Here is a 144,179-nt window from a genome sequence, read left to right on the forward strand (position 1 = left end):
TCTACTCATCCCTAAAATATGATTATACTTGACCTCCATATTACATAAACATCTGATTGATTTACTATCTCTATTTTCCTGGGTCACTAAATCAAAGATTTAGAGATGGAAAAAACCTTGGAAATCATCTTTTCTAATGCCCTCATTTTGCCAGATGAGGAAACCAGATGAGGCCAGGAGAAATTAAAAGTGATTTAATTAATAAAGGACACACAGGTTTTAGGTGACGAAGAGACATGACCTCTTGCATCTATTTCATCTTAACTTGTGAAGTCATAAGAGGCCATTTGGCCTGTCATTCTTAGGACAATGCCTCACACAATACCATTTAGATTTTGGATATGTATTTAATTGAAGATGATTTTCAATTCTTTCTGTAAAGCTAAGAGCACAATACTTGGAGAACATATTTATATAAAGTAAACATATAGTCAAGCTAATTGTATTCAAAGAATAGTCAAGAAACATTTCAAATTATAAATAAAAAACCAAGTATATTTTTATTTAAATTACCATGTGCAGGACCATTGTGCTAGGCATTTGGGATAGGGGAGAAGGCATACAAATAAATACAGGACATGGTCTATTCTCTTAAGGAATTTATAATTTCTTTTTTTTCATGGAGATAAATCTATTTTTAATAATAGCAGCTTTTTATTTTTCAATATACATGCAAAAATAAGTTTTCAGCATTAGCTCTTGCAAAATCTTGTGTTCCAAATTTTTCTCCCCTTCCCTTAGATAGCAAGTAATCCGATATAGGTCTAAACATATGCACTTCTTCTAAATATCTTTCCACATTTATCATGCTGCACAAGAAAAATCAGATCAAACGGGAAAAAAATAAGACAAAATCATCCCAGTTGATCACTTAATTTTGTTGTTGCTGTGTACAATGTTCTCTTGGTTCTACTCACTTCACCCAGCATCAGTTCATGTAAGTCTCTCCAGGCCTTTCTGAAATCATCCTGCTGATCATTTTTTATAGAACAATAATAATCCATTATATTCATATAACATATAACCCATTCAGCCATTCTCTATCTGATGGACCCTCATTCAATTTCCAGTTCCCTGCCACTACAAAAAAAAGGCTGCTACATACATTTTTGCACATGTGAGTTCTTTTCCCTTTTTTTGTGATCTCTTTGGGAATCAGACCCAGTAGACATACTGCTGGATCAAAGGATATGCACAGTTTGATAGCTTTTGAACCTAAGACAGCATTTGGTGGCATGCTATTGATATAGATCGAACGCTCACTCCCCACAACCGGAGGCAGGTCACATAGCCTAAGACAGGCCTGTCACCTTACAAATGAAAAAAGGGGGACATGCCAGAGCCCTTCACCCAGACATCTACAAACCATTTTAAGATTAGATAAAAGTCTTGGCCCCAAAGGAACGTCCTGGATGTGTGAGAACTCCCTGCCCCAAGGTTTTTCTGACCCAAGCATTAACTGTCAAAAACATGACGAATGTTCCAACCGCAAATCGTCACATATTGCCTTGACTTTCTGATATATGGTCAACAAATGTTATATCTTTTGTTCTATGGAAATTTACTTTGCTACATGGCATTCGCTCCACAACATATAAAAACCCTTTACTTTGCCTCAATAAACGAGCTATTCTGTCACTACACAGAGTAGTTTCCATTCTTTCTTTCTTTTCAGCCCATTCCCAGGCAAACGCCTTCCCCAGCCTCCGGCTTACAGACTGATGTGTGACTTCAGCCGTCCCTAGTTCGAGACCCGCGGGCCGGGTCAAATTGGCGCCCGAACAGGGACCTGAAGATCCATATCAGCCCGACGGATTGACGAAGAGAAGGAGAGATGAACCGCCTGGCCAGGCCCCCGTCTAAGGACCCCGAAGAGAATCTTCACATACAGTGTAAGTGAACCAATCCGTCGAAATCATGGGCTCCCACCTTTCTAAAGAACAGACTTTCATTAAAGATCTTAAAGAGAGTTTTAGGGAACGAGGAATTAAGGTTAAAAGGAAAGATCTTAAAAGAAAGCTTTAGAGAAAAAGGCTTAAAAGTTAAGAAAAATAGAGCTCTGTGTCTGTCTGTGTATGTTTGTCTGCTTTGCATTGCTTCTGTTCTGTGTTAAAAGTTAGCAAGCTCATAAGAGATAAGGATTCAGCCTCTGTGTTACAGGCTTAGAAAAATAACAGGCTGAATTGTGGAAATTGGAATTCATTCAGAATAGTAATTCTTTCAGAGTGGTCTTAAATCATGGAATATCTAGGCATTCCCTGTGAAGGCAGATAATGCATTAAAATGGGCTTGGAAGTTTAGAGAAGCTCTGTTTGGATTCCGGGAGGGAAGAATGTTCAAGGTGAAACAAACTTCTCTCTGGCAGCGGGAGTCCTAGGAAAAGCCTCTAGTTTGCTTTGGTGATTTAAGAGCTTTGTTAAGTTTTAAAAACAATGATTAAGAAATTTGGGAATTGATTATTTTAATGTTACTTAATATAAAAATTGTTTGTGATTTTAAACTTTTTAACCTGTTGTACCAATTTGTAAGTAAAACAAAAGAAAAAACTTGACTATTTTCAAAGCCTGCTAAAGGGGAGTAACGGCATTACAATCTTATCTGCTTAATACCATACCGCCTGAGAAGCTTCTACTAGTGGCCTTGAAGCACTCAGGCAGAAGAAAAAAAAAAAAAAAAAAAAAAAAAAAACTATTTGGTTTGCTTCTGAAACATTGGGTAATTTGTTATCATTATGGGTTATGAATCTTAAAGTTTAAAGTTTAAAAAAAAAAAGGGGTGATTAAAGAAAAAGGACAAGAGAGATAGATTTACAAAAGCAATTAATAGTTTAAATGAAGCATCTAGTCAGAAGAGTTATTGGTTTGGAAGTGTTTAAAGTATGTCAGAGAAAGTTTGAGCAAGTAGGCATTGGGAAGAGAGAAAAATGAAGCATCTAGTCAGAAGAGTTATTGGTTTGGAAGTGTTTAAAGTATGTCAGAGAAAGTTTGAGCAAGTAGGCATTGGGAAGAGAGAAAGACAGAGAGATGGGACAGGAGAATGAAGGTGATTTAAGAAGGATTGATTAGTGGGAGCAAAAAGATTTCAAGAAGAAATCAGTGGGGAAAAGAAGGAACTAGTTGGAAAGGGGAGTCACGGAGAGATGACTGTGAGACAGGATGTGTTTTTACAGGGGGAGAACAGCAGTAGGAAGCTGCAGCTGTTTTTGGTTGAAGAAAGCAAACTGATAAAGGGTCAAGCCACTCTTACAAGATGTTAATTGAGTGAACATTTGTTTCTAAAATACATAATGGTTTTTGTGTTTAAAGAATATGATCAGAAATGTGATATATAGTCTGAAAGGGTTATTTATAAAAAAAAAAAAAAAAAAAAGTTTAATTGATGTTTTTAAGAATTTTTCAGATTCCTTTATGTGAAAATAGAAGTTTTAATTAATTGTATTGATGCCAATTATTTACAGGGACTCCAAGTATAATAGTTCTTGCCTTTGTCCTTTTGAAAATGTTTTTGTTATGGCAATATGTAATTTGGGATTTTTCTGTGTATTGGGTATTTTAAAAACAAAATAATTGGTACAATGTTCAACTTATAAAACATCTACTTGGGTATATAAGAATTGTGTGAACATTCTGGGATAAATTTCTTATTGTTAAAAGTCTTACAAAATGTAGATGATCTTTTTGTGACAAAAAAAAAAAAAAAAAAAAAAGAGTGGCCTTGTCCAAGTCACTATCAGTTTGTTAAATTATTTAGGAGCACAGGGATTGAGAATTTCTTAAAACAAATTTCAATTTGTGAAACATGAGGTAAAATATAAATACAGTAAACAATGTGGCTTTAGGAGTGTTATCAGCCACAGTACTTTTGGTACAAGAAAAGTCAGAAATTAACCTTTGGGAATAGTTTAATAGTGAATGTCCTGCACCAGGTTCAATCAATTCTGAATCAAAGAGGCCAGGAGGTGGCTAACTGATTCAAGGATTTTAAAATATGAAGCAATATTATTGGAAAGAGATGATTTGGCACTCTCACCAGATCATAACTTTAATCCAGCCATATTCTTATCTGCTTCCCCTGGGAAACATGTGTACCTTGAACATGATTGTCCAAATGTGATTGATTACCAAACTAAGGTTAGAGAAGATTTGTAGGAAGTCCCTTTGTTGAAAGGCACTGAATAGTTCATAGATGGTTCTTCACAAATAGTTAATGGGAAAAGGAAAAATGGTTATGCTATTGTTAATGGGAAGATTTGACTCTGGTCCAAGCTGGATTCTTGCCAAAAGAATGGTCAGCTCAAAATTTGTGAATTATATGCAATAAATCAAGCCCTAAAATTGCTTGAAGGACTGATTCAAAATATGCTTGGGGAATTGTTCATATATTTGGGAAATATGGGAAGAGCAAGGGGAAAGGTTGGGGAAGGTTCCTGACAGGAATAGTTCCAAATAGTTCTCCAGAATGGCTGGATCAGTTCACAACTCCACCAACAATGCATTCGTGTCCCAGTTTTCCCACATCCCTCCAACATTTATCATTATCTTTAGGTTATTTATAATTTCAAGAAAGACAATAATATAACAGGGGAAAGACTACCATTTTAGGAGTCAGGAGAAATGGATAATAAGTCTCACTTCCATAGCAATTAATCAGAATTATAGCACCCAGCTATACTATAGATTACCAGTAGATGGAAGAGCCCCAACTCTACTATCTACCAGGTATGACTGAGCAAGTGATTTCAACTCAGTGGGACTTACATTTCTTTACCTGTATAATGAAGGCACTAAACTACATGATTTCTGAAGTGACTTTTAGCTCTAAAATTCTATGGGTTTTTGGTTAGGAAGAAATATATAAACTGGCCCATGATTATCTACGAGAGGCCTATGATTTAGTTCCGAGACAAGACATAAACATAAAAAGTCAGATAATTTTTTGGGAGGTCCCTACCTGTGATTCATCAAAATATCTAGTTTCCATTTTATACAGATCAGCCTCTTATCATCTTAGAGAGTTACCTTGAGACCTGAAAAGTTGTTACTTGCCTATGATTATAAAGCTTTTAACCCTGGTAATATGTGTCAGATGGAGAACTTGAACCCTGGTCTTCCTGCCCCAAGGCTAGCCCTCTATCCTTTGTCTTTCTGCCCCTTTAGATACCCAAAATAGGTATTAAATAACAGGACTATTGCACAATATAAGAAATGTCATAAAGGATGTGACTGCTAATTGCTAAATCATTGTTGAGGTCAAAGGAAAGTGATGTCATTGTGAGATTGAATGGTCTAGGAAGGCTTAGAGGAGAAGGGCCTTGAGAAGGGCCTCTTATAGGCTGGGTTCATTTTGTCCCTTTGCAAGTCAAATTCAAAATGAATTTTTAATTCTTGCATACAGTTAATATTGTAACTAGTTTTTTGTTAGGTTGAAGGGGTCTGGATCTGTGATTTCATTAGCACAGGAATCTCCCGGTATGAAAACTCCTTCAAAAATGCATATCTGCCACTTGTCAGTAACAGTTTGAGGGAGTTTTCCAGGACACTAAGTGACTTGGCCATGATCCCCAAAGCTAGTATGTCAAAGGAAGGTTTGTAACTCAGGTGTTCTCTGCTCTCAAGACTATCTACTACATTTTGTCCCTCTCAACATTTTAGTAGTTTTTTGCAACTATTTTTGTTTTGTTTTGTTTTGTTTTTTTGCAAGGCAACTGGGGTTAAGTGATTTGCCCAGAGTCACACAGCTAAGATGTGTTAAGTGTCTAAAGCCACACTTGAACTCAGGTCCTCCTGAATCCAGGGCCTGTCTCTGTAACTAATAAATGTTGATTGAAGTCTGTAAATTTGTCATGATTTTAATCCTCATGGATATTGTCTTTTATAGGCCCTCAGACACTCTTTGCTAGAGCTGAGCTCTGGAGATTTTGAGCCACCCCAGTTACACAGCACAAAAGACTGTGGATTCAAAATGGTATGTCTGAAGCCAGGGACTAGGAGGCTTTCATGCCTTCTTTAAGTAGTCCTAAGCCATGATGAATGTGTGGCCTCTAGTGGTGTTATTATGGATAACTTTTATAGGACTGGTAATTTAATGCAACCTTTGTCCCAGGTGCCTATGACTTAAAGCCTAAACAAGGGCAATAGTTGCCCACTAAGAAAAAGAATGAAAGGACCCACTCAATTCTTAACAGCAGCACTCCTCATCAGAGCTCTGGACAATTGAGGTCTTGGTTCAAGCAGACTTCCCCATCAATCTTTGTTCCTGTTCTTGGGTCTGAATGATAAGACATACTTACTCTGCAGTACTTCAAAGCAAGATGTTTTTGTGGTTGTGAGTCCTGCCTCCATCACCACCAATCACAACTCCTCTACTCCCTTGTAGATAGTCTTTGTGAGTTGCAGTGGCTAAAAAAATCATCACCTGGTAACCACTTAGCTCTTTGAGCTTGGCTCACTTTGAACAAGAGACACATAGACTCATGCCATAGTCTACCTGGTACTGAAAGGCTTGACTGGGTAATTATAGATCTTTTTTTAAGAGAACCAAAATCAAGAACTATTCTACAAGGTTCTTGCCCAAAGGAAGACAAGGAGAGACCTGTTTTTTTCATCTAGACAAGACAAAAGACTTAATTACAATAGTACTTATTCCTGGATCATAAACATAATAATTACTAGTTCATAGTGACTGTGGTAAAAGGAGTGAGGGGTGTAAAAAAATAGATTTTCCTGTGTGAGTTTATTTTACCATAGATTTAGAGTTTTCACCTAATCCCACACCCTTGTGGTGTGGGGGCAGTCAAGCTTTAAATATCACATACTAAAGGACTTAATTTGTAATGGGACACAGGAATTTTGGCAGGACAGTCAGTACTCTATTATCTCTACAAATGGGAGGGGGCAAAAAGCAGGGAATAAAAAAAACCCCTAAAGTCACTTTTATGCAACTATGGAATGCTTCCAGAGATTAATACTCAAGTGATGTGCCCCACCCCTCACTCCATCCTCCTATCTCCTATCCAATTCAAACCTGTCCAAGATTGACAGCTGAAAACCAACAGGAAATTAAAGGGGAAGGAGGATAGTAGGGAAGGAAAGGAAGGAAGGAAAAGTAAACCTCTTTGGGTACAGGAAATTATGATATCTACAGTTAATTCAGTCATGGATAACAGAACATTTTGTTGTATTTTTAAATGATGATTGAATAGTACTTTTGGATCTAAAGAGATAATAAAAAGTTAAGATTTTAGGAAGGAAGCTGTAAAGATATAATAGCTTGATTGATAGGAAACTGAAAATATATGCCTAAGGATCTAATGATAATATACTATGTAAATTCAGCTAAGAGGAGTAGACAAAATTGAACAGGTGGGCTTCACATTTCAGCACTCATTTTGAATCTTATTAAAAGTTTGGTATTCCTGTCATTTGGAGAATGAACAAATTATGTAATATAAATGTGATGGAATACTCTCATGGCATAAGAAATGATGATGGATATAATTGGGAGAAACTTGGGAAGACATTAATTGATGCAGAGTGAAGTAAGTAAAACCAGGAAAACTATGCAATAACTGTGAAGACAACTTTGAAATACTTTTGAAGTCTGATCATAATAATTACCTTCAATAATTCCAAAGGACTAACCACTTCCTAACAGAGAAGTGATAGACTTCTATCAGAATAAGAAATAGCTTTTTGGACATTTTTTTTGCCTGACTATATAAAATTGTCCCAAGTGCTTTCTTTTTCTATATATTTTTTCAACATAAATAGAGGGAGAGAAACTTAAAAGAATTTACACTTTGCAAAACATAAGTAAAAGCATCTAAATAAAATTCCAGTGGGATTCAATTTGATATTTATTAAGCAACCACTATATGCAAGTACTCTGGTAGGTGCTGGAGATAGAAAAACAAAAAGGAACAATCTCTACACATTCAAGTAGAATATACACTGCAAAGAATTGCAAATTTGGGAGATTTTTTGGCTAATCTGGCAGTGTGCAATAAAAGTTTCAAAAACAACCATATACTTTGACTCAATAATCTACTGTTGTCAATATACCATGAAAATGGTATCAAAGAAAAAAAAGATTATTTGTTAAAAAATTAACTTAGCATTTAACATAATATTTTAGAAAACTGGAAGCAATCTAAAATTCTAACAATTTTGTTGCTGCTGTTCATTTAATTTTCAATTCTTTTTGATCCCTTTTGGGGTTTTCTTAGCAAAGATATTTGAGTGATTTGCCATTTCCTTTTCCAGCTCCTTTTGTAGAGGAGAAAACTGAGGCAAACAGGGTTAAGTGACTTGCCTAGAATCAGATAAGTGTCTTAGGCTAGTCAGGTTTTCCTGACTACAGGCCTACAATAAAAGAGACAGAAAAACAGTGAATACCCTAACTACCAATATATAATAAGAAAAGTTTAAAAAAAAATCAACAAGAAAGATTAGTGGTGGAGAAAGAATACGAACTCATCAAGATATATTAAAATCTAAATAGTGAATACTTCACAACTTTAGCAAAATTTGGGGATATAAAATAAACCCACATAAATCATTGGTGTTTCTATATGTTACCATAAAATCCAGTTTCAAGAGAAAAAGAAATTCTATATAAAATAAGTGTAGACAATATAGTATTTGAAGTCTACCTGCCAAGACAAACTCAGGAACTATATGAATCAAATTACAAAATACTTTTCACACAAAGTCAGATCTAAACAATTGGGAGAATAAAAATGACATTCTACCTAAATTAATCCACATATTTAGTGTCATACCAACTGCCAAAAATTATTTTATAGAACTAGAAAAAAGTAACAATGAAAGAACAAAACGTTAAGAATTTTAAGAGAATTAATGAATTAAAAAATGCAAAGGAAGATGGCCTAGCTAAACCTATAACTATAAACCTAAAACTATATTAATATAGTTATATATATAATATATAATAATTAATATATAATATTATAATTATATACATTATATAATATATAATAATATAATAATATATACTATATAACTATATTGTAACTATAAACCTAAAACTATATTACAAAATGATGATCATCAAAACTATTTAGTACTGGCTAAAAACAGAGTAGTGGGTCAGTGGAATAGATTAGGTTCACAAGACACAGTAGTCAATGACTATAGTAATCTAGTATTTGATAAATCCTCAAGCTTCTGGGATAAGAATTCAAACTATTTGAGAAAAATTGGTGTAAAATACCATGGGTATTGGGGTAAAATACATGGCAGAAAATAGACAATGACCAACATTTCTAATATCTTATGCCAAGATAAAGTCAAAATGGGTTTATGATTTAGATATAAAGGGTGAAGCTATAAGCAAATTAGGAGAACATGGGATAGCCTACCTCTCAGATTTGGGGAGAAGGGAAGAATTTATGGCCAAAGAATTAGAGAACACTATGAAATGCAAAATGGATTAATTTTGATTATTTTAAAGACATTTTGCATAAACAAAATCAATGTAGCCAAAAGTAGAAGAGAAGCAGAAAAACTGGGAAAAAAAATTTTACAGCCAGTGTTTCTGACAAAAGCCTCATTTCTAAAATATAGAGAACTGACTCAAGTTTATAAGAATACAAGCCATTTGCTGATTGATAATTGGTCAAAAGATATAAGACAATTTTCAGATAAAGAAATTAAAGCCATTTCTAGTCATATGAAAAAAATGCTCTAAATCACTGATTAAAGAAACGTAAATTAAGACAACTCTGATTCTTCACACTTCTCAGATTGGGTAATATGACTGGAAAAGAAAATGATAAATATAAGAAGGGATGTGGGAAAATTGGGACAATAATACATTTTTGATGGAGTTATGAACTGATCTTACTATTCTGGAGTGCAATTTGGAACTATGCTCAAAAGATTATCAAACTATTCATACCCTTTGATACAATATTGTCACTACTGGGTCTGTATCTAAAAGAGTCATAATCATAAAAGAGGAAAAAGACCTACATATGCAAAAATGTTTGTAGTAGATCTTTTGTGGTGGCTAGAAACTCGCAATTATGGGGATGTCCTCATCAATTGGGAGTGGCTGAATATATATATATAGCATATGCTATATGAATATAATGGATTATTATTGTTTTTTTAAAGAAATGATGAGCAGGTGATTTCAGAAAAGAGTGAAAATGCCATCTGCATCTAGAGGGGAAACAATGGAAACCGAATGCTGAGCAAAACAGTATTTTCACCTTTTTGTTGTTATTTGTTTTTTTCTTTCTTTTTTCCCCCTTTTTATCTGATTTTTCTTACACAACATGAAAAATGTGGAAATACATTTAGAAGAATTCTACATATTTAACCTATATCAAATTACTTGCTGTATTTGGGTAGGAAAAGGGAGGTAAGGGTAAGAAAGAGAAAAATTTGGAACACAAAGTTTTACAAAAATAAATGTTAAAAACTGTCTTTACATGTTATCTGGAAAAATAAAACACTATTGAAAAAGGGAGGGTGGAAAATGGCTATGAATAAAAACTCCCCAAAACAATCAGAAAACTGTGTATACTTCATAAATGACATTTAATCATATACTACTTTTTGTTATTAATCTTTGATGTTTTTCTTTAAAGAGATGGAAACTTGAGCTCTGAGGCAGGCAGTTGCCTAAATCCTCATTTTCTGAAGTATGCCTATCAACATTCACTAGCACAGTGTAGTACTGTAGTAGTTGCTTATTAAATTATTTGCAAGGTAGGGTATATAGGTATTTATAGGTATTTGATTGAAATGACCAAATTACTCATGGATTCTTCAAACAGTTAATCTCATAGCCCTGCATAACTCCCCTGTCTATTTAATGTAGAACTTAAAGGCTATATAAATGAGTTGTTTTGTTATAATTCCATTGTTTTCTGACAGTGCATGGGAATTAGGTAGTTTTTCCAGTTTTGACAATGTTTTATTAGAGTTTCTATAACCTGTTATTTGGGGCATCAAGCAAGTTTGTGCTGGAAACATCCTGCAAACTATCAGCTTGGGCAGAAAATTTTTTCAAGCATCAGGGAGTAGCCTCCCATTATGTAGGAGCAGTGAAGCTATTATTTAAGTTAAAATATGAGTGCTGGATAATATATCCTGCTATTAAAAAAACCTTCACTTGAAATAATTCTCAGCAGTTTACATAGCATAGTATAGGTTTTTCTTTTTAATTCAACTTAATTTTAATTTTTTTCTACTATAGTAGTATTTTATTTTTTTCTAATTGCATGTAAAGATAGTTTTCAACATTCATTTTTATAAGATTTTGAGTTCCAAATTTTTTCTCCCTCTTTCTAGAGAGAACAATCTGATACAAGTTATGCATGTGTAATCATTTTACCACCCACCCCCCTTTTTAGGGAAGGCAATTGGGGTTAAGTGACTTGCCCAGGGTCACACAGCTAGGAAGTGTTAAGTGTTTGAGATCACATTTGAACTCAGGTCCTCCTGACTTCAGGGCTGGTGCTCTATCCACTGTGCCACCTAGCTGTCCCATGTGTAAACATTTTAAACATATTTCCATATCAGTCATGTTGTGAAAGAAAAAATCAGAATAAAAGGACAAAAACGTACTAGAAAAAGAAAACAAAAAAAGGGAAAATAATATGCTTTGATCTGAATTCAATCTCCATAGTTCTCTCTCTGTATGTAGATTATATTTTCCATCCCAAGTCTATTGGAATTGTCTTGGATCACTTGAGTTCAGTTACAGACATTTAATACTTACTATTTGTGTGACCCTGGGCAAGTCACTTAACCCCAAATGCTTTATCAAACAAAAACCAAAAATCCCCAATCATCTATCCTTCAGCTCAGCCTCTCCCTATAGGGTAGGGTCATTTATTGTTTAGGGATCTGTATAACCAATCCTATCAAAATTAGTTGCAAGCTTCCATCCATTTGCTGACCCTTTTTTTATACATACTGTATTTTCAGTGAACACTCATCTGATTATAGAATATGGAAATAAATGCAGAATGCTATATTTATCATTTTTACTCAGTTTATAAAATTATAAAATATAATTTAAAATTTTAGAATTTTTACTATATATACACACATCTATGTGTAAAAAGTACAGAATAACTAGAACACAATGCATTGTAAAGCATAAACTATTGAACAGCTAGCTGCAAGCTCACAATTTTCCATTCATCATTCTTTTGGAAATCAACCCCAGACACTGAGTGGAACCCAAAAGCTCTAGTATATATACAAACTGAGTCCTCTTTTAATCAAGCAAAAGTATACAACCACATTTCCCAAAGGCCACTCAATCTATGCTTCCTTTAGGATTATCAATTGTAAAATCAGCAACTCCAGACTAAATGAAACCATATCACAGAATCTGATGAGAACTGGACCTCAGAAGGATTGATGGTTTGACTAGGAGAAGACCTTCAATCTCATTTGGAGAGAACTCTGAGTAGCAATTAGCCAAAGCAAGGATATATGGAACCAGTAACCTTACAGCATTCTCTCTTCAGGCTTCTCACTTACTTCCTCTGCCACCTTGGTCACTTTACCTACTCACTTCCTGCCACAACCCTAATCCTCAATCCATTTCTTTGCTTAATCATCTTTAAATTGTGGATAATAATATTTGTACTATATTCTATAAAGATTGTGGTGAGAGAAGTGTTTTTCAAAGCTAAAGGCACTGTAGCTATTCATGTAGTTTATCTTAAGTGATAGGATTGGAATCAGAAACACCAGAATTTAAACCTTGTATCAAACATATATCTGAGTGAAGTCAAGATTTTTGGTTTCAGATTCTGAAAAATGGAGATAACAGTATTTTATCTCACAGGGTAGCTGGCAACAGCAAATGGAACAGTACATATCTTTGCAAACCTTAAAGTGTTATACAGGTAATAGTGACTATTACATTAGGCTACAAATTTATTAGTGGTAGTTTTAATTATATCTTCTCCATAGTCATAAGAGTTGGCCAGACCTCAGAAACCACATTTCCCCAGTCCAGATATAATGAATGACATGAGACCACACTGAATTGAAATATACTTTTTGTCTGGATCTGTGATTTAAAATCATGTCTAAAAAGCACATATTAAACAATGACTTAGGTGGGCTTGCTAACAAGATTTGTCAATAGCACATTTTATGCTTTTAACATAGTTTTATAAATATCCAACAATTTGCTTATTAGTATTAATTTCCCTTTCAATCTAGAGATTTTTAATAGATTATTTTTTAAAAGATGGAATGAAGCAATAAAATTCTTGTGTCTTATCAGTATCTTTCTGCACACATCATATTCTAATTTGTGTTATTTAGATTTTTCTTTTTTCTATTTTTTATCTATTTATTTCATGAGGTTCTAAAGTCACTGAAGGCAAGGATTGTGCCTTATTTGATATATTTTCCCTTAGTGTTTGAGATAGTGCTTTGTAAATAAAACAATATTTGCTAACCTCTAAAAATTTATAATCTAATAGGGTGAAAATAAAACATAGTAATAAAATGTACTTTAGTATAATGGAAAATCAGCTTCAGAGTGAGGGAGACCTGAGTGTAAGTCCTATTTCTCACATATACTCTCTATGTATGGATGCATACATAGGGAAAAATCAGTTATTCTTTCAAAGCCCCAGGCAATATCCAAATTTCAGAATAGATGAAGGAAAGTAAATATTTTCCTTTTTCCCTGTGATACAGTGTCTGGCACATAGTTAAGCATTGTATACCAGGGTCCTAAGGTCTTTCTAACCCAGCATCATTCTATTGTTTGGACTTTACTTGAAAGGGAATATAATTGGAGAGCTTACTTGGACAAGACCTTAACATTCATTCCAGTAACTTCCTTCCTCTAAGAATATCCTTCTTAGATTCTCTCTCAGACTATTATCCTATGGTATGGATTCTTCTCAGAAAGGAAACACTTTGGGTTGCTAAATAAGCAACCCACTTTCCCAAAGAATCTGCATTTTTTAAAAATAACTCACTGCAATTTGTGTGTTTGTGTGTGTGTGTGTGTGTAAAAACTAGTTTTGAACACCGTTCTCCTATGTTGTGGCTGCATTTTCTTGCTATTACTCCAGTTTAGGGGAGTGAGACAGGTCAGTAATTCTCTTTCTGAAAGGCGTATTTCTCAGGAAATTCTTTTTTCTCTGGAATATCATTCCAAAACTCTTATCTTTTACTTAGAAGAAGGATTTCCTGGTTATCACAATCTTAGAAAGTAGATTCCTCTAGCTAGAAAAAGAAAGGATATTTCTTGGGAAATTCAGGAATGACATTGCTATAAACTCCCCTTTTCTTTTAACATTTCAAGAGGACAAGTGTAATATTCTTCACGTAACTATTTCTCATTCTTTTTATGTAATCTATGTACTTCTTTTTCAGTTAAAAAAATTCTTGATAATGTCTTTCACTTCATTTTCTTCATATAAATTGTTGGTAAATTCCTGGAGTCTCATCATCATCAATCATTTTTTCATTGCCCTTTGAATTTGTAGAATCGCTGCCTTTTAATTTTGAGAATAATTGGACTGTCCATGCAAAGTCTGTATATTACACACATTACACAAGATTGCTACTGTTTGAGAATCTAAAGCTTGTATCCTTAATAAATTCCAAATGGGTACTGCAGTAATACATCCCCCTCACCGATCTTCTCTCTAGGATTATCATTTAAAATTATATTTAAAAAAGGAAAAAAAAAAACTCTCATCTAATCTCTTTTAAGAATTCAAGTTATATTTGTGCCCAAGATGTATTTTTCTTTGAGACTTTGTTACCAAATATTTTAGAATTATTCTTTTTTTCTGGATTTATGTTGTTATAATAACTTTTTAATGGTGAGAGTCCTTTTTTTTTTTGCTCATTCTTTTAGTCCTTTTTTTTTTTTTTTTTTTTTTTTTTTTTTTTTTTTTTAAAGAATAGAAGGTCTGGGTCTATCTTCTGTTGCTTTCTTTCTACATTGTTTTGAGTGTTGTTTTATTCCAAATTCTCAGGGATAGCTCAGATTGGGGACTCAAAAACTTTCATGTTCCCAAAGGGTCTGACTCAGAGCTAATTGCTGCTTTCTTGGGCTAAGCTCTTCAAGTTCTTCACCTGGGTTTGGTTATGAGCAACGGTAGATAGTTTCTGGACACAGGAATTATTAGCTAGCTGTGAAGCTCTGCTCGTCAGTATGATAGAACTAAAAGACTTTCCTTTGGTCTAAAATTCCTGTCTTGATTGTTGCTCTGTAAAAAGCAATTAGAATGAATTTGGAAATGAAAAACCACCCTACTTTAGAAGTACAGTCCACATCATGCAGCAGCTGCTTGCTTTTGAACCTCCTTTTCTCTTGAACACAGGCCAGGATTTAGGTCCTTACCCTAAAATGTCCCCTCTTACACTGGACGACTATGGATCTTGATGCAGATAAAACTTCCAACTGACATGTTCCCATATCCTGTGATGCTTTCGGGTTGGGATCTCATCTTAGCTGGAAGCAAAACCTCTCCGTGTGCTAGGTGTTCTATGGCATTCATAGAGTCTCAGGATCCATAGGTCTAGACTTCTTATGCCAGCTAAAGCTAGAAAAATGACTATGATTTTTTTTCTCTTGACTTTCCCCATCAAGATTTGCTCTGGTGTGTTTTCTGGATATGTTTGAAGAGCTTTGGGGAAGAGTAGGGAGTTTGCTGTACTGTTATTCAGGAATGACATTGCTATAAACTCCCCTTTTCTTTTAACATTTCAAGAGGACAAGTGTAATATTCTTCACTTAACTGGCTATAGCCTTGAATCGTGCTTTATTATAAAACATTTTCATATTTTCTTATTTTAAAGATTGATAAATACTTTCCAGATACCATTAAATATGTAAAAATTGTTTCTGATACAACAGTCCTGCCAGATAGGCTAAACCAGGTTAAGAGTTACCAGTAGGCTTCAAACTTCTGTCAGTTATGGAGATTGTCTACCCCAAGCATGTAAAAAGTTCCTCCAGTGAAATGAGGAAATAATTTGTTTCAGTGGCCATGTAGGTGGCTGAAGGAATCAAGGTGGAGCACTCAGAGTTTGGTCAAACATTGAAGATATTAAAGTTATTCACAGCACCCTGAGTCATTACCAGTCTTCCTGATATTTGCCTTGCCATTGGATGTCAATAACTCCAAGGAAGAGTGAAGCTGACAGCTTTTACAATTCCTTATCTCACTTGAATTCAATTCACCCTCAAGTCAAGACAAAATTCTATGATGTCACCGGGCCTCTTCAGAAACAAAAGATGAATAACAACAATAATAATTAAAATAAGGACAGGGAAAGAAATGGATGGTAGAAGTTTGTTAGTTATAGTGGTAGTAGTGGATGGCAGATGAGTCCGTGGTCTTCAAGAGATAGTGTTGCTAGGCAAGGGTCAAGGATGAAGGGGCTAATGGATTATTCCTCTTGGTACTGGGGTGGGACTAGGTCACCTGGATAGAAGAGGGCTTCAAGCCACGTCTAGGTCTGGGTCACCTCTCTGGCATGCTATCCATCTTCCTCTAATATAGTTTGTGGTAGAGTAATAGGAGGTTAATGGTATGATATCAAGTCCTTCCTCCCCAGTGCCCTAATCTAGAAGAGGGTACTAGGCATGGATCTGGGTTGCTGAAACTGTGGCAAGTAAATTGCTATAAAAGTAAAGGAGGTATATTCTTTGAGCAAAATCAGTTTATTAACACTGATATATTATAACTATTAATGAAGATGGTCAAACTGAACACCTCAATAAGGCTAGTGACACACAGAAAAGGAAGGTCCGGACCCTCTTTATAAATATACATCAAAGAAAGGTGTAGAGAAAAGGTGATAGGTTGTAGGGTTGGGGCAAAAACATGACTAAAAGGAGGATTCTGGGAAGATGTTAGAGTAGGTTGGTAAATTTCAAGCTCTCCCACTTTCTCCATCAAATAGAATAAATTTGCCTCAGAACAAATATAGACTGGTGAAAAACCAAGACTGGGGAACAAAACTGGGGTCCTCCAGAAAAAACTAGACAAGATCTGAAGAAAGAACCTAGGCTGAGATTAACCTGTCTGAAGTACAAACACCTCCAGGTTAATTCCAAAGAAACATTAAATGGGGATTCCTCCAGCTAGCTGGGTATGGCTGGAGTCTCAGCAGGAACCACAGACACTTTCACCTCCCAGTCCAGTGGGGATTTGAGTCCAGTAAGACAAGTGAACTTCAGCTGATTGGGAATTCCAGGCCCAGCTGTGCTGCTGAGATGCAGCTCTGGACAAGAAGGGACCAGCACCAAGTGAGTACAAAAGCAGCAAGGCAGGGAAACTGCTGGCTGTGGGCATTTGCAGGAGGGTAGAGCTCTTGGTTTGGGGTTCCTGTTCAGAATGGAGAACTGAAGGAAAGTTTGAGGTATCATCTCTCTCACCCCATGATTAGAGGTGCTTACACTAATATCTTTTATTAAAATAAAATGAACTGGCAAAGAAAAAAGAATCCCACCATTGAAACATATGGGATCAAGGAAGACTGGGATTCATCTTCTGAGGAAACTTTAGTTTAAAAAAAAAAAAAAAGTTTCTAAGAGTAACATGAAATGTTCCCTACCCAGACAGAATTTATAAAAGAACTCAAAAAAGAATTCAAAAATCAAGGTAATGAGAGACATTGAGGAAAGACAAAAGAAAAAATTAAAACCATTCAAGAAAAATAAGAAGATTATGAAAAAAAAGTTAACCAATTAGAAAAAGTAGGTACAGAGTCTCAAAGATGAAAATCACTCTTTGAAAATTAGATTCCGACAAGGGAATGCCAGTGAAGCTATGAGAGACCAAGAAATAACAAAACAGATTATAAAGAATGAGAAAATAGAACAGAATGTGAAACATCTCATAAGAAAAACAACAGATCTGGAGAATAGATCAAGAAGAAAAAATATAAGAATAATTAGACTGCCAGAAACTTCTGACCAATAATGGAACCTTGACACAATAATGCAGGAAATAATCCTAGAAAATTGTCCTGGAGTAACAGAACATGAGGGGAAAGTAGTAATAGAATAAATCTACTTATCACCTTACTTATTGTGGAATATTATTGCCAAATTTTGAAACCCCCAGATCAAAAAAAATTTTTTGCAAGAAACAAGAAAAAAACAATTCAAAAATGCTGGAACTACAATTAGAATTGTACAAGACTTAGCAGCGGCTACAATAAAAGACTGCAGGTCTTGGGATCATATTTACAGACTGTTAGGTTCTTACTAAGTGCTAATGAGATAATGAGATATTAGGTTCTTACTAAGTGCTAAGTCGGTACTTGACAATTTTCTAGTTCTGGCCTTTAGGGGAGTTTTACTTGTGAATTCCTGGGGAGGAGCTTGCATGCTTAGGAGGAGCAAGTACATTGGTTGAAGTAATTTTTCCCAGAAGCCCTTTCATTATCCCACGCCCATGCTCTGGGAGGATAAAAGAGGGCAGCTCTGGAGGAAAGGAGGGAGTCTCTGCTCTAGGCCAGACTTGAGCCGGCTCTCTGCAGGAAGGAGGAGTCTCTGCTCTAGGCCAGACTTGAGGCGGCTCTCTGGAGGAAGAAGTCTCTCCTTTAGACCAGAGAGCAATCAGCAGTCTCTGGAGACAACAGCACGTTACATATTGGCGTCCAAGAACCAGCTACATCCAGAAAAGGAACACTGGGAAATGAATGTAAACTGTTATTTTTACCTTCTGAATCCAATTCTTCCTGTGCAACAAAAAATTCGGTTCTACACACATATATTGTATCTAGAATATACTGTAAAATATTTAACATGTATAAGACTGCCTGCCATCTGGGGGAGGGGGTTGGGGGAGGAAGGGAAAAAATCTGAATAGAAGTAAGTGCAAGGGATAATGTTGTAAAAAATTACCCATGCATATGTACTGTCAAAAAAATGTTATAATTATAAAATAAAATAAAAATCTAAAAAAAAAACCAAAAAAAAAAAACCATATTGGCGTCCACAACGTGGAGCAAGAACTCTTGCTTATCCTGACAAGGACTTATTCTGAGCCCTTCAGAGGAGCTAGACCAGACCATTGCAATTTGGCGCCTGAACAAGGCCAGATTTCACTTCTCCAGGGAGAATCTCAGTAGTCTCTTCTAAACGCAACTCTATTTTTCCTAATTTCAATCCCTTTCTTCTATCTGATTGCCTTTTGGCTGATTGATCATGCCTTAAAATTCTCTGGATGTTACCTCGGCTGCCATCATGCCCCACTTGGGGGGTTGAAGCTGGGCCCCACCTCTCATTTCCCTGGGTCAATCTACATTCGGAGGCCCAGTGGAGGCCTTTGTGACATTTTGGACATGGAGTTTTAGGTCTTCTCTCACCCTGTCTTCTCACTATATCTCCACATCTACACTGAGCTCTAAGATGTCCAATTTTTCCACACTGGAAACAACGACAAATTTCTCTAGAAGTCCCTTGCCAGGAGGGACCCTGTCTTTCCACGTTCATCATAGTCCAGGTGTAAAAAGCATTTGTTCCCACTGTAGCACAGCGTCTTATGATCTTCTCTAAAGGAGCAGGGACAGACACAATCCTGATTCCAGTGGAAAAGCCTCCGATCCAGATCTCAGTCTCTCTGACCCAGAACCGTGAGTAACAAGGAAACTCTGTTAAAGATTAAGTGAGCATTCTAATAGACAAATAAGGAGCTTTAACTTGTTAAGGACTAAACCAGCAATCTCTTATAGTGAAATGGGGCAAATGCCTTCTGTTCAAGGAAAATGTTTAGAGAGCATTATTAAGGTTATGAAAAGCCAAGGATTGATTATAATTTTGGAGGAGATTACTGAACTTTTAAAAACTGTGAAGGTCATATGTCCTTGTTTTTCTCTGGAAGAAGAATTGGATCTAGATGAATGGGAATTAGTAGGAAAGCAATTAGGTGAACACTACAATTCCAGACCAAACTCAATTTCCAAAGATATACTTCATACCTATAATTTAATCCAAATGGCTTTAAAAATTGTTATTCTAAAGGAAGAGAAGAAGGAGCAAAATGGGGAGATGTCAACTAAACTAGGTGAAAAGGATGAACCAGATAACAATGAAGTTAAGTACAATTCTGAGCAACAGGAGCATTTCCCATCTCCTCCCTCAATCAACCCTTTAGGAGTGTAGGAAGAAGGAGGAGGGGAAGAGGCAGAAACACAAACAGAATTGCCTGTGAAGCAGCCTAAGCCTATGACAAGATTAGAAAAAGCATTGGTTAAAGCTAAGAGAGAAGGACAGGATATAAGTGATTTTATACATGCATATTCTGTGATTGAAGAGATTGATTCTGTAGGTCAAAAAAGGAGAAGATATGCACCTTTAGATTTGAATAAAATTAAAGATTTGAAAAAAGGTTGTACCCTTTATGGGGCTACATCAGCTTATGTTAAAATGTTACTAGATGGTTTGTCTTATGAAGTCCTAACCCCGAATGATTGGAAATCCGTAGCAAGGACATGCCTAGAACCTGGACAAAATTTGTTATGGCTTGCGAAGTTTCATGAATTATGTAAAATCCAAATCAGATGCAATTTGGAATTAGGAGTTAACACACAATTCACTTTTGAGCACTTAGCTGGTGAAGGTCGGTATGGAGAGAATTCAGAACAGACTAATTATACCATGACAATATATGAGCAAATTGCTAAGGCTGCAATAAAAGCTTGGGGTGTCCTCCCTGGACAGAAAGATCGGGGAGAGGCTTTCACTAAAATAGAGCAAGGTCCCAATGAACCTTTTGCAGATTTTGTGGGACGTTTGCAAACTGCTGTCAAAAGAACTATTGGAGAAAATGCAGCTACAGAAATAATGACCAGACATCTGGCTAAGGAAAATGCCAATGAGATTTGCAAAAGAATTGAATGGGGATTAGACAAAGATGCTCCTTTAGAGAAGATCATAAGACGTTTGTGCTTTTTACACCTGGACTATGATGAACGTGGAAAGACAGGGTCCCTCCTGGCAAGGGACTTCTAGAGAAATTTGTCGATGTTTCCAGTGTGGAAAAATTGGACATCTAAGAGCTCAGTGTAGATATGGAGATACAGTGAGAAGACAGGGTGAGAGAAGACCTAAAACTCCATGTCCAAAATGTCACAAGGGCCTCCACTGGGCCTCCGAATGTAGATTGACCCAGGGAAATGAGAGGCGGGGCCCAGCTTCAGCCCCCCAAGTGAGGCATGATGGCAGCCGAGGTAACATCCAGAGAATTTTAAGGCATGATCAATCAGCCAAAAGGCAATCAGATGGAAGAAAGGGATTGAAATTAGGAAAAATAGAGTTGCGTTTAGTAGAGACTACTGAGATTCTCCCTGGAGAAGTGAAATCTGGCCCTGTTCCGGCGCCAAATTTCAATGGTCTGGTCTAGCTCCTCTGAAGGGCTCAGAATAAGTCCTTGTCAGGATAAGCAAGAGTTCTTGCTCCACGTTGTGGACGCCAATATGTAACGTGCTGTTGTCTCCAGAGACTGCTGATTGCTCTCTGGTCTAGAGGAGAGACTTCTTCCTCCAGAGAGCCGCCTCAAGTCTGGCCTAGAGCAGAGACTCCCTCCTTTCCTCCAGAGCTGCCCTCTTTTATCCTCCCAGAGCATGGGCGTGGGATAATGCAAGGGCTTCTGGGAAAAATTACTTCAACCAATGTACTTGCTCCTCCTAAGCATGCAAGCTCCTCCCCAGGAATTCACAAGTAAAACTCCCCTAAAGGCCAGAACTAGAAAATTGTCAAGTACCGACTTAGCACTTAGTAAGAACCTAATATCTCATTATCTCATTAGCACTTAGTAAGAACCTAACAACAAACAAACAAAACTACAAAAAATATCATATCCAGCAAAATTATCTATAATTTTCAATGAGAAAAAATTGATATTCAGTGAACTTGCAGATTTTTCAGGACTTTCTATGAACAACTCTAACTTAACATATAACATATAACATATAACATAACAACATCTAAAAGCTAATATCAAAGAGCAATTTTAAGGAACTCGAAATAGACAAATTTTCTAAACATGGACAAACTGGTTTAAGATTTACATCAACAATAGGGTAAGCTCAAAAAAAAAAGACTGGCAGAGTAAAGGTAAAAATAGTAATACAACTGAGGTACAGAGGAAGAATAGACACAGAAGAGACATTAGAGGGGGGAGAAGGGCTCGTAGTTCTGAAAACCTATTCATAGCAGGAATGGGTTGAATAGACAACACTACATACAATACTACATATATGCCATGAAGAGTATAGCACCTTCCACAATCTATAAAGAAATAAAGATAAGGGATAGGTGGATGGGCAAGCAAAGGGTTGGGGAAGAAGACTAGGGAGGGATCCTTGGGAGCATGGGGGAGGAGGTTAAGTGATAGTAAGCCAAGTTATGGAGCAGAATTTAATTGAAGAGTCAGCAGGGATAGGAAAGACCTATGTAACTGAGGAATGTGTGTATGAGTATGTGTATATATACATACACACACACACACACACACACACACACACACACACACATATATATATATTTATACACACATATATCTTTTCTTAACTGTAGCTTACTTGGGGGTGGGGGATGAAATGGAGACATGTATGTCTTTATATATGTGTATGTATATATATCTACATATGTATATGTAAATTTATATTAATAAGCCTTTCTTAATTATAGCTTGCTTGGGGGTTAAAAGAAGGGAAAAAGAATACAACAAATAAGGTGGGCAGCAGAGAACAAAACGTTTTACAAGGAAAATGGATACTCATAAATATAATTTCTTCTACTTATATATATGCTTTCTTAAATTGGCATTTGTTATATATTTTGAATCCTCTCTGATCTGCTAGCACATGATAATATTCTCTTTTGGTTTGTTTCATTTTGTTTTGTATTGCTTTTCTGTTTTTCTTTTTGCTTATTTTGTTTCTTCAAATAAAATAAATTTTGAAAAAAACCCCCATCATTACTGGTTTGAGAAAGATAGGCTGGCATTCAGGTAAGGCAATTACACCCCTCTCTAACAATCAAGGAATGTCAACTATTCTATGGGGCTCATCTTTGCCATATAGTTTTTGCTAGAGGATCACAACTAATAGATTTACTGTCTCCTTTGAAGAGATAAAAATTCCTTTAACTGCAAAAATAGGAAAGGACTGTATGTCTTCTGGAGATAGTAATTTTGGGGGTTAAACAAACAGATAAACAAACAGATATCTATGATATATCCCTAAGGGATACTGGCATGAGATATAATATCAATTATGTTAAACTAAACTAATTTTGAGCTAATTCAGCAGGATTCCTGAGCTGGATTTAAAGCCATGTGGATGGAGACCCAATTATAAAATTAATACATGTAAAGCCAGTTATATTATAAAGCAATACAGAAGAATTCAATATAGAGGTAATATTATTTAGATAATTTTACACAATGTCACTAACACTATGGTAAAAGTGGGTGCTGTGCAATAAAGTATACTAGGTTATTACTGACCCTATATATAATACCATTTAATTTTAATGGTGCTGTTCCATGAATTTTGTGTTCTTGGCACAAAGGACACCATTTTGGACAGTTAGGTCAATGGAAAACCCTTGAACTAGTGAAAAATAGATATTTCCAGTTCTAAATGGTGTACGACATACATCAAATATTGATGGTACTGTCTAAAAGAAAGCAATGCTAATTCATGTTTGAAATGAATATAAAATCAGTAAATCTTTGGAGCTTATTATTATCATTATATAACTGTTATTATTATTATGGATTTTTTTTTTTTTTTTGGTCTCTGGAATTAACAGTAAGAACATGAGCCATACTCTAGTGGTAACTGACATCACCCTGTATGTACAGGCTTACTGAATCTGGAAACAGAAAACTATGCCAGTTAATAACATATTATGGGAAAAAAGCTGAATGTTTAACATGATTTTAATATAACATGATTTATATAATGCCTATATTGGATTGCTTGTTGGATTGGATTGTCTTGGGGAGGGGAGAAGGGAGGAAAGAATGAGAAAAATTAAAAACTCAATCTTACAAAACTGAATGTTGAAAACTATCTTCACAAGTAATTGGAAAATTAAAAAAATACTATTAAGTAAATATTTCTCAGTATATGACTTCCCAGCCATATATTACTCTGACCATGGTACAAACTTTATAAACAAATTACTTAATTGGCCAAGACATTGGTCCTGGCTCCAGGTTTTTTGATTCCAAGTCCAAGGTTCTTTCTACTTATATCATAATTAGATGATCCTTAAAGGTCCTCAACCATCAAGAAGTCTAAAAAGACACCTTACTGCCTTCTGAGCCATCTACAACCAGAGTTATTCAACATCTGCTTAATATGCTAGGAATCTTGAAGCTTGAACAGAAATACCAGCAAATGCTGCATGTGGGACATTTTGCGGCTTCATTTTAGGCATTTACTATCTATATAAAGATAGCTTTCACTTTACCTCTCTTAGGTGGGTTTTTCTTATTTATAAAAATGAACTACCATTTTATGATATACCTTGTATGACCTACCTTCTGAGGTTGTGCATAAAATGCCTTATAAGATTCAAAATGCCATATAATTTGAATTATTCTCATCTAGTCCAACACCCTCATTTAAGAAAAACATGAAAATGAAACCAGGAAAAATATAGTGGTTTGCCCAAAGTTATAAGGCAATTGTAAAAGTGGAATTAGAACTCAGTTCTCTGGGAACTTTTCACTAAATTCTTTCCACTTTCCACAATGTAACATTTCATGAATTGTCAAGGATCACTGAGATTTTGAAGTAATGCATTATAAAATGGTCCTTTTAAAATTTTTGTAACTACTATCCTCCTTGATTTTGAATTATGCTTTATTATTCCAATAATGTTTTTACCATATAGTTTGTAACAATTTACAAAACCAAATTTTCTCTTCTGGAATGATTAGATATAGACTTATGAAAGTTTTCTTTATTTTTACTCCCCTGTCAATTCACTTTTTCCATCCTTAAAGCACCTGATGGGGTTTGAGGTCCCTTTAAGATTCCTTTCTAATTGCCCAACCCATGGCTGACTTTGATTCACAAATCCTGGTCAAAGGCACTCTTTGAATATCCAGGCCCAGCCCCACCATCAGCTCAGCTTCCCCCAGCCCTCACCTGATCTGAGCTAACTGAAAAGCCCTCCAAGAACTTAGGGGTACTGCCCATCATCTTCTAGGTATAAAAGAAACGAGCTGGAGTGCTCTCTTTGCAGGAGCTCTCCCACCAACACATGGTATCCTTCCAGCCATGTAAGGTTTCCTGCCTGCCCAGTGGCCACCTATGGCCCTGGCGTCTTTCTAACTGAACTTTACTTCCAAATTTCTACAATAAACCTTTTATTTATCAATCTAGGTTTTCGGGCCTGTAAATTCATTTACAGGGGACACTGCTCCTCATGGGATTATCTTACTATCTATATGCCGACAAATGGGGTTCCCCCTTTCCTTTCCCTCATTATACCTACATTTTGAAAAATTATTAAAAGGATTCAAGTTTTTTCTTTGTCTCTTATTCTCATCTTCTTGGCCTCTGTACACAATTCCCTTTCATAGTCTCTTACTTGAATATTTATTATTTCCCAGACCTCCCAGAACTTAATTTTCTGTTCTTTTCTTTTTTTTCCTCTCAGGACTTTTTAAAAAAATCATCTTTTTATAGTAAGTAGCTTATAACTCTAAAGGGAAAACTCTACTTTCCATTTGGAAAATTTTCTTCCATAGCTCAGTGATTTACAAAGCTAAAAAATAACTAAGTTACAGTCTTTTAGATTTACTTCCTTATTTACAGAGAAGCAGCCATATTCTTCAAAACAAGTCAAACTGGTTTAAGTTTCCTTTTTCTCTTATAAAAGGAAGTATTGTTCATGCTAATTAGACAGGAATGTTAGCCATTATTTGCTCATGTCATTTGGATTTATTTCAAACTCATTACTAATGTGGTATTATTGTTACTAATAGAAGGAAAACATCACTAACAATTTAACTGGCAAAACATATGAGAAATCCTTGTTGGAAGTTCTAATTTTTTCTATTTTTTTTTCCTTGTTCTATTCCATTTCAGTGTGCAAATATTTCATTAAATACTATAAGTCCTTATATGTTGGGAAACAAAGAGCTGGCATACCATTTTTTGTGCTGTTCCTCATACATGAAATTTTCTCTTCTACATGCCTTTGTACAGGTTGCTCTCTCCCACCCCCTGCCCCCACGGCTGGGATGTGCTCTCTTTATTTCTGCCTCTTGTGAAGACCTTTCTCTTCTTTCACTCCATTGTAAAAATTCTTTTGTACCTCTTCATGTGATATATTTTACCCCCTTCTACCTATATAATTTTCTTAGTGCATTCTCTTTTCCACTCCCCCTTTTTTTTTTAATCATCTCATCAACAACTTATGCCCATTATCTCTATGTATACTCTTTCTAACTGACCTAAAAGAGATAATTTTTAAGAATTATAACTTTCATCTTCCCATTCAGGAGAACAGTTTAACCTTATTGGATAATTTCTGTTTTTTCTTTCCTATTTACTTTTTTATGGTTCTCTTGAATCTCATATTTGAAAATTAAATTTTCTATTCAGCTCTAGTCAAAATAAGGCATGTTAGAAAGTATGCTATTTCATTAGATGTCCATTTTCCCCCCCTGAAATATTATTCACAATGGAGGAGCCAATATGGCAGAGAAAAAGGCAACCACTTGCCTGAGCTCTCCCTAAAACCTCTCTGAAAACCTTTTAAAAATGCTATAAAACAATTTCTGGAGTGGCAGAACCCACAAAAGGACAGGGTAAAATAATTTTCTAATCAAAGATAACTTAAAAAGGTTGTTAGGAAAGGTCTGTTGCCGAGAATGAGAGTGGAACACAAGTCCAGGATGGGTTGTGCCAGCACAGACCCCCTCAGTGAACCAGGAGTAGGCTTTCGAAGCTGTTAAATCTGTATAGAGGCGCAGCTGCTTCTGGAGCTCTCAATCCATAGATAATAAGAGGGATCAAACAACTTATCAGAAGGATCGCATTACTGCCACTGTGGGCAGGACTCTGGTGCTTTGCTCATGTTCAAATGTGGATCATAGGCCTAGGTAGCAATCCTAGGGTAAGGAAGAACATTAACACATTAAAGCTTGTGATTACAGTAGAGTGGGGAGCCTCCTCACAGTTCTAGTGCAAAAAAGAACACTCCCTCACAGAATAGAATGTAGACCTGGAGAGTAGTAAATACCTTGAAAGAACTGAAAACTTACAGGTCTTTAGAAGGATATCTGAAAACAGCTACATAAAAACCCTGAAGCTTGGGACAATGCACCCTCCATCCTGGAAGCAAAGCCCCACTTTAACAAAAAGTTACAAGACAAGAAGTAGACTAGAAAAATGAACATTCAATAGAAAAAAAAAATTCTGACCATTGAAAGTTATTACGGTGACAAGGAAGATTAAAACACACATTCAGAAGATGACAAAATCAAAGCTCCTACATCCAAAACCTACAAGAAAAATATGAATTGGTCTCAGGCTGTAAAGGACTCAGAAAGAATTTTGAAAATCAAGTTAAGAGACATAGAGGAAAAACTGAGAAAAGAAATGAGAATGGTGCAAGAAAATCATGAAAAAAAAGTCAGCAGACAAACACAAAAAATTGAATAAAATAACACTTTCAAACACAGAGTAATGTAAAAGAGATAAAAACAAAAAACAAACAAAAACAAATGAGAAGAATGCACTGAAAAGCAGACTTGACCAAATGAAAAATTTAGAATTGTGTAAATGGAAGCAAATAACTTCATGACAAATCAAGAAACAAAAAACTAAATAAATAATAAATTAAAAGAATAAAAAAATATATAATGTGAAATATCTCATTGGGAAAAAAATAACTGACCTAGAAAAGAGATAATTTAAAATTTATTATACTACCTAAAAACCATTATGAAAATAAGAACCTCAACATCATCTTTTAAAAGTTATCAAGGAAAACTACCTGGATAGTCTAGAATCAGAGGGTAAAATATAAATAGAAAGAATCTACCAAGTATCTCCTGAAAGATCCCCAAATGAAAACTCCCAAGAATATTACAGACAAATTCCAGAACTCCTCAAGGAGAACTAGGTCAAGGAGAAAATACTGTAAGCCAGATAGAAAGAAACAATACAAGTATCATGGAGCCATAATCAGGATAAGACAAAATGTAGCAGTTTCTATATTAAAGGATTGGAGGACTTAGAATAAGATATTTTAGAAGGCAAAGAAACTTGGATTACAATCAACAATCACCTACCTAATAAAACTGAGTATAATCCTTCAGGAGAAAAAAAAATATTAAATGAAATAGAGGACTTTCAAGTATTTCTGATGAAAAGAGCACAGCTAAATAGAAAATTTATATTCGTAAATGGTGACATGATACTTGCAATTCATAAGAACTTTCTCATTATTGGAGCAATTAGAAGGAATATATATGTATGTATGTATGTGTGTGTGTGTGTGTGTGTATGCACACACACACACATATAGACAGAAGGCACAAGTGTGAATTGAATATGAAGGGATGATATCTAAAAAAAAAGAAATTTAAAAAAAGAGGAATACACTGGGAGAAAGAGAAAGGTGGAATGGGGTAAATTATTTATCACATAAAAGAGGCAAGAAAAGCTTTTTTATAGTGGAGGGAAAGGTAGAAAAGGTGAAAGGGAATGGCTTAGAGACAGAGTAACACACACTCAATTGGGGTTAGAAATCTATTTTACTCTACAGTAAAGTAAGAAGGGAATAAAAGAAGGGGTAGTGATAGAAGTAAGGGCAGATTGGAGGAGGTGGTAGTAGGGTAAAAGGAGAGAAAGTAAATAGAATAAATGGGTGAAAAAGAATGAAGACAAACAGCAATTATATTTAAAAAAAGTTTTGAAGTAAGTTTCCCTGATAAAGGCCTCATTTCTCAAAACATAGAGAACTGAGTCAAATTTACAAAAATAATGGTCAATTTATAAATGATCAAAAGATATAAATAATTTTCAGATAAAGTAATCAAAGTTATCCAGAGTCATATGAAAAATGCTCTAATAATTACTGAATGGAGAAATGCAAATTGAAATAGCTCTGAAGTACTACCCTCATACCTATCATATCAGCTAATAGGGACAGAAAAGGAAAATGAAGATAGTACAGGGAGATATGGGAAAAATGAGACATTAATGCACTGGTGGGAGAGTTGTGACCCAACAACTATTCTGTAAAGCAATTTGGTGCCCAAAGGGCTGTAAAGCCATGCATACCCTTTGACCTAGCAATATTATTGCTATCCCAAGAGATAAAAAAATAAAAAGGAAAAGAACATATATGTTTAAAAATATTTATAGCAGTTTTTTTTCTGGTGGCAAACTGGAAATTAGGGGGCTATCCACCAATTGGGAAGATGCTTAACAAACTGTAGCATGTAATCACATGCTATGATAGTATATTACTGTACCAATAGAAGTAGTGAGCAGGATGTTCTCAGAAAAACCTGGAAACAGAGAAGCTGATACAAAGTAACATGTACACTGCATAAAGTAACAGCAATATTTTTAAATGATCAGCTATAAATGATTTTGCTATTCTCATCAATATAACGATCCAAGACAACCCAGAAGATTTAGGATGAAAACTGTTATTCATACCCAGAGAAAGAACTGAGAGTGTCTGAAAACAGATTGAAACATACTTTTTTAACTTTTATTTTTCTTGAGGATTTTTTTTGTCTACGTTTTCTTTCAAAACATGACTGATATGGAAATACATATGCATTATTGCATATGTATAACTTATATTAAACTGTCTTCTCAATGAAAGGCACAGGGTTGAAGGAAAGGAGAGATTTTGTTTCAAAAACTGTTAAAAATCATTTTCACATATAATTAGGGAAAAATAAAATACTTTAAAATTTATGCTCAGTTAGATAATTGACTTTTTATTGTTAGGTAGTTGACTTTTTACTGCAATCCAAGTTCCTTTGCCATCATATTTCAAATGATCATCATATTTCAAATCTTTCAATTTTTTAATGCAGGAAGTTACTAAATCCTGAGTAATCCTGACTGTGACTCCTCAATATTTGAATTTGTTCTTTCTTAAATTCTTACCAGTATTTTTTTCCTTGACCCGAGTTTTCTGGAATTCAGTTAAAATATTTCTTAAAGTTTTCATTTTGGGATCTCTTTCAGGAGGTAATTGGTAGATTCTTCCTATTACTCTTTTATCCTCTGGTTCTAGAATATTAGGGCAATTTTCCTTGATAATTTCTTAAAAGATGTCCAAGCTCTTTTTTTCTGATCATGAGTTTCAGGTAGTACAATAATTCTTAAATTATCTCTCCTGAATCCATTTTCTAAGTCAGTTGTTTTTCCAATAAAGTATTTTACATTTTCTCCCATATTTTCATTCTTTTGATTTCGATTCTTACTTAGAGTCATGAGCTTTCACTTGCCTAATTGTAATTTTTAAGGAATTATTTTCTTTAGTTAACTTTTGTACCTTCTTTTCTATTTGTTTAATTCTCCTTTTGTAAGGAGTTGTTTTCTTCAGTGAATTTTTGTGTTTCTTTTATCAAATACCTGACTCTTTTCTTCATGATTCTCTTAATTCTTACCCCAAATTTTCTACTACTTCTCTTATCTGATTTTTAAAAATCCTTTTTAAAGCTTTTCCAGGAGGACTTTTTAGGCTTAGGACTACTTCATATTACTCTTTGATGCTTCATATGCAGGAGTTTTTGACACCATTGTCCTCTTCTGAGTTTGTTTTTTAATATTTCATGTTGCCAAAGAAGCTTTCTAGGGTCAGGACTTCTTTTTGTTTTGTTTTGTTTTGCTCATTTTCTAGATTATTTTGTGACTTTTCCAGTTGAATTCTGCTCCTGGAGCACAGAAAGCACTATCCCATACTTCTTGTACCAGGAATCAGGTCATTTCTTGGATTAGGCCTTGGGGCTAGTGGCCTCACAGCTGGTCCATTGTGCCAAGGACCTGCTAAATTGGGACTGTGGGGCTTCAGCTGCTTGTTGGTGTGGGGGCCTCTTACTGGATTACACAGATACTACCTGAGCTGGGCTGCATGTTCCTTTTACTCAAGGGAGAAAGACCTTTCCTGCAGTCCTTCTAAGTTATCTTGGGCTGGAAAATTGTTTTATCTTATCCTTTTGTGGATTCTATAATTCCAGAATTCATTTTGAGGTTTCATGTAGAATTGTTTCAAGGAAAAATGAGGAGAGCACAAACTTCCTGCTTTTTCTCCATCATCTAGGTTTTGCCCCTCCCTTTTGTCATTTTTAATGGCACACTAGTTTCATATACCATAATTTGTTAAAGTCAAATCACTACCACCATGACCATTATCTCTCTTCATATCCTGATAGAGATTAGCACAATATTCTTGAGACTTGAAGAAAAAACCATCAGACCTGCTCTCAGCCCAGTTCCCACAGCCATAATTGAGGGGAGAAATTATAGTAGAGAGGGAGTCTACATTCATTATGATAGTTAGCAATAAATGCTGACCAACTGCTACCAACAGTTAGTCACAGAAACAATCTTCAAACCACCAGTCCTGTTTCAATCCCAATCCTCACAGCATGCCATCCCCATCAACTGTCAACCAACTGCCATAAATGGAGTAAACAAACCAGCCTACTTGAAAAGCAGCAAAGAATCCTCAGAGAGAGAGGCAGGAGGCAACATGTTTCAGGCAAGTCTAACTACCACCATCTTGACCACCATTTCCCTTCAGGTTAGGATGCATATAGCCCAGGATCCCGAGGCAAAAAGGCTTAGGAAATAAATAGCAGTGTTTCCAACCCAATGTCCTAAGCTAAACATTGTGGAAGGAATGTATATGCAACCTGGCAACTGCCTGTGAAGATGTTGTCTGTCATAAATACTAAAATGTTGGAAAGATAATTTTCGCCATCAAAATTCTTAGCACTATCAACCTCAGAAACTGATATGATTTTATAAGTGGAAATAGTTAAAGGAAGGGGTATTATATTCTTAGTCACAGAATCCTAAGGACCATGGGACTTTTCTATCTGATTTGTAGCTGAAATATTCCACTGGTATTGTTTCCAACATTAAAATGTAAGTTCCTTGAGAACAGGCACTGTCTTTCTTTTCTGTTTATATTTCTTCAGCTTCTTAAGCATAGTACTTTTCATATAGGAGGCACATAGTAAATGCTCCTCCATTCATCTACTCATTCATCGATTCATTAATGTTCCCTCATTACCCCAATTGGAGAGTGAGCTATAATCACAATTATGATATAGCAAGCAGCATATAAAATGACCTTAAAACAAGTTTTATAGACAAATTCAGTTAAGCAGATGGGAGGAGAGATGGTAATGCAAATAACCTGGGCACAAGAGGCCCACAATACCCTTGGAATATGGAAGAGAAGTAGGGCCAAGATGTGGTTGAGCCCATCTGTGAAGTAGTTTCCAGGTGTGGGTGTGAGAGCATGTCATTTGGTAGCTTCTTATTCTAACTAGTTGTAACACTGAAGTTATATAGCCTTGGAATCTACCAGAAATGGAAGTTTTGTAATAGGGCTTACTAAGATAACTGGATGTGAAATCTACATTATTAACAGAAATTTTGGGGAAAGAGATGTTAGGAGGAGGAGAGTATATGGACATATTTTCTATCTTGGTAACATGGGGACATCCTGATGCCTAGGCTTGTTATTCCTGTTGTCATCTCTCTTCTTTCAGAGAAACTATGAAGCTTAGTTGATTTCTTCTATGTATGGATGAAGTGGTGAATGGTCCTGATTTTGGCAGAATTGCTCACAATCATTCTTTTCCTCTATAACCCCAAGCCACAGGGGAGTGTTAACTGCTTGCTTTTCAGTTTTTAAGAAGAAAGGCTTTTTAGTCAAAAATGATCAATCCATTTCTGGTGGTCTGATTGGTTAGCTCTTTTGTTCTCTTTCCTCCTTTAATTTCTATTTGCAGCCTTATATTTTAGCTAGGAAAAAAACAATAAACAACCCAGTGTTTGGCTGTATGATGTTGTTGGGGGAAGAGGAATGAAAAAATCAAGTCTGGAATAAAATCAGAAGAATATCTATTCCTTTTCCTTTCCCCAGCTGGAAGTATGGAAGGCACATTAGTGCCTTCTAAAACTCATGAATCTGATGGGTGTTTCCTATGACTTAGTCCAAGATGATAAATAGGAGATGTACAGCAAAGTTTTATAAACTGAAGACATGGATCTTCTAGTGTTGTTAGTGAATTATCTGAGATGAAAGAGTGCTTTTGGAATATTTTAGTGGTACTCCAGGACTTCTCACTTAGTATATATTTCCTCTAGACTTACTGGTATGGAGCTAGAAACCTAAGATGAATCAGGACATGAGAATGGGGGCTCATTACATGGGCTTTCCTTCATTCCTTTATCCCTTCTATTTACAGCTATTAATGCCACCAAGGGCATTCCACTATCACAGTGGGAAGTCACATCTTAAAGATATTTATATCTATCATACAATTATTTTTGCTAATCGGACACTAAACTAATTTCTAAAAAAAAATGCAAATGTTTATTAAGACCTTGGGAAAAGGCTTGGTTATTTTACTAATGTAGTTTTGTCCCCGATTATTGTTAGTGCTCTCCTATTATTCCTTAAGCAGTAAATAACACTTTCTCCTTCTTATAATACAGTTTTGTAATCATAACAGTATATATCCTGAGAGTTGAATATTATATTTTTTCAATGATAATATAGCTATAAAAATCAATAGAAGAGCATTTTAGAAAGACCTTAGTTCTTTTTTTTTACACTACATATATCGTATATATATGTATTATGTATGTATTGTTGTACATACATATATATCTTACATGTGTACATACACACATAATACATGATTTGATTTAGGTGAGCAATTTCTATTTCCAAACGGTGACCAGGAACTAAATGTTGGAGTTCAGTCATGTGAAAAGTTCACAATGGCCATTCTCACTGGCATAATTTAGGAGAATTTTGTTACAGACAAAAAGAAGAGATACAATAAACACCAGGAATGATAAATATGAACTAGAGTTGGGAGAGCATATAGTTAGCAAGGAAAGGGGTTTTGACAATTAATGATGGAAAGGGCAAATTCCCTGGTGGAACTCACAATTAACCTGGAGAAAGGGAATATACCTCATGAGGTTGGAGTGTCCTTAGCTGGCAGGCTAAATCCTAAAAGGATTTAGCATTCTAAAAAAGTTAGCTATAAGAAGAAAGACAGCATGAGGCATGGTGGGGGGATGAGAGGGAAGATATTATGTGGCATGGTGAAGGGAAGAGATCTCAAGGAAGTGTGCCCTGGTGGACTATATCTCCAAAAGGGATTCAGCAAAAATGGCATGAGCTAAGGACAGATTTGTAGGGGAAATTTAAGCTCAGGGATTTAATATAACTTGGATTTCTAGCAAGGTAGGGTTATAAGGCTAAACTGATCCCTGTCAGTTTCCCTTTCTTGCTTGCCTCTGGGAATGATTCTGTCAATACTTTAATCTTTCTCTGCCAATCCCACCTAGTTATTCATCAATACATATATATATTTTTGTATTAAATTGTGAAGTAGATGAAGGCTATCTTATAGTGCCTTTCTTTTCCTTTTTCTTTACTTTCCATTTCAAAGACCCCACTTATCTGGGAGGAAATATTTTAAAAACTAATTAACACAAAGTTCCAGTCATATTTGAATTTTAAAAGGAGGAAGGTATGGAATGAATCAAAAGGGGGGTTTTAGACACAATACTACTTTTGGAAAGGTCTCTTAAATCATACTATATAGGCAATCGCCAAAGGCAAGAAAAATATTTATGTTAGAAAAGTTTTTAAATTCTTTAAACTTCTTTAGTATTAAATATTATCATATTGAGGAATATATGAGGTATATATTTAGATGATTTTTTTTTTTGGCAAGGCAATTGGAGTTAAGTGACTTGTCCAGGGTCACACAGCTAGTAAGTGTTAAGCATCTATTTATAAGCATATAACATATATTTAAAGCAACCAAATTTCATATACAACCACAACGAGGCTGGAACACCCATGTGAAGGATCATTGGGAGGTAGGAATAGAGTAATCTTTTTTTTGTAACTAAGGGAAGAGGTGCCCTGAGTTGTTCACTACTGGGATTAGGTGAATAATGTTTTGGCTATATGCCTAGGAAAGTGCTTTTAACCAGTCACTCAGAAAAGATAGAGAGGATTAGTTGTGAAATTCCTGGGGCTGAAGACTGGGGAAAGACAGAAATAAATTATTTTAAAATTATGGCTTAATAAGTAACTATTTCTGAGAAAGGTTTACTAAGTAGAGAAAAAAGATAAAATAGAAAAGGGAAAATAAGGATAAGAAGTCAAAGTCTTGCTAAACATTGATCAATCCAACCCTATAAGTAACAGTTAAGTATCTACTGTGTGTAGTATAGTGTGATAGGTCTTCTAGACCCTAGGGATATAAAAACTGACCCTAAAGAATTAAATTCTACTGGAGACAGAGACCACATAAATAGATAAATACATACATGAAAATTTAAGGAAGGCGAGAATATTGATTACTAAGGGGGTTGGGAAAGCCTTTCCATAGAAAAACATTCCCAGCATAGGATCTGGGCCTTAAAGGAAACTAAGGGTTAAGCAGAGGTAAGGAGTGAATCTATTCTAGGCTCAGAAGATGGCTATGCAAAGACATGGAGATGGGACATGGAATGTCAAATTCAAATAGTGGGGACAGAGTGCCTGGAGGGCAGGAGTACACAATAAACCTGGAAAGGAAGGCTAACACCAGATTCTGAGTCCCTAAGCCAAACAGAGTTTCTATTTTATCTTAGAGGCAACAAGTAGGCACATAAAGTTCTCGGGCAGGGAAGTGACATAATCGGACTGTTACACATTTGTTTACATAGAAGGGTTTGCTATAATACTTTTCATCTTTCTGGGAATCTGAGCAATATCACAGAACAAACTGTGGTTAAGATATCAAAAGCTAGTGGCTTGAGGGCAGCACCACCTGGTGGTTATACTATATTCCCTACTTAATAAATTGACAGCCTTCTTTTGGATAAACTGTAGAAAGCAAGAAAACCACCTAGGATATAGACTACAATTGCTATAACAGCACCAGGGATATCCACAAGTGTATGTTAAAGGATGATGCTTAGTCCTAGTCCTAATGAAATGAGGCAGTCAAATAGGGTTACTGAACAATTGACAAAAAGAGATTTCTTTAGCTCTACCAGTACAAGGATCTGCAGCAAGTATATATTTACCTTCTAGAGACTCAATCCTTAATTCCATGTGGAAAAACTTTCTCTTCAGCTGTGTTGGTTGTGGGAATTTGCAAAGTCTTCTGGCATTTACCAAGTCTAGAGTACCAACCACAGAATGCTCCTAGGTAACCAAAATTAACTTTTAACAATACCAGAGGAGGCACAGCTTGAGGGAGTCTTTCCCCATGAATATTACATCTTTGTTGCCTTTTAGGGAATATCTAATCTAATGCATAGATGAGGATGAGAGGGAACCCTAGGATTTTAAAGAACTTTTATCAGTATATGAGATCACCAATAAAAATCTAATTTTTATTCAATCAATGAGCATTTATTAAGAGCCTTTTCTGCACCAATCACTATTCTAGATGCTGCAGTGAGCTTCTTGCCTTCAAAGAGCTCACACTTTGCATTTTAATAGATAGCTTTCTCAAGATTATACTAGTGACATTTAAATAGCACTTTTAGATCTGCACAGAGCATTATATATACATTATTGTTTAGTTCTCATAATAATTAATTCTGAGGTAGATTTTCCCCACCTAGTTTCATGACTACAGGTATTTTACTGTGAAAATGCTTCTCTACACAGATTCCTCTGTTGAGTCTATATCTTATAGTTTGAGAGGGTTACCTGGAGTCATAGACAGACTTGCTGCCTTCAAGGTCCCGTAGGTAGTGTCAGAAGCTGAATTTGAATACAAGCTTTTCTATAAGTGTGGCTCTAGTATCCCATGCTGCCTTTTATAAAGTTCGTGCTCTGGGCATTATATCCATTTTATTGATGAAGAAACAGACTCAGAGGAGTGGTGCAGTTACAGTATATGATAGCTCTTTTTTTTTTTTTTTTAAAGTTAAAGCTTTTTATTTTCAAAACATATGCATGGAGAATTCAACATTAACCCTTGCAAAATCTTGTGATCTAATTTCTCCCCTTCCTCCCAAGTAATCCATTTACATATAATGTTAAACATAGTAAAAATAAATGTTAAATCCAGTATATGCATACAGATTTATACAATTATCTTGCTAACAAGAAAAATCAAATCAAAAAAGAAAAAAATTAGAAAATAAAATGCAAGCAAACAACAAAAAGAGTGAAAATGCTATGTTATCATCCACACTCAGTTCCCACAGTCCTCTCTCTGGATGTAAATGGCTCTTTTCATCACAAGATCATTGAACTAGTCTGAATCACCTATGATAGGTCTTAACTCCAAATACAGCACTCTATTACATCATATTGTCGTTATACTGTTAACACTTAACACTAATTCAAAATTGTCATTTTTTGACAGCCTTCTTTTATTTATGATAACATTAAGGAGTACAGGAAGATTTTCAAAACAATATCAATTTATGTTTATTGTGAAAATAAATACAGCATAAGGAACAGACACAAATTTATGAATAATAACCATTCCTCAATGGATAAACAATCAAAAGATATATGGATAGTTTAAAAATAAACATGTGTAGGCATACACACACACACACATAGTTAATAATCTGAAAAAATAATCAGACTACTAATCTGAGAAATGTAAACTAAAAACCTGTGAGGTGCTATCTTACATCCATTAAATTGGCAAAGTTAGAAACTGACAAAAATGCAACGTTAAAAGAACTATAGAAAAACAGGCACCCTATGAAGTTGTTAGAATAGAAAAATGGTGCCTATTCAAGGCATTGTGCTAGGTACTGGCAGAAGAGAAGAGATAAAAGGCAAGGATAAAATAGCCCCTGGTCTCAAAAGATTTACATTTTACTTTGGGGAAACAATTTCAGACAGAGATGAGAAGATAAGTTATAGCCTAAGAATTGAGTAAGTTTACTATTAAAAGTTTGGGAAAAGTGAAGATTATGAAAGGCTGAGAGGAAGATGTGCATTCTAGACATGGGAAATGAATTTGTGAGAAAGGAAGATGCAATGTCAAGTTTGGGAAACAGTTAGTGGTCCAGTTTGGCTGGGATAAGAAGGGAAGTCACATTCAGTGGGGAAGGGTCAGTTGAAGAAATAGTGAATAGCATTAAAAACCAAGCTTATGAATGAGTTTTAGAGTTTGACCAGATCTCCACTTTAGAAAGATTTATTTGACAACTGTGTGGAGAATGGATTAGATGGCAGGAGGAGATTGAAAGCAGGAAACCAACTGAGAGTAAATAAGTTTTAGTGGTCCAGGAAAGGGAAGTTGAAGGCCTGACTATGGTAGTGGTGGTGTGAAGATAAAAGGGATACATTTGAGAGATGTTATGAAGGCAGAATTAACACAAACTAGCAAGAATAGAATGCTGGGTCTGAAGTCAGAAAGATGTATCATTATGAGTTCAAATCTGACCTTAAGACATTTAGCTGGCGACCCTAAACAAGTCACTTAACCCTTGCCTCAGTTCCTCATCTGAAAATGGAATAGAAAATGGCAAGTCATCTTTGCCAAGAAAACCTCAAATGGAGTCTCAAAGAGTCAGACAACTGAAATGACAGAACAACAATATGTGATAAATAAAAGGAGGATAATAATAATGCTATGGGGGAAAAATTCAGTCTAATGCAAAGTGAGCAACTGCCAGGAAAGCAATAATAGAAGTACATATGCATGGAATGCAGCCTTTTAAAAATATATATATATATATATATATATTTATATAACAAAAAAAAATCCTGCTTTATCCGCATATAGATAAAAAGAGTTAGAATGAGAGTTCAAGTAAAGGAGCTATTATGATAAAAGTTTTTTTATTTGATCATAATATGAATAATTCTGATTTTATGACTGAGATTTATTATTTATTTTGTTTGTTTCTTTATTTGCATGCTGGGAATAAGTGAAGTACAATGGAAACAAAGATGTAGCATCAGAAGAACCTTTGCTTTAAATCTTATCTCTTAACCTTACTAATCGTGACAATAGACAAAGCATTTTATCCCTGAGCCTCAGCTTCCTTCACAGGGTTGTTGTAATCATAAAATGACATGATGTATGTAAAGTATACTTTATATATACATAACAGCTATTAAGAATAAACATAAATTATTTTAATCTTTATTTTTGTAAACAATCATAGACCATTCCAATCTTCCAAAGTCTTTGTTGTTGTGCTAGTGTAGCCGGACTTTCCTAGGGACTGTAGAATTCTAAGCCCTTCTGTCCTCCACTATCTCCCAAAGTTTGTCCAAGCTCATATTTGTTGCTTCCCTGCTTTTTCATATTCTGTTCAGTTTTGCTTTTCTTCTAAGGAGCAAGTGTCCTTTAATTTCATGATTGCAGATTGCTATTTGTAGTGATCTCTGAGCCCAAGAATATAAAATCTGACACTATTTTCATTTTTTTCTTCCTCTATTTGCCAGCAAGTGATGGAACCAGTTGCCCAGATCTTAGTTTTTAATGTAAAGCTTCAAGTCAGTTTTTTTTTACACTCTCCTCTTTCATCCTCATCAAAAGGCTTTTTAATTCTTTTTCATTTTCTACCATAAGTGTGGTATGTCTGCATATTTGAGATTGTTGATACATATAAAATAATTTTTAACACTTGAAAAAAAAGTTTTCATCTTGACTTAAATTTATATTATGTTGTTTGAAAGGAAATTATGGTTATTTTATTTTGGCATTGAGAAGGAGCTATCTATAGGATGAAAGATTTGCAAAGAAATAGTACTACAATTTGTACAAGTAGTACCAATTAGGACACTAGGCACCACGTGATGAGGACCTGAATTATGCTGGCTATCATGTGAGTGAAGAGACAGATATTGTAGAGATAGAATACAAGTTGGAAGGAAGGATTGATGTAGGGGGGAAAAACAATGAGTTCTATTTTGGATATGTTAAGTTTGTGATGCACAGGGGATAACCAACTGGAAGTGTACAGCAGCAGTTAGAGATGACAGATTGGACTCAGGACAGAGTTAAGGGCTAGATATGTATACTTGGATATTATCTATATAGGATGTATAGGTTGGATCCATGAGGCTAAAATCACTGACAGAATTATTTATATTTATTTATATATAAAATTATATATTATATTATATTATATATATTTATATATATAAAATGTATTTATATATAAAGAACCAAGAAGGGAGCACTGGGGTATACCTATGCATGGGAGGTGAGACATGTATGATGATTCAGCAATGACACTAGGATGGTGTTATTATGAATGAAGAGGAGGAGATGGATTACAGAAATATCATGGAGGCAGAATCAACAGGGTCTGGTAACTCATTGATTATGTGCCATGGAGGTAAGGAAAAAAATAAGAGATAACTGGTTTGAAGGGAAGATAGTGATGACATGATTATAGAGAAGCTGTGAAGAAGAGTAGATCTTTTTTGGTGGAAAAGAATATTAATTCTGTTCAGACACTTAAAATTCTGAGATACCAAGAGGCATTTAGGGGGGAAATCTTTGCAATTAACTCTGGACAAGTCACTTACCTCCATAAGTTTTAGCTTCTTCATTTATAAAATAATGGGGTTAAACTAGTTGGTCTGCATGACCCCTTCTGGATTTAAATTTATGATTCTGTGACCAGATAAGTTGGAATAGAGATAAGAAAGAACAGTGACATGAAAATCAAAAATGTTTAGGAGAGGTTTGCTCAAAAATGTCAAATGCTACACAGTAGTCAATAGGGAAGAAGATTGAAATAGTAATATTCAGTTCAATAGTAGCAACTAAGAAATCACATAAAACTTTTGAAGATGAATTTCAAACTGGTAGGGTCAGAAGCCAGCCTTCTACAAAGTATTGAGACTGAGTGGACTATGATAAAGTGGAATGAGTATAAAGAATTTCACTAGGAGTTAGCAATGAAAGAAAAAGTATAGGATGAGAGCTTGAGGAGATGATAGTCACTTGAATATTTTTTTTTTTTTAAATAGGGGAGATAGGGGCATATTTATAAGCAGCAGGGAAGGAGGCAGTAGTAAGTAAAGTGAGAATCAAGATAAGAAAGATGATAGAAGGGACAAGTTGCTAGACAATAAGAAGGAAACTGGATCAATCATACAAGTAGAAGGGTTGGCGTTAGACTACTTCTTATTTTGAAACTAATGCAAAGGAAAAAAATGGGAGATAATGTTGAAGGGAAGAACTGAAAAGAAGTGGAAGTTTATGAAAGATGATCTCTAATTTTTTTGTAAAATATAAAGTATTATCTTTTACTAAGATGGAGGAGCGAGATGGTGCTAATATATTATGAGAGATTCAAAGGGGAAGAAGTTTGGAAAAGATGCTATGGAAAGAATTTGATAAGGACATCCAGATAGACAGAGTAGAAGGATTGTTGTCTAGCAGTGAGGTTGTGGCCAGCCAAAAACAGATATCAAAAGTCGTTGGTGGATTTTTAAATAATAATTATGGCTTCTTCTAATGGTATCCATCAGTAAAGTTGTCTCTGGAAAAATAATAGAGTTAATTCAAAAAGGAATGAACAATAACAGGACAATAGGACAAGAAATAGGAGAACGGAGGACAATTTAAAATTAAATTGTTTAATTGTAAGCATTAATATATTTTTTAAAGAGATAATTTTTATTTTATTATTTTCCTCAACATAGGCATACATATTCAATTATTTTGCTGAATAAGAAGAATCAGATCAAAAAGGAAAAAAAAAATGACAAGGAAAATAAAATTCAAGCAAACAACAACAAAGGAAGTAAAAAATGCTATGTGGTGATCCACACTTAGTTCCCACAGTTTTTTCTCTGGGTATAAATAGCTCATCACAAAATCATGGTCTGAATCATCTCATTGTTGAGAAGAGCCACATCAATCAGAATTAATCATTATATAATCTTGCCATTGTCATGTACAATTAAATCCTGCATTTAACATCATTCATGTAACACTCTCCAGGCCTCTCTGAAATCATCCTGCTGATCACTTCTTATAGAACAATAATATTCCATAATATTCATATACCATAACTTGTACAGCCATTTTCCAGTTGATGGACATCCACTCAGTTTCGCTTCTTACCATTACAAAAAAGGGCTGCCACAAACATTTTTGTACATGTGGGTCCCTTTCCCTCCCTTAAGATCTCTTTGAAATATAAGCCTCGTAGAAATACTGCCAGATCAAAGAGTATGCACAGTTTGATAACCTTTTGAGCATAGTTCCAAATTGCTCTCCAGAATGGTTGGATCTGTTCACAATTCCACCAACAATGTATTAGTGTCCCACTTTTCCCATATCTACTTCAACATCTTTCATTATCTTTTCTTGTCATTTTAGCCAATCTGAGAGCTGTGTAATGGTATCTCAGAGTTCTCTTAATTTGCCTTTCTCTGATCAATAGTGATTTAGAGCACCTTTTCATATGACTAGAAAGGGTTTCAATTTCTTCATCTGAAAATTGTCTGTTCATATCTTTTTACCATTTATCAGTTGGAGAATGGCTTGAATCCTTAAAAATTTGAGTTAATTCTCTATATATTTTATAAATGAGACCTTTATCAGAACCCTTAAATGTAAATCCCCCCCCCCAATTTATTGCTTCCCTTCTAATCTTGTCTGCATTAGTTTTGTTAGTACAAAAAAACTTTTTAACTTAATATAATCAAAATTATCTCTATGGTGTTCAATAATGAGTTCCAGTTCTTCTTTGGTCACATATTCCTTTTTTCCCCCCCACAAATCTGAGAGGTAAACTATCCTATATTCTTCTAATTTTAGGATTTATATTTCAAAGAACAAAGTGAGGCCAGAGTAGGACTGATGAGATTTGAACATGTGATGCTGAAGTGAGCACAAGGGATGATGGATTGGAAAAATGAGAAGTGAAGAAGATAGAGAAATGGAAAAAAAGTTATAGTAAGAACATTTTCAGCATATGGATCATGGAGATGGGATATCAGGGTTTGATCATAAAACTATCTTTATGTATTGCTATGGTAAAAGGAAAACACAGATCAGGAGAATTGAGGGAACCTAGTGAATTTGGAAACCAGAATGATGTTGGAGGGGACATCAACACATAAATCCTCAACTATAAAAAGACAATGATTGGGACAGTTAGGTGGTGCAATGGATAGAGCACCAGCTCTGAAGTCAGGAGGATCTGAGTTCAAATTTGATTCAGACACTTAACACTTCCTGGCTGTGTGACCCTGGGCAAGTCACTTAACCCCAATTGCCTTAGCAAAAAAATAAAAATTTAAAAGGCAAGAATTGAGTTGCAAAGAAAGACATTAAGCTATGTATTTGACTCTTTGGAAAAATGCCCTGTGTGTTGGCATATAATTTCCATCAGGATCTCATATTTTTGGATGGAATGAACATCAAATGAGAAAAAGTTGCTGAGTTATGGTGGTAGAAGAGGGTCTACAAGTGGCATCAAAGAGACAAGTGTTAATAAAGTAAAGGAAATCTTGTAGAAAGTCTCAAAGCAAATTTTATAAATGGACCTGAAATTAGCTCTTGAATTTTCTACATGTGCAATACCTGGATTCAATTTTATACTAGCTTGGTTTTTGTTGTTGTTCAACTGTTTAGTAGAGTCTGACTTTTCAGGACAAGTTTTCTTGGCAAAGATATTGGAATAAGTTGCCATTTCCTTTTTCAGTGATTAAGGCAAACAGAGCTTAAATGACTTGTCCAGGATCACGTAGCTTGTGTGAGGAAAATGAGTCTTCTTAACTTCAGGCCTGCACTCAATCCATTGCACTATCCAATGGTCCTACTCCTGTGCTTGGCAAAGTGTTTTACATAAAGATTTTTCAAAAGTTCTTTCCATATGAATGCATTCATTAAGCTAATAAAATAAGACATTGACAAAACTGTAAAAGTAGTTCAGTGTTAAAAAATGAGGAGAGGATCACTTTTGATTACATATTGAGTGGCAAGAGTAGAAGAAAACTGATAAATTTCATCAGCACTTTCCAACAATTCTTTGTTGAATAGTTCCAATGAAATAACAGATCAATAAGAGTTTATTTTTGTATCAAATAATAGATGAAAATTAGAAGATTATCTGGTTTATTCTCTTCACTATCATATTCTTAAATAAAGGCCAACTATTGTAACACAAGTTTCTTTCACTGGTTTTCTGACAGATTTTGATAGATTCCTTGCCAAGGTGGGAGAGAGATGTAGCCTAGTCATTTTTTTATTTTCCCCGAGGCTGGGGTTAAGTGACTTGCCAGGATCACACAGCTAGAAAGTGGTAAGTGTCTGAGACCAGATTTGAACTTGGGTCCTCCTGAATTCAAGGCTGGTACTCTATCCACTGCACCACCTAGCTGCCCCCTGGCCTAGTCATTTTATGCATTACTTTACTAAGTGGCTTATAATATAATTTAGGAATACAGGGATATTCCTAATGTCTACATATGTAAATTCCATTTGAATAAAGTATTTTTAGACAGAATTACTAATACAAGAAAGGAACTGGGTTGATTGATTCCAGAAACGTTTTTCAAATACTTCATTATTACTGACTGAGCTTTTGAAAAGATTACTGAAAAGAGTGAAGTATAATCACAGAAATTGAGTTTGGCTAAATAGAAATCTGAGAGAAAATGTTTTCAATTTCTATCTTCTAGTAGCAAAACTATAAATTTGAGAATTTGGTTGCTATGCAGATTAGCCTAAGGATAACCACCAGAAATAGTGGAAAAGTGATTTTTCTTCTCAATCTTTCCTACCACTAACACTGTATGTCACCAAGAGGTTGCTAAATAAGTTAATGAGTCACAAGAATACTTCAATACTAGTATCATGTGACTTTCCAAAATTTGCCTCCTGTGGAGGAAGATCACTATAGTTTTTATTTTTTTATTTATTTAGAATTTTTTTTCACAGTATATATGCATGAGTAATTTTTTAAAATAATATTATCCCTTGTATTCATTTTTCCAAATTATCCCCCCCCTCTCCATTCCCTCCCCCCGATGACAGGCAATCCCATACATTTTACATGTGTTACAATAAAACCTAGATACAATATATGGATCACTATAGTTTTTAAAAGAGAGAAAGTCATTTAGAGATCTGACTGTGCACTGATTAATGCAGGTACTTATTAATGAATCAGCCTTGTTTGCTGCTGTGAGAGAGTAGTCCAAACACAAGGGTGAATGAAATCAGGCATGGGATATAGTGGAAAAATACAGAGCTATATTAGGAATGTACTAGGGATGCACCTGAGGAAGCACAACAAACCACATCAAGTCAAGAGGCATGAAAGATACCCTGATTTTTTTTGGAGTGGGAGGGTTGGGAGTAGGGAGTTCTGGCTATCACCCCATCAAAAGAGCAGATACTCAGGATAGGGTAGTGGATAAACTTTAGAGCAAATACAGCAATGCTTCCAGGGAGAAGTTTAAATAACCTTGAAGCCAGCCCCTCCAAAACGCTCAAAATACCAAGTGAAACCTGGTAGAAACCCTAGAGATCATTTAGGGTTTTTCCCCCTCAACTCAGTAGTATTTTATTTTTTCAAATACATGTAAAGATAGTTTTTGACATTCATTTTTGTAAGACTTTTCAAATTTTTTCTGTTCCTCCCTTACCATCCCCTCTTCCCAATCAGCAAGCAATCTGATATAGGTTAAGTGTGTGCAATCCTTGGAAACATATTTCTGTATTTGTCATGTTGTGCAATAAAAATCATATCAGAAAGGAAAAAAAGCCATGAGAGGGAAAAAAAACCCAACCAAATAAACAACAACAACAATGAAATGGTAAAAATATCAAATGATAAGTGATACACATTTAGCCTCCATAGTTTTCTCCTAGGATGTGGATAGTGTTTTCCATTCAAATTATCATACAATCTTAATGTTACTATGTATATTTTCCTATTAAAACAAGAAACAGTACAGGGCAAGGCACAAATCACTGGGGCACTGCAGCTGAAAACTTACAAAGAGACAATCCCACAAATCTTTAGTTCTAATTGTTTACCCAATCCTGCCTCCATCTAATTGGATTACTGCCTAGTCCACACCTTTTCATCTTTTCTATAAGAACAAGAAGACAAGTCTTTGTCAAATATTACTCTAAAATCTAGGTTTATATATATTGTCCCCCACATCTAGTAACTATCAAAAGAAGAAAATGAAGTCAATTTACTCTGACCAATTCTGAAGGCAATTTGTGATCCACCGTTCTAGATGTTCACTAAACATACACATTCTAGAATTGTCCTGGAATCTAAGTCAAGTAGGTTGACCTAAACCTCCTTCCTTTACTATAAATTCTTTCAAAGATTATGAACAATGGCCCAATAATTTTATGTGCCTATTCTTTCAGTATCCAAAGATATAAATTCAGTTGGAAAAAGTAATCTCTTAATATCTCAGGCTGCAAGCACTGTACTAGCCAGGCGGCATGTGGTGATACTTAATTCTGACTAGGATCGCAAGATTATCAGAGTTAAAAAGGATATTAACTAAGGGTCATCTTGACCAATTCCCTCATTTTATGTAGGAAGAAATTAAATTTCAAGGTTAAGTAATAACTTAAAATCACACAGCTAGAATCTGAACCCCTAGGTCTTCTTAGTCCAATTCTAAATATTTTCTATTGAGTCAGGCTGTCTTATCAATTTAAAGCTGAAAATTACCTTCAGATATAATTACATGTCAGAGAAACCATTTATTTCTCCTAAATTCACAGCTCTGAACCTCAAATAACTCATATGTAAAAAAACAAAAATTAAAGAAAATCCAAACAATTTATGACATCTGTGGCATTTTTTCTAATTAGAAACAGTGAATTTTGATTTGGAAGGGATATTAGTGGCTATCTAGTCCAAAGCTTCTTCAACTATGGATCACTACCCCATAATGGAGCCATATAAATGACTTATATAGGTTGTGAAAAGTTTGGCAACAGTAAAAGGTATCAAATATTCTGCCAAGATTTAATTTTTTATGGAAAAATAAGCATATCCATCTCATTAGTATGCAAATTTGCATTTATTTTTAATAAATGGCAGAATTATATTTGTACAAATGAATTGTTTTAAAATAAATTTCTTTATAATTTATTATCAGTACATTTTTAAATTTATATATCTTTTTTATATACCTTATATCTGAAGTCACATAAAAATTTCTCAGACAAAAGGCAGTCTTAAGTGGAAAAAGTATAAGAAGCCCTGATCTAGTCTACCCTTGAATAAAATTTTTTTTCTATAATAAATTTAATGAGCAAAGCTTACTTATCTTTCTTGTGACAGGTAGTTTTTCAGTTATTCAAATAGTCCTCCTTTATGGAAATTGGGGAACTGAAAGGATCTATGGATTTAAAGGCATGTTTAAAAGATCCAATTAGCCTAATCTAGATCAGCTATATTATCAATGGTTGTTGTTTTCTAAGTGGCCATGTACCACATCACAGAGAAACAAACAGAAAGACCAGCATTATGCAATCTAGTATATACATACAGGGAAAAATTACAGTTTCTTCCCATCAATGTGAACAATACACTCTGCAACCTTGCAAATTAAATCCTGGAAATAATTTCTTCATACTGGAAACAGTATCAATTACAACTCACTGGAAATTTACATCAGATAAGAAAAACACATCAAGCTCTAGTACACATAAATCAAATTTGAGACAAAGTGTCCTTTCCCATCAATATAATTTTCAACATAAAAAAACTCAAGAGGCTTTCATTTGAGCCACGGATTTTCTCTCACCCCCATTTCATGTTTTGACTTTGGGAAACTGGATGTGTAAGGTTTTCATTATAGGCATGGAAAAGGCCCTTAATCAGGAACCTAATTAATTTTTCTAATGCACAGTTCTAATCGTGATTTCTCACTGTAAAAAATATTCAATGATGCCCCTTTGGCTATCAACTAACATCTGTATATTTAGTCTGCAACCTAAAATTTCATAATCTGACTCAATGCACTCTAATTTTATCTACATTAGAGCATTAAATGTGGAGTCAAATCTTTACTTCTGTAAGTTCAAATGTTATCTCGGACCACGGACAAGTCACTCAAACTAAACTTCAATTAATCTTTAAGAGGCCAGTAACACCTATAGTACTTTCCTCACAGTGTTTTTTTTTGTTTTTTTTTGATGATCAAATGAGACAATTCACATAAAATGCTTTATTTATCCTCAAAGTATTATATAAATATCAGCTACTATAATTTTTGCTTCATTTAAACTATATTTAATTATTCCTGAACACTTTTAAAAAAATGTCCATGGTATTCTTTCTGCAAAAAATACTCCCCTCTTTCATTCCCATCTGCTTGCATCCTATCTTTTTTACTATCCAATTCATATACTACCACCTTTGCAGAATCTATCCTGATGACTAGAGGTGGCACAACCTATGCTAAGAAAAAGTTTTAGATGAAGGACAAGTGTTTGAATTTTGCTTTGGCTCCATGTTACCTACAGAATTTGACACTAGACCTTTCATTTTTCTTAGCTGTTATGGAAGCCATCTGCTAGTGGCTGCTGGGGACCAGCAGAATAGATCCCTTCAAGTGAAAGAATGATAACAATACAAAGAGCCAGAGGCACTTGCATTCTCTGACCTCTCTCCCCTTCCCTCGTCTCAAATTTATTTCATTCCCAATTCACAAGCAACATCTGTGTCAGTAAAGGTGCTTTGCAGTTCGTTCAAGTGTGTTATGATTTACAGCTGTGGGGGCTTTCCAGAGAACTGACTAGCCCCTTCACACTTAGGCATAATCCTTAACACTTAACCTCAAGGAAGTAGATCTTTAATGCTCCTAGTTTTGGAATCTATGATTTCAAATCACTGTTTTATCATTTCATCATTTGCTAATTTGTATTACATTTTATCCATGTAGATCCTCTATGCAAAAAAATAAGGGTGTTGATCAGGAGGCTCATATCATTTTGATGAATATACCTTTCTTTGTTTAGAACTCTTGAGTCTCTCATACCCTCTTGTTATAGAGGCCACTGTTATCTCTTGGGAAAACAAAAACCACAAGACTGACTTTTTTGAAAAATCCTCATCCTCTTGATTTCATGACATTGTTAAATCACTATCTCTCCTTCTGAACATTCCCCTTCATGATACTGCTCCGTTGGTTCTCTATCCACCAGACAGACCTGTCTTAGAATCTCTAGCTCAGTTCAAATACTACTTCCTACACAAGGGCAATTATGATTTCCTCAGTTATAAGTGCTCCCCAATCCTAATTACTTTGTTTTTGTCAGTGTAGATATTCTTGCACCAGCCCTCCAATAGAATGTGATCTCTTTGATAGCAAGGGCAATTTTTTTTTGGTCCTTATAGCCACAGTGCCTGGCACATGGTAGGTTTTAATTACCACTAAGAGATAGTCTGTCACTATCTATCAGAAGTTCCCACCACTATGTATCTTTCTAGACTCATTTGGTTTCAGTTACTTTTTTGAAGCTACTTTCTTGATCAAAGGTAGCATGATTTAATGAGGATACAAGGCTTTTAGTCTGTGAAGATAAATTCTAGCCTTAGCTATTAACATTGGGCAAATCACTTTATTTATTTTTATATTACTTTATTATTATTATTATAACTTTTTAGATACAAATTATATGCATGGGTAATTTTTCAACATTAACCCTTGGAAAAACTTCTGTTCAATTTTCCTTTCCTTCTCTCCATCCCCTCCCCTGGATGGCAGGTAGTCCCACACATGTTAAATATGTTAAATTCAGTATATGTATACATATTTATACAGTTACCTTGCTGCACAAGAAAAATAAGATTTAGAAAGAAGATAAAAATAACCGGAGAAGAAAAAACAAAAATGCAAGCAAACAATAACAAAGAGTGAAAATGTTATGTTGTGGTTTATACTCATTTCCCAGTGTTCTTTCTCTGGATGTAGCTGGTTCTGTTCATTACTGATCAATTGAAACTAATTTGGATCCTCTCATTGTTGAAGAGAGCCATGTCCATCAGAACTGATCATCCTATTGTTGTTGGAAGTGTATAATGGTCTCCAGATTCTGCTCATTTCTGTAAGGATGCGGTTCCCAAAAAACAAGAGAAGGGAATTGTAAGGGCCCTTTAAATGGGTGGCACCACAGTGCGGGAGATTGAGTGCCACAGTGCAACAGGAGATTGAGTGCCCCAGGAAGTATTCTCTGTGGATATTAGGACTGCCCTGTGGGTGGGATCTTGGTCACATTGAGATAGCTTCGTAATGAGTGACAACACTCTCGCTGATTGGCTGTGTGAGTGAGCTCACAGGCCCTTTATAAGCCCACTGCAGACAGCAGTCGCTCTCTTTAAGTTGGTGCTCTTTAACCTGGCTCCCTAACCTGGGATTGCCAAGTCAAGCCAAGTGGATGGATAGCCCAGAGAGGTAAGGAGTTTGGTAGTGAACATGTGGGTCTTCTGACCAGGTGTTCACTAGGGAACCAACAAGTCAGGGCATTATGTGAGTAGGTATATAAAGGCTTTTAAGATTACACGTGACTGTTCTTGAGTGCGCTACTGGTTATTAAACTATAGATTCAAGAGATCGTGGCCAGAGACCTTTGAAGGCCTCAGAGGAGGCGAGCCGGGTAGAGTTGACACTGCAAAGGTCAGTGGTCAAAGGTACTCTGTTGGGCCTAGGACAGACTAGTAATTGTAACTGCCAGGAGGGCATGTTACAATTTCACTTAGTATTAGTACATGTTAAGTTTCTCCAAGCCTCTCTGTATTCATCCTGCTGGTCATTTCTTTTAGAACAGTATTCCATAACATTCATATACCATAATTTATTCAGCCATTCTCTAATTGGTGGGCATTCACTCAGTTTCTAGCCACTACGAAAAGGGCTGCCATAACGGTTTTGCATAGGGTCCCTTTCCCTTCTTCAATATCTCTTTGGGATATAAGCCCAGTAGTAACACTGCTGAATCAAAGGGTATGCAGAGTTTGATAACTTTTTGAGTATAGTTCCAAATTGCTCTCCAGAATGGTTGGATCTGTTCACAACTCCACCAACAATGCATCAGTATCCCAGTTTTCCCACATCCCCTCCAACATTTTTCTTTAATCTTTTCCTGGCTTAGCCAATCTGAGAGGTATGTAGCGGTATCTTAAAGTTGTCTTAATTTGCATTTCTTTGACCAATAATGATTTGGAACACTTTTTCATATGACTAGAAATAATTTCAATTTCTTCATCTGAAAATTGTCTGTTCATATCTTTTGACCATTTGTCATTTGGAGAATGACTTGATTTATTATAGAGTCAATTCTCTATATATATTGGAAGTGAGGCTTTTATCAGAACCTTTAGCGTAAAAAAATATTTTCCCAGCTTATTGCTTCCCTTCTAATCCTGTCCACATTAGTTTTGTTTGTACAAAAACTTTTTAACTTAATATAATTGAAATTTTCTATTTTGTGATCAATAATGACCTCTAGTTCTTCTTTGGACACAAATTCCTTCCTTCTCCATAAGTCTGATAAGTGAACTATCCTATGTCCTTCTAATTTATTTATAATCTCATTCTTTATGCTTAGATCATGAACCCATTTTGATATTATCTTGGTGTGTGGTGTTAAGTGTGGGTCAAGGGCAAATCACTTTAAAATGATAACAAAGGACATTCATATTGTGCATTGATCAAGGGAAGAAAATTCTTACCCAAATCCTTGTGCTCTCAAATAAATGTCAGAAACTTATATTGTGTTTTCAATGAAAATGGCACTAAAGACGTATTATTCCCTACTTTGGTATTGTACTCTAGCAAACACAGTGCCTTTCCATCTGATGGAGTAAAAATCTGTATGTTTTGTTTCTCCCAATTAGAAAATAAATCCTTTGAGAGCAAGGGTTGTCAGAAAGCAAATCCTCTAAGGAAGAAATCCAGAGCAGATAATTTCATCATTTCCCACAAGAATGTAGTACTTCATATCCTCCACACTGGGTACTATCTCAACTTTGTAGCTTCTTCTTATCTGTTGTCTTCCCTGACTTGAGGGCAGGGGCTGTCTTTGGTTTCTTTGAAATGTTAGCACTCAATCCAGTGTCTGGAACATGGTTGGTGATTACTAAATCAAAATTCAAGTAGGTACCTATGGGTTAGAAAGCATTTCAAAACTTGCCAAATCTTAATTGAAGAGGAAGTGCTGGAAGTCAAAGTTAAGAACAATGATCAACAAAGAATTGAACTGTCCTAGATCTTGTACCTAATCATCTCCTAATCATCAGAGAAGAATTTCAATTTGGTAATCAGAAAGACTAGAATAGATTTCCAGATCAAGGATGAACAAAGACTGACTGATTCATAAACTAAAGGCTAGATTTGCTGTAAGAAAGGGTGAAGACCAGTAAGATTTTATTGCTTTTCTCCTACAACTATCCTAGTCTTTACCTTCGATGGCTGGGAACAAGATTTTCTAATCAGTTAGGCCACAAAATCCAGCTCTGCTACTATTTTTTGATACTGTGCTAAACAAAAAAATATTAAAACCTGGTCCTTGGCTTGCAATATCACTTGTGAGCCAAGATATACACACTTCAAAATGAAATACAGAGTTACACATTAGACATAGACACAGTTCCCAAGTTAAAGGCATTATGAACATCTACATTATTGCAATGTAGGTAAAACCTGTCCTTTATATCTCTCCATCTCTTTTACACACACACACTCTCTTTGTCTTTGCTTACTGTGTGGGAAAAGCACTTTTCATAAGTTAATTCACTACATAAAAATTAGCAACAAAGTAATCTTGGGTTTAATTAAGCCCCAAAGGGCCTTTTCTACTTAGTAGTCAAAGGAAAGATGGTACTTTGGAATCAAAGGGGAAAAAAAAAAATTTCATTTCACTATAAACCTTCACAGAAAATCAGAAAAATGAAATTTTAGTTTCACATCAACTCTGAAATTCTGAATATTGCTTTATTTCTTTGAACCTCAGATATTTATTTCTAAAATACTTTTGTCTTTATATCATTGTCATTTTTCACTTTGTAACAACAACAAAAAAAGCAAAATGCATTCATACAATTTCTGTCCCAATTATCTGGAGAAGCAGAGTTTAAATCCTGCCTTCAATACAATCTAGTTGTGTGAGCTTGGCAAGTAATTTTACCTCTGTCTGACTCCATATCCTCAAGGAAAAGGGGGATAATAGCCGCACCCTGCATTATAGGGAAAAGTTATGTTTCAGTGGGCCTCAGTTTCCTTATCTGTTAAATAGAGATCTATGATACCTTTCTGGTTACAGTACAATATTTATCTTAGCAATAATAAATCTAAACAATTATACATAGTTTAGTACTTCCAGGAGTCATGAGTTCATCAGTGTGTGTTCCCAGTATAGGTTATATAATACTTTTACATCTTTGCAGGTATTCTTTGTAAATTGTTGAGGCTGAGAAATTTGTTAATGTCACAATCAACAATTTAAAGATGAGTTTTTTATCCCTAATTTACCTCTATCTTTACAGCACAGTAGATAGTTAAATCTATACTTGAAGGTTTTTCAGCTTGGTATAACCTGCAGATTTCACTCCACTAGTATAGTCTTGGAAAATACAGAATCACTTTCATTCAGAATGAGGCACTGGAGTAGGATATTTTACATAGCAATATGATATTTTATGTTTTCTGTTATTCATTCATTTCAATTGTGTCTGACTCTTCATAACTCTATTTGGGGTTTTCTTGGCACAGATACTAGAGTGGTTTGCCATTTCCTTTTTCAATTCATATTGCAGCTTGGTGGCACAGTGGCTAGAGCACTAGGCTTGAATTCAGGAAAACATCTTCCTGAATCCAAATCCAGCCTCAAGACATAGTTGTGTGACCCTGGGAAATTTCATTTAACCTTTTCTGCCTCAGTTCCTTATATAAAATGGGCTGGAGAAGGAAAAGACAATCTAGTCCAGTATCTCTGCCAAGAAAACTCCAAATGGGATCACGAAGAATTGGATAAGACTGAAACAACTTTTTAAAAAAATTTAAAAGATTATTTTAACATATAATTGGGGGAAAATATTAATTAAAAAAAAGACTGAAATGAATAACAACAAAAATCTCCAGCTCATTTTACAGATGAGAAAACTGAGGCAAACAGGATAAAGTGACTTGTTCAGAGTCACACAGCTAGTGTCTGAGGTCTGATTTGAACTCAGGGAGAAAAGTCTTCTTGACTTCTGGTCCAGCACTCTATTACTATGCCACCTAGCTGCCCATCATTTTATATTTATGCAAAAAAGTTACTTTATATGTCCTTTGATTTTTATAATAACTTTGTGAGATCATCAGAACAGATACTACCTCTGTTTTGGAGATGAAGAAACTGAAGTCTGGTAGATAACTTTGAAGACTAACTAGTAAAAGTGCCTCCAGGATCCTCAAATCTCCAGAGAAAGGAGTTAAAACTCCCCCTACTGGTATAGTGTTATAATTTTCTGAGGGCACAAAGCTTTTTAGGTTTTTCTAAGGAGAAAGTCTTTTTTCAGTCATATCATCCACAAATTCTCATGTTAATCTAACTACATTTTAGGAAAGAGAATATTCTGAAATCACAAATAATATGCACTAATTAACTTATTAAAGAATGAAAAACAACACCACACAGAACCACCTCCTTACTTACAACTCTATCCAAGCTGTTTTTACTTGAAATTAAAACACACATATATACTTACCCAAGCATATTTTGGAATTTAAAAAAAAAAAGGCAAAAAAGTTTAAACTTATTAATATCTAATCTATTATTCTTTTGGGGGTGTATTTGTGAGGCAGTTGGGATTAAGTGACTTTCCCAGGGTCACAAAATTGGTACATGGCAAATGTCTTGAGGGTGGATGTGGGCTCAAGTCCTCTTAACTGAAGGCCCTTCATTTTATTCATTGTGCCATCTACTCACTCCTCTCTTATTGTTACTGCAAGAACTGGGGCAGGGCAAGATCAGCTCCTGCTTCTACTAACAATGTTTTTATGGAGGGGAAGGGGGGGGGGGAGAGAAATCTATAATGCTCCATCTTGTGGCCACTTCTAGGATATCTATTAATCAGTAGCTGACATTTATGTAACACTGTATACACTAGTCATACTTCAACTTTACAACTTTATGAGTTAAAAAGTATAGGTAACATACCCATTTTACAGATAAAGAACATTTGGCTTAGATGGTTAATGGCTATGAAAAATTACCTTGACAGTTGGAAAGGAGGTTTTGCTCTCAGGTACCTGTTACCTCCAAGTCCTAACCTCTCTGCTACTTAGTGTAAAATAAGGGAGTGGGACTAGAAGAAATTCCAGTTCTAGATTCATGATCTTACTCATACTATGTTGAACTAGATGATTTCTAAGTCTCTTCCAGTTCTAAATCTTACCATTCAATGAAAAGCCATAAGGATAGTTAAATTGGCACTGCTATAAATAAGGGAGAAGCCCCAAACTTTTTAAAGAGTGATCAGGAATTTGAAAAGACCTATAGACAGTCTGGCACACACCAGGGAAGAAACCAATCTCCTAAAAGGTGGAGAAATCAATTTGATCATGGACTAGTAGTACTCTTGGTGTTTGTTACCTGCAAGTAAGATCTAAAGTTGTGTGCACTTTCACAAGTTAGATAGACTTAGAGAGGTGGTCCCCTACTACCTACCAAATAAAGTCCAAATTGCTTGTCTTGACAATGAAGACCTTCTACAACCTGGCATCACCTCATCCTTCTAATCTTACTCAGTTCCTTTTCAATCATACTATGGTTTAGCCATAGGTTCATGGTCCTCAAACCTGCTTTGTGCTCTCTTCCTTTCCAACCTTTGCTCAGGTTATCCCTTACATCTGAAATGCTGTCCTTCCTCATTTCCTGCTGATATTCCTACTTATTCTCAAAGTCCAACTGAAATGTCAACTTCTCCAAGTAGTCTTCTTTGATAACACTAGTTGTTCTTGACTTTTCTCCTTAGGACTTCATACAGCACTCTACATTTACTTTTCTCATGCCCTTAGCATATATTTTAGTTATTTGTTGAAAAAAATATTGGTCATCTTCACTTAAGTCCTCACCATGACATAAAGGCAATTCAGGATTCTCAAAATTTTGGCAGGTCCTACCAAACTAAAAAAGTTTTGGACACAGGTGCTGAGCTTTATCTGTCTTCCAAAGACCTACCCAGCCAAGTTTGGAAAGACTCATCAATAGACTGGCTACAGGGTAGTTTGTTTAGCCATAGAAGCTCTTGAAGACTACCTACTAAATCACTGAAGAGTTGGAGCCCAATTGGTTTAAAAGATTATCTACTCTGAGAAAAATCAGAGATCCTGCTTGATTCCTCCACTAATCTTTAAGTTCCTCAAGGGCAAATATTGCTTTACCTAAATTTTGAATCTGACTCTGAATATGTCATATTTTGACACACTTAAATATACCCAAAGTATTGTTTTAAGTGTGAGGAAATTACTTCTATTCCTATCATTCATCCTCATTGCTTACCAAATAAACTCTTAACCTTGCTTGTAGAGGCAAAATTTTCTACAAGCTATCACTATCTTGCCTCTCTTGAATTCTTTCACACTTTCAAGGGGAAAAAAAGCATTTATTAAGCACCTACAGTGTGCCTCGAACTCTGCCAAGTGCTTTACAAATAGTACCTCCTTTGATTCTCACCACAAACCCAAGAGGTAAACCCAAACTATTATTACCCCCTTTTTACAGAAAAGTCTTGAGGCAGACAGATTATGGGACTTGCCCAGGGACACAAAGTTAGAAATTTGGCTGCAGATACCTTAGCTGACTTACCTCAAGCTACCCCCTGCATTTGTCTCGAGTGGGCTCCCGTTAGTGCTTTCTTCTAGACATCCCCCAGCCGGGAAAGGCCCTTCCGCTCCCGGCCACCTCCGACCAAGTCCTCTTTCTTCCAGGCCCAGCTCCCCAGCCTCCTCCCCGCCCCCCGCTACCCACCCCCGACCCCACCCCCCTCCGGCCTCGTGCCAGCGCTCTCGTTCCTCGCATCATTTTCGGCTTCTCCTTCCCCTCCACTTGTATCTGTCTCTCCGGCATCACGCGGATGCGGGCGCTTCATTCCTCCTCAGTAGAAGGGAAGGTCCAAGAAGGCAAGGTCTAGGTGGCAGGTCTCGGTACTTCGACGGAGATACTGGGGGAGGGGGGAACCTTGCAAAAAGTGGGAGCATAAAAAGTGTCTGATGAATTCAACGGGGTCAACGAACGACGTCCTGCCCCTCGATATATTTCCCTTCTTCGATGACCCAGTAATCAGAAGACCGAGCTGCCGCAGCGCGAAGTCTGGCGACTCAACGGCTTTAGAAACTCCATGGAGATGAGGGGAGGAGAGAGCGGAAACTCCGCCCCAGATACCGCCCATGGGATGCTCCGCCCTTCCGGGCGCTCAGCCAAAGGCGGCTCTCCAGAAGTTTGAAGAAGTGATACACGGCATTCTGGGATCTGTAGTGTACTTTCTGAACAGCATCTCTCCTACTTTATTTCCTCGCCTTTTCACGTCGCGTCTTCCAGGGACTACTACTTCCTGTCGGACTCTGGTCCAGACGTGCGACTACCCTACCCAGAAAGCCCTTCTTCACGTCACTCCACGGCGATCGCGTTGGTCAGAGACTCAGGACTGCAATTCCCAGAAGTCTCCGGGAAGAACGCGTTCCTTTGCTAGTTTCTAGGACCACAATTCCCAGAGATCTCAGCTACCCTGTAGTACCTTTTCCGTCGCTTCCTTCTTGGGCGGGCTGAGTGGACCAGCCAGCGAGTCCAGCGGGAACACTGTATCAGGTGTAACTGAGTACAGAGTTTCTCCAGCCTCCCGATCTTCTCCCTCACCTCAAACACCCTCTTTTGCCCCAGCGCGCTGCCCTCAGTGTCTTAGGTTAAAGCTGCGAGCGGGCGGGCCGCGCCTGCGCACTGCCTAGTTTCCTGCCTGGCTGGTGGCGGCGGCCATTTTGTCCATCCTCCTTCTCCTCCTCCTCCTCCTCCTCCTCTTCCTCCTCCTCCTCCTCCTGCTCCTCCTGCTTTGAGCGCAGCGTCCGGAGCGGGCTGGGGAGAGAGCGAGAGTCCGAGAACAGGGTTCGGCGCCTTCTCCTCTGTCCCCCGCCAGAGCCCGTCTCCCCCCTCCCCCCTTCCTCCCCCACCCCGCCCCCTTCCCTCCCCCGCTCCTGCCCTCTTCCCCTCCCCCCGTCCCCTCCCCCTTGTCCCCCGGTCCCGGGATCTCTCCGTCTCACCCACCGCGATGGAGGACGACGGGCAACCCCGGACCCTGTGAGTACCCGAGCAGGCAGAGATGCCGGAGGCCGTGCGGCCTGGGTCCCGGGGGCCGGAGGGGCGGGGGGCAAGGCCGGGACGGGGCGGCGGCCTCTAGCTGAGGCGGACACGTACACATTCTTCCTCCGCCGCCTCCGCCGCCTCCTCCGCCTCCTCCTCCTCCTCCTCCTCGTTCCCACTCCCACCGCATCCCGGAGCCTGCCGCCCCTTCCCCTTATCTGCATCCCTTGTCCCCACATCCAAGAGGGTGAGGCAGCCTGAGCGCTCACCGCTCCTCGTTTTCCTTTCCACTTCAGGGTCTGGGGGCAGAGGAGTAAAAGAGTCAAAACTGGGAGACCCGGGGAGGGGGGCTTGGAAGTGGCTGCAAGGTTTGGGTGGTGGGCGGGGAGGGAAAGGGTGAGAGGGTCCCGGAACCGGGTGCACGAGGCTAGTTAGCGGAGCATCTGTCTCATTCCCTTCCATCCCCTGCACCCCAAATTCGGAACCTCGTGTGTCAATCACTGCGCCTTCTCCCTCTGCTCCTCTCCCGCCTCGCCCTCTGGTGGCACCTCTCGACTCGAGGTGTCACCTCGTTTCTGTGCACTTGTCTCCCCAGCAGCATCCTGTCCTTTCTCTGCCATTCCCTTGGAAAGCCGCCTCTTCCAGATGGATAGCCACTTGTTGAACTCTGCTCGCCCTTCTACGGGCACTTGTAATCTGTGTCACCCCCAAGTTTTCTGAGAGGGACGAAGAGGACGCCTCTTCGGAGCTTTTAATTTGATGCTCTGGTGTTTTCTTCTGTTTTACTATTGCTTCTTACGTGTAAACGCCAGTGGATGAATGACTTCTTTAAAATAACTTAATTTTATTGTCTCCTTTCTGAAATGATGACTCAGCATTTGTATTCCTTTCCCTGTAGTTGTGGCATTCCTTTCTTTCTCTCTTCTACTTTTTGTGTCGATTTATTCTGAATATTTATGAAAGGGAATATAGTTTTTATCTTTTGTTTTTGTTGGGTATCTTTTATTTTCTTAGCTTTCTGCTTTGCACTTCCTGATTTGAGTTAAATTCCTACTCTCACGTCTGTTTTTCATGATTTGGAGTTTACTTGTCCCTGTTAATAGATCAAATGATCTTGTGGAAAAATTGCTTTCTTTGGAGTGGGGGTAAGATGCTTATACAAGCAAGTTGAACATTTGGCTTCCTATTGGTTTACCCTAACCAAAAAAGTAAGTGGCCCAGTAATATACTTTAATTTGGAAATTATTTCCTTTTTTCTATTTATTTTCTTGTGAACAGTTTATTACTTAACTCTTTCCATTACTGTTTCACCATCTTTTCAGGAGTTATTTTCCATCTTAGATTTTTAGAATGAGGGCCCACTTAAGCATACAGAATATATAAATGAAAGGCCCCATTTGGTGAAAATTTTGTATTATATTTTGTGTTGTCTTTCCAATTTGGTCTTCCCTTTTAAGAAAGAGAACTGTACAATCATAAAATTTGAAGCCAAGTTCTAATGTTTAGTTAGTGAGGTGTACTTTGACTTGATGCATAGGGAAGAACTTGGTTTAACTCCTAGCCAGGATTTCTTTAACAAGGTAGAAGTTACATTGTGTCTAAAATCTGAAATGTTATTATATCATAACAGGTGCTGAAGAAAATATCAGTTTCTTAAATGATACAGTTGCCAATTACTATCTAGACCAAAAATTGTTTTCCTCTAGAGTGAGAGAGCATTATTACTGGGATTTTCATGAATCATACCATATAGTATATAGACAACATCACATTTTTACTTCCACAAGTCTCATCAGACTTTATTTGGCAGATCTAATATGCTAACCTCTTTTATATCACCTATTTCTACTCCTGTCTTCATATCTTTTCCTCATCTTATGTTCTGACATTCATCTAAACATGGATCTGTTTATAGGTATGTACAAATGTGATATGAGTGTGTGTAAGTATATACATCTGTGTGTATATATGTGTGTATACACACACACACACACACATATAAGTAAATCCTGTAAACTCTATCCATACCTTTGTTCATCACTTCATGTTAGACTGCCCTATCTCCCTTTTTCTTTGACTCTATTGTAGTAAGCTCTTTTCACACTTCATCCACACTCCCTCCTATGTAGTATACCTTATATAATATCTTTTATGTATTATCTGCTCTGTTTTATGTTGATTGCATACCTTCCATTGAATCAAGATAGCTAGCAAAAAAATCTTAATTGTTCTTATAGAACTATTTACCTTCTTTCATATAGTATGCATTTCATTTTTCTATTTAATACTACCATAGAAGTCACTAATAAAACTTAAGATAAAATAAGTCTAGATTTGTATTATATCAGGGGAAAAAAAAGAATGGATTTGATTTTTTTTTTTTTCCTTGAAGTGTCTTCTGGGGTTTTCCTTAAAAAGATATTTTCAGGCACAAGTGATAAGTTTGAAGATATCAAAAGAATTAATGTTAGGTACTGTATATGGCTATTTGCCATAATTAATTTGATCATGTGATCTATGAAATAAGTTTTCAAGCAGTTAATATGCTTTTAATCATGTACTCTAACCAAAACTTCTCTGTTATCCTGACATGCCTGTGTGTTACTAGTGAGGTTTTTTCCCTACAGACACACACAAGCTAAGACATATGGTTCTATCTTCAGAAAACAATGTGGTGTTAGCTAATAGGTAGGTTTTTAAATATTAATTACCTACAGTATTATTTATTTATTTTTCAGTGCTTAAAGTGGTATAGGATTGCATTTCTGAGAATAGTGTTATATTTGCCATACTCTACATGAAATGCTTATTATCTGTGATGTTTGTTGTTTTCATCTGACATTAATTTTTGTTTACTAGATAGTAGGTAACTTTCCATATACGATACAAGGAAACTGCTTTATAACTGGTATGGAAACATGATAGATACCTGCCTCATAAGACTGCATTATCCAGGCTAATACTAAATAAATGTAGCTTTTTATAAGGGAAGAGAGAAAGTTTGGTGTATTATATGCCTGCTGAATCTATGTGGAATAAGTTTCATTATAATAGGGAAGGCTCTATTTATTATATTAACTTATTTTGCTATATGCCTAAGGTGCCAGATTCTAAAAGAATTATGGATTTAGAAAAATACTTCATTAATTAAATCAAAGTAATATAGAAAAGTAGAAAGCTTTAATTTGACTCTTCCCTATAACAAGGAATAAATTAAGAGTCTGAAAATCTACATGCAGTGTTATTAATAGGAAAAAAATGTCTTAGTATCCTATTTCAGAACCTCATGTTGTCAAAGATTTGGTTATATTATCAAATCAATTCTATTAAATGTATTGTATATCCTAGTCACTATTTCAAAACCTATAACATAGTATGTGTGACTTGCTGACTGCAGCACTCTCTTTCTCCCAAATAAAATAGTTGTATCTAGTGTATGGAAGCAAGTCTGAAATGAAACTTTGGAGTAATTGACATGTCAGGAATCTACATAAGGATACTCTTTTTATGATCTCTGGTTATTTGGTAAGAACAAAGGAGAAGTTTCTTTTTCTTTTGTTGTTCAGTCTTTTGTCTTTCCATAACTTTTGCATTCAGTTGCTAACAACATTGACCACCATCTATTCCCATAAAATAATGGTTTAAAATAGGTACCATCAACTGTAGAGATAAAGGTAGTTTGGTAATGTAGAGTCTTACTGTTAAACAACTTTGCTTCAGCTTTTGAACTGGATTTTAACACCATTAGAGATGAAAAAATATCTTTTTCAGTTTAATACTTTCAATTTCTACAGTTCCTGTCCTTAGAAGAGAAAATAGTGCTCTAAGGTATGCCCTTCCTTTTTTCTTGCAGTCTGATTGTCAGGTGTACCCTTTTATTGACTTGTTTGGGAATTCCTGTAAATTTTTCATATGTACAATGCATTATTTTCCATCAAATGCAAGAATTTACAATATTGAATCTTTCCAGTATTTTAGATTCTTCTTTTTTTTTTTTTTCAATAAATATTTCACATAATGAGAAGAGAGCTGGGAAAACACACTGACAGCTGTATTTTGTGTCATTGAGGAGAAGGGTAGTTTGCCTTTCCCATTATACAGTATATTTTTTTTAGTACAAGTGACTTAGAGCTGACCATTACAAATGTCTTAGATTGGTTCTGTAGTATTTTCCAGAAAAAAATTTAATTTGTGATAATGTAAAATTAGAGAATACAGTACAGGTTTATTTGAATAAATATTGAAACACAAATAACCCATCTTTATTTTTTTTAAATACTTTATAATATGTGACTGATGTGACTTTTTAAATGGTATGCTGTGATAGGTAAAAGAACTGGCAATCAGATTTTATTAAAATTTAGGAGACCATATTGGGACCCTCTTAACATTAAGATGTTAATGTCCTAGTAATGATCTTAATGGTGACTTTTTTGAAACTAAAAGTTCACTACTAACAAATAATGTGCAACATAAAGACTAGGGGGTTAATTTTTCCACACAAAATGAGGCCTTTGGGAGTAGAAGGTTGGATGTAAAGCTGAGAAATCTGATATAGAAATCTGATATCAGTTTTTTGCATTATAAATTATATTCTATTCTGAGATAACAAGAACTGATCTGAAAATCATTATTTAGTGCTCTTATTGCTAAAAATGGACACACATCTAATTGTCTATTTAGGGAATTCTTTAAAACCTGTTATTGTATATACACTTATATTTTACAATACATGTATATTGAGACATAAAGTCTCCATTTTGAGATTAAGTGCCAAATGATCTAGAAAAAGCAATGGACCTAGAATAACTTTATAACTTCTTGAAGCTAGTATTAATTACCATATCTTTTCCTAAATATTAAATTTAAAAAGTTTTATGTAGTTTCCTAGAATTTTTAATACTTTAACATATCCTTCTGTGTTAATTACAAAATAGTCTCAAGTGAAAGTAATAGAACCAATTTAATTTTAACCATTACAAGGATCTAGTCTCATTTTTTTAACTTAAAAATTCAACTAGTTCATTTGATTAAATAAAGATTTGTTTTATTCAGGGTTCAATTGCAGTATAGCCCCCATAACTTTGCACAGAAAAAAACTATGGTCCCTAGCTATATCACTCACAGATAAATACTGGTTCTAAGCAAATGGATAGGGATAATTGATAAATCCATTATATTACTTGCTAGAAAAAAGCAATACAACATGTGGTCTTCTATTAGAGCAGTGACTTTGTTGTATTTGAAGACTAGTGCATGGGACATCAAGTAAAGTTTGTTGCTGATTTTGTTTGATCAATCAGTTTTGGAAAAAATTTTGGGTGAAATTTATTATTAGAAACATGTCATTTAAATATTATTGGATTTTTTGTGGCCTTTTCTGAACAGTATATCAATAGTTGCTACTGTAAAAATTTTAATACAACTAAAAATTGTTATTTATTCTCTTGATCAGATTTTTACAATTTTACATTTATTTTGTCCTATGTCATTTTCTCTTCTTGAGTTCAGTATTTCAAAAAATTTAGATGGTTTAAAACTATCTAATTATTATGCTTATAAGACTCATTTTTGCCTGGAAACTTGTCTAATTTCCCAGATGTTATATGTTATAGTGATAATGAAACAAAAATTTCTTCCAGAAAGCAAAAATAAAGCCTGATAATATTTTATTTGTATTGTTTTATTTATATGATTGAAAGATACTGTTTACATTTGAGTTCTTTGTTTTTTAGGGAACAATAGTCATTTTTATCTGGTAAATGAATTCTAGAAGACTTATAAATTCTGGAGATAAAGCAGTTTTAAAAATCCATAACAGGGTATATTAGGTTTACCTTTTTGTTTCTCTGAATCTCCTAGGATCTTCCCTCTCCCCCAGTTACTTCTCTCTCCCTCCAAGTCACCCACTCCCATTCCCAGAAAAGGTATATATTTGATTTTAGGAATATTAATGTTCAAATTTACTTTCTTCAAAACTAATATTTTAATAAGGATTTTGATGCAAAATATAGCTAGATAAATAAAGTGAAGTGGCTATATAAAAATATATAGTAACTTTTTAAAAACTTAGTTTAATTCATAGAAATTTTAATCTAGTTAAATACAAAATTTTAAAAATCTAACATTTCTTTTCCAAATTAAATTTCATTTTTTTTTTTTTATCTCTGTAATTCACCGGTGACATTGGACATATTTTAAAAAGACATGTACATATGTATATATGTCTAAGTATATATTTACATACTTATATTGAAATTCTCCCAAAATGCTATTTTAGGGATTAAAATAGACCCACCTTATAACTTGTTCCCTTTTTGGCCTATTAACATCTTAATTATTGGAGGTTGGTATTTATAATTCAAGTGACTATTTTGAGTTATTTTGGAGTTATTGTCTGTGGTAAAGATCTTAATTTGGGACGTTTGCCTTTCCCTTCTCAAATATTTTATGGAAATAAAGAGCCTGTTCTGCAGATGGAAAAAAATTGAAATCGTTTTAGTTACATAAACTATAAGACCACAACTTAAAGTTGCTCTTGGAGTTCTCAAAAACTACTTCAGTGACAGAAAAGATTGTGGTGCTTATAAAAAAGTAAATGTTCATGTTTTATTTGTAGGATAAGTCACAACATTAAGAAACTGAGAGAATTTATCAAGATACTGATATATCTTAAGTTACCTAAAAGCTTGTCAGTGGCAAGTAAGAAGATAATATTTGTGAAAATGTTATTTTTCCCCCTCTTGTGTAGCTATGTAGGTAATCTCTCCAGGGATGTGACAGAAGTCCTTATTCTTCAGTTATTCAGTCAAATTGGACCATGTAAAAGCTGTAAAATGATAACAGAGGTAAGATCTTCCCAATAAAATGTGACATCAACTACCATAGCATTTAATTTTTAAAATGCAATGATGTGTATGTTGATGAATCAGGATTTTTGCTGTAAGCTCTTGAAATAAGGGCTTTGTCAGAGGGAATTTGAAGTTTAATTGCATTGTTTGTATTACTTAGATCCTTTTGTCAAAATGAGTTCAAATAGGTTTCATTTAAAATCACCCTCCTTACTCTATAATTGTTTTTTTTACAAGATGCTGAATATAAAAGGGTATTCTTGATACTGTATCTGCTTATGATGAAAATTTGAGTGAAATTATTTGAAAGTAAAAATGTTAAGTGAAAATTTGAAGCTAAAAAGTCCTAGTGTATGCAGTCACATGAAATTTCAATAAATATACTTAATACTATTCAGTGTATCTAATAAAAGTTTAGTAAACTAATTAATAATGACCAATTTGGTAGGGCTACACTTTTAAAATTTAAATCTTACATGTTTGAAGGCGATTACCAGGAAAATATCTGGAACAAAATCTGTAGACAGCATTTTCTTCCTTCTTTTTTTGTTTGTTAATATTCTTTTAAAATTAACCTACATTCTCTTATGTATTCATTTGGATGTATATAGGTTAAGTTATATAATTCTAAATTTCCTTTTGTCTTCCAAATTTGGAATTTCCATCATCTAACAATAATGGATGATATCACTAACAAGTGTAAGGGAAACAATTCACTGTTGTTGTTTCAAGTGTTACTGAGTGATGCCTTTTAAAGTTGTAGAGCTGTAGAAGCAGAAGAATCCAAAGATCCTTGAACAATTATTAATTTATTTCACTTTTGAAGTAGTTTTATTTTAAAGCTTGAAAAATCTTATTTTTCTGTTTAAAATTTTAAGTTATTTTTGAGAAGGTACTGTACATTACAAAATGAATTTGAACCAATTTTTCTTGTTGGGTATTTATTTATTTTTTAAAAAACAATTTAGTATAATACAGTAAAAATTATTTAAAATGTTAGCTCATTAGAGTGCTTATCTTAGAGAACCTGGCACATGTTAGACACTAAATAAATATGAAATTAGCCAGATATTTGCAAATAACCTAATGCTTTTACTTTCAAAAGCCTACAGCAAATTTTTTCTTTTTTTTTTTTTTTTTAGCTAATAAGTAATGGAGACTTTCTTTTTCTTTTTCTAAAACTTTTCAGAAAACTACATTTTTTACAGTTAATAATCTGATAGATAACTCTGGTATTTCATAGTAGTAGGAAATGAAAGAATAAGTATATTAGCAGATTTTGGAAGGAGTGAGAGTACATAGTGCCCAGAGAATTTTAGCTTTTTATGTCTATTAGCTTGCTTTTTTTTTTTTTTTAATAAATATTATTAATATTTGTTAATTATCTCAGTTGAATTTGATTTGATATTTAAATTATTTTCTCTCAGTTTCTACAAATGAGAATAATGTTGACATTATTCCAACAATAGGATTTTGTGTGACAGGCTAGGGTATTAAGAGTCCCATTTTTAGATGACTTTACTGAAATTTTTACAAGCACAAGAAAACAATTGTGGTCAAAAATCTTATCTTATGGTGTTTTGGTCCCTTCCACTTCATCTAGAAATATATATATATATATATACACTAATTCAGTGACTTTGATAATGATTAGGGGGAATTTTGAATCATGTTTATTATATATATGTGTACAATTATAAATTAACTTAAAATCTAATTTTGTAAAATAGTTTTGTAACAATTTTTAAAATTTACAATGTGTAATGGTAGGCATTTCCTTAAATGTTGTTTATTTGCATTTTCAGAAAATTTGATTGCTGACATCAAATTCAAAATTGGTAGATAGACCTCAACTTCTTTTGGGGAGGATTTATGAAACACTAGATTTGTGGAATTCTAGGAAGGTTCAATCTTAGAAAAATTGTTTCAGTAGGTCTCCTATGTTGTTTCTTTTTCTTTATAATTTCCTCCTCTAAAAAAAAGAAAAATCATGTAATCTAAATTTCCTGTAGTGCTGATCAGAAATGTAAAAAGAGAAAAAAAGACTTGGCTTTATCCTTTTATTACCCTGTATTTTTTTTTTTTTTCTCTATTCATGAAACTCCAGAAGATGCAAGGGTGTAATGCATTAAATATAACCCATCCATTTCAAATATACATAGGGGAGAGAAGCACCAGCAATTAGTGATCCTCACCCTTCTATTCTAATTTTCAGGTTCTTTTTGGTCTAACTTTTGGAGTTGGAAGAACTTTTAGAGATCATCTAGTCCAACCCCCTGATTTTACAGATGAGGAAACTGAGACATAGGGAAGCAAAATGACTTGCTCAAAGACACCCTGAAAATTAGTGGTGGACCTGGGACTAGAATTGGAGTCTCTCTGACTCCACCTTTTTCCAGTATTCAACACTGCCTTACTACATCTGATGATATATGCAGCGTCATTTCAGATTTGGTGTGCCTAATTTTATGTTTTGAAAATTATTGGTAAAATATAAAATCTTAGAAATAGTTCATTTATAGAAGTTGAATTTTATATATTTCTCGTTAATTACTTTGTGGTTGATTACCTGTTAAATCATTGGTCCAATATTTTTAAGTAAACACCAATGATAAATGTTCAAGCACTTTTGTATGTACTAACAATTTTAATAAAGAACACTATTTTTATGTTATTGGCAACAAAATTATCAGAAATAATTTTTATATAAAATTAAATTATTAGAAAGTTACAAAATTATATATAGTCATGCTGTTATAAACCTTTTCAGTGTTCTTTATAAATATCATACTATTTTCCTTATTACTATGTTTAAGCTATTAAGTTTATCTTTTAAAATATTAGGCTTCATTAGCTATTTGCAATCTTACTTAAAATTCCTAGCTATCAGTAATGTTTTTTCCTGGATTTTCTTCTCAGCAACCCGATAGCAGAAGGGTCAACTCTTCTGTTGGATTTTCTGTTTTGCAGCATACAAGCAATGACCCATATTGCTTTGTGGAATTTTATGAACACAGAGATGCAGCTGCTGCATTAGCGGCTATGAATGGGAGAAAAATTTTGGGAAAGGTAAGTTTGAAGAACATTTTGTACATTTTAAAAGTAACCACACATACACATCTTTGCATGCTAACTACTTTTGGTTTGTGTTCATTTTTGGTGACTTTTCAAACCTAGAGAGCTCCTAAGTCATAATTTGTTTTTGTTTTATTCAGTCTGATACTTCATTAAAAAAAAAAAAAATCCTTCCAAATTAAAGTAGGTTAGTAACCACAGTGAAGTGACTAATTGTATTAAATACAATCTTTATTTTTAGGAGGTCAAAGTAAACTGGGCAACAACACCAAGTAGCCAGAAAAAAGATACCTCTAGTAAGTATATTGCAGCTTTTATTGTATACCTCAGGGATCAATATGGTAACATTTTTATAAATCCCAATTTAATCAAAATTTCTCCAAACCTGAGATCTACTTATTAAGTTCATGAGTGTTTTTATCATAAAATGCTTCGATTCTAGATCACTTCCATGTATTTGTTGGAGATTTGAGTCCAGAAATAACAACAGAAGATATCAAATCAGCATTTGCTCCTTTTGGTAAAATATCGTAAGTATTATTATCAATACCTCAGTAGTGTCAGGAAAGTTGTTTTAAGATAGATTTATTTCAGAATTAAGGTTTTTCTTTTCCTAGTTAGCATTGTATTACGTTATATTATTTTAACTGCAAATAATGATATTTTAATGTTCTTGAGACTTGTTTTCAACTAATTCTTTGCATAATGTGTTTATAAATGAAATTGTTTTCTACGCTGATTTTAAAGAAATATATTTGCTATGTAATAAGTAAATGCTAACTTAAGGTCCAATATTTTGTAAGTGTTTTGAAAATGTTAAATAAAGAACAAAAGGAACTGTGATTTAGGTTGTGTTATGAATGCTTTGGGGGAGGGGGAAGGTAATAATAGTAAAGTAAAATCTTAGAATGTTTTATATTATGAATTTAGTATAGTGAATTTGGAGATATTTTTCTTGCTTAAATGTAAAATATGTTGTCTTTTTATGATTTTAGTCACTAATGATTTTGTTAGTATTAAAATGTCTGAGTCAAAGGTATTGTGAAAAATGAATAAATATTCTTGTTGGTGATGCATGATTATGTCAGAAATGGGAAAATGCCATTTGATCTTTCTCTAACGCATGTTGTAGAGCAAAGTTCACAATATGTTCTGTGATCAAATGTATTAGAAAATTAAAATTTTTGCAAATGTTAAAAGTATATCTTGTCTTGCTGTTTAAAAGCAGGATATTTTGTAGATTTATTTTCTACAGATTTAAATTAACGAACATTTAATACTGCTTTACAGGAATGTAATTCAGCTAAGAACAACAATGTTCATTTCTCTACAGTTTTTGTTGTTCTGTATATTTAATTTTAATGGACCGAAATATTTAATTGTTAATCTTCTATTTTTGGTGTTTGCTTTGCTTTTAAATCTCTTAAGTGTGGTAAGTAATGCTATTTTTAAAAATCAGTATAAAAAGAATAATACAGGTTGCTGTTTCTCAATATTTATACCTGAGACCTGCAGTTTTTCTAAAGTCCAAGTCACAATTAAAAGTAATAGCATTCTGGTTATTTTGCAGAATTGCTCATAAGAATGGACAGGATCTTGAAGGCTAACTGCAAGGAACTGTGCACACTGGAACTCAGTTGTAGATTTTTTTCTCATTTTCTATTTATTCTTATTATACATTATTTATATATACATATTTTAGTATTTACATTTTAACATTCTATATTCAGTGCAGTTCTATATTTCCAATCATTTTAACTTACTCACTAAAAATTTCTGTGTAAATTTGTTGTTTTCGTACTGGTGTGCTTAGCATTGTTGTTAGTTTTTTATTCTCCTTTCTTAAATTTCTGAAAATGTCAATTTTTCAAAATTTACAGCTGCCCAAACTCCAAAATGATGGTAGAGAATTGACCAAGAAAAATAAAGAAATCTGTTAACAGGCCATGTATGCCTTTTTAATTCCTATTTTTTTCCTCTTTTTCAATTTTTTAATATTTCATATATTTTGTATCACTAGGCAGAAGACATTTAACTATTTAGAGATTGCATGGTAAAGTAGTTAGCATTGTTAAAGTAATTTATAGAACAGTAAACCTTAGAGGACTGTAGTTAGTAGAATATTAGAAAAGGAAACTATTGTTCCCTTTAATCTTCAAATTTGAGCATTTAGTTTTAGAAAGAACAGGTTGTATTTGATAGGTTGCATGTTTATTACATGTTTTTGTCCTACTGCTTTTTTCTAACAGGTAAAGAAGCAATAGGGAGAGTTCAGGAATGGCTATAGTTAATTAGGGTTAACTGGAAATTTATATAAAAATATGCTCACAATTCAGTGTGTGTGGTTCCTTTTAGTTTTTATTTTGAAAGGAATTATTATTTCCCTCATTTAGTTGTGCTTCTTTTCACAGGGATGCACGGGTAGTTAAAGATATGGCAACTGGAAAATCAAAAGGCTATGGTTTTGTATCATTTTATAACAAACTGGTAAGTAACATCTAACTGCTTTTGTTCTTTTCTGGTAGACATTTCTATTAGCTTAAATATTTATTGTGTGTAGTAGGGTTTTTTGTTTGTTTTTAATGTACTAGCCTCATTCATTTTCCATGAACTTGAATGTAAGAATGTGATATTTGTTAGTAAATATAAGGGGGGAAATGTTTTTTAATGTTAGTTGGGTAAAATGGGTACTTTGTATGCTAGTTTTAGAACAGAACTTTGGCTACAGCAACATCCATTGAAATAATAACTACACTTGAGTGGTATTAGTGTTGCCCTGAGATTAGGATAATAAAAAATTTATCCTTTTCATATTTTTTAAATAATGTTGCTATCTCTGCTTTATAAGTAACACTTCTTTATTCTTTTCACTTCCCATCTAATACCTCTTTTTGCCTCTAGGATTTTAAGGTTATACTAGAATATTTGAATGAAAAATTAAAGGATTGTGTGGTCTTTTTATTTCAAAAATATTCAAACAACCTGATGTCTAGACATTTATATTAACTGTAAAATAGAAATTGAGACACTTAAACCAAAAACTAGTTTTTTAGAAATATATATATATATATATATATATATATATATATATATATATATATATTTAATTGTTAAAACTCTTGCTTTAAGAAATTAGAATCTTTGCATTTCATTAGAATCTTTCTACTGAAATAGAGGCAAAAGTTGGATTTTATTATGCTTGATTTTGACTAAATAAACCTTGCAACTAATGACAGATTTTTTTAAACATTTTAATTATGTTGCATAAGTTACTAAATGTCATAATGCATTGATTTTTACAATATAACAATGTTTTATATTTATATATATATATATGTACATATATATATGTATAAAATCTCTGTTAAGATGGATTTCATCTCTAGATGTCTTAAAATCAAAGTTACATTAAAAATCTATTTTTAAATATGCAGTTTTATTCACAGAAACATCCAATTTTAAGTTAATGATAGGGAAACATTTATTTTAATGACTCTGGAGTGACACTTTAAACATTTCTTGGGTCAGGGTTTTTTTTTTGTTTTTGTTTTTACTTTAAGAATAAACTATTCCTTGATTACCAGTTCAGTGATTTGAAATTGGTAAGTAAAAATTTTTTTGAATCACTTGAGTTGAAATTAACCTTGATGTTACTATTTACCAGATTATAACTATGACTTGTTTAGGATACTCTGTGAATTAAAACTTAGTGATGTGATTTCTTAAATCCTGGTAACTCCAAAATTCAGTTCCTTATAATAAACCATATTTACTGGTAATTATCTTTCTAGTAATTGTTTTAATTTTCTCAGTATTTTTATTATTATTTTCTTCTTTTTGGATTTATAGGATGCAGAAAATGCAATTGTACATATGGGAGGTCAGTGGCTGGGAGGTCGTCAAATCCGGACCAATTGGGCAACGCGTAAACCACCAGCTCCTAAAAGTACACAAGAAAGTAAGACAATTACTGTTATTAAGACTTTAGAGATTATGAAGGATTTAATTGGTGTCTGTTTTTTGACTTCAGCATAGCATCATGTTTTAGCATTCTCAGTAATATCATTCAACTATAATAATTTTATCCTCAGAATTCTAGGTTTTATCCTAAATTTACTATCATCTCCAGATAATAATGGGGTTTGTTTTGAGCATGTATTCTTAAAAACAATGTAAAATTAATTAGATTAGAATTAATAGGTGAGATGATATAATTATATAGAGAGGAAGAATCATACCTTCCTCTTTTTTCCATTTTTGTAGAATTACTGTGTTCATTTTCACACACTGATATAACAATTCTAAATAGTGTTCTATCTAAACAAGATGTCTTTCTCAAAAGCTGACTTTTGTAGTGCTTTACAACTAATATAACCTAAGCTTCCATTCTTTTTTCTGTAAAAAGACAACACTAAACAGTTGAGATTTGAAGATGTGGTAAATCAGTCAAGTCCAAAAAATTGTACTGTTTACTGTGGAGGAATTGCTTCTGGGTTAACAGGTAGGATCTATTTTCTTCTCTTATTTTAGTGGGTATTTCTGTACCATTGACATCATTTCATGGTGTGACACCATTTCATGGTACAAATCTGCTTTAAATGTTATGGGGGTTTTTGTCTTTTTTGTTTGGTTTGGTTTGGTTCTTATAGATCAGCTCATGAGACAGACATTTTCACCGTTTGGACAAATTATGGAAATAAGAGTTTTTCCTGAAAAGGGTTATTCATTTGTCAGGTAAGGTTGCCACATATAGCCATTTTTGTTTTAAGAAAATGTTGATTCATTCCTTTGAATTGTTTTTGGTTGGCACCATATCAACATGCCATATGCTAGTATTCTTTTGCATTGCGAATCTTTTCATAGGTTCATAGGATTTACCTCTTAGAAGTAAGGAACTGTATCTGTAGGCTATCATTTTGCATGCATGCTTCATTGTGCAAAGTTAAAAAAAAACCATACATATCCAAATTGAAATCTACAACAAACAAAACCTTGCAACTGTGTGCCCTAAAATAAAAGTTTTAACATATTGATTTTTCATCTCTTAGATTTTCAACACATGAAAGTGCTGCCCATGCCATTGTTTCAGTAAATGGTACGACAATTGAAGGACATGTAGTTAAGTGTTATTGGGGTAAAGAATCTCCTGATATGACTAAAAACTTCCAACAGGTAATTGGGTTCATGTTCAAAACAGTTTCACACTGTTTCATATAAGAGTTAAAATATGTCCCAGAGGGAGTTTTATAACTTTATGATGAAAAATCTAAAGAATTATAATACTTTTAAATGTCTTTAAATGCTATTAGAAGAGAATAAATTTGAAGTTATGTTAGTGCCTCTACACAGGTGTCACCTTTAAAAATTTGCATAACAGCAATGCCATATAATATGAAGGTCTTCACTCATTATGTTCTTTCTCTTCTTTCTTCTCACAAAATACTGAATGACACTTGTTTCTTATTTGTCATCTAAGATATTTATTTTTCCTAGGTTGACTATAGTCAGTGGGGCCAGTGGAGTCAGGTATATGGAAATCCACAACAATATGGACAATATATGGCAAATGGATGGCAAGTGCCATCCTATGGAATGTACGGGCAAGCATGGAATCAGCAAGGATTTGGAGTCGAGTAAGTTATTGCTTCATATTTTTATAATATTCTCCATGGACTTTTCTGAGTTGTTGGTTGGTTAAGTAAGAAGTAAAAATGAACACATTAGAGCCTTTTATAGGAATGTGTTTTAAACAGGAAATTTTTTTTATACTTACTGCTCTAGAGTGTTTTTTTCTAATCCATAATGGTGAATGATTTGGCATATTGCTTTTTCCCTAGTTATACTTAATACATTTTAAAATAGTGCCAAATTAAAGTTATTCATATAGATTTCATATTATTATACACTGTTTAGTCAGGGTCAGTAAAAAAAAAAAAAAGAGTTAAAGTAAATGTCACCAATGTCTTTACATTGTGGTGGTCTTCACATTATATTCCAGCTGCTTCTGAATTCTCAAGGATTACAGTTTAGTCATATAAGAAAGAATCTTTTAGAGGTTTTTGTTAGCTTTTAGTCTATTAGCCGTGGTTAGAATAATGTGTATGTAGTTAGCTTGGTGTATATTCTCATAAATTCAAGTGGTTTCACTTGTTATAATGATATAATCTATAAGCCATAAGGTTGCACAATGCCTTTATTTTATTGGATATTTTTGCATGTTGATTTCTCAAATTTTTGTAGTTCTAAAGTGAGATTTTACTTTGTAATGGAATAAATAGGAAAATTTTCTGATACCAAGTAGAATATATGGCACTTATTGTTTTCTTTTGTTCCCATGGGACAGTTCTTGATATTACCTTGGGCTATTTTTGTATCACAGAATCTCAGAATTTGAAGGAACCCCTGGTTCCAAATTGCATTTGGATGGGAATATCTTCCCCATCTCTCTCACCTTAAAGCCAATAAGGGTCTGTTTTGCTTTTTTGTTTGTTTGTTTGTTTTTAAACCTCCAGGGCTGTGAAGGTCATTATCTCCTGAGACCTTGACATAGCCTGTTCCACCTTTGGGTACTGAGTTGCTAGGATGTTTTTGAGTCTCAGACAACCTAAGTCTTCCTTTTAAAATTTCCTGTAGACTTTACAGTGTGTATGCAATACCCTGAGATTCTATAATAAAAGATACTTAAAGCAGTAAATGTACTATGATATGTAACTTTTAGTGTATATGAAATTTTACCATTTAAACCATTTTTGTTTGTAAATTACTGGGGCAAGCAAATCAAAGATGATAATCTTTTCCCTCTTTAAGTCTGTTGCCATTTTTAATCTATTTTGAATGTGATTGTAAACTTACATAGAACAAGTTTATTTTTATTAGCAATAAACATGCAGCTCTACAGAAATTTTTTGTTACCAACGAACTTTTAGATTTTTCTATCTTCACTGTAAATGAATTCTAAATGAAACATTTCTTTCTTTAAAGCCAATCTCCATCTGCAGCCTGGATGGGTGGATTTGGTGCTCAGCCTGCCCAAGGACAAGCTGCTCCTGTAATACCTAACCAAGCTGGATATGGCATGGCGAGTTACCAAACACAGTGAGCTGGGACTCTTTAAACAAAAGGGTAATTCATGATAGGCTTCAGTTTCCAGTGACACTCTGAAGACAGGAACGTAGACATCGGGAAATGGAAATATTTATTTTTAAAATGGAAATGTTTGGAACCTTTAGCACAGCTTTGCTTTGGTGAAGGACACACATGTCTTCTAGTTCTGCCTTTTTCAGTTTTTGTTCATGATGGATATGAACATGATTTTTCTTTGTGTACAAAAACAAAAATAAAGTCAATAAAGACAATTCTGACTACAAATTTTGATATAATAGCAACAGAGAAGTGGGTTATGAATTTTGCTTCTTATATTACCATTCCATTTTTTTCTGTTCTGTCTTCACTGTTTTGTATCACTGTTCTAAAAGGAAAAATTGGGGATCTGGAAATACAGTGAATCACTTATAAGTTCTACAAGAATCTTGAATCTTTTTTTCTTAACGGTGGATCAACTGTTATTTCAGTCAAGACAATTGTAATTCAGGAAAAAAAAATACATACCCTGCAAAGTAACTTAAGAGCATTTGATTATTTTCTGAATGCCCAAAGAAACTGAAGTTTGACGTAGAAATTGTTGCAGTCTACAAAAACAGTCTGATTTATTTGAACAGACACTTGTGGTCCACATTCAGGCACATATCAGAAGTATTTTTCTTATTAAAATTCTAATATATTGCATCTAATTTTGGAAGCAAATTTTTAGAAAATATATTTATATATTAAAGTTAGGCAGTCATACTTGGGCTTTTTCATAAAGATTGAAAACTATATACATTGTAAATATTTAATAACTACAATGTTTTAAAAGCATATCCAAACAGAACTAGCAATCTGTTGGAAGTAATACTTAAATGTGGTAGATTGACAACAATGTGCAAGAGTGATATTTCCAAAGTTGGTTATTATGTAAAGTTATGTAAATTACTATTCAGAAAGAGCCTTAATTTTAATTTCACAAATTTTTAATGCATTTAAATTCCTGCATTTAAATATACCATTAAATTTTTATTTTGCTTTATATTATTTGGTATGTAAATATCTTGGTTCAGAGCCTTGTAAATGTATTTTAGGGTTACTATAAGTTGTATAGTGAGTGTTTTGAAAATTTTGGGGTTTTTTTTAAGCCTGGAAATATTTTGCCCAAGAATTTTTTAAATAATATTGTTAAAAACATCCTATTTTAGACTACTCAAATGTGCCATTTGGAAAATGGAGCTACAATATGCCAAGTTATAACTTTCTTATTTTTAAAGTTAATGAGTGGTTTGCATGTGATAGACCTGTATAGAGGCTGGACTGTTGGTGTATTGTGTATAAATGGATAAATCATGAAGATGTTTTAGATTGATGATTATTTCTGAATCATTTTCTAGATAAATTGAGTAAAACTGCCTCAATTTCATAGCTGAACAGGAATGTATACTAGGCAATTCTGTCTATATTAGATATGACAGCTAGGGGGTGCAAATGTTTCAGAATACATCTGAGACAAGCCCCAAAACTAGAACATAACAGACAAGTTACAACTTGCACTTACAAATTGCTATTTTTAAAAATTAAAGTTTTAGAGTATATAAGATGTAGTTTAATATAGGAATTTTATAAGTAAAAGTTGCTGTAATGTATTTTTTTCCTTTCCCTTTAGTTATATATTTGACTCAATCTAGTCTGTTTCTCCTTACAAATTCACAGGACCTCAAGTTTTGTCAAGTTGTGACTTTTATGTATAAATCGATAAATTAATAAAATTCTTTCATTTCAGTTAGAAATGGAGGAGTTAGAAAAGAGCTGTACTAGTTAGCAGCTATGCTTTTCTGTTACAAAACTTACCCAGTTAAGGTAAATATCCTAAAGGATAGTATTTTTTTTAAAAAAAGTTGTTTTATATTTTAAATGGAGAATGTCCAAGTGAGAATCATTTGTTTTCTGTAGTTAGGAATTTAAACAATACTGAGTTTTAAGAAGTTTTATTATTTAGATGAAAAACAAAGGCTTGTTAAAGCACTAGTTTTTAATACTTTTTTCTTTTAAATAATTACTTCTGAGTTTAGGTGTCCAAATAAATTTGAAGTGACAATTTAGATATTTAATCATGTTAGTTATTGCCATCAGTATGCATTGATACAATGTTCTAGAATTTTAATAAAATCATTTAGCATACAGCTTCATTACTATAAATGGATACATGACTGAAGTGTCCTTGGCCTTAACCTAGAAGGATAAAGAGCAAGATTTCATGATCAACTAATGAAAATGATTTAAGCAGTTTTTGTTTTATGAAGTTTTTCCAAGTGTCATAACATTTGTCCCCTTTTCCTCATCCCTTCAAATTAAGTTTTTAAGCTAATACAGGTTTAAGTGTTTAACGGTTTAACATAAGAGTTTTTACTTTCTTCATCGTAATTTAAGCTAAGGATTGTTTCTATAGTGTTCATGAAAACATCAATGAAGATTGCTTTTGGCACACAAAAAAGCTTTGGGTCAAACTTCTGTGGAGTCATCTCATAGTGATATGTTTTTACTCTGCCATTCTCTTTGCTCTGGTAATTTATTTACTAGTATTAATTCCCTACAACACCATGACTTTATTTCTATAACTGTTGGCAGTTAGTGGCTAAATGACTTGGCCTATTTATGCCAAAGCTGTAAATCACAGTTCAAAAAAGTCTTTAAATAAAGACTAGACTGTAATGCAGGTGACTTATTCTGTATTGTCATTTGTTATTCTTCCTATTTCTACCCTCAAATCCAAACATTTGTTACTCTTTCTATGTTGTCAGGATATATGTAGGATTTATTTGTAGATACCATATTTTTTTATGAAACAAAACCAAAGTGTCAGTAAAGTAAAATTTAATCTCTGTGTGATATGGGTTTTGTATTCCCTTGAAATGACTTGTAAAAAACCAAATAGAATAATATGTCTTGTTTAAACTCCAAAACCTTTAGTAGTCAAGATAATTGGACCATACTTGGGTCAAAATCTATCCTTGTAGTATCTGAGGGGAAAAAAAAAGGTGTTTTGGCAATTGAGGAACAAAAATTTATAGGAAATGTCTTCACTGCACTTATTAAAAAAAAATGTTCGTGTACTTTAATAGCATTTGCTAATTAATATTTGCAAACAAATTTTATAATTCATTCACTAAATAATTCAGATGGCCCTAAGGAGGACCTCTACTTAAAAAAACATGTCAGATTTAAGGAAAAAAAAAAAAACTTTTCCAATGTACTAGAAAATATCTAATATCTAAAACCTTTTAAAATGCACTGTCATGGGGAAGACACAACCCCAATTGCCTCACCCCCTGCCCCCCAAATAATGAACACAATAAAATGAAATGCTAATTAAAAGCTAAACATTGACACTTTTGTAAAGTTGGAAATTAGCTATGTTGGGTAGAGAGAAAAATTAGACATGTTAGGTAGAGAGAGAAAAGTATATTTCCTACCTAGATAGTATTTATTTTGGGGAGGAGGCAGTTGGGGTTAAGTGTCCAGGGTCACACAGTTAGTAAATGTTAAGTGTCTGAAGTCATATTTGAACTTAGGTCCTCTGGTACTCAATCTACTGTCATCTAGCTGTCTCCCTTAGACTGTCTTTGAACAAGAATGTGAAAGAGAAACTTTAAAAAAAAAAAAGTGTTTTCCTAAACAGTTTTCTTGTATTTCAGTAATTTTTCCAGATTTATCCCACAACTTAATCCTATGCATTCAGATTGTTGCAACCACCACAACTAAATAATCATTTTGCTTGAGATATTCTTTTGGGAAAATGGTTCCTAACTGACCATCTTGAAGTCAGCTTGTTACTAAACCTGAATAAAATTGAAGTGCTGGTGGACAGCTGTTAGAGGAAAGTAAAAGTAATTGCATATTTACAAAGAATCTGTTAATACTCAGCTGACTATATATAGCTATTGCAGCTGTGTTTAGGTTGCCTTGGACCTCATGTAGGGGATTGTTGGCTTTATTCTTCTGAACAGGCAGCAGTTTTGCAGAGGTGTTATTTAGCCTCCTATAGAACAGAATACTTATGTGGGGTACTTTTCAGTAATACTTATCACTGAAAAATATAGTAATATTTTGTTTTTGAATTGTCCTCATGCCTTTATTTGTCTCTTTGAAGAAGACTTTGTATAAATAGATAGACCACCATCTTGCAGACAATTACTGACTACAACTGGACATATGCTTTGAAACTGACAAATTATCCAGATTTCCAAGTCTGATTATAAAATGACTAAATCATTTTTAAAGAATATTTATAGTCTTGTTGTTTCATTGTTAGATTTTATTTTATGCTCTCTATCAATATAGAGAGACAGAAAGGCTTAAAAGATAATTGATGTTCCAGTCTGAAAGACTTTGGTTCAAATCTCACCTGTGACATTGACACAAATCACAATTTCTTGGTGTCCCAGGCATCTTTGAAAGAATAAAAGTTGAAGAGCAGTTGCTGATCTGCATTAATAGAGGGAATCTGCTTGCTGGGGTAATCCCTTCATCTATAGGGAATTGGACTTGTGTGCATTTGTGCATTTGGACTTTGTGCAAGGCAAATTCCATGATTAGCTAATAGCCTCAGCAAACATATATCTTGTTTTATCTCTTACTTGGTTAATTGAAGGGTCTCTGTCCTTCAGTTATCAAGGAATTGTGCAAGTCTATAAGATTGTTTTATTCTCTCAAGTGCATTATTTTTATAAAAAAAAAATCACTAAACAGTGGGGTGTTGTATTTTCTTTACCTTTAACTGGGATCAGCTCTAGAAAATTGTTTACAAAAGACTGTTCCTTTCTTGTGTTTTTCTCCAGGCTACTCTCAATTTACATGTAATTTATTTATAATTATAAAGATGGCAGTGTAGGCATGTAAGTTATTAATGTTTTTTCCCATGGTCTTTTTTTGGGGGAGGGTTTATAGTAATATAATTTTTCTTTTTATCTTTCTGATATCTTCTTTGTGAAATTTTGTGAAATATTTCCTTTAATGCTTTTCAAGATTGTATTACTTTCAGATTTATCCAGTCTGTGCTTGACCTTAAATATGTCTCCTCTTTTGATCTGCCAAATTCATTCATGAATGATCTTGGATGATATGGCCCAGGTGAAGCTCATGCTAAGGTTTTTGTGAACTTTTAAAAATATTTTTAAAATCATATCTTAATATTATTGGTTTCTTATGTAATTTTACCTATCCTATTTTATGCATTTAAAAGCTTCAGAAGGAGTCTACAAGGCAATCTGCTAAAAGGGTCCATTACACAAATGTTAAGAACCTATGTTATAGAACTTTTCTTTCATTTCTACTTTTGGCTATTTTATGAAGCAAAACTACTAGCAATCTTTCTCTGTTCTCTTTGACGTTGTTGTACAAATGAGTTTGTATTCCAGATATGTGTATTCCTTGATTGATATGCTTCTGCTTGGTAAACTCAAATGCCAATTGCATCAAGCTCCTAAATTTTATAAAGTAATAGCAGTGAGACTAACAATCCAAATTAAAAACAAAAAAACTACATGTATTTTTAAAAAAAGTTTAATGTCCAGATTACATCTAGTCAACTGGCCAGTCTATTAAATTAATACTTTTACAGAGGGTATATGCATATGCAAAAATGGGTAATGTATTAAATAAAAGTAAGAGTGGGCTGGATTGCATTTTGGAAATTAGTTCTTTTAATGATCCCTATGGTGTTCTTGGTGCAGATACCTGAGTTTTAAAGATAATTGCGTTCTTGCTTGTGTTGATGACCCAAAGGGCAATGGAGAAATGCATAATAGCCCCAAGTAGGCTTCAATGTGTTTTTCAAAGTTTTAAGCAAGAAATGCTGTAAAACAAGAAGTGTAGTGGTGTCAAACTAAAAAAAAAGTGGGAGATTTTGTTCATAAGGATCACTAAGGACTGCAAAATTGTATTATGTTTTACTGTATTTTTATTTGTTAAACATCTAATTACATTTTAATCTTGTTTGGATTACACTCAGGAATGTTATGAGCCATGTGTTTTCCTCTTCTGGTGTAAAGGGTGTCATTGACAAAATTTATGATTGAAAAAGGACTGGTTATGTCAAGCAAGGGATAAAAGTACAGCTTGAATGCTTCACTGCATGGAAAGATTTAAAGGCCTCTAACATTTTGGCTCTCTGGAGGATCTACAATAAAATATCAACAGCAATTGCATGGGATAAAAAAGCATGGATATATGATATGTGCCAGAAAATGAGATGACCTATGATAAAGCATATGAATATTTTAATACAGTTCTAACATTTTAATATCTAACATTAACTTGCTGGAAACAAACCTTAATGTGTATATTTAGTCCTATCTTCTTAATTTATAAGGATGTCAATTTTAAGAGCCAAACTGTTAGGATTATAACCTAATACTTTGTATTTTTGTTATAATTTATTTAGAATTCATCACAGTTAACCTCTTGTAAGTGGAGAAAGGGAGATGTTCCTTGGTTTTCTTGATACTTCTTACCTCTATAATAGCTCCTTTAATATTCTTTGCAGGCTCATTATTACCCTTGATCATTCCCTCTATCTGGGTATATTTGAGGGTCCTCCATATCACCAGTTGTCTACCCTAGATTTCAAATGCAATATTCGGTAGATATTTCAACTCAGGTCCAGAATAGAAGTCATCACAGAATCCATATGCTAATCTCTTCTTAGTTTCTCTTGAGGGCACAACCTTTTTTTCCAGTCAGATTCCTGAATCATCTTCCACCATTTCCTCTCTCCTCTAATCAGTTGCCAAAACTTTTCTATCACTTCTATATATCAATCTAACCCCTACTCTTAATTCATAGCCATCTTTTCTCAACTAGGTCAGGCCCTCCTCATTTTTCATCTACAGTTCCCTATTTACTTCATTTCTGATAATTCTCCAATTCAAATTTAATCTCCATTTAACTGATGTTGATATTCCTAAAGCACATTTCTGACCATAATATTTTTCTTGACTTGGAAACTTAAGTAACTCCTTTATGTCTTTAGGACAAACTACAAATTCATGTTTAGCTTTTAAAGCTCTTTTCAATCTGTCCTACCTTTTAAAGTTAATATAAGATTATTACTCAAGTACTCCATGGTCTAATTAAACTTTCCTGTTTCTGCAGAAGACATTCCATCTCATCTCTTTGTATTTCTATAGGTTATTTTTCATGCTTGGAAGGTATTCTCTACTGATCTCTGCTTTATAGAATTCTTAAGTCCTTTCAAAGGGCTACTCAAATGCCATTTCCTCTAGGAAACCTATCATGCTTTGCATATTTTATATATGTTGTCCTCTTCCATTATAAGTTCCATGAGGGGAGAGCTGTGTATGTATGTGTGTGTGTGTGTCCTTAATGCTTGGTACACAGGAGGCATTTGATAAGTGCTTATAAAATTCAATATTGCATGCCTTGGCAAAAAGATGAGATCTATCTCAGGATAGATACAGAATGATGAGGATAGCAGATCAATAAGTGTAAAACATACATAAACTTGATTGACTGTAACATTTAAATTTCCTCTCCCAACAATGTTCTTAATTATCGATCTTAATGTTCCCTTTTAAATGTCTTTTAATACTTCTTTAGTAAAATGCAGTTTACCTGCCTCTTGGAGTTTTGGAAACTTATTGAGGTGTTGTCTTCATTCAGTTTCAAATAGGAAATCATTGCTCATAGCAATGACAGATCTAAAACATTAACCAGGGTTATTGTGAGTTTCAAATATAGAGTGATTTATAAACTTTAAAGTACTGTGTAATTCTGAGCCATCATGAGGATGAAATTGAAGTTTCTTTCCTGATTTGTTTAGGGAGAAAAATGAGGTGATCCATTTTGTTTCAAAGGAATTCTAATCAATCTAGGAATACAATGGCTGACAATGGTTTCCTAAAATAGATTTTTCATTGTAGAAGTATGACTTTGTGGGGTACTAACAGATTTGTTGAATTTGAAGCTAATTGTTTATTGTGATAGACATTTAAAATTTTGTAACTTATTTGTACATATCAACCTGTGCCTGATGTCAGATACACGAGTGAACTTTATCTTATCTCCTAGCAAATTGCCTATTCATCTCTATTTTCTCACATCTTCAATTTCTCCTTTCCTATCAGTTGGTTACTTGCTATCCAAAACATGCCCATGTTTTCCCCATCTTCAAAATGCTCTCACTTCATCTCTGCTAACTGTTGTCTTATGTCTTACCTTTTGTGGCTGAACTCGGGCGTCAAAGATAGCTTCTTCTCCTCTTTCTCACTCTCTTCTTGACTCTCTACAGTCTGGCTTCCAAATTCATAATTCACTAAAACTGCTCTCTCCAAAGATAACAATGATCGCAATTGCCAAATACACTGTCATTTCTCAGTCCTCATTCTTCTTGACATATCTGCAGATTTGGATACTGTTAATCACACTCCTTGATACTTATATGTTTTTGGGACATTGCTCTTTCCTGGCTTTTCTACTTGTATTACTATTCCTCAATCTCCTTTGTTAAGTCTTTATCAAATTGATAAAAATTAGATATCATTTGAGTCATGCCCTGATTAGCAATCAGGGTCCTGTCCTGGGATTCAATTATTTCTATGCTAAAGACTCAAAGCTATCTATAGTGTTTCTGCTTTCCTCCAGTCTCACATCTCCACTTGCCTATTTGACAGTTCAAATTGAATGTCTTGTAGACATTTTAAAGTAACATGTCTCAATTGATCTCATTTTCTCTCCTCCCCCAGATTTTCCTATTACTGTCTAGTTTACTATTTCTATCAGTTCCATGAAGTTTTCACCTCGATATCATCTTGCCCACTTCTCACTTCCTATCCAAACTGTTGCCAAAATCTATTGATTTCACCCCTTTTCAACATCTCTTGAATATATCCCTTCTCTAATATTACCACCACCCTCCTGCAGGACCTTCTCTCCTCATGCCTGGACCATTACAGTATCTCCATCCTCTTCCCCTAAACTACCAAAGTAAACTTGAATCCAGTCTGTTCTCTACCCCCACCAATAGCAAGCCCTAATGGTTCTTTACCACCTTCAGGTTCAAATATAAAATCTTCTGGCATTCAAAGCCCCTTAGGACTTAGGTACCTCCTAATCACCTTTCTAGTTTTCTCATACTTATTAGTTACCTTTTGACATAGTGACACTAACCTTGCTTTTCCTAGAATAAGTTAAGACTATATCTCAGCTTGGGCCATTTTCATTGTCCACTGTGCTCAGAATATTCACTCTCATTTCCTCCCCTAGCTTCAAGTCCAGCTGATATTACTGCCCTCCATTTGCCTTCCAAAGAAGAGACCTCAGTTAAAAATCCACTTTAAGAGTTACTAGTTGTATGATTCTGGGCATTTCGTCTCACTGTACCTCAGTTTCTTCATCTGTAAAATTAAAGGAGCTGAACCCGTCCCCAGCTTCAAATCTATGCACTTATAAAATGTGGATATCATTTGCATAACCTACTTTATAGCACTGCCTCTTGGCAAGGAAAACACTTGGTAAATATTCAAGCCCTAAAGAAGAGAAATTGAATAGAAAACATTAAATGGGAAAAAGAAGTGATCTACTAGTGCCTTTATGTAACCAGGGTGAAGAATACCATGCATGATAGTTTCATTTTTGTGACAGACTCAGGCTGTCATGCTTCATTTCCCTCCATGCTGTATTTCTGATACTCAGCCTTCAATCCCATACTATCACATCCATAAAAGCCTAGGGTTTTTATCCCCCTTAGGCTTTCCAGTTCCTTTTGCTTTCCAGTTGCTTCCTCCATTTAAATCAAGCTCTTTGAGATCTGAGACTGCCTTTCTTTTTGCTTGTATTTGTAAACCTAGCTCCTTAGCACAATGCCTGGCATATGGTAAGTGATCAATATATACTTCTCACTTTGCCTGCATGGGCAACTGAGTATTGTACTAGTGTCAATGAAACAGAAGGAAGGCTTCCTTCATGTTTCACAGACCCTTTATGGAGAATGTACAAAAGCCTGTAGTTAAGAATTAAACAAGATAAGGTTATGGGGGAAGGGAATAAGCATTTATATAGCACCTACTGTGTGCTGAACACTAACTACATTTTATGCTCACAAACCCATACAGATGGCATACTACTGTCTATACTAGTAGAAGGAATCCTCATAATGATTAAATAATGGATCCTCTGGATTAAGAATTATTTTCTCCTCACTCTTTAGTTGTTGATTTATATAATGTTCTCCTTGATTTGGTTTTCTTGGGGTCTCTGGGAGCAACCTTCATTTCAGCAGAGTAATCACCACAAGTGTAGCCAAGTGTTAAAGTCCAAATCCTTTATTGTCTCCTTGCCTGGGGCCTGGGCCAGCTTTCTTGAGGTCCTCCTGAATGTGTCTTGGTTTCTGTGGGGGAGGCAGGAGGACCACCATCACTGTCTCTGTCTTCCCTAGTTCTGATTCTGGCTGAGTTTGCCCAAGCTTATATGTTCTCTTATCATAGGGGTGAATCTTGTAGAACTATATTAAGTATTAAGTACATGTACTGAACTACCATTGTCTTTATCAATTTCACTGACTTAACACCTTGTTTCAAGTTCAGAGTTCTGGTCCAAAATAGATTTAAATTAGCATTGGCCCTCATATTAGATGTTACTTCACAAACTGTTTCATGATACATTTTGTGAATTTCTCTGAGGGAAGTTTTATTTTTTATTTATTTATTTTTAATACTAAGAATACTCTGAAAGTGGTGGTATATTATAGGATAGATTAAGCAACCAGTTAAGGACTGGATATCAGTAAAGAGAACAATTTGTAATAAGAAATTCAGATAAAGTAGCAAAGACTTTTCATAAGAAAATCTTAAATAATTGGGCAGAAAATGTAAATAATTTCATCAGACTTTGTAACATGGGACTTCCTTTCTCTTGAAAATATGTCACTATCACATAATCTTTATTTTGACAATGGATTGCCATTTAATTACTTTCTTATGCTCATTATTTCAACTTATCTATGACTGGACATTTATAATTAAGAAATAAGGTGGTATTCTTGGATTTCCAGATAGAAATGCAGAAGTGGGGAAGGGGGAGTTATTTCGTGATCTACCTCACAGGATTGTTGCAGGGGAAAGTTAACAATTAAGGTAGCTTAGAGGAACTCTGAAGAGGAATAGACTAATTTCTCCAAGGATAGAAGGCTGGATTTTGGAAGACCCAGGTATGAAGGTATAGGTTTTCAGGATACCTCAGTAGGGTGCTGATCTCGATGAGTAAGAACAGGTCAATGCCAGGCAGATGATGAGAGGGCCTGATTGGATTGTTGGATAAAATGTGAAAATTTCAGACTTGATAACTATATTGTACTTTTAGGACTTACTCAAACCAACACCTGAAGAATGCTGATAATTCCAGTTTGTTACAATTTTTGTTTTCCCTCTGTCTCTCTTTTATCACTATCTTTTATACTTGCTATATAGTTATGAACATATGTATTCCTCCTCCCAGAATGAAATCTGCTGAAGGGCAGGACTGTCTTGGTTTCCTATTTGTCTATATCCCTATGTTGTAGTACAGTTCCTGTCATTGAGTTGGCACTTAAGTGCTTGTTGATTGATCCATAATCAACTTGGATAATACAGAATCAAGGGGCTACAGAATTTAGCAGGTGTTGATTTGTTGGTTTTTATCTTCAAAACATCTGTAAATCAGCTTACCCTGTAATGTCAAGTGTGGTGTGTTTGCAACTGGAAAATTTACTGCTGTTTTTTTTTCAAGATGAGAGGAATTCCTGGTGATCCTGGAAAGAAAAATCAAACAAACATTTATCTAGTTGGAGGTGGAGAGGGAAGAAGTGGATATGTACTCCAACTACAAAGATTCTTGCAACTAGAAAGTCTAAAAGTAAATTTTACTTGTTACCTAAATCATGTGGAAACATGGACTGAATACAAAATATAGGCATCCTAATGTTTCAGAAATGAGATCTCAAATATGTTATGAAGTTATAGAAATGTATGGGAATTATCTCATTTAAGATAAATATAATCTGGCTTTTAATTAAGGCCAGATTTATGGCATGGAATTTTTTGCCATTCACAAATTGTATACCACTGTTCTCTTCCTAACAATAACTCAAAGAATAACTTTGGTGCTTAGAGGTGATTTCAGTGTGGAATAACTACTTTTTAGAAAGGTATAAGCTTCATAGATTTCTTCAGAAATAATGTAGATGCTGTTCCAATAGCTTTTCTTAATGTCCCAGATGGCTGCAAACTTGGTTTTGTTTATTCAGAGTGAGACTGTTTTACTCTTCCCTACCTCAATTTTTTAGGTCTGAAAAACTTAATGTATCTCAACATTTTCTTTTTAAAATGCAAAAGTTCTCTCCCAAGACAGAAACAATATGACTTCAACTAACAAATTTTATGCAATCAAATAGAAGCAAACTAATAATGAACTTTGGAGCCAAAGAAAATTGCCTCAATTGTCCTTAAAAGTTAATAGTCCTAAGAGTATTTCCTGCTGTATTTTCAGAACTAATCAAAAATGTCGATTGCAAGTTTCATTCATGTTTTAATGGTTTAAAATTTTTTAAAGTTTTAAACTTAAACACAGAAAAAAGAGCATTTTTGTATATAGCAGGATCACAAAAGAGGGTTATGTGTAAACCACAAATCTTCATTTCATACCCATGCTTTAAAGAAAAACTACATAGAATTCCATGTTATTTTCAAAACTGTCATCTTAACTTTCTTCTGTTCTCTCTCCTATGTATTTTTATTTTGTTATTCATTCATTCATTCATTTATTCATCTATTTATTTATTCATTCATTCATTCATTCATTTATTAATTTATTTGTTAACTTATGTATGTATGTATGTATTTATTTATTACTGAGGCAATTGGGATTAAGTGATTTGCCCAGGGTCACACATCTATTCATTTTAAACATTTCTATCATTTTTTTTTCTTTCCATCACTGTTGCTAATCATTGCCTTGCCTTCCACCCCTAATTACCATACAGAGACATACAGAGAGAAAGAGAACCAAAACTTATTCAGTAGCATGGTCAAGCAAAAGAGACCACCCAGCTGTGCAAAAATATATATTATCTCCTGCATCTCAAGTCCATCAGGAAGTAAGAAACATGCTTCATCATACTGATACATGTCTAGTTTAATGACCATTAAACAGTTATCTTTCAAAGTTGTTTCTACAAAGTTTTTCTTTGTTTTTATCATTTTACATAATATTTAGAATTCTCTGAAATAATTTTTTAAAATTTTACTTCACAATCATAGTTCATAATATTTGTATGCTGCAAGTATGTTCAGCCATTCCTCAGTTGATGAGCAAGCATTCTCTTAGATTCTAGTTCTTTTATTTTCTCCCAAACTATTAAAAAATCTCCCCTTTAACACTGGACAGTTTGCTTGAAACTAGTTCCTCCCCTTTAACCCTTTCCTCATCATTACAAGTGAGAACTCTACAAAAGGGGAGTGATTGTTCCCTGAATATACCCTTGTTCCTCCTTTGTGCCTTCTCACAAGCTCTCTCTCATATGTTTTCGTCAGTGTGCGATAGCAGAAACAGCACTAACTCTGCAATCAGAAGGCCCAGGCCCAGGCTCAATCTCTTCTGATACTTATTTTTTTCATGTGCATTGGATATTAAAATTCTCAACTCTTAAGATGACTTTAAAATTATAGTTTTCTACTCTCATGTGGAAATATTAAGGCACTAGGCAAAAAAATTAACCAGATGAACAAAAATTTTTTTGTGGGGGGGGGTCCTTTATTTTTGAAGAAAATCAATGACATCCCAGGCAATGTATTGACTCATATGTGAATTAAAATGAGGCAGAATTGCACAGTCATCAACTTCACTCTCTCCCAGAGTCATCGAAGTCCAGGGGCAAGTTAAAAGACAGGAAAACTGATGATGTCCAGGGATGCAGTGGATGCCTGATCAAGCTCTGAGTACTCAATGGTATCTCTTTCAGCTGCCTTCATGGTGAATCAGGTGGACATGAGAGAAGAGCCCTGAAAGGTGTTGGCAGGCCCTTACACCAGAGCCACTAGTCCTGAAAACACCCAATATACCCCAGATACACAAATATATATACTGTGCAAATACACTTTTTTTTTCTTTTTTTCTTTTTTCTTTTTTCTTTTTTTTTTTTTTTTCAGCTTGGATTGTATAATTTAGTCCCATGACACCAGGGAGAAACAGTAAGTTAAGGGCAAAATCCTCCAACTATCAAAGCAGTAGTTTCTACAGCTTAGACTCAATAGATATTCCTACTTTATTGGCACCAAAATGTAGCACATTTATAAACTCATTCTTGCTATCCTTAGGAGAGAAATTCTAGAAAGGCCAGTTCTTTTCAATGTTGGAAATTTCACTTTCAGATATCTAATTCTAGAAACCAAACTATAAAACGTGTCAATGTACCAAAGACTTATACTATTTTATTTGCAGGTTAATTCTCTATGGAGAGAAGTTAATTTTTATTTTACTTTTCATAAAAAATGGCCTGTATCAGGGCTTACATTAACATAACAGTATGTATAAGGTATGCTAAACTATATATGGGGGCAGTAGATAGAATTCCTAGCTTGGAGTTGGGAAGACTCATTTTCCTGAATTCAAATCTGGCCTCATTTAACAAGCTGTGTGACTCTGGGACAAGCCACTTACCTTGTTGGCCTCAGTTTCCTCATCTGTAAAATAGGCTGAATAAGCAAGAAAACCTCAAATGGGGTCATGAAGAATTGGATATGACTGAGAAACGATTGAACAGCAAAAATGTAAATGAATAGAACACTTGAATAGAAGGCCAAATCATATAAAAGATCAAATTAGTAATGGTTCAACAACCTAAAAAGTGCTAAATTTAAAAATATTTGTCTAACTTCAGAAACAAATTTCCCTAATAATGTGTCTTTTCAGTGAAGGCTTATTCCAGTTTCATGAGGTTAACATGAGGTGTATATTTGCCAGGGCAAATTTATACTGTGTGAATACTGATGCAGCAAACACTATGCATCTACCAATAGTCCATTTAGAAGTATTTTCTAGGACAATGGATGGACCAGATTCATCACATTTCTACTTCATTTTCCATATCTGCTGGAAAATAATGAGAGGAGTCAAAATAAAGTCACCAAGCTATGTTGAATATTTTCATTTAAGGGGAGTTGGGATCCTAATTTTTTTTCACTGTACTTTGTGTCAGGACTTTGATTTCTGTTTGCATTCTATTAATTTCAGGATGCATGGTAGTAATATCAGAATACTATGCTAGGGTTATGGTATTCACATTCACATATACATGCACATATATCCTTTTGGAACTCAATCTCACATTTTATGATAGAATTGAAATTGGTCTCATGAATGCCACAGAGCCTCTGAACATCTGAACCCTTCATTGCCAATGGTGATCACCAGACCATTGAGAAACTTCTTACTCTGCTCCACAGAAAAGAACCAATAGTAACCATCTTCTTTCTGCTCAAAGGACAGAATAATATAATACAGCTTCTTCTTGATATCATGAACAATTTCCCTTTCAACAATGGTAATGAAGCTGCCCCCTCTTTCTGTTCATGTCTTCATGAAATAGTCTGTTAATTCATGGCCAGGCAAATCCAGGTGAATGATAGCATAACCCTCGTAGATGGACACAATATGGGCCTAATAGTATGGGCAATAAGTCCAGAATCCATGATGTCCAGAGCTCAACTTGAATAGCAACATACATGGCTGGGGTAGTGTTAGGATTCTTACAAGGTGCTAAGTCACTGGAATGAATAGACACAATAATTATCTAATTTAGCATGGTTTAGTATGATTGATCTGACCCTACAAGGAGATGTTATGGGCCAGAACTTGAAACAAGATACTGAGTGGAATTGAGACAATGGTTAAATCTAATTTAGCATTGATTTAATCCTATAACAAATAATGGTTTCCTAGTGATGTAATGATTGGTATATACTCAGTGTGGAACATAAGTGAGAACCTCTCAGAACTTCTGGAGAACTTCAGGGGACTTCCATGAGATTCACAACTAGGATTGACTTCCCAGAAACCCACAATCCCACATTCTTGGAGGTGGAGTCTGATTCATTCCCACTTCCACTTTTGTGCTGGCTGGAGACATTCAGACAAGAGCTTTTGGGAACCAAGGAGAAGAAGGCCTCCAGAAAACTAGCTGAGCCCTAGGTGAAGGAGAGAAGATTTTGAAGAGACAACAAAGTAGTTGGACTTTAACTCCTGGCTGTATTTGGGACTATTGAACTGAACTGAAACTGGCTGCCTCCAGAAGCTCTCCAAGAGATCTGCTCCCAGAGAACGATTATATTTTTAGAGAAGAGAACACTTCAGGGTATCAAGGTCTTAAAACACAATTTTATTCATCTTTCTTTTTGGTCTTGTGGATTAAGGGTATAGTGAGAATGTGGACCAGAGTGAGGCAGGCTGCACCTTCCCCTCAGGGTTTTAGAATTATCCCTGAGGAGTTGGGAGTAATGCATTTTTCTCTAATTCTATCAGTTTAAGCCCCCATTCTATGAACCATTGTTGGTTAGCGCCCTCGTTTCATTTTATGAACAACTCAGCTTCTACAAATGTACATTTAATGATATATCACAAGAATGAAAATGACTATAAGCATTTTCCCAATTTCTGTGGCCCACACTCTTTCCCCATACCACCATATAGAAGGAGGAAAAGAGTTCATTCAAATTTAAAGCAATTTATAAATAGAATTTGCCCCACAAGTTCATTAGTTGATGGATGAAGTTTGGTGGTTCCTTATCTGTCTTTAATCTGAGACAAGTCAAACAGGCCAGGTCATTCTTGATTTTCCTTCTGGATTTTCCTTCTCTAGCTTCTGGTAAATTTGCTTACAGATTTCTAGTGGCTCATCATTCTAACCCTCCTTTTGAAGCTTAGAAGATCAAAGCCATACTATATCATCTGAAAGAAGGAAGAATTGATGCCACAAGGACAGAAGCACTCATAAATCACATGGTGGCCACCCAGGTGGGGAGGTAAAATAGAGGATAAAAAGAGAAAATATCCAAAATAGCCTAGAAGTGCATTTAATAGGGACAGTGTGGTGATATAGTGATAGAGCCCTGGGTCTAGAACCAGGAAGAGTAGTGTTCAAACTAACCTTGGGCACTTACTAGTCAGTTGACCCTGAGCAAGTCCTCTGTTGGGCTCAATTTTCTGAACTGTAAAATGGGGATAATATAGCACCTACCTCTGAGAATTGTTGTGAGATAATGAGATAATATTTTAAAATCACTTAGCACAGTACCTGACACGTAGGCTCTTTTTTTTCTACTTATAATTTTTTTTTATTATGAACTTATTCATTAATAAACATAAATATTTAAATTATAAAGATGAACCTTATTTCCTATAAAAGAGGCCCATTTGAAAATGTCACCTCAGCATATAGGCTCTTACTAAATATTTGCTTTCTTACCAGTGAGCAAGAAGTGATTTTTGACAATTTGTTTAAACTCCTTGAACCTCAGTTTCCTAATATATAAAATGAAGGGGGATGAATTAATGGTCTCTAGAATCCCTTCTGCTCTAGATATATTGTCCTATGACCATATTTTACACCTCTTGGAATTTTTAAGCTCTTGCAGAGATCAGATCAAGAACTACTTTCTACACTATTTTTCTCCCTCCAGTTGTTGGAATTTAAAAATATATATATTTTTGCATTTGGTTATATGTTTTCCTGTTGTCTTCCTATCATAGAATGTAATCTCCTCAGTGGTAGATACTGCTTTTCTTTTGTCTTTCTAGCTAGAACATCTAGCACAATGCTTAGTATATAGTAGGTATCCAATAAAGGATTGTTAAATTGGATTAATCTTGAATGTGCAATGCAAACTTTTAGAACAGCTTTTTTTTTCAAGGTGGCTTTGTTTTGTTTTGTTTTGTTTTGCATGGAAAACCTTGCCCCTGTCATCAGTGAGTTTTAATCCTTGACTTTCTGCAAAATAGAAACCTTCCATTACAGAGGGAAGGCTAGCATTTGGACCTTGTAACACATAAAATAGGTATTTATAGCTAGACTCCAAATATGGGCTTTGACTAAAAAAAAAAAAAATCCAACACATAAAAAACCTGTTTATATTAAACCACAATGGTTTTCTCTTTTGTGACATTTACGGCCCATTTAGATAAAAGACAGGAAAACGTATTTGTAAAAGTAACATTTTCCTTTTCCTTTATAAGAGATTAACTATTTATTCCTCAGTTTCACCATCTGTAAGAACAATGAGGCCTCTCACCAACATTCTGCTGTTCTTGCTGCAGTGGATAGACACTACAGTAGCTCAAATTAGGTTTCTTCAGGACTTGGTGGGGTGGAGTTAGCTACCACTTTAAAAATAGACTCAACTTACTTTTTTACACTCCTGTGCCTGTTTCCTTATTTCTTCTTTTTAGGATTATATGTAATTGGGTTTGTGGATCAACTTTCTGGAGAATATATGCTAAATAAATCATTATCATTATAAGATTGTAATTATCTCCTTTGGAACTGGGTAAGGACCAGGGTTTAAAACTTTTTCTAAAAAAGGAGAATTCCAGGTCCTCTGAGAGGCTACAAATGTGAGGATTTAGTCATTATACTTCCTGACCATTTATATCTTTGTATTTTCACTTATCATTAGTTCAACTACTTAAAGCTCATCCTTGGCAGCACAACCAAAGAAAAAGTGGGCTCACTTCAGGAGTAAAACAATACCAAAACATGGAGAAAAAAAGGCTGATCTCTTCCTTCCCCTTGAGGGTCCTATGAATGTAAGTATTCAGGCATCTGTGAACTGGTTTCAGCCAGGATACCACGTAGCAATTTCCTTGTCCTTCAGCTCTCTTTGCACTTAGGATCCCAAACTTACCTTTGAATTATGTTTCAACCTTATTTTAAAAGTTGTCATGGTCTACTCCATTTCAAGTTGGAGCTGAATAAGGGTAAATATCAGACATAAGGGAAGTTTGCAAGATATTTCTTAGTTCTGAAATTGAGTCAGCTTGGTACAATAAAGAGTATTGGTTTTGAGTTAGGCAGACTTGAATTCAAAGTTGGCCTTAAGTTCTTAGGAACTGTGGGACTGCAAGCAAATTACCTAAACTTTCTCAGCCTCAGTTTCTTTATTTATAAAATTGGTATGATAATCATATCTATCTCACAAGGATGTCATGAGGCTCCATGAGGTAATGTATGTAATGTGCTTTATGTTAGCTATTATTATTAAACTTTTTTATATGCTTTCCACTGTTTTAATACCACAAGCAAGGGTTGAGGTGGCTCAGGATGAAGAAAAGAATGGTGTTTGTGAATATTTTCATTTTGTCTATAAAGAAATCATATCTTTTGGGGCTTAATCGTTATCTTCCAGCTTTAACAACTTTCAACTTCTTTTCCCATATCTCTATAGTAAAAATAACATGCAGCACTTGGGAAGAGTCCTTTGAAATATAATAAGCAAATGTGACTTTTTGAATGAGAAAGAAATAGAGAGAAATGGCAAATAATGGCCAAAGGAAGATATTAGGTTAGGAAAATTCAATTCAACAAACAATTATTTTTGTTATGTTCAACTCTTAATGATCCCATTTAGGGTTTTCTTGGCAAAGATACTGGGATGGTTTGCCATTTCCTTCTCCAGCTCATTTTATATGTAAGGAAACTGAGGCCAACAGGGTTAAATGACTTGTCTAGAGTTACACAGCTAGTAAAGGAACCAGATTCGAACTTGAGAAGATTAGTCTTTCTGACTCTAGGCACAGCACTCTATCTACTGTGCCACCTAATTGTCTTTAAGTACCCACTCTATTCCAGTCACTATGCTAAATACTGGGGATACAATTAAGGGAAAAGTTAACCACTGTTTTCATGGAACTTATAAGGAACTCTAAATGTCTAAATAATCTAAAGGTGGAAGACAACAATAAGAAGAGAAAGAGGTGGTATTCCATGTGGGAGCATCTTATCTTGTTCAATGGAATTGAAACAAGGCAGGACAGCAGATACAAAATGAAGTGACCCTAAGACCAATTTCTGCCCTTTATAAAGGAAGGTTTTTGGAGGAACTTACACCCTCCAGCCTTCCAATCAGAGGGAAAAGGAGGCTGAGGAAGGTGAGGCCAATCAACCCTGAGTTAGCAGTGTGGTAGTGAGTTTAGACATAATAAGTTTATTTGGAAAGGGGCATCTTTCCCTGAGGAGTTGAAACCAATCGAAACAGGAGGTACATATTTGAGTGAAATTTAAAAAAAAAAAAAAAGTTTTGGAAAAGAGGGAAAAAAATTAAAATAGTGTATTATAGCTAGTTGTCTCATTTCCCTCAGTCAAAAGGAAGTAACTTGAGGACAAGGACCATTTTGTGGCCATTTAAAAATCTCTGTTTCTCCCCGCCCCCCACCATCCCTGTCCCCAACAAGTAATACTGTACTTCATAAATATAGATTCAGTTGAAAGAATGGAATGAGGGGAGGGTATGGTCCAGAAAAGCAGATATAAAGGGAAGTTTTCCCTAGTAAGAATGAATCAATGAGAAATTCAGATGGGGGGGGGGTGGAGAATTGTAGGGGAGAAGCCTAGAAAAAGAACAGCTTAGAGAGATAGCAATTATTGTAACTAAAAATAAATGTCAATTTAGAGACAAAGGCAAATAGACAAAGAAAGGGGTAAGAAAAGGCAGAAAAGCAAATCCCTCATGAAATAAACAAACAGAAAACCCCAAGCAAATGGAAAAGAAAAGAAAAAGAGGAGAAATGGAAGAAAAAAGATAAAACAGATCTATAAGCATCGATAATTATTTAAATTATTATGAGATAAGGACCATTATTTAAAGACTCTATCAATATTAAAACTACTAAAGAAGGAAAAACCTACTAGAGAAATCCTACAAAGCCAATTTTTGAGAAAGAGAAGAGCATTTGGGCTCTTCCCATTGAAATCCCATGGCAGGATATTTGGGTTTGGGTGCTTTCTTTGGACTCTTAGGAATTTGAAACTACCAAATTCTGGTGGGATTTCTTAGAACTCAACTCTCAAAATTATTTAAATTTTCAAATTCTTCCTCCTCTCAAATCACAGGAATATTTTGCATGATGTTAGCTCCCAACAGTATCCTTTTCCAATAACATTATTAATAAATTAAAACCAATCCTACTATCATCAAGATTCCTCAGGTATTATCATTAAAACAGTTCCTTTGTTAAAATTTCACCAGTTCTAGTTAATGTAATTTTACTTAATATTATCACTGTCTTCTGTAATCAATTAAGAACAATAGGCAAGGTATTCCTGTAAAAATAAGACCAGAAAAAATTATCAGTAAATAAGGTAAAGTTGTATCCCTTTTTCTTTTCAAATGGGGAGGGGGGATTGATAAGAGAACAAGGAGGAATAGAGAATGGGTAACAAAAAAAAAAAAAAAAAAAGGACCATTGAGAGACATCTTTTTTTAAATGGAGAAAAGACTATTTAAAAAGAAAATGCAAACTATATAAGAGATCTGCAGTTTCTTGTAGAATTGCTTTTTTTCTGCTATATAAAAATACACACACAAATTCTGTTTGTTGATTGCTAAGTTCAGATTAAAAGAAAAAAATTAAAAGATGAATTAGTATTTGATAGAGGCAGTCTGGTGCAATAAGGGGCAGCTGGGTAGTACAGTGAATAGATTGGCAGATCTGGAATCAGGAAGTCTCATCTTCCCAAGTTGAAATATTGTCTCAGATACATACTAGCTGTGTTACCCTGGACAAAAATCCTGTTTAACTCAGTTTCTTCATTTGTAAAATAAATTGGAAAAGGAAATGGCAAAAAATAAACGAACAAAAACGACACATTTAGGAAGAATAAAGGACCTGAGTTCAGGAAAATTGGATCCTAAATAATGTCTGCTTCAAAACTTACTAGCTGGGTGATCATAGACATGCATTTAATCTCTTTGAGACTCAGTTTTCCCATCTAGAAAATGAGATTAATAATAACTGACATGGATTAGTGTTTGTTCCCATCTGGAAAATGGAGTTAATACTGTCTGACATGTATATAATGTTTTAAGATTTACAAAGCACTTTATGTACCTGATCTCATTTGATAATAAAATTTGTACTGTTTCCCTTATAAGGTTCTGTATTGAGGAAAGTACATTCCATGTGTCTTATTATCATGAGTAAGATACATGGTCACTAGCATTGTCAAATTATAGCTTTTCAACAAACATATTAATAACAGTAGCCTTTACTTTTCCCCCCTCTTCTCTTCTACCCCACATACTCTAAATGTCTAAACAAACCTTTTGGAGAAACCTTTGGATCTTAGCAAAAAAAAAAAAAAATACTTAAAGCATTCCTAAATCAGCTGTTCAGTCTCTTGCTCACTCACATCAGCCCTGCAGAGTAATTGATGTCAGGGTTGTGACTTAGCGTCCTCCTGAAATTCTGACATGGAGAGATAAAACCAAAGAGCAGCATGTCTCATGGTTAAAAATAGCCAAGAGGGAGAGGAAATATGGACTGTGGCTTCCTGGTCCAGTATCGAAGTTGGTAGAGACCTGAAAAAGCTCATTTATTCATACTCCTCAGAAGCAGCAGCAAAAACAGAAAAACTAAAACAAACAAAACAAAACAAGCATCTATCCCACCCCCCCACCCCTTTTAGAAACATTTTAGCTAAAAAGCCACCAATATCAAGTTAGTATATACCAGTGTGAACTAAGCATTCTCATGTTTTTTTAGTAAACAAGCAAAAATTTATTCCTGAACATTTCATAGTTCAAAGACATATGACCTTAGAATTTAAGCACCTAGAAGGATTAGATAGTGCTACTATATATGCCAGAGACTAACAAGTTGTGTGTGTGTGTGTGTGTGTGTGTGTGTGTGTGAGAGAGAGAGAGAGAGAGAGAGATAGGTATGTATGCTGTGAGTTTTTTTTTTTTTTTAAACAAATATTATTTCATTTGATCCTTACAACAAGGTAACCTTGTATGGTAGGCAATTAGCTGTGAAAATTTCACATAGCTAGAAAATTTCTGGATTTGAACTTAGGTGTTCCTGATTTCAGGCCCAATGCTGTAACTACTGTGCCTCTAGCTTCCTCCTAGAGAGATACATATTTTTCTGTACAGCTTCTTACATGGCGTGGAAGCAAAATATTATTAAGATATCATTTCTTAGCTTAAAAGAATCCAACATCTCTTTAGTTATAGCAAATATAACTTTATAACTTGGTACAGACTATGGAGATCTGGAGTTGCAGTTAGGACAACCTAGATTCAACACCTGCCTCAGATGCTAGCTATATGACTCTTCACTTCCCCTCTCTGTACCTCAGTTTTCCCATCTATAAAATGGGTGATGAAGTTGGATTAGATGGCTTTTAAGATACCTTCTGACTCTAAGTCTGTGATGTTATGACCTTTCTACACCTGTCACGATACATATCAGAAAAACTTACTATTATCTGGGGGGCATGGTTTGTTGCCATTCCAAGTTCTAGTCCTAGTTGGTTTGTCCTATTCCCTCAGCTTCTCCTGCCTTCTCAATCCATTGTGTCCAAATACTGCTCATTTCTCAAAGCCAGGTTTCAAATTCAGACTCCTTTAGGAAGTCTTTGCTGACATACTCCTTTCCACCTAGAAGTTAAATATTTAATTTCCAAAATACTTTGCACTATTTGAATGGCAATTATTATTACTATTATTAGATTTAAAGCTCCTGAGGGCATGGCCTGTTATTTATTTATTTATTTATTTATTTTTGTTTTGGGATAAGGCAATTGGGATTAAGTAACTTTTCCAGGATCACACAGCTAATAATTGTTAAGTGTCTGAGGTCAGATTTGATCTCAGGTCTTCCTGACTTGAGTCAGGATCAGTGTCATATCTACTGTGCCCCTAATTTATTTTATAAAGTATTTAACATATGGTGGATATTCTAGCAAACATTTGTTGGCTGAAAGGAATACTATCATTTGAAAGCAATATACACAGTATAATGGAGGAACCTGTGATTTCATTGGTACAGTGAACATCAGAATGAGAAAGCTCCCTCCACCGATCCAGATCTATAACCTTCCTGCAACTTAGAATTTTTAGAGAGTTTTCCAGAACAGAGAAATAAATAAATTGCTTACAGTCCTAGAGCCAGTCAACAGTCTCTATGAGACACCAGCTAGACATCATGGATATAAAAGATAGATTATATAAAACTTGTCTATAATTACAATTTGGTCTACCTACAGTGTAAGGGGAAAGGAATATATTCTACAAATTACTTTTGAAAAGAACATTGCATAAAACGGTAAGGAGCAATAGGCAGAAACCAGGAGACTTGAGTTCTCTGTTATCAAACTGGCAACTTCAGTGTCATTATCTTTGCAAAGCTTTGTGACACTCTAAAGGGATCTTTTAACTTCTCTGGGCCACAGCATCTTCATCTGTGAAATAAGGATCATAATACCTGTTCTTTTCTCACAGGGTTGCCTTGAGGCTTATGAAGGGATGCACAGACAGTGCTTTGAAAATTCTCTAATTCTACAAGAATGTAGTTACTGTCTTTCAAGATGGAGTGGGGAAGAAAAAGAGAGCAGAGACTGTATCTGAGAACAATAACTTTTTATAAGAACGATGATCAATTAGAGAGCTAACATACCAATCAGGAAGACCCATCTTGGATACATATTGATACTTCCAACCTGGACAAGTTATTGAACCTTCCGGTGCCTCCAGTCAAACCTCTTTATATTTCAAACAAATAAAAATTGATTCAGCTCTCATTATATAAGAAGCACTGTGCTAAACGCTGGGGATACAAAGATAAAACATGCTTAATGATTTGCAACACAAGTTACAAAAATAATCTTATTGATTCTCTCAAGCTCCGTTTTACAGATGAAGAAATTGAGGCTAATTGATTTGCCAAGAGACATACAGTTTAGAAAGTGTGTAAGGTAAGTTTTGAATTCATATTTCCTGCACTCTGAGATTCTGTACAATATGCCTTGCTAAGCAGCTGCCATCTGCATTGGTAGAGGGAATTTTTTAGCCGCGAGGTCAATGCACAGATCCCAATCTCCCCCCCCCCAAAAAAAAAAAAAAGTGGAGTAAAGGGACAGTTAGAAGACGGTCCTAATGAATCCTACAGAACTGGGAATGAGAATTTTTGTTCTGGAAGAGATCATAAAGAACATCTTGTGCAATTCTCTCATTTCGTGAAGAAAACCAAACGTCCTGTATCTCCCCGCCGCCTCCCCCCAAGTCAAAAGATACCCCGAAGGTTTTAGATCAGTTTGTGGTTGTGCTGGAACTGATACTTAGCTTAATTAGCCCAGTGGCCTGATTGTAACGGTACCCAAATAGAGTGCCTTCCTAATTTTTATTCTCGAATACACAATGTGGGGTTTAAAGTAGGGTAGAAGTTGTTACTCTCCGACCAATGGGAATAGAGAGGAGACTCACAGGTTGTCCTCATCCATCCCTCCTTAAGACAACCTCGGGGAGTCTCAAAGAGGATGGGAGCAGGAAAATGGTACTCTATTCCAGTGTAGGTTGGCAGCAGCAGCAGTAGCGCCAGGCTCAACATCTGGAGCTCTGTTTCCTTCAGTGCCCACACCCTTCTCAAGCTGCCTCTCCTCTCCCTTCTCCCCTCCTCTAGCTTTTCTTTCCGCTGCACCTTGCCCTGGACGCAGTACTGCACGGTGGGCAGTCGTGCATCCAGGGGAGGACTATCACTAGGAAGAGTGCAGAGAAGGCGCTGTTAGAAGAAGGTGGTTAACTTTCAACCTGTTACCGCTGCCCTTACACTTCAGAAGGAGCGCGGAGGAGAAAAGAGGAGCGCGGGAAAAGCCAGGGGCGGGAGTAGGGGGGCGAGGGAGCCCGGGAAGAGCCCCCGCGAGAGCAGCGCGTAGTGGGCCGGCCGCGCACTGAGCGCGCCACGCGGCGCCTCCAGAGGTGGGGGCCTCTCACTGGAGCTGGGGCGCAGCACGCTCCACCTCCTCCTACTCTTCCCCAACTCGTGCGGCTGCCACGGCTGCCTCGGCTCCCCGCAGCCCCGGGTTTCGCCTCGGCAGCTGGAGATGTTTAACCGGGCAGTGAGCAGGCTCAGCAGAAAACGGCCGCCTTCAGGTAAATGGAGCGGTCCGGCGCACCGGGGATGGGGGTGGTGGCGGTGGGACTGGAGTTCGATGGCTGACAAGCGGATTTCGAACTTGCTAGGAGTCGGCATCAGAGCCGCGAAGTTAGGGCTGTGCAAACGGGGTGAGCAACTCATCACCCGGAGGGGAGAGCAGTGTGTGTGTTTTGGATAGTGCCTATGGGAATGATTGCTCAAGTTTGACAGAAGAGGGAAGAGCTCTCCAGCTGGTAGTAGGAAAGCACCCTCCATCACTCAGACAGCAGCCTCCGACCCCAGACGGAGAGGCTGGCATGATCTCGAGTCCGCTTTTCGCAATTCCATCTAAATCTTCCCGTACTAAGGTGCTGCGTCCAGTCCCCTCAGCTCTGGCAGCAAAAGATTCTCTCCTCCCCCTCCATTCTTCTTCCTCTTCACCCTCCCTTCTCAGGGACTATAGTTCCCAAACTCTAAAAGCAATAGTCCTTCTCTCGTTTGGAGTCCCGTGGAGGCGGGGAGCTGTTTTAAGAAGAGCTCCGAGAGAAGACTTTGAACAGGAAGTTTGGCTGAAAGAGGAAGAGTAGCAGTTTTCTTTTTACTTAATGTCTGGGAAGACTACACACACGCATACATAGACAAATCCTTAAGCACGTTGAAGTTAGAATCGAAAAAGCAGAAGTAGGTGAGGATTTCTCTTGGATCCTTTTTATTACCTTCTGTGGGGGAGGGAGGAAAGAGATTTGACCCTGATTAGCCTGGGATCTCATCCCCAGTTTTCAGCCTCGGTTCTTGTGCCTTGGTTAGATATAGGGAAGGAGGAAAAGACTAGAGACAAGGGGGAAAGAGGAGGAGGGGTAGCAAAGAAGGAGAAGGAGACACACACACACACACACACACACACACACACACACACACAATGACACAGAGACACACACACACACACACACACACACACACACACACACACACACAGAGAGACAGAAGGAAGTGGGGGGGGAGGGGGAAGAAACAGACCCAGACACAGACACACAGAGACACAAACAGGGAGACAGAAACAGAGAAAGACTGACTTGTTCTGAAGAGATCAAACACCCCAATCTTGATTTTTGCTATGCACAAACTAAACAGGCGGTCAGTACCTGGGGGTATGAGTTTGGATGTGAATTTTCAGGCAATGACATGATGACAGAAAATTGGTTCACTTTGATCTCTTCACTTTTGCCAGATTCCACCAAAAGGTTGACCCTAGGGGAATGTTGCAAGGCTATGGAGTGCTGAAGCTTCAGGCTTTGACTTGGGTTTCATATTCCTCACTTACTTGATTAGAGTAATGCATTTTAAAATTTGAAAACTTAACTAACTTTTCCCTATTCTTCCCTTCTTTTCCCAAATAACCTTATGAGAATTAAATTCTAAATGTTGTATTATTCCAAATTCTTGTCTGATTTTCAAATCTCCCATATATTTACATAATTGTCATCTCTGTTTATGTTATATCTTTTGCTCTTTTTTTCCCCTCAATGTTTTTTCCCCCATATGCAGTAACTATTTCTAGGGCAGTTAAATATCACAATGGATAGAGTGATAAGCCTAGAGCCCTGAATTTAAATTCAGCCTGAGATATTAAGTAACTGTGACTCGTTGCAAGTCAATCAACTGGATTTGCCTCAATTTCCTCATTTGTAAAAGAGCTGGAGAAGGAAATGGCAATCCACTCTAGTATCTTTATCAAGAAAAATCCAAATGGGGTCATGAAGAGTTGATCATTATTAAAACAACCAAACATAAAATATTTCCATGTGATTGGATTTGGATTTAAAAGAACTTAATACAAATCCCAACTCTGTGAAAGCCTGTATAACCTTGGGCAAGTCACCTAATTAATTTCTGTGGACCTTGGTTTTCTCATATGTAAATGATATAGTTGGATTTGATGATCCTTCTAAATTATAACTCCATATGTGATTGACAGTCTTTATGCTTGTCATTTTAAAGAGGTCATGTGTATTATTGTGTTATTGTACCCCAACTTACTCAATTGTTCCCATATTGCTGAACATTTGGGTTGTTTTTAATTTTTCACTCTTCTGAACACCAGTTCTGTGAACATTGCATTACAAATTACTTTTTTTTTTTCTTTTGGATTATTCCCTTGGAGAATATTCCTCCCAAAATTGCCAGGTCAAGATGTACGAACAGTTGTCTATCTTTTGTTGTTGTTATTGTTACATATTAGCAGATTGCTTTCTGGAAAGAATATACTAATTTAGAACCCCCCCAACTAACCCCTTCTCATCAACCACTCTCTCTTCCTAGCAATATGTCTATTAATGTATTTATTTGGTTGCAACACATTAGTTAGTTGAGCTTTTAAAAATGTTCACATAATCCATATTGAGACTGATAGCATTTACAGTGTACAGTGATATGTTTACACTAAGTTCTGTGGTTCCATACTTGATTACCTAATACTTAGATTGAAATCTTGAGTTTTAAAATCTGGCAATCTAGCATGAAAGAACTTGAGACTCATTGGTTGATAGTATAATTAACAGTGTAGGGAGCAAAGTAAAGATAAACAGGAGAGTTCAAAATCATGATCTCTACATTCCAATTCTAACATTATTATCTAAGGATTGATGGATAAAAAATGGGGGTACTTGTTTTTTGGAATGTTTTCCACAACTTTAAGTCTACTATACATATGATTGTATTTAAGATTCTGATGATCAAGCCACTCTATTGAAAAATTGATGGGAGGAAGTACCCCTTACACTGATGCTTTTTGGTCTTGTACCCTTCAATGATTCAGTATTCAAAAACTGTCTTTATCTTTAAATAAACATTATTGGAGCTTTTTGTTTTCCCATTACAGATATTTCTGAATATATATATATCCTCTACCCTTTTCTTTCCCTCACCCCTTCTCAAGAGTGTTTTCTTGGAACAACAACAACAACAAAAACCAACATGTTAAGATAAAACAACATAGAGTGACCACATCTGACAATGTATGCCAAATTCCACACCTGAAATCCTTCACCTCTCAATTGAAAAGAAAGATATATTTCCTCATTTGCATTTCTGGGACCAAGATTTATCATAATAACTTAGCATTTGATTTCATTTTAGTGTGTTGTTGTAGTCGTTGTTTATATTGTTCTCTAGCCTTTGCTTACTTTACTCAGTATATTTGTTCATATAAATTTCCTCATATTTTTTTCTGAATTCCTCATGTTTCTTATGGTACTATGATATTCTGTTACATTCAAGATGAATGAAAAGAAATTTTCATTCATTTGTCCAATCATTGCCACATCAGTGAACACTTTCTTCCCAATTTTTGCCACTATAATAATTGCTACTCTGAATATTTTTGTTTCTTTGGGATCTTTCTTTTTGTTTTTGACCTTGTATATTCCCTGTAGTGGGGATCTCTGGATCAAGGTAGATATGAAGTACAGATTTTTTTTTTCTCACATAATTTCAAATTATCTTCAAGAATGGTTGGACTTATTCAATTTCATAACAGTAGACATCTGTTATCTTGTAGACTTTCCAGCATTAACCGTTTTATTTTTTGTCATCTTTTTCAACTTGGTGGGTGTGAGATGAAACTTGAGATGTTTTAATTTGTATTCCCCTTGTCATTGATTTGGAGCAACTTTCCATATGGCTATTGATGGTTTGCAATTCTTTTGAATGTTGATAGATTTTTTTCTTGTTGTTGGATAATGGCTGTTGTCCTATATATTTGTGCTAATGATCTATACATCTTGTATTTCTGACTTTTTTCAAGGACATTTGATGCAAAGATTTTTCCCACTTGATAATTTCCCCCCCCCCTTTTTTTTAAATTTAAAGTATTGATTTGGTTCATGCAAAGGCTTTTAAATTTTATGTTGTTGAAATGATTTATTTTTTCTTATTACCTATATTTTTTGTGTAAGAATGGAAAGGGGTAATTTTTAGAGTTTTTTTTTGTTTTGTTTTGTTTTTTTGAGGTAGTTGTGCTTTATTCTTTCTCCTTAACTAGGTTTAAATAATTCTTCTTCACTTCTTTTCCTCCCCTTCTCCTTAACTTCTCCCTAAGAAGACCTTCATTATTTTAGATAACTCTGGGACTTATTAATCTATTGATTTAAAGGAATATGAATAATGAATTCTCCCCATAAAGAAGCAATTGAAAGAATACTGGGTAAATTAGAAGTCTGAAGATCTGAATTCTCTTTCTGGCTCTTTTATCCTTTAGTTGAGTGATCTTAAATCAGTCATTTCACTTTTTGTAAATGGGTGAGTTACTCAGATTTCTAAGACTTTTCTAATTCTAATGATTAATGACTGTGTTTGAGTCTGTAATCATAAGTACATAGTAAAATTCTCAACTCCTCCTAGACTTCGAAGACTTTTCCCTGAAGCCTGTTAAAGATTATCTCATTAAATACTTTGAAACAGTTTTAGATTTATTATCTACCTTGAGAATTTATTTAAAGATGACAATGTATGCAGCCATTTAATATCTTTGTTGTTACAATCCAGCAGAAGGATATCTTTTGTGAGGGTGGAAGCTTTCCCTGCAGAATGTTTCAGACTGTATGTTTCTGAATTTTGCAAAGTAAAGCTGGGTCTGTGTCATGGAATTTATCCAGTGACAGGCTAGAGTAGGGCCTGGGGGAGATCCTGTAATGTGGAATGACTTTGCCCTGCTTAACAAAAGGGAAAGAGTGAGGAAGACGGAAGGAAAGGGAGAGGGAGAGGGAGAGATTTAACCAGGATTGTTTTTTATTTTTTGATGAGTTTTTTACTTTATTTTATTAATAATTTTTTTTTTATATTCTGATAACTTCCCCAAAGGCCATTCTTCCAAAAGAATCAAAGATATAGAGCTAGAATGGACTTTGTGAACCCCTTGTTTTTTCTTCTAAGAAAACTGAGATCATTAAGGTTAGGTCACTAGTCTCAGATTACATGTATAGAAAGTGAAAAAAATGAGTATTAAAACTAGATTTCTAACTCAAATAAAACATATTTTTACTATACCAAGCTGATTCCCAATAATACCTTTCCTTATTTAGTAAGAGAAACAGAACAAAATACTAATTAACAACAAAACTACCTGTTACAATCACTGTACTTGACTGTTTAGATAGCATTCTGTATCCACATATTTACTACTTCTCTAATCAGAAGGAAATGTGTTCCAAAAAAGCCCCCTGGAACTTTTTTGGCCCTCTGTATTTGATTTTTATTCTGTTATCTTTTAGAATTGTCATGATTTACATTATTGTAGTCATTGCATGTATTATTCACCAAGTTCAACTTTCTTTGTTCTATATCATTTCATATAACTCTGCTTCTTGAAATTGTTTTTCTGTCGTTCCTTACACCATAAGAAGATTCTAGAATTACAACAATTAGTTCAGTCTTTCGAAAATCAGTGGACATCTACTTTGCTTCTATCAACATTAAAGCTATGATGTTTAAATGGGGTCTTTCTCTTGCTGGCTTTGGGAGAGAGAACAGAAAATGTGGATCATTTAGTAACTTTTCTCACATAATTTCAAGTTATTTTCAGAATTATTGAACTAATTCAATGCTTTACTAAGTGTGTCTATCTTTTCACAATTCCTTCAACATTATTTTTGTCTTATAGTATGTGAATTTGATGAATATGAAATAACCTATGAGTTACTTTAATTGGTATTTCCTTTATTAATCATTTATAACATTGTTTTCATGCGATTGCATTTTGAAGAATCAGTATATATCCTTTGAGTACTTATCAGTTGGGGAATGGCTTGTTGTCTTATATACTTGTGTCAATTTATCAGAGCTGCTTCAATTTATAGAATCATAGATTTAAGGTTGAAAGGGACTTCATTTTGTTCCCTCAGTAGTATTTTATTTTTCCAAATACATGTAAAGATAATTTTCAACATTCATTTTTATAAGATTTTGTGTTCCAAATTTTTCCCTTCCCCCTCCCCAATTAAGCAAGCTATTTGATATGTCTAACATATTCAATCTTTTTAACATATTTCCATATTTGTCATGTTGTGCAAGAAAAATCAGACCAAAGGTTAAAAAACCACAAGAAAGAAAAAGCAAGCAAATAAAGGTGAAAATACTATGCTTGGATCCACATTGAGTCTACATAGCTCTTTCTCTTGATGCTGGTGGTATTTTCCATTCCTGCATTGTTGAAAAGGGTCAAGTCCATCACAGTAGGTCATTACATAATCTTGTGGTTACTGTGTACAATGTTCTCTTGGTTCTAGTCACCTCACTTAGCATCAGTTCATGTAAGGCTTTTCTGAAATCATCCCTCTCATCATTTATTATAAAACAATAATATTCCATTACATTCATACACATAACTTATTCAGCCATTTCCCAACTGATAGAAAACCAATCACTTTCCAATTCCTTGCCACTACTCTTTTTTTATAGTGTTGCTACTTCAAACAACTTTGCACATATTGTGAAAGGGACTTTAAAGGATATCAAGTTTCCCTTGCCGATATTTGACAAAAGAGGAACTGAAATAGTTATAAGATTTGCCCCAAATCACATAGCTAATACTTATGAGGTAGAATTTAGACCCTGACCTTTCTGATTCCAAGGTCAATCATTTTACCATGATGCTGCTTTTATTTGCTTGATGCAATTTCTCCATGCCCAACATTCTATATAGCTTTTATTATTTGTTCTACATAGATTATATTTGAACAGAATTTTTATAATTTTTAAAAATGGAAATGATCCTTTATTTGTGATCTCAATCCCTTATCTAGTTATGAATTCTCCTAACCTTGATTATGAATGATAAACTCATTTTATTCTCATTATTTTGAAATGATATGACCATTTATATTTGGATGCTTATGTAGTATAAGATACTGCTTTAAGCCTATTTTATGCCAAACCACTTCCCTTTTTTCCACAGTAGATTTTACATATAAATTTTAATGAATGTCATTTGCTTTTATGTAGCCTGAACTTCTACTTTATCTCTCCTCCTCCCTTTCCCAGTCATCCCATTGAAGGAATAATTCTAAAAAAATAAAAAATGAGTAAAACAGATCAATATATTTTAAAAAACTGACAATATACACAGTGTTCTTCAATACAAGTTCTTCACCTCAAGAAAGGTGTTGGGAAAATGCTTTCTTATTAATTGCTTTGTAGTTTTCCACTTTCATTATGAAGTCATTATATATATTGTTTTCTTGGCTCTGTTTATGTCACTTGCTTTAGTTCAAATAAGTCTATGCTTTTTTAAATTCATATTGTTTATTGTTTCTTAAAGCACAGTATGATTTAATTATATTCATGTACCATAATTTGTTTATGGTATTAATCATTAATCAATGAACATCTATAGCATTTCCTGTTCTTTGCTACCATAAAAAAGTGCTGCAATAAATATTTTTGGTATATATGGGACTTTCCCTTTTATCAGTAAACTTGAGATATGTGTCTATCAGTGGAATCTCTGAGTCATAGAGAATGGACATTATAGCCATTTTATATGGTACTACTGTATCATAGCTCCCCCAACAATGTATTTTTTTTATTAATTTTTAAAATTATAACATTTTTTTTGACAGTACAGATGCATAGGTAATTTTTTTTTTTTAAACAACATTATCCCTTGTACTCCCTTCTGTTCCGAATTTTTCCCCTCCTTCCCTCCACTCCCTCTCCTAGATGGCAGGCATTCCCATACATATTAAATATCTCATAGTATACCCTAGGTACAATATATATGTGCAGAACTGAATTTCAACAACGTATTTGTTTGCCTGTTTCCATAATCCCTCTATCATTGACTGTTCATATCTTTTGTCATCTTGGCTAATGCAAAGCAAAGCATCAAAATCATTTTGATTGGTATTTCTCTTATTATTAGTCATTTGGAACATTGTTTCATATGGTTGTTAATAGTTTGCAATTGTCTCCCTCTCCTCTCTACCTTCTGTCCCCTCCTCCAGTTCCTATCCTCTTTGTCCACTAATATATGTTAAATATGGAATTTTTCCCTGCGTAGTTTGTGTTCTAATGTCTCTCCAAGCTATTGTGCTCATTAATTTTTAGCTGTTGTTTTATTCACTTTTCTATCCCTGTTTTGCTAACCAGTGCCAAAACACTTTTATTTTTACTGATTTGTAATATCATTTCATTTCTACTGCCTTCATTTCTACATCTCCCCTGCCCAATTTTCCATTGCAATTCTTGACATTTTTTTCTTTCAAATTAATTTTGTAATTATTTTTTTCTTCTATGAAATAACCTCTTTGTAAGTTGATCAATATAGTAATAAATCTATAGATTAATTACTTTAATCATATTGGCATACTTTAGCTATAAACAATGAATATCTCTGTCTTTATTTCTATTTTTGTAGTTTTATTTTTATAAGTCCTTTATGTTTTTGATGCATCAGTTGCCTTGTATTTTATTCATTTTGTGGTTACTTTAAATGCAATTTATTTTACTATTATCTCTTGTTTTTGTTAATGATTGTATGAATATATTTTGTATCCTACTACTTGATTAAAACTATTAATTATCTTGGTTTCTTCACTGATCCTTTGAAATTTTCTAAGTAAACTATTACATGGCCTGCAAATGAGAATACTTTTGTCTCTTCTTTGCTGATGTTTATTCTTCTTACTTATTTTACTTTGTCCTTGCCTCCAAATATTTTCACTTACTTCTATACAAGACTAATAGTGGATGGAAGGTATATTCTTGCTTTACTCCTGCATTTATTGGACAGGTTTCTATTTTTCTTCTTTAAAAATGATACCATATTTTGGTTTTAAATATGTACTTTGATCAGAGAATGATTCTTCCATAGCTATGTTTTTTTTTTTTTTTAATGAGTATTTACTTAATCAGACACTGGTGGAAGACTTTATCAGCATCATGTGATTTTTGTTGCTCATTATTTTCCTAATTATGCCCTACTTTTATATCACCTGCTTTAAATCCAACTTTGTTTCAGTGAATTATCTATTAGTTATATTGTTACAAACTCTTTGCTAATATTAATTAGTGATAGTGATTTATATTTCTCTTTTTCTCATTTTTCCCTACCTGTTTTTTGGGAGCAGTAATATATTTGTTACATATTACGAGATTGGTAGAATATTTTCTTTTTATATAACTGAGAATAATTTTTCTAGCATAAAGAATATTTGTTCTTTAAATACTTGATGGGAATTAGTTGTAAATCCACCTATATAAGGTTTTTTGGTAGTTTATTTCTACCTAGTTTTCTTTTTTGAGATTAGACTGTTTAAGGTTTTTATGTTTTTATTTTTAATTAACTTGAATATTTTATTCTTTTAAGTAATTATCTATTTCTCATGGGGCAGCTAGGTGGCGCAGTGGATAGAGCACTAGCCCTGAATTCAGGAGGACCTGAGTTCAAATTTGATCTCAGACACTTAACACTTCCTAGCTGTGTGACCCTGGGCAAGTCACTTAATCCCAGCCTCAGAAAAAGAAAAAAAAAAGTAATTATCTATTTCTCTTAATTTCTCAATTTTCTGATGGGCTAATGGTTCTATTCATCAATAAACTTTTAAGAAATTGCTCTGTGCTTTGTGCTCTGTGAAGCTTTTTATTGGCTTATTTTTGAAGAAATAAAATTGTATTGTTTATCGCTTGTATTTGTACAGTGTAGTAGTTTTTTTTTTTTATTAATTTACCTCTTTCATTTTTTATTTTGCTAATTTGATTTTCTAAATATCAGATCATTGCAATATTTTTCTTTTTTTGCTAATCATTCTACTAGATTTACCCATCTCTGAAAGAATATTAAAGTTTTCTACTGTTATTGTGTTATAATATATAAATGTGAATTACTATAATAATTCTGCTATAATACATATCACTAAGCTCAAAGCAAATGACAGTTAAGGTAAATAACTTTACCAATGAGAGGTAGTGTGGTATAATAAATAGAGACCTGGCTTTGGTGTTAGGAAGGCTTGGCTTCAAGTTCTATCATTGACATAGACTGAATTGTAATCATGGGCAAATTATTTAACTTCTCATTCTCACAAAGCTACTTTCTAAGAAGTTGAGGTGCTTGACAAAGCACCAGTTCAGTGGTAGAGATCTCTTCCTTCACTGATGAAATCCAAGACCTATTTAAAAGAAAAGTTTAAATCACTGGGTTTTCTCAAATTTGGTTTCACCAGGAATATTCTTCCTAATATTTAGCACAGTATGTCTGTCACATTGTAGATAATAAATATTTCTTGGTTGATTATTTTTCAAAGTTTTTTGTAATTCATTCAGTTTTTCCCATAAGACCTCATTAATATACTATTGGTGCATCTATTTAATAATGGTACTGTTTGATTATCTTTGGTGACTGTTTAATGTAGTTTCTCTTTACCTCTGTCATCATTTTCCATTAAAATTTTTTTTTTGTCTTTTTTGTTTTGTTTTGTTATCTAGTCTCAATTAAATTCTTTGAATTTCATTTCATTTCATTCTCATTCTCTTCATCTGTCTATGTTTCTGTGTCATTGTTGTTTCTATCTTGGACACATTGGCTATATTTAAAAATATAGGTCTTTGCTGAGGTATATTTCATTAGGAGAACTCTAAAGTCAGCACTAGTCAATTAAGTGGAATCAACAGGCATTTGCTAAAGTGCTTAAAATATATCAAGTACTGTGCCAGATATTGGGAATATAAATCCAATCATGAAAGTAGTCCTTGCCTCCAAGTAGTTTTCATTTACTGCATTGGTCAGAATTCTGACATCTTGCAGTGTTGTTTTCCTTTTCATCATTGTGACCATTGTGTAAATTTTCTCCTTGCTTGTTTACTCTGCTCTTCATCACTTCATATAAATTCTTCCAAGTTTTTCTGAATTTTAAAACTCAATTTATATTTTTGTTTTTGATACATAGTCATTTGATCAATTGTGATGGACTTAACTGTTCAACAATGAGGTGATTCAGGCTAATTCCAATAAACTTGTGAAGGAAAGAACCATCTGCATATAGAGAGAGGACTATGGGAACTGAATGTGGATTACAATATAGTATTTTCATCTTTGTTGTTGTTTGCTTGTTTGTTTTCTTTTCTTTGGGTTTTTTTTTTTCATTTTTTTCCCCCAGATTTTTCTTGTGCAGCATGATAAGTGTGGACATGTGTTTAGAAGATTAGGAGGCTGGGGGGGGGGGGAGGCAGGGGAGAGAAAACTATACAGGGAAGGGGAAAGTTGGAAGGAAGGGAGAAGTGAGCCTTCACTTTGTAACAAAGGAAAACATAATGTTGTAAAAACTCAACCAACATATTTAACAATGTGTTTAATTGTGTCTAATAGTATATACAATATTTACACACACAGCAAAAAAATGCATTTCCTCATTTCTTCAAGTCTAAAATCAGGTCTAAAGTTAGATTTTATAATATAAAAGTGGCTGTCTTGGCCTCCTGTTGCTGAAGGCTAGGTATGTTACATTTCAGCTCTCCCCTAGAAAAGTACTCCTCTTAAGAGAGTTTGGGACATTCTCAATTACATAAAGCCTCAACTGATTATATTCCCCTTATTTAGTTACATTTAAGGTTCATAAGGGACACTGTACCTTAGTTACATTTAACCACTTAATGTTCAGGTAAGTTTTTACAAAGGAATATTTAAAAACACAGCAAGAACAAACATATAAATATTCCACCCACAGACACATCCAACCACCCACCCACACCCATACCCATATCCCATAGGGGGGCAAAATTTCTTTTAAACTACTTCAGTCTTTGGGGAGGGGAGCAAAAGGGGATCAGGTTCATAGCTTGTCTCAGTTCTTATATAGCCTGGGCCCACCAGGTCCACAACCTCATGGATTTGTGTCTAGCTGCCTGGTTTCTCATAATCCCCACTGTGTTGGCAGCAACAACTAAATTGAAATCCTGCTTCCAAGGTTGCCATGATTCTTGGGTCCAGAGACTCTACTGCTTGCACCAAGAACGGAAAAGACAAATAAACCAGACAAAAACTCCAAGTTTGATTTTTGAGATCACAGGGCCTAAGGAAGAAGGCTAGCCATTCCTTCTACTTGGCTTAGTTCATGGAAAAGATTGATAAGTACTTGTCAGGTATATTGTAAACAGAATTCTTGTTCAGAGACAGAATTCTTGTTCAGAGACAGGTTAGACTAGTTGGCTTTCGAGGACTCTTTCAACTTTGAGATTCCATGAGTCTGTAAAAAAGCAGCTATGAATATTTTTGTACAGTTATTTTTAATAATTTTAAATGATATTTTCAGGATTTGATACTAATACTACTTATCATTGATCAAAGGGTATATGACAAATTTTGTGACTTATAGATTGCTATTTTACTTTTCAAAAAGCCTTACTAGTGGTGTAATAAAGTACCTTTTTTCCATAAGTAATTTTGGATTTTATTCTTTCTGTGTATTTAATGGTAAAGAAGCTGCTTTTAACTTATGTTTCTCAAATAGAGAATATAGTTTTAAATGTGATTATTAATTATTTATATTACCCCTCCAAAAATATAGCTCCATATCTTCATTACTCTGTAGTGGGAGGATATATATTACTCTTATGGATATAGATAGATTCTTTGAAAGTTCTAGAAATCAGGTCTTTATCAGCTATATTTACTGTAAGTGCTTTCCCTCCTCAATTTCTTTCCTTTTTATTTGGAGAAATGGTTTTTTTTTTTGTTTTTTTTTGTTATACAGAAATTCTTTAATAACTATATAGTGATCAAACCCATTGATTCCTTTGCCAATGATTTCTTCCATTTACTTGATAGTTTTTTCTCTTCTCTGTAATTAAGGAATGATACTATGCCTTTTTCTTATAGAATTATTTTATAATTATTAAATTTTATAAATTAAACTATAATTATGTACATATTATAAAGTTTATAAATAATTACATTAAATAATATAAAATAATTATTATTTTACATTTTAGATTGTTGACTCAAACAGAACTTATTGTATTATATTATTTAGCTTATGGATCTGTCTTTCCCCCTCCCTCCACATACTTGGGTAATTATGTGGGACTTTTGTCTAAGTCTCTGGGTATCTGCCTGGAGAGCAAGGATTCTATGGAGACTACAAATAACAACAGCTCATCCTTTTTTGTTTCCTTCCTTCTGGTTCAAACTGGAAGTCAATGAACATCTGTTGTTTAGTCCTTTCAAAAGAGGATGTTGAGACTTATTCTTTGGTCAAAGGGTGCATAGAAGACACACATTCTCTGCTTCTTTAGGACACAGAATCTTTGAAAACTCAGAGATGGCAAGGGCAGGTCTATGGGCATCCATTTCAACTGGGAGCTATTCAAATACTACTCAGAAGATGGAAAGTAAGGGGTGATTTCCCTCAGATCTCTAGATGTCTGTGTTTGGCTACTATTTTTATATTTTATCTTGGGTTTTCAGTTAATGTTGGGAAAGAAGTTGGTTACTTTTGGACACTGATTTTCATGTGCCTTTTATAATAATAATTAGATGCTTGGTTTCCTTTTAGGATTGTATAATCCCTGTTATATATATATATATTTTTCTTTTCAAGTGATTTCCTTCCATCTCACTCAACAAAAAATGTTTTCTGTTTCATTTTGTTATTATTATTATTATTATTTTTTTTTTTTTTGCTACTGAATTTTGATATTTCTTATTTTACCTAATTTTCCAGTTTGGCTTCAGTTCATATTCAGTTTTCTATTAGGGGAATTGCATATTGTTCTTAGTAGTTGGATTCTGTAGCTATTAACACCTAGTCTTTAGAAGTTTTTTTTTTCCCCATAAATTAGTTTACTCAACAAGCTATTTTCATAGATGATCAATTGTGTTGAATAGGCTGTCATTCTTTGGTTATGAGTCTGAGTGCATGCTCTTTCCATGTGGATATAAGAGGAAATGTGCTAAGAAGGTGATTAGCTTAGACTAGACTTTGGAGCATATGGATTTCAAAGCAGTCTGTTGTTGTATTGCTCAAAGTAGAATGTATGTAAAAATGAGTCTGTTTATATATGCATGCATGTGTGCATATGCACAGGGGGGATGTACACAGTTTACATTTTCTTTGGGCAATCAGTCTAACTTTTAAAACTTTTTTTGGAAGAAACTTATAGCTAGATCATTATAAGATATAGAGGTGACTCAAGGCTCTTGGGAAACTATAATATATTGCTATTATTAAAATATTACTTAACTCTTATAAGTGATTTAGCTACAGATGATCACATAGATCATCTGCTCCTTGATCTAGTAGTAGTTCAGATTGCCAGAATCGAATGTTCTCAGTGGTCCTCAAACTTTTAAATAGGGGGCCAGTTCACTGTCCCTCAGACTGTTGGAGGGCCCGACTATAGTAAAATCAAAAGCTCACACTGTCTCCACCCATCAGCCCATTAGCCATAATCCAGCGGGCCGCATAAACGTCCTCAGCAGGCAGCATCTGGCCGAGGCCTGTAGTTTGAGAACCCCTGTGAGAATTTAGATACTTTTGGGGTTTTGATTTCTAAGAAATTCACATTTGGAGGTGGCATGGTGTGTGAACAAGTGCTGAATTTGAAATCAAAAGAGTTGGGCTTGAGACCTGACTTTGTCATTTGCTACCCATATGACCTTCTGCAAATCATTTAATTTTGATGGTCTGTTTATCTTTAAAAAAAAGGGTTGAGTTAGAAAAACCCTCTGGATCTGTCCAGTTCTAAATTTTTGATCCTACATTTATGTTTGAAAACTTGGTGATTTCTTTTTAATATGTATATTTTTTGGTTGTTGTTGTTTTCTTCCACTTAAGATAAAGTAAGGTTCGCAACCAGCTCACCTAATCTTCTTCATATATAAATTGGGGTGGGTTAAATTTGGGCTAGATGATCTCTGAGACATATTTAATATCGTATTGTTATTATTTAAATTTATTTTTCTGTCTATTTGAAAGTTTTTTTATATTTTATCTTCTGTTCTTATAAATGAAAATTTATAAAAATTAATTTTTTCTTTTTAATAAATACAGACCCATATAGTTTAAGATAAATTTCAAAATCCAGATTTTAAAATATGTAACAAAAGTATTAATCTATGTACAGGTTTCAGAGTTGTAAAACTACCTAAAGAATAAGCACTTAGTAAATTTCCTAGAATTATTTTTACAAGGTGAAATTAATAATCCAAAAATTTAGCAGTAATTTAATCAAATAACAATGAGTCATGGTGAGCCTGAAGATTGTTTTTTTATTAGCTTTTTTAAGTTAAAATTTTTTTTCAATTATCAAGCATTTGCATTTTTTTCCTACTACCATATCTCTTTTAAATGGAAAAAAATGAACAAATTCTTGAAACCAATAAGCAAAATCAAACAAAATAAATTCCCATAATGGGAATGTTCTGCATATTAGTTAATTATTTCTGTAAAGGAGTAATCTTCTCTATCACTGGTCCTCCAGAATTGTGACTGATCCTTACTGTTGATCAGAGTTCTTAGTCTTCCAAAATTATTCATTTTAATAATACTGACATTTTAGTATAAATTGTTTTCCTGGCTCTGCTCACTTTACTCTGTATCAGTCTATATAACTCTTCCTAGATTTTTCTGAAAACATCACCTTTATCATATTTATAGCACAATAGTAATCCATTATATTCCCATACTATAATTTGATAGCTGGTGCCCACCTGATAGGCATCCCTTTGTTTCTTGTTCTTTGTTACACAAAAAGAGCTATTATAAGTATTTTTGTACAGAAAGAACTTATTCCTCTTTCTTTGTTCACTTTCAGTCATAGCTTCAGTGATATTGCTGGATTAAAATGTATACAGAATTTAGTGGCCCTTTGGCCATAGTTGTAAATTGTTTTCCAAAATGACCATACCAATTCACAAGTCAATCTGGAGTGTGTCAATGTGTCTTTTCCCATATCTCCTTTAACATCTATAATTTTCTTTTTTTTTTTCCTTTCCTCCCTTCCTCCCTTTCTCCCTTCTTTCTCCCTTTCTCCCTTCCTTCCTCCCTTTCTCCCTTCCTCCCTCCCTTTCTCCCTTTTTCCCTTCCTCCCTTCCTTTCCCCCTTCCTCCCTTCCTTCCTTCCTTTCTCCCTTCCTTCCTCCCTCCCTCCTTCTCTTTTTCTCCCTCCTTCCTTTCCTCCCTCCTTCCTTCCCTTCCTCCTTTCCTCCCTCTCTTTCTCCCTCCCTTTCTCCTTCCCTTCCTCCCTCCCTCCTTCCCTCCCTCCCCCCTCCCCCCTCCCCCCTCTCCTCTTTCTTCTTTTCCCCTCTCCCCTCTCCCCTCCCCTCCTTCTCCCCTCTCCCCTCCCCCTTCTCCCCTCTCCCTCCCTCTCATTTTCAGAGGAAAAGGGTGACTTTCATAGGATCTCAGAAATTAGAAAGAGTCACAAAAGTCATGTATTCTAATATATATCTTTCCAAGAATCTCATCCATTACATTCCTAACAAGTAGATATACAACTTTTGTTTGAAGACAATTTACTAGGAAAAATCTTTCTATGCCATCCCAAAACAGTGCCTTGCACTTATTATGCCTAAACTGCAACTTTGCAATGAGTCTCATGAGCATTATAAGTCTTGTTTTCTTTGAATTACAGTATTTTAAATCTTGACTGTTTTTTTACTTATCAAAGAGTCTTTAAAAAGTTCCTTAATACTGGAGAAAAGACACTCGGGGTTTTTATATTTGGAAGCTAATCTGTTTACATTTCTTTCTTTCTTTCTTTCTTTCTTTCTTTCTTTCTTTCTTTCTTTCTTTCTTTCTTTCTTTCTTTCTTTCTTTCTTTCTTTCTTTCTTTCTTTCTTTCTTTCTTTCTTTCTTTCTTTCTTTCTTTCTTTCTTTCTTTCTTTCTTTCTTTCTTCCTTTCCTTCCTTTCCTTCCTTTCCTTCCTTTCCTTCCTTTCCTTCCTTTCCTTCCTTTCCTTCCTTTCCTTCCTTTCCTTCCTTTTCCTTCCTTTCCTTCCTTTCCTTCCTTTCCTTCCTTTCCTTCCTTTCCTTCCTTTCCTTCCTTTCCTTCCTTCCTTTCCTTCCTTTCCTTCCTTTCCTTCCTTTCCTTCCTTTCCTTCCTTTCCTTCCTTTCCTTCCTTTCCTTCCTTTCCTTCCTTTCCTTCCTTCCTTCCTTCCCTTCCTTCCTTCCTTCCCTTCCTTCCTTCCTTCCTTCCTTCTCTCCCTCCTTCCCTCCCTCCCTCTCTCCTTCCTTCCTTCCTTCCTTCCTTTCCTTCCTTTCCTTCCTTTCCTTCCTTTCCTTCCTTTCCTTCCTTTCCTTCCTTTCCTTCCTTTCCTTCCTTTCCTTCCTTTCCTTCCTTTCCTTCCTTTCCTTCCTTTCCTTCCTTTCCTTCCTTTCCTTCCTTCCTTCCTTCCTTCCTTCCTTCCTTCCTTCCTTTCTTTTTTTTTTTTTTTCTAACTGATTTCTGGGAAATAAGCAGAAGCTGTGAAGTTTTGTTTTTTTAGCAGGAGTGAATGGCTTCATTTAAAATAATTTGAAATAATCTAAAATGTAATCAGTTGTGTGCATTGGAAAACTGTAGAAGTATTATGAGCAAAGTAATGGAAACATTGCAAGGATAAGAGAGGTATTTAGTTTAATGCCACAGAGAGTGGGAAGTCAGATTAGTCAATCCGAATTTGGCAGTAGCTTGGAAAAATGTGGGCTATCTGATAGTTTACTGTATGTATATATTTATCAGACTGTTGAAGTTTGACAGCACAAAATCAAGTTAAGTTTTTTTGTTTTTGTTTTGGTTGTTTTTATTTTGTTTTAAAGCAAGATCAGGTTCTGGAGACATCTCAAATCTGGGTTGAAAACTTGTGGTCAAAGACATAGATATGAAGCCCTGAACAATGAACTTCTGGGAACGATGAACTCAGATATACACTTTTATTGTTGATGAGAAAATTAACTAATAAAACTTTAGCGAATTACCGTGCAAAATTTGTTATGTAAAAGAATAACAGTAATGTTTTATCGTAATAGTTCCAAGTTAGTTGTTGAGTAAGATAAGATTCCAACATTAATGATTCTCAAAAACTTTATGTATTATATACTCATGAAATATACAGAATATTCTAGCATTTTTTTTCTGTAGAAAGAAATTTCCAATGAAATGAAAGTAATCTGGGAGTAGAATTCGAAGGTTTTTAAAACATAAAATATTGGGGGGGAATATTAAAGGAAGCCATTGTTTCTCACTTTTATTTGCTTTCATTTTAATTTTCCCAGTAGCCATAGTACCTGGTATATATAGGCACTTGATAATTGTTTATTAATTGATTAGTTCTACAACTTTGTTTCTCTCCCTTTCATATGACTCATAATTAGTAGAATCTGATCTAGCCTTTTAGATGATAAAAAGTAAATGGTAAAATTTTTTGGTGAATCTACTTGAGGTAAGGGAAGGGGTCCCTAATACTTAGAGTGGGAACAAATAATGTTGGGTAAGATTCAAGTTGTTGTTGCTTTTTGAATGATATCTTCAGGAGAACCATGTCTGTAACATGCTTTTTTTTTTTTTTTTTTTTCCCCCCCCAGATATACATGATGGTGATGGGACTCCTAGCAGCAGCCACCAGAATGTAAAAGGCACTGCAAAATGGGCAACCTCCTTGGAGAACTTGCTTGAAGACCCAGAAGGAATTAAAAGATTTAGGGTTGCTATTTTTACTACTGATATTGATAAAAGATATTAAAATGATTAGATAAATGTCTTTTAACAAAAACAAAGACCATGGCTTAGTCCTGTGTGATATGTCTGAAAAACTGAAAAATTTCTCATTTCACAGTCATTGATAAATTGAAAATGTCTTCATTAGGAGAACTTTACTAAGAGCAAGTGGAAGATAGTACATTTCAGATATTATATGCCTTGGGATAATGGTGGGGTGGATGGAGAGCAATATTTATAAGTGATTAAAGAATCTCTAGCTCTCTGATTCCAGGAGGGAGAAGGAGCCTGTCTGTCCTAGTCTGGGTGCCTGTTCTAAAGTCTTATTGGAACCATAAGAGCTAAAAGGAACATTAGACATCATCTGATTCAGGCCTTTAATTTAACAGATGAACTGTTAACTGATAGAAGAATAGAAAGTATTTTGTGGTGCATTTCAAGTTACCTCAATATTCATACAGAATATTTACAGAAAATTTAGTGAAATACAGAGCATTTAGTGAAAAGATCATTGGAATAGGAGTCAGAAGACCTGCATTTGAAGGATGACTTTGCTGTTTACTATTTATAGAATCTTAACCTTAACCTAACCTCCCTGGTCTTATTTAAAATAAGAAGCTGGGACCAGGACTTGAATATCAATTGTTGAAATCAATGGATGCTTCCAAAATCCTTGAGAATTCTTGAATATAAATTTTCCAGAGTTCTTAGATGCTGTCTCTTAGAAAATCTATTAATTTTCCTATCAAGACCTTTCTTTATGGCATAGTGCCCCACACATACAAGTGTAAATAAGTGTTTATTATTGGGGGGAAAGTAAATGAGAAAATTGCATTAGAGTATCTCTGAGGGTCGTTCTGGCTCTAAATCCTATGAACTATAACAGCGGAGGAAAAAGTGAGTTGATGTAAATTGTGAAATTCATTTCTTTTACTAAGTTACTAAGGTATCTGTCAAATAGCATTCATGAAATGGTAATCTTTCCTAAAATTTGATTGAGGGTCAAGTTGTCATATTCTACTGTTAACTAATCAAAAGTACTACAAGCAAACACAAAAGAACGTGAAGAATCTGCTTAAGCCAACCTATTCTTTGTAGTCAGTCGACTAAAAAGATCAAATAGGATAAAGGAAATACCACCCTACTCTCCTGTGCTCAGCTAGAAGCTATAAAGCAACCTCAGACCTGTTGTATGTCTTAGTGAGGAAATATTTGATAGTTATGGTACAGTATTATGGAGAAAATAATGAACTGAAAATTGGAGAATGGGATTCTAGTCCCTTACCTGCTGTATGAGCTTGGGCAAGTCATTCTCATCTCTCTGAAAATTAATTTCATCAGCTATAAAATGTCGGTTTAGATTAGTGAATACCCAAGATCCTTTTCACTTCTAAGATTTGATGACTCTGAGTTGGTTACAAAGCACCTCAGAGGTCATGTAGTTTAATCCTCACTTGAATTATGAATCTTCTTTGCAAAATATGGAACACATTGCTTTTCTAGACATTTTCAGTGATGGGTGACTCACTAGCTAATGAAGCAACTCTTTATTTTGGGAGGTGCTCTAATCATGAATAAGTTTTTACTTAAATTGAGCTGAAATCTGCCCCTCTGTAACTTCTTCCTACTGGCCTTAGTTTTTACACACATCAGGAACATGCCTAAGAATATATGAATGACACCTGATAGACAAAAAAAAAAAAACAGTTCTATTAACATCCCAAATGATCATAGCACACATTTTAATTTTTTGTTTCACATGTGAAAATAAATAAAAGCATCTCAATTTTAAAAATGTCTTCATTTCTTTCATAGATAAGGTCTATCTATTGATCTTTTCCTTCTCTTTTAAAAACATTCTTGCATTTAGAGAAACATATCTCAGAATCTACTTTGTATAAACACCCTAGAAAGAACTAATATAGTTTCCATTCTAATTTATTTCAGGGTAATTTATTATTAGTGAGAATTTTTAAAGAAACTGCCCAGTTTTTCCTTTTCCTTGTGACATCAGAATCCACAAATCCAAATGTTTATAAAATCTAAGGTAATCTTATTAGATTTTTAAAAATCCACTGAAAACAAAGGCATTTGCTATGGCCTTGCTAGAAGGTGATTGCACAGTGTTGAATAGTTGATCAGTTCCAAGTGAAAGAAAATTTTGAAAGAAACTATGTTGGGAGAGTGTATAATGTTTTTCTTTTGTTTCTTCCCAGGAATTTTTGAAAAAAGAATTTAGTGAAGAAAATGTGTTGTTTTGGCTAGCATGTGAAGACTTTAAGAAAATTCAAGATAAGAAACAGGTATTTCCTTCACTGCTGTTATCAACCAAGAATTTCTGTAATAGTCTCATGGGATATATTGTTTTCTTTCCTTGAAAAAAATTTTTTGAAGTAGATGTAACTGTCATGCCAGGACACATTTGTAATGCTTAAAGAAATTGGCACCCCCTATTTGGAATGTGTTTGACATGTTCCTTGTATTTTGGAATGGGTTAAGAGCATTGTATTTGGAATCCTGACTTGGACATTTGAATCCTAATGTCTTGTACTTACTTACTAGCTGTTCAATCTTGGACAAATTACCAATAATAATAATACCTGATATTGATAATGTACTTTACCAATTTTAGAATTGTGTTTTTCCTGTCATAGACCTGTGAAAAAAGATGTTTGAATATTATTATCTCCATTTTATACACAGGGAAACTGAAACTAATATCATGTGACTTTCCAAAGTTAAGTAGCTTATAGTGATTGAGTTAGGATTGGGTTTCTATTTCCAGGTTGTGTTGCTCTTTTCACTGTACCATTCTGCTTTTCTTTCTGTATGTATGCCAGTTTCTTCATTTGAAAAATGGATATAAGAATGTTGTCTTACTCAGCTCATATAATCTGTATAAATTACTTTAAAAGTATAAAGTATTATGTAAATGGTGATACTCCCTGTGTTATCCTGAATAAATCACTTAATCTGTAGCCTCATATTACTTATGTGTAGAATGAACAGGCTGATGGACTCTATGGGCTCAGAGACCTTTTCTAGCCTATGGTCTTCTGACCCTAAATATTCCTTATTAAAAAAGAAAAGGATGGTTTAATCTAGTATAAAATTATGACAACTCTCTCTCTAAGGCTTAGAAAATTGTCCAAGAGTGGTAGTCTATGTTGGAAGTAATTTCCTTTTTTAGGAGTTCCCTTTGCAATGAAATCCTGGGTCTAGAGTCCCCCAAATGAAAATAAGAATCATAATAAAAGAAGATTAAATTTTTTTTTTATTTAGAATTTTTTTCCCACAATATATATGCATGAGTAATTTTTTTTATAATATTATCCCTTGTATTCATTTTTCCAAATTATCCCCCCCTCTCTTCACTCCCTCCCCCCATGACAGGCCATCCCATACATTTTACATATGTTACAATATAACCTAGATACAATATATGTGTGTAAATACCATTTTCTTGTTGTACATTAAGTATTAGATTCCGAAGGTATAAGTAACCTGGGTAGATAGACAGTAGTGCTAACAATTTACATTCTCTTCCCAGTGTTCCTTCTCTGGGTGTAGTTATTTCTGTCCATCATTGATCAACTGGAAGTAAGTTGGAAAAAGAAGATTAAATTAACAATTTCATAGTAAAATTATTCTTTATGTAACTTTGATTTTGCCTATAGCTTTTGTTCTTTGAACAAATTACCAGAATGCTTTTCCCTTACTGGGCCACATTAAGAATGCATACAAGACATAGTAAATGGTAACCAGATGTTTAGAGATAAAAGCCCAGTACATTGTTAGATGCATTGTCAATTATTTAATATCCATTTTTATAAAGCATCATGCAGTTGGCATGCACTCTATTTATACCATTTCTTAGTGTTCTTCCTAGCAAATGTGTGTTCTATAATATATTAGGCAATTTGTATTACGTGACCTTAAATGGATTTCCATGGTCATAGAGTTCATCACCATGGACATCTTGGTCATGGCTTCTCTTAATTTAGTTATGTAAGTCCACAGGAATCATATATTTTCTGTAGGTATGACTATAACTGAGCTGATTTTTGCCATACTTTGAAGGTTCTATGAATTCAGATTGCTAAGAGCAGTAGACTAACAAAGCCTTGGAAAATCTGAATGTATTGGGAGATTGCATATGCTGATATTACCATTGTCTTTATAATGGCTGTGCATAGGCAGATTTTAAACTGGAAAGAAGTAGGGAAGTTTAAAAATATCATGAGAGCAGCAAGAGTTGAATTGAACACTTCACATTTGAAAGTAAATAGTAGGAGAGCAGGGGAGGTGCAGCTAAGTGGTGCAGTGGATAGAGTACCTACCCTGAAGTCAGAAGAACCTGACTTTAAATTTTGTCTCAGCCACTTAAAAGCTGTATGACTTTAGGCAATCACTTAACTGCAATTGTCTCATTACAGCAACAAAAACAGCTAGTGTTTTAAAAAGAAAAAAAGAAAGAAATAGCAGGGATGAATTCCAGGTCTGAATTTATGAGTTGATATTTTAAGCCCTTTAAAGTTTACATGGTCCTTTTACACAGTGACCTCATGGCAACCTGGTATAGTATAGTAGGCACTAGAGGTATTATTCTCATTTCACAGATGAGAAAACTGAGCTTCGTAGACATCTTGCTGATCAGTAGTTACATAGCATGTAGCAGAAGCAAGATTTAAATGTAGCCTCCTGATTTGATAAAAGAAATGCTCTTTTTGCTAAACCATGTTATCTCCCTAATTCATAATATGTGCTTTAATCTCATTTATATTTAAAAATTCTAAGGGCTCCTCAAAACAAGCAACAGATAGTCTTCCAGGGAAAGGTTTTATGGATTGAGCTGAGTAGTTGTGTTGGAAAGGTAATATTTTGGTTTTTAAATTCCCTTATGAACCTAAGTCCAGCTTTATTGTATGGAATAATCCCATCATGTGTTTCTTTTCAGTGCCCAGTGTTAACTTAGCTGAGCCTTATAAAAGATATGAATGGACAGTTTTGCTATAGAAAATGAAAAATAGCCCTATGCTGTGTCAAATGTATGTTGCTGCTGCTGTTACTCAAAAGCATTTCCAAAAGTAATGTTATTACATTACATGGATGATATCTTAGGGCGTGCACCTAAAGAACAAATGTTAGAAGCATGTCAATAAAAGACCAGAGAAACACTAAAGAACTACAAATTGCATATAGCTCCAGAAAAAATTCAAAGACATGCTCCTTTTCAATATTTAGGATATCAACTAGAAGAAAACTCTGATTTTATACCACACATTTTAGGAAGGACAATTTCAGTTAGAGGGCATTTGGAGGAAGAAGACTGGAATGCTGAAGGGCTTTTAGGTCACCATGTGCGGATGAATTGAATGAACTGGGAATGTTTAGTCTGGAGAAAAAAAAAATTTTTGGGGATGGGAGGGAATGGCGGAATATGCTTTCTCTCTTTAAATTACTCAAGATTGTAAGGTAGAGGAGAGATTACTTGTTCTCCTTAGTCTCAAATGGTGAAATTAGCCTGAATGAGTGGAAATTGAAGAAGCTAATGTAGAACAATTAGAGCTATCCAGGAATGGAATGAGCTGCTAAGGTTGGGAAAACAGAGATGTGTGTAGGGTAGTGATTCTCCTTTCTGAAACATTCAGGTGAAGTCTGTGTGACTATTGAGTAAACTCTCAGAGCTGACATTGACATAGCAATTTAAGTTGACAAAATCATTTATCACATTACTCAATTTGGTTGCCACAACTTTCTGGGTAGGTACTATAGGAATGATCCATTTTGCAAATGGGAAAATTGAGGCTCAGAGAAGGATTATGTCACTTGCTCATGATCACAGAGCTAGGGTCAGGAATTCAAATTCAGATCTTTGAGAATCTAAATCCAATTCTTTCATTTTCCCTTTTCACATAATAAAATATTAAAGTGACTTTCTAAGATCACAGATAATAAGAGGGAGGGCCTGAACTTGAATTTACATCCTCTGCCTTCTAACCTAACACTCTACTACTGTTCATGCTGCCTCTTCAATTTTCCTTCTATTTGAATTTAAAACCTGCGTTTCACTTTTCTATCCTCATAATGCTGGAGAAAAATTGTATACAACTTTACATTTATCCCTTTTGAATTTCATATTGTTATTTAGTAAATATTTATTAAACACTTAGTATTCCTGGCAAAAGATAATCCCTGGCTTCAAGGAACTCTCAATCTCATGGAGGAGACAACAAGCAAACAAATATGTACAAATAAGCTATATGTAGAATAAGGCTGGAAGAAATAAATAACACAGTGGACACTAGAGTCAGGATACAAAAGAATTTTAATAGAATTCAGTTTCTTAACTGGGATCTAAAGATACATTTTAGCAGATCTAGGAGTTTAAATGTTTTTTAAAAATTGCATCTTATTTTCACTGGCTCTTTTTTTACTTAAGAAATTGTCTGAAAAGAGATCACCAGACTGCAAAAGAATAAAGAAAGTTAAAAACTCCTGGACTAGAGCACTGGCCTGAATTTGATGATAATTATTTAATAATAATTTCTGTTTTTCTAGGATTTTTATACCTTACTTCCCACTATATACTGTGATCCAATATTGTCCTCCTTGCTGTCCCAAGAATAAGACATTCCATCTCTTGCCTCTAGTCATTTTCTCTGACTGTCCTCCAGGTCTGAAGTCTTTCCTAACTTCTCTCAATTTATTTTTTATTTATTCTATTATATATATCTGGGAAGTATCTTTTGCCTCTTTTTGTATCTGTGGCACTTAGCACAGTGCCTGGAATACAGTAGGTGCTTAATAAATATTGCCCATGGTGTTTTTCCACAGTTTTCTAGAATCTAGAGAACATCCTTGTTCAGTCTCGGTTGAATTACACAGCCACTGAGACTCTGTGAGTCTGTATATTTCTACACTGGCAGAATTGGGCTTATGTGAATTGTAAAATTACGTCTATCACATTTTTACTGCTCTGGAATTTTTCCATCGGGTTTTTTTTTTTTTTTTTTTTTTTCTCTGCACTGGCAAATGAAGGCAATTATCAAGCCAAAAAGAAAAAAAAAATTCAAACTAAAACAAAAAAACAAAGAGCAACTAACTTTGGCCTTAGACAAAGCTGAAAACTGAAAGGCTTTGTCCTGTTGGTCTCTTGAAAAATAGATTGTTGAGATAATTGTCTCAATTCTCCTTTCCATCTCCAACACACAGACACAGTTTCAAGGGTGCAAAAGGCTCAACCCAGTTCTGAATAGATAAGTATTTTGTTAGGATTCTTTATTTAGAAAAGCTACTCATTTCAATCATACTCTGCCCTGCCTTCTTTTACACCTCTTTCCTAGTGTTCTTCTAAGGGAGAAAAATTAGTTTTTCTTTGTTTTCTACTTTTCTCTTGGGGAGTTTCTGGCCTTTCTAAAAATATAAATAAAAAAGTAGGACTGGAAATTTAAAAGAGCTAAAAGAACTAAGTTCTTAGAAATTTCTGTTCCTGTCTTTTAATTTGATGTTTCAGTTACTGGGAATTTCAGGTGGCATTTATGGGATATGAAGGACATCCCCCAATCTGCTTTTTGCTTTCAAATGTAAGGGGTCTAATGCCCTTCTGTTTGCAATGGACTTTGTAGTATTTAAATTGCTAAATAAACTTTACTTTTATTAGTAGTTTTGTTACTGTTCATTTGTGTCCGATTCTTTATGACCCCATTTGGGGTTTTCTTGATAAGGGTACCCAGAGCGGTTTGACATTTCCTTCTCCAGCTCATTTTACAGATGAAGAAATGGAAGCAAACAGGGTTAAGTGATTTGCCCAGAGTCATATAGCTTGTAAGTATCTGAGTCAGATTTGAACTCGGGAAGATGAATCTTTCTCATTACAGTCTTAAGCACTCTGTCCACTATATTACCTAGCTAATATTAGACTTAAGAAGGTTTGGTGCAAGTTATGCTTCTTTCACATCTCCTTCATAATTCTCCATTTCTTCCCCTTGTGAAACCAGTCAGTGAACTGCCAAACTGTATTCATTGGTTGAGCTATCTAGCCCTTTAACATAAGGTATTTTGTTCACTCTGACTCCCAGGAGTATGGAGGGAGCAGAGGGATGGTTTGAGGCTGGCTTTTTTTTTTTTTTTTTTCTTACTGGCATTTAGATTTTCCAAAAGTTTGCACTAAAAGGAAAGCAGTCCAGGCAAACCAGAGAGCCTGGAAATGTCAGACTCATGTGTAGAATGTCAGCCCTGAAAGACATGAGAGATTTGAAAAGGGAAGTCAGTAGGTAGTTCAAAGCTACAGAAAGTTCTGGGAACAAGCCTAGATCTTCCACTTCACAGCCAGGGCCTTTCTCACTCGTACCATGTTTTAATGATATAACCTACAAAAGTGTCACTAATAATTACAAAAGTAATTTGAGGAAATAAAATAAGATCCCAGTTTCTTTTTGTTAAAAGTTCATGCACAATCGTCTTTTTTATCGTGCTGTGTTATGAAAATACTTGTTTTATTCCATAAATTAAAAATAAAAATTTAAAAAGTACCCAGAAGACTTTAAAATTACCTTGGTATTTTTTAAAAGTACTGCCAATTCTTTCAAAGGCTTTTATGAAGTAAATGTCACCACAGAGATCCTGAATAGTCAGCTCAGGCCAATCTTGAGGAGGAAAAGTAGCATATAGAGTGGGGCATCTTGGGAAAGATGGCATTTATTTGTTGGGAGAGATAAACAACCATGGTTAGTACTGAGGACACTTAGTTTCTTTGAATTTGCAAATGTCCACAAACCACTTTTTTTTGTCTCTTATTCGATATGGAAGGGAAAGAGAGGAAGCAGGGACATGCAAAGTTCTTTCACTTCCTAGGCATAGAATTAAGTGAAGAGAATTTCTAGGAGAGAAATCTAAGGCAATATTGTCATTAATTTCTCAAGTGGACATGGACAACAGGGTTTCCTCTTTATTTTTGCCATTAGCAAAGATAATTATGAACTATTCTACTTCATTTCAGTAGAAATCATCAGCTTATTGAAAATTTCAAATGAAAAGTATTTGGGGGGGGATATTATTGTGTAACTTTAGATTTAAGTGCTGAGTGGATACTTATGTGCATTCTTAAGAAGGAGTGTGGAGGCTTTACATGATGCATTTATATTTCGTTATCATCTGAATAATTAAATACTTTCATCTAATCCAATTCTTTCATCCTTTGTGACCTTTCTTCCTCTGGAAGACGCAGAGGAGGGAAAGTCACAAAACTAGTAAATGACAAGGATGAGGTTTGAATACATATCCTTTGATTCAAAAGCAAATGCTCTTTTTGTTGTACCACCTGAGCTATTCTTTTTAATATAAATATTGATGCCATGACTTTTTTTTTTACAAAGCTTTATGCTCTTTAAAGAATCTTCAAATCCTTTATCTTATTTAATACTTGTAGCATCACTGAAAAGCAGATAGGGGAAGCTCTGTTCTTTTTATTTTAAAAGTAAGGAAATTGGGGCTCACAAAAAGTTGTGTAAGGTAAAGCTAGTTATTGATAAAATTGATTGCTGAGCTGCTTCAGCCATTTTAGTCACATCTGACTTTTCACTATTTGTGGTTTTTTTGACAAAGATACTAGAGTGGTTTACCATTTCCTTCTCCAGCTCATTTTGCAGAAGGGGAAACTGAGTTAAACAAGATTAATTGACTTGCCCAGGTAAGTGAATGAGGCTGGATTTGAATTCAAGTCTTCCTGAAGCAGACCTTCAATCTACTGTGCCACCCATGATAGAGTTAGAAAAGAATCTTAAGTTGTCTGACTTCCTGTCAAGTACTTTTTCTGTTTCTACACACTGTGGGTGGCTGGAAAATACTTTTCAATAATTATAAATAGGGATGCATCTTAAAATGTCCTTGAAACTTGAGTTCAAGGCCAGTCTTTGATATATACTGACTGTGCAAGCACATCACTTAACTTCTCAGTGTTCTAGGCCAAAGCTTCTTAAACTGTGGGTTGTAACCCCATATGGAGTCCCAAAAATGAATGTGAGGGTCATGAAACTATGATTTGGTATGAGTAAATGTTGGATTTGTAAAATAATACACCCATATACCTGGATCATGCAAACATTTCTCAGGTGAAAAAAGGTCGAGTGAAAAAAGTTTAAGAAGTCCTACATCTAGACAACTCTCTGAGATTCTGAATTGCAGACATGATGCTGAACTGCATTAATTGATAAGTTTCTTGACTTGGGAATTTCATCTACTAATGAAATTTTGGGCTTTTCCCTAACTGTATCTCTTTTCCTTATAGCAAACCTGGGAGAGATCTATTTGAATACCTACTTCTCTTATCTATTTGTGTATATTTCCCACCTTTTCTAAATGGATGTGTGTGCATACATATATGTATACCCATTAAGATTTAATCTATAGATTTCTTTTGATTTCAGTGTATCATTTGCAATCATTTGAAGGAAAGGTCTTTGCACCTACAACTAAAGTTGTGAAATGTAATAAATTCTTAGCATTGTTTGGTCAGAAGGCTGACTATAATAGTCAGTTTGACTATTTTTATGATTACTTTATATTTTTAAACATTATTTAAAAGTGCTTTTTCCACATGAGTTAGCATATAGGATATATTTAGCAAAGCAACTTTTTAATCTCTTAATGAACCTAAAACTGTTTTTAATTCATTCCTTGAATGTAGCTGAATGTATGTGGTTTATAGTAAAATATATAGAAACAGAAAACACTCCCAGATCCTCTCAACCCCCTAATATCTTGCTTGCAAAGTTGTGTGATTGAGGGGATTAGGCAGAAGCAAAGAAAAGAAGAATTCCAAGACTTTTCTAATAGAAATAACAACAGGTATTCAATTTAATACTGACAGGAGTTATTATCAATTGAAGGTAGGACCCTGATTAGGACAAATAATGAATTACTTTTAAGTGGTTACATTATTTGAATTTGTCCTATAGATTTCCATTGGGCTGGAAACAGTGAGCATATTTTACACAATCATAACTTTGAATAGGGTGAATCTGAATACGTATGTCCACTTCAGAGGATTCCTTATTTGGGTTAACCAAGACTTAGATGCAACATGGGCCTTGGGCATGTATGTGATCTCTTTCCATTATTTGCTGGTTTTGTGAGTAAATTCATGTGGATTTGGCATTGGACTACATATCTGTTAAATGCCAGACCACATAATAAAAGATAAAAAGCTATTTGACTTTACAAAATAAATATATGCCTTGTCTTAACTCTTGAGGCAGAAGTACTTTTAAGGAATACATAAAAGTATGAAGTACAATTCTTGGAATATAGATATTAATAAATCCATGTTGAATGAGTAAATGACTTCTTTAGGCATCAATATAGGCAGTGCATGAGAATGCTGTGATAGTGGAAAATATTTCCTTTTCAAGATGGTGGAACCCTTTAATAGTGGCAAAAAGTCCTGGATTTGTAGCCAGAAGAAGTGATTTATATTTTGGTTTTGGTATTTATTAGCTCTTTGGCCTTGGCCAAATTATTTAATATCTCCAAGTCTCAGTTTTTTCATTTGCAAAATGGGGATGATAACACTTACGGGAACTTGCACAAATCACTTAAGCTTTTAATGCCCTAAGTAGTTCTCTTAAACTGGCAATTATAAAGAATGTGCCAACCTGAACTGATAGAGGGAATCTCTCCTTATAGGCATCCCATATACCAGTTAAATTGCAACTATAATCTTTAGACTCCATTAACTACCTCCTAGGATGTTGTGAAAGAAGGTACTTTATAAAGTGCTATATTCATTTGGAAAACAGAGTAGGAGACAAGATCATGTTTAATCATGTTTCTCCTACAAATTCTTGTCACCTTCATTCCCTGACCCCTGGTTCCCTTGCATCAATTGAATATATAGGGCTATATCGGTGAGTTTCCTTCTCCCTCTAAGATTCTGAGATTTTGAAGTAAATAAGAAGCAATCCATTGATTACAGTTCTCTCCATCTATTACATCAATAAACACTGAAAAGTTTTAGACAAATCTTGTTCTTCCCAAATGATTGTGATTGCCTTTATATAATTGATTCATATGAACATAATTTTCAACTCTTGGCTTCTGATTCAAACATTTTTGGAGAAGGAATAATGAAACTTAATATTCCAGTCACCTGTGAGCATATTGCATTTATGACATCGAATGCCTTTCTGGCTTAATAGATAACCTTTAAGAGTTTCTGTGGTCAAAAATACTTTTTGAAGTGAGCCTCTCTGTATGTAATGAGCTATTCTGCTTCTGCCTCCAGTGTATGCTAGTTGTATGAACCTAGGCAAGACATTTAACAGCTTACCACCTGAGCAACTCTCTAGACTATTAAATTATTGTTATTTTTCAAGTGTTAACCTGGGAATAAAAACATTTATTAAGTACCTTGTATTATCTTCTTTATAAATATTTCCTGGGAGGTAGGAGCTATTGTTATCTATGTTTTACAGTGGAGGAAATTGAGGCAGACAGAGGTGTATTGCCTAAGATCTCATAGCCAGTAAGTGTCTGATGTGGGATTTGAATTAAAGTCATCCTGACTCCTGGCTCAAAAATTTATCCAATGTACCTCCTAGCTGCCTGAGTTACTTTTACCTTTTTCTTCTGAAAGCCAGAAGGACATAGCAGAATGATCCTTGGTCTTACTATTAAGAGACCTGTGTATGTATCTGGCTCTGGCACCTACCAACTGTGTTACTTTAGGCAAGCCATTTTATATCTCTCAGCCTCAGTTTTTTTATTTGCAAAATGGCAATAATACACACTCTTACCTGTTTCATAGATCTGTTGTGAGGAAAGCTCTTCACTTAACTTAGTTGACTATAAGATGTTGTTATTCCTAGCAACCACAAAGATCAATCAATTAGCAAACATTTATTACATCCTTATATGCCAGACATCGTGCTCAGTGCTGGGGATAAAGGGATTCTTATTAAACCTGGAGATAAGGTCACTCTCAATTGTATTTTTCAAGTAGTTGGAGGAAAAGAAAGAGAAGATTTAAAATACAAAGACTTTTTTTTTTTTTGACTAAATCTTTTCTCAAGTAGATCTAGGCAGAATGGCGTGTATTTCTTGAGAAGTGGCAGGTTCAGGTTGTGGAGGAGAAAACACAAGGTTTGGGCTCAAAGTTTAATTCTGTGATCTTATGGTCTGTCATAAGCAATCTTATATATAAAATGGGTGACCACTTGTCATATAGGCAGTAGAGAGCATTTTTGCTTAGTTAATTTAAATATTGGACAGTATAGCTTCTGAAGTTGCTTATAATTGAGATTTTGAAATTAATGTGACAGAGAAATGATTTTTAGCTAACTACCAATTGTCTTTATTGGGAATATATCAATATATGCTGGAATCCCAGAAATTTAGAGATGGAATGAGTCTTATAGAATGATTTACCAAGTTTATATCCCGGCAGTGCATGACTTTAAACAAATTAGTTCTCTTTTCTGGGCCCATTTCCTTGTCAGAAAATGAAAGGGCTGGATTTGGTGGTGATCATAAAGGTCCTTCCCAGCTCAGGTAGACTACAATGGTACAGTTGGGGGCCAGAGACACCAGTCCTCTCAGCAAATACTTCAGGAGCTACAAGAGGGTTAACCAAACACCAGAAAATTCACTAAAATAGCCAGACATTCTTCTTCTTTTTTTTTTTTTGTGAACTGTTCAGTGCTTGAACACAGAGTATTCCCGTGACTTGTTTGTGGTTGACTGTTTCCCTTTTCAGTCACATTTCTTTTCCTGGCCAGATAAGAACTGGTACTGAAACTATTCTGACCAAAATGTACAGCACAGAAAAATGCAGAAAATGGCAAAAAAAAAAAAAAAAGTTAATAGGCAAAGCCATAACTAGTATAAAGAGTCTGGGCAAGCTTTTTAGTCCCTAACTATTGCCATAATGTCAGGGTAGTTATGCATGGGAAAAGTCCTGAGGTATACACAAACACATGTACATATGATACATACATGTATGACATATGTTAAACAGTATAGTCTATATGTGTTGTGCATACATGGTATATGTACATGCACAATGCACTGATGTACACTTAATATACATATATGCACACATGGGTAGATAAGTGGTTTGTGTGTGTATATATGTAATATAGCTATATATGTCACCTGATACACATTACAAACCATAATGTTCACTACTCTGAAAATCCTTTGATATTTAGCTAAACTGGTTGGACTTCCCCTTTCTACTTCCATTCATTTCCCTCATAGATTACTCTATTACCTTAACTTATTTTCAGTTTCACTGCTCTTCTAGGTATCTATTGTAATCTGATTTCACCAGAATAGGGATGGAGAAGTATGGTGTAGAATAATCATAAGATAAATAAATCCCAAAGTGTGATCTTACTTGGAATCCCAAGAGATGATCCTACATATACTTTGCTAGTCCTCTAGCACTTGGCAACACTCAGTTTTTATTAAGGATGAGAAGGGTACCTAAAAAAGGAGATAATTTTAAAATTTATTTTGCAGTGAGGATATGTGTGTGTGGGGTGGAGGGTATAGGAGGGTTCATAATTTTATTGACTAGGGCAAGGGCTAAAGCTCTTATGTTTTTAAAATCTTAAAGGTTGATTCATCGAGATTTTTATATTGTAATATTTTCTGTACCTTTTTTTCCCCTCTGTCACAAATTAATCATTTTACTTGAGATGTTTGCTTGTTTGTTTGTTTTAAGAGTAAATATCTCATTAGCATCGCTTCTAAAATAGGGCTTCTTTTCACTTTAATTTTGGTAGGGTGATTTTTTTTCTTTTTAAGCAATTTCCTTTTTTTTTTTTTTAATTCTAAAGTTAACAAACATTTAATAAGATGAGCAATTAAAAAAAAAGATTGTGTGTGAAATTATAAAATTCTATTTTTCAAGACTTTAAAGTATGTGACAAAGTCATGTATCTTTCAAAGCTGTTCTGCTTATGTGTTTCCTTATTTCCTTCCTTAGGTTCTCTTCTATGATTTAAAAAATTGCTTTAATGATCTTGTTTTTTTCTTTAGACAACTATATTACTATTCTGTTATTTCTTTCCCCCACACTGAAAATAGAACAACAAAACCCTTATAACTGATATATACATATGTATATGTATATATATATGTAGTTAAGCAAAATAATAAACAATTGTATATTAGCTATCTCTGAAAATGTCTCATTCTACATTTCAAGTTCATCACTTTTCTCTTAGAAAATGAGTAACTTATATTATCAGCTATCCTCTTTAATTGTGGTTAGTTTTTTGTATTGATTAGAGTTCTTAAGTCTTTAAATGTTGTTTGTTTTTACCATCTTTACTATGGTATCAGTTACTTCTCCTGGTTCTGCTTACTTCATTCTTTAATTCATACAAGTCTCAGATTCCATTGAAATCATCCCTTGCATAATGTCTTTTTTCTAATTAATTTTTTTAAAATTGTCAAGCATTTTTTTCTCTCTTTCATCTCGATCTCTTTAGGAAAAAAAATCCTTGTAACAAATTAGTAGAGTCAAACATAACAAATTCCATATTGGCCATTTCCAAAAATATGTGTTTCATTCTGCATTACAGTCATTCAGGAGTTGACAGCCTTCTTTATTTTTGGTCCTCTGGAATCATGCTTGATTTTTGCCTAGATCAGAATATTTAAATCTTTTGAATCTGGACAATGTTAATGCATTGGCTTCCCTTAAAAAAAAACTTTAATTTTATGTACTCAAAATTGTTAATTTAATCTTCTGTGATCCTCTTTATTTTTTATTTTGGTAATGAACTTTTTTCCTTTTTATAGCTGCAAAAGTTGCCTATTTTCCCACAATCCATCTAAAAACCATAATTTTCCTTTAAAAAAAATCCTTGCCAGTCAGATGAGCAGAAGGTGGAGCCTTATGGTTTCTTTAATTTTCATTTCTTGAATTATTAATGATTTTGAACATTTCTTAAATTGGCTATTGATAAGTTGGAGTTTTTCCTCTGAAAATTGCTTGTTCATTTTCTTGACCTTAATCTACTGAATAGTGTTGTTTGTTCTTTTGTATTGAATCAATTTTTTATACATTTTGGATATGAGACTTTTATCAGAGAAACTTGCTGCCAAGGTATTTTTCTAGTTAACTGTTTCTTTTTTGATTTTTAACTGCATTGTCTTCTCTAAAAACTTTAATTTTGTGTAATCAAAACTGTTCATTTTATCTTCTATGAAACTTTATTCTTTATTTGGTAATGAGCTTTTTTTTTTATAGCTACAAAAGATGTTTCCTTCTTTGCTCCTTTATTTTTTTAATGTCATTTTAAAAATCTATGTCTTGGGTCTTTTTGGGCTAGTTTGAGTATTTGGTGTGAATTGTTGTTTTATACCTAATTTCTTCCATATTGCTTTCTAGTGAGTCTTTACTCATAGTGAGTCTTTATTGCAGAAGATGTGGTCTTTGGATTTGTTGAACACTATGCTATTATTTTTGCTCTGTTTTGTAGATTTGTATACCTAATCTACTTCAGTAATGGGTGCCTCAGTTTTTTAACTTGAAACAAATAGTTTTGATGATGTTGTATAGTTTGAGAATTGGCATGCCTCTTTCTTTTCCATATCTTTTTTCCATATATCCTTTGAGATTTTTGATATTTTGTTCTTCCTAAATTTTGTTATCTTTTGTCACTGTCTAAAGTAATTATTTGGTAGTATGATTGACATGGCACTGAATAAGTCAATTAATTTAGATAGTATTGTTCTTTTTATTATATTAGTTAGCCTACTCTTGAGCAATTAATATTTCCTGGTTACTTAGACTTATTTTTTATTAATTCTCCTTTCTAGTCTTTTAAATGTTTAAATAGCATTGAAATTTATGTCTCTTGATTGATTTCTTCTAGTCGTAAAGTCCTTTTTCCTTCAATGTTCTATATGGACTCATTTGGAGTTACTCTCTTCTTCTGAGTTTATATCATAGGCTACTTTCAGTCCATAGAATTTATCATGTTGAGCATTTTTTCCCTGTTTATTCATAGGTTCAGCTTCATTTTCTGGATTGGGATTGTAAATTCAGGTCAGGATCTGATTCCTCCTATAATCTTGGACAGTGTGAGTAGGCCCAGATTGGTGATGAGGATCTGTAGCTAGGTTCAGGCTTCATTCACTGCAGAAGTTCCTTGGTTTTAGCATGAGTTTCTGGTGGTTTACCTTAGATTTGACCTGAACCTCTTCTATGTCTCATTCTTGCACAATCTAAATCTGCAGCTAGCTCTGTCACTGGCCCTAAAAAGATATTGATTGCTCTGGTAGGTACTGTATTAGGCCTGGTTCTTGCTATTGTTCAGCAGCAGTCTGATTTTTGTTACAGTTTGGACATGGGCTAGCTGGGTGCTAGTCTGGTTCTGTGTTAGCTTTTTGTCCTGATGAAGCACTGATGGACTTTGGATGTCTTATCACCTGCTGATCATGCCCTATCACCTGCTTCATTTTAGTCACTAGCTTCTCGGCTGCTACTGCAGCCCTGTAAGCTAGAACATGAGTTGATTAGATCTGGATTTGAATTTGCTCTGATTTCCTGCTGCTGGTCTGGGTAGTCTATGTACTATACTTCTGCAGATCTACAGAATCCTTACAGGTTTCTAGAAAACTTGTGAAATTCTGGATAGAGGATCTTATAATTGTTTCTCTTAGGTTTTCTTTGTAGTTGTTCCTTCTGGTACATTTTTTAGGGCATTCCTTGAGAATATTTATCAGGGTTATGGAACTAACATATTTATGCATTAGCCAGAAAACTCAAAGTAATTTTTTTTCAAGCATGAGGAGGCACATGATTAGACAATGTAATATACTGAAAAGAAGATTGACTCTGAAGTCAGAAGATTTCAGTTCAAATCCCAGCTCTTCCATTTACTACCTATTTGATCTTTAGGAAATGCCCCTCATCTTCCCTTATCCCTGCTACTTCCCAACTCTTTGATGGCCATGACTTCCAAGGTCCCTTTAAGCTCTCATTTTGTGACCTCTTCTCTTGTTGCTGTCTTTGACTGGAATGGGTCTCCCACTGAAGGAATTTCGAGAACTACTCAAACTCTTTTCCAGGCAGTCTGGTAAAATTTTTGTAAGAGTATGATGAAGTTTTTTCTTAAGTCCAACATGACAGAAATATATTGAAAATCAGAAGTTTATATGAATGGCTACCTACCAGCTTCTGGTAACCCATATAGCTTCTCGTCCCCAGTAAACAATTGACTTTACACCTGACTCAAAAATTTGTATTTTGTTCAAGAGCAATGTGATATTACACATACACACACACACAACCAAGACTCTTTCTCTCAGTGTAGTAGTTTGCTTTCTTATCTGCAGAATGAAAGAAAGGCTTGAGCTGGATGGTATCTATCTATCTATCTATCTATCTATCTATCTATCTATCTTCTATCTATCTATGTTTTGTTTAGTTAGCTGATCTACTAGGAAAGAATTTTGGAAAGAATCAGACAAGAATTGTATAGGATGAGACAATGGGTGTGGAAGTTTCTGATCCACAGTTAGAAAACAGAGCTTTGTGCTTTATTTTTTATTTTTATTTTTTAAAACAGAGCACAATGTACTACAATGTAGTTACAAAGATTGTATGACATTGTTACATTGTTCAAGGATTCATTGTTACAAAGATTATATGACAACAGCTATTGTGAGTTTTAGTAATTGCACTTTAAAGATTGAAAAGTATTTTCTGTGTGCAAATCATTCATCTGTAACTTCAGTTTTTAAATATCCTTGTTTAATCTTTGGATGGGAAAGCCCTTCATCGGAGCATTCCCATTTGGTTCCACAGTCTCCCCTCCCCCCCAACAGGATATTCCTAGATTTTCATTTTATCTTTAAAAGCATGTTGTATTTTTCACTGTTTAACCTATTGGCCTAAAAATAAAACATAGCTTGGTCTTGATAATGTAGCAACAATATCACATGAATGGTATGAACATCTGGGGCTAATGCACTGAGCATCTATTTGTTATTTTATACTGGTATCCTTAGCATGTAGTACACATGCCCTATATGTAGTAGCCACTTAATAAATTTTTTGTTGAATTTTTGTTTTTGAATGATGTAGAATTTCCTACTAGCCTAACTCACTAATTATCATATCATGGATCTGAAGTTTCATTGCTTCATTTGGACAGTGTCTTAACCCTGACACCTTGTATTCATTAGAGGTATTATTTCTGTTTTCATCCACATAAATAAGAGTGTTCAGTAAAAAAGGCAGGTAATGTCAGTCCCCTTTAAGATGTTATTCAGGAAGAAAATGAGGGTTAAAAGTTGCCATTATAAGTATAGATTAATGGGTCTGAGTGTGAGGGAAGAAGCAAGATGAGATGCATTGTGTTCTTTCATGTGGCTGTTCCTTCTGGTTGCCACATGCATAGTATTAGGAGATGTTGACAAGCCTGGAAGGACTGTAGAAAGAACTATAGGCTTTTACATATATATATATATATATATATATATAGGCAGATGATAGTAAGTGAATTTTTATTTTGTTTTCTTGTAGATGCAGGAAAAAGCAAAAGACATTTACATGACCTTTTTGTCCAGTAAAGCCTCCTCACAAGTTAATGTGGAGGGACAGTCTCGCCTAAATGAGAAGATCCTAGAGGAACCTCATCCTCTGATGTTTCAGAAGCTGCAGGATCAGGTATTGGGGTTCTTTTTTCAACTGACTCTTAAAAATGTTTGTTTTTTTATTTAACAAAAATCTAAGGTGCCATTCATAATTATAGAGGATCAATGATGAAATACTTATTACAGAGATGTGACAAATTTAAGAAACAGAATGAGGTGTGTGTGTGTGTGTGTGTGTGTGTGTGTGTGTGTGCAAATCTGTTCTTTTTGAATGAATATTTGCTACAAGGAATTTGTTTTTTCTTTTTTTTTTCTTTCTTTAATGGGGTAGAGATGGGAGGGAGAGATTTCTGTGAATTTGTAAAAAATTAAGAAGTTGAGGGGATTACTAAGATATGAAATGTTGCATACATTTTCACATGAGGTCACAGTATTCTTAATTTTATTTAAAATTACTTATATATGGTATATTTTATTTTACTTTAATTATAACTTTATCGTATACTTAATATTACTTAATTTTACTTTAAAATTACTTAATGTTACTTTGTTATAAGAGACCAATCAGGAAGTAGCACTAATTTTTAAATGTTTGTAATAAAAAAGCAAAACATATCAATAAAACTCTAAAACCCCCAAAATCTATTTTCTTTCCCTCTTTTCACCCCATGGAAGGGAATTTGTTACCCTCTAACAAATTATAGTCAAGCCAAGCAAAATCCTGCATTGGCAATCTCCAAAAATTATAGACCACATTTTGCACTTCAAGTTGCACAACACTTATAGTCTTGTATTGTAGATAATCAAAGGAGTGGACCTTAGAGGCAATCTGGCCTATTCTACTCATTTCATGGATAGGAAAACTGAAACCTAGAGAGGTTAGATGTGACCCAAAGCCACATGGAGGATAAGAGGCAGAGTTAGAATTTGCATCCATATCCCTTAAAGTATTAAAGCCACATGTCTATAACATACACCCGTATACATACATGCATGGATGGTATCTCAAAAGTCTTAGGACAGTTGTACATTTTTAAACTTAAGATGTAAATTGGTAAAATTTACTGAGTACTTTCTTCATAACAACAATATGTAGTGGGAAGTGTAAATATTTTTACATTCATCATTTACAGATGAGGATACTGTGTTCACATAGCTAATGTGCCAAGATTCACACTCAAGTCTCCTGACTCAGTGTTCAGTGTTCTTTTCATTATAAAAAGACTTCATATTTATGTTTTTGGGGAAAAAACATATTTGCAATAAATCACTCTCTCATTGATGCTTGATAAATGAGGTAATTAAACTTCCAAATTTTAGGGCTAAACTTATAGGTATGGGTTACCAGAATATTGCATTAATTATATTTTATTCTATAGATCTAAAATACCATAAAGTAAATACATCAGTGATGTCCTATTTGAAGAGTCACTTAATAATGATATCATCACATGTGTGAGTGTAAAGAGCATTTCAGTCTACAAAGGCTGGCCTTTGGCTTAGTTACCAAGCATTCTGTTTCAGATCTGCAAGGAACTTCAAAAGTCATCTTGTCCAACTGCTTGTTTTACAAGTGGCATTCCATTCTGATCATTATATTCTAGAGGTGGTCAAATCAAGACAGAATGCAATAAGATGAGTGCCTCTTTTTTTCTGGCTACCATATTTTTCCTAATGGAGCTTGACACTGTATTGGCAACTGAGTGATCTGTGTGATTCACATTTTGAGCTTGGAAGTCCATGGAAATCTTCACACATTCTATTTTCTAGTTCCATCTCCCTCGCTGTATTTGTACAACTGATTTTTTTTTAACCTGAGGGCAGAACTTTGTATTCCTCACTGATATGTTTATTATAAGAGGGAGTGCTATTGTTTTATGTGATTCTAAAGAAAAATGAGAAAATCTGTGAAAATCTGATCCCATGTTGCTAAACAGTTGACCGAGTAGCAGATTTTGAAGGATAAAATTTTTTTTTCTAGATGCATATACAAAAAGGCATCAAAACTGAGACTGAAATAATCATAATAATATTGGCACAAGTGAGGAAACAGATGGTTTGTTTCAGTCCCACGCTATGGGATTGAGCCATATGCAGCAATGTGGGATACAAGTGGCAAAGGAGGGAATTTTGAGTGACTAAAAGTAAGTGATTTCTAAGTTCCCTGGTTAAAACCTTTTGTTTAAAGAAATGAAAAAGTTTAGTGAATACAAAGGGATATATGAATGAAAGCACCCCTCTTTAAAAATCAGAACTCTAAAATCTATTTCTAAAACAAAGATTTCTAAGACACTTTGAGTTCCCATATCACTTCCCTAAAATTCTGGCTTTGGAGAAGTTTTGTTGGCAACCACCAAAATACACTTTTAGAATGGTCTCTAGTTCTCTTCTTTCCCAAAGGACCTCCTACACAAGTCCTGTTTTCATAAGTAAAAGAGAGAAACTAAATAGGAGCATGTTTCAAACTAATGGGTTTCATATAGTTTAAAATAAAAGCATATCTCAGCAGATTGGCTTTGCATGGGGCCTCTTGGCTTTGTATTAGAGCCACCAGAATAGATTGTTCTGCACTTTCAGTTCTCCCAAAACATACTCATCAGGGAAAATTTAGGTTATCTTTAGTTCTGTGTCCAAGTACAGAAACACTTCACTTAACTGACTGCCTCAATTATCCAGAACATGGCTAAGGACTTGAAATAAAAGAAAATCTCTCTAGTAGCTAAAATAGAGATTACAAATTTCATAAACCAGTCATTTAAACAATCTTTCATTGACTATTTGTTTTCTTAAAAAGCAGAATTAAAAAAAATGTAGGTAAGTAGTTTCTTAGCCCCTATCTGATTAGAAACAACAAAATATAACGAGTGTGAGACTTATAAAGGCAGACATAATGAGACATCTAAATTGATTGCTTCCACTTATTCACCCTGTTTTATTTAACACATAGACATACACATTTGGGAGATAGGTAGCATAGTGGATAGAATTCTGGGACTGGAGTCAAAAAGATTTATCTTCCCAACTTCAGATCTGACCTCTGACACTTATTAGCTGTATGATCCTGGGCTAGTCAAACTCTGTTTGCCTCAATTTCTCCTCTGTAAAATGAGCTGGAGAAGGAAATGGCAGACCACTCTAATATCTTTGCCAAGAAAACCCCCAATGGGGCCATAGAGTTGGATACTTCTGAAATGACTGAACATCAAAACATTCATATTTAGGCCTTGTACACTTCTCTAAATTATAAAAAGCAGACATAAGAATTTCAAACTTAAATTTAACATAGGTCAATGTCAGTAATAATAAGCATTTATTAAGTGCTTATTGTGTTCCAGACATTGTGCTACAGTTTAAAAATATATCAAAAGGCAAAAACATGGCCTGAACTCTCAAGGAATAGGGAAGACAACATGTAGTTAACTACATATATACAAGATATATACAGTGTGGATGAAGGTAATGGCAGAGGAAAGACACTAGCATTAGGCAGGGATGGATGTGGGGTGATGTGATGTTTTGGAAGTGGAAATTTCTCCTGCAGAAGACGGATTTTGAACTGAGTCCCGAAGGAAGCCAAGAGTCAGAGATGAGGAGAGACAGCATTATGGACCTGGAAGACAGCCAGTGAAAAGACATGGATGCTGAGTATTGTGCTCCATGGATAGCAGGTTCAGTGTAGTTGAATCATAGAATGAAAGGGAATAAGGTTTAAGTAGATTGGAAAGGGAGGGTGGAGCCAGGTTATGAAGGACTTTGAATGCCAAGCAGAGGATACCATATCTGATCCAGTTGATGATGGAATGCCAATAGAGTTTGCTGAGTAGGCAGCATGGGAACATTGCTGGTAGTGATGGTGAGGAAGTCAGACTGAATTTTAGGAAAAATTACTTTAGAATTTTGAGTAGAGGACTGATTGGAGTAGAAAGAAATTTGAAGCAGAAAGACCCATCAAAAAGGTTATAGTCCAGGTGAGAGGTGCTGAAGGCTTGTATGTTTATGTGTTGATAAGGGGACATATGCAATTGATGCTATTAAGGTAGAAATGTTAAAATTGGAGATAGAATGGACATATAGGGTAAGTTAGAGTAAGAAGCTGAGGATTATACACCACTGTCATGATTCTGGGTGACGGGAAGAGTGGTACTGTCCTCAACAATA

General features: G+C 34.6%; 2 protein-coding genes across 19 annotated transcripts in view; both read left to right on the forward strand.

Moving 5' to 3' along the window:
- Window positions 1-1,197: 1,197 nt before the first annotated feature.
- TIAL1 (TIA1 cytotoxic granule associated RNA binding protein like 1) lies at window positions 1,198-75,825 on the forward strand. Of its 15 annotated transcripts, none has more exons than XM_074286852.1 (13): window positions 58,089-58,528; window positions 61,159-61,219; window positions 65,283-65,379; window positions 68,302-68,451; window positions 68,699-68,753; window positions 68,900-68,987; window positions 70,869-70,944; window positions 72,307-72,415; window positions 72,863-72,958; window positions 73,107-73,191; window positions 73,506-73,629; window positions 73,951-74,090; window positions 75,439-75,825. In XM_074286852.1, exons 2-13 carry the CDS (start codon window positions 61,179-61,181, stop codon window positions 75,554-75,556), a joined length of 1,179 nt encoding a protein of 392 aa, XP_074142953.1. In that variant the 5' UTR covers window positions 58,089-58,528; window positions 61,159-61,178; the 3' UTR covers window positions 75,557-75,825. The 15 variants fall into 15 exon arrangements, with proteins under 15 accessions (XP_074142958.1, XP_074142962.1, XP_074142957.1 ...); XM_074286854.1 differs by having other exon boundaries at window positions 68,353-68,451; XM_074286857.1 differs by lacking the exons at window positions 58,089-58,528; window positions 61,159-61,219 and adding an exon at window positions 1,198-1,892.
- A 25,257-nt stretch (window positions 75,826-101,082) lies between these two features.
- The window catches only part of RGS10 (regulator of G protein signaling 10), a 65,632-nt gene continuing 22,535 nt past the window's right edge, over window positions 101,083-144,179 (forward strand). Inside the window, exons 1-4 of one of the 4 annotated variants that reach the window (XM_074286870.1) lie at window positions 101,083-101,735; window positions 120,272-120,390; window positions 122,621-122,707; window positions 139,951-140,160. In XM_074286870.1, coding sequence (XP_074142971.1) covers window positions 101,687-101,735; window positions 120,272-120,390; window positions 122,621-122,707; window positions 139,951-140,148 — 453 coding nt within the window. In that variant the 5' untranslated portion in view covers window positions 101,083-101,686 and the 3' untranslated portion in view covers window positions 140,149-140,160. Of the gene's footprint in view, window positions 101,736-114,950; window positions 115,099-120,271; window positions 120,391-122,620; window positions 122,708-139,950; window positions 140,161-144,179 lie in introns of those variants that run through there. The other 3 variants (XM_074286868.1, XM_074286869.1, XM_074286867.1) reach the window with 3 other exon arrangements.

Source organism: Sminthopsis crassicaudata, chromosome 2, assembly GCF_048593235.1.
Source record: "Sminthopsis crassicaudata isolate SCR6 chromosome 2, ASM4859323v1, whole genome shotgun sequence".
NCBI classification, from domain to species: Eukaryota; Metazoa; Chordata; class Mammalia; order Dasyuromorphia; family Dasyuridae; genus Sminthopsis; species Sminthopsis crassicaudata.

What these genes read in the sequence shown, in the direction of transcription:
- TIAL1 (XM_074286852.1), top strand. Translation starts at nt 61,179, where the DNA reads ATGGTTCTATCTTCAGAAAACAATGTGGTGTTAGCTAATAG. An exon ending in TATCATTTTATAACAAACTG is followed by an intron (nt 70,945 to 72,306) that starts GTAAGTAACATC and finishes TTGGATTTATAG; the next exon opens with GATGCAGAAAATGCAATTGT. An exon ending in CAGCAAGGATTTGGAGTCGA is followed by an intron (nt 74,091 to 75,438) that starts GTAAGTTATTGC and finishes CTTTCTTTAAAG; the next exon opens with CCAATCTCCATCTGCAGCCT.